The following is a 126,073-nucleotide window of genomic DNA, read 5'->3' on the forward strand; positions in this document are numbered from 1 at the left end:
GAAGAATATTGGCCAACGTGTATGAATATGATTGAATATCGATCCATGCATGCTGCAAAAAGTCCCCAGCAAATTAAAGGGCCAAAAAAGTACGTACTCACGAGAGACAATATAATAATTTCCAAAGAGGAAGCATGCAGGATGATCGATCGATGGCCATTTCTTTTCTTCTTTTTGTTATAATTAATGGGTGCATCTGATCATCAGGATCCGCTCTACGTTCGATATCAACATTAATATTGTACATAAATTTGATGATCATATCACATCGTTAGGTAAGCGCAATAAAAATCAACTGCCATACCATGTAGTATATATGTATGTATGCCCATTAATTAAAGATACAATATTGCCTAATTACATATGATAATATAATACGTTCATGTGGGGCATGAGGAGGGGTGTTTCCCGCCCGACCCGTCCAATAGTGGGTCCCAATCCAACCCGAGTCTCAATACTATCCCAAGGCTTCCAAGTCATCAAAAGGTTCCAACCCTCAATATCATATCAGAGAAAGAAGTATATGTAGTATAAGAAATCTTACACAGGAAGCAGATGAGATCCACCAACTTTGACATTCCCTATTATACTTGGCTTTAAAGAATTACGTTAGTAAGAGAAATGGAGGATGCGAATGACCCTCCATTCTTTGACAGAGGGGATCATAAATGACCACGTTGTTCACACACTGTTGAGAGTTATCTTAGGAGTTACGTCGCATTAAAAGTGTCAAACCAGAAGTCACACCGTATTGAAAGCCTGACCTAGGTAACCTCATCGCATTAAATGCTCAGGCTAAGATGGATGCGGGCGGGATGGCTTAACCTTGACACAAGGAATGGAATGTTCCATGCATATAGACTTAGTATAAAAGCTCCACACCCTGATACAAAGAACTTTTTCTAAACTCTTAATACTAAAGTTATTAATATACACATGAGTAGAGTAACTTAGGCATCATAAGCTCCTAGATAACCCCAATCCCACTTTCTTCTCTGTGTTTTTTAGGTGAAGATCCCAGACAAAGTTGCTAGAAATTTATCCAAATGTACGAAACACGACATTAGCATGAGGGTTATATATTTTTGTACCAATTTAAGTACTGGGATAAATAAATTTATTAAAAAAAGTAAAAGTCAAGGCCCAAACACCCTCATTATTGAATATCTTTTCTCTCTCGCCTTAATAAGTTTTCATCTTAATTCGATCGGAAAACCCGTGTATATATTGTAACGGTCGATGCTGTCTTTTATAAGTCGCTGCGACGTGCGTACAAAAAAGTGGTTGATATTGTATAACAATTAACGTACCACGATTAGCTTTGACCAATATAAAAAATTAAGTACTTTTAACGACGATCGATGCGGTTAAATTAAAGTTCATTTTTGTATGTAAGCTAATTGCAAATTACGGTTTTAAAGATCATGATATATAGTCCTGTACACAAGTATGCATGCTTGCGGATGAAACGTAAGAATATCTTGCCATGACGTTTTCGGCTGATCTGGGCACTGTTCTTCATGATCTCAATGTCTGATCACTTGGGAAACAGTTCCGATCCACGAAAAGAAAAGAAAGCCTTTAATTTATAAGCACCCGTTCTTAACGCCTTGATTGCAGATGATCAGGAAGAAAAACCTCCCGGAAACTGCCAGATTAAGTTACTTGAATGAATTAGGCGTCTCTGCGAGTGCTGTAATGATCCAACACCATAAGGTGGAAGACACTGTTTCACTGGTTGCCGGTGGTGGGGGCGGGGAAATGAACATGATCGATATGAAACAGTAAAGTCAGGATAAGATCAGGATGATGCATGTTGCAGTGTCCAGCAATGGGGATACATGACAAACATTATTTTGGCTTGAGTTTTGGTACCATATACAATTCACATATATATTCCCTTAATATTGGCCTGATCCGTTTTCAAACATGTCAAGCATATATGTGTGCGCGCGGCCATTAATCTTGATAAGTGCTCTAAAGTTTCATGATGAAGGACTGGATAATTACTGAACCAAAAAATTAGGGTGTGCTAGCTCTTGGGTACTAGCTCTGTAGCTCAACCCAACTTTCCCTAATTGGGCTTTGTTCCAAGTTGTTTCATTTTATCGCATGACCTCTGTTGCTTTTTTCTTATTCTCTCGATCGATCTCTTGAACTAATCTCCTTATTTAATCACTATGATCTCCATTTTTTACAAACATAGCACTACTAGATATATAATTAATGGAGACATTGTATATAAGCAAAGAGGAATGTTATAACTACAAACAGATTCCACAAAACTATTGAATAAAATTAGGTTACACAGTTCAGATGAGATATTTTGTTGAAAGTTGAATAAAATATTGTTATAATATAATTTTTTAATATTAGTTTTGTTTTGAGATTGATAAAATGTGAATTATTTATTATATTTTATATGAAAATTTAAAAAAATTATAATGATTATATAAGATGAAATGATATGATATAGTTTTATTTTGTGTAACCAAAACAGTTAAATCTATGATATGGTTTCATGGAACGTTCGATTTATTTTGCAATAAAAGTTATTTTAGAATCTAACATGATATATTAAACTACGTTAGTTTATAGATTTACTTTATGATTTATTTGTGGTTAAAATATTATAGAACCAGCAGCTTTCCGTAACAAGCAAATATGTACGTCCATTTGTACCCAGACAAACCACACAGTACTCCAATCTCAATGTAATGCAAACCCCACTCATATCATCATCATCACCAACCAGGTGTACCATGCACACCAACCCCCATTTTCCATTTTCTCCACTTTTAAAGATTTATCATCGAGTTCGTTTCAGAGAGCAAGAGCTATCTAACTCACTAAGGCCGAAGAAGACTCAACTCGGCCATCCATGGGGTTTCCTCTAAGTTTTGGTCTTCTTTTGACTATGTTCTTCTGCATGATTGCCTTCTACGCTGCTCGCATTCACTGGAACAAGCTCAGATCCTTCCTCCTATCCTCTCAGGATGTCACCTCCGACATTGAAACCGATATCCTTGAGTACTCACACCGAAACCCTGTACCTCCATGCCAGGTATAATACTTCTTGATTTTTCCATATTACCCAAGTTTGCATGCATGCCATACATATAAGATCGATCTGTTTTATACACAGTAATTTTCGTTTTATGAGATATTGATTGACCAGATTTATATGGGTTTAGAATTTTGCTTGATTTCTTTTAGTTCGTTGTAAGCAGATGCCGGAGCAGAGTGAAAATCCAAGTGTGTCACAGTGTCAGTGTTGATGCCCGGGGACCAGGCTCCAAAGTTCATAGCAATGGCTTGTCCATGTCGGCCTCCACTATATGCAAAAGATCAAAATTGAAGGGAATAAGAATCACAAATTTCCCTGACAGTACTCTCTGAAATAGTTAGGCTGCAGGCGTACTCTTCAGTATTTTTGTATGGTTCTTGCGATGGAGATCATATTTGTCTTACATATGACTTGTTCTTAGGATATTATTAATTTCTCGACATTAATTGAACAACTCTAGCATATATGTTAAGATGTAAAATTCGGGACCACGATCTCGTAAATTGACGTGATATATCTTATTTTTATTATCAAATAAATTTAACGTATTACGTAAAATTACGTTAATTTATAAATTTATTTTTATAAAAAAAAAATTTATAACCATAACGCTTATCGTAAATAAATAGACAACTTGGGAAACTCTCAATACACACGTATGGCAATTTCTTGTCAACATCGCCATTCTTTGTATAGTATTTATTTTCATATTGTTTTTTCGCGGCAAGTAGAACGCAACTTTCACTGACTTCTAGTCCACACGTGGGCTTTCTTTGATGGGCCCATGAAAAAGCCCGTGTGATCCATCAGCTAATTTATCGACTCAGGCAGGCATGTCATGTAGCACGGCAGCAGACACAGTCACAAATGGGTTCCTGATGGTGCTCTTTGGTCGGGCCATTTTTTTGTTTATATGTCATGGCATTATATTACTGGAAGAAAGTAATAAATTTTTAAAAAAATTCTACTGGATTGAGATATGTCCAAGTCGAATGTAGACCCTTTTTGGGGGGGTGAAGGCCCGTATTAGGGGCCCAAACCCAAACATTTCGCCATGCCCAATTAGCTGTAGGGCCACAATTTTGATAAGACTGACCACCAAAGTAGGTTTGGACCCACCTTAATGGCAAATCCCACAATACTTGCCTCTAAAAACCATGAGAGCCCAATTCAACTTCTTTTTATTCATGCAATGATGTCATTTTTTATTCTAGATTTTATTATTTTCAATAATAATACAATATATTTTAAGTAATGTTAGTTACAATTCTCAAATAGACAAGACTCGTGTAAGTTCTTTTTAAAAAGATAGATCTCACTAAAAAAAGAATATCTTTTTTATATACTTTTCATGGTGGAGTCCACTTTTTTACAAATAGACTACATATGACTTATCGAGAAATGCTACTCATCATTTTCACGCTACACATCAACATACAATTTATCATTTTTATTCTTCTATTTAAGCATACATATTACAAATCAATATGTGTGCGTAAATAATATATAAATAAAAGGACAAAAATGACAAATCATAAAGTGTGATGTGGAGATGGTAAGTATAATTTTTTTTTCAACATTTATTATTGTTAAGAAATTGTGGAATTCATCCCCACTTATTTGTTAATAATTAATAATAAGGTTTTCAACATTGATTTCTTGTTTATTTGTACACCTGTACACCAAGGTAACCAAAAAAATTTTTAAAATAAAATGTAGCATGAAGATGGTAATTAAACCTTAAAAATCTGCCATGGATTTGTCCTATAAAGTCCATAGAACTTTGAAAAATATAAAAATAGAATTCTTCGTTGAAACGGAGACAAGCCATTGGAAGTGTTTGAATGGCCAGCCCACTCGTACTCAAAGCCCAAGATGATACGTTTGGATGACGTATGTGAATACGAGAAACGGGATGATGACGATGACGACAATTCTACACACAAAGCATGTAAATGACATTTATGCATTTATACATAAATATATTTTTTTCATAAAAAATTCTAAACTAAGCCTTATATTATATATTTTTATTTAATTAATATGTGATTTATTATTTATTATTTATTATTTTTAATATTTAAATAAAATAATAAAAATATCACATATTAATTAATGTTTTCTTTTGTAATAATTATTTTTCATATATTTAATTTTAAGTGTAAGGCGTGCGAAGGTAGTGACAGTAGTTAATGATTTAAGTAGGCAAAAACATCTCGACAGCATACACAACCACTCCCGAGCTATCGAGTGTGCGATGCACATTCTTAATCCAACTTCATTCATTACACGTGATAATATGGAGTGCCGTGCGCGAGGGGATCCAGCTAAAATCTTGCAATCCGGGTGTCTCCTGAGTGAAAGGCATGCGCGATCGAGTGCGCGTGAGAAGACAGGCAGAGGAGAAAGATGAAGAAGATATATATTAAAAAAATAATAAAAAAGAAAATGTGTCGCGTTGTGAGGGGTGGGCAGGCAATTAAAAATTAGAAAATAAAAATAAAATAAAAGAAAAGGTGCTTTCTTGTCCCCCAAAAACATGATATCACTTCCCCAAATGTTTTTCCTTGTCCCCCTCTACCACGTAACTTGTCCTCTACAACTGTCCACTCCCCCTCCTTTCTTTTCTCTCCCTCTCTCTCTCACTCTCTAACCAACTTCTCAAGGGACACCAAACAGACGAACTTCGATTTAAACAATATAAGTCTTATATTTTTTAATTGAAAAAAATTAGATTTTTTAGTAAAAAATATGATTTTTTTTAACCATCAAAATAATAGCTAGTTAGTACGAGTTGATACTTCTTAATTTTAAAATCAGAAATTTAAGTCAAAACACAAGCTAAAACCATTCGTGATAGTAAAATGTGACCTTTGAGCTATGGAATAAGTTTTAAACCAATTAAATACTTAAAAAGGTATTGTGATTACGGGCTCGCCATTTGGATAATAGTTATAGCTCAAATCAGATATTTTATAATAGGAAAGGACTCATATAATCATATCCAAAAAGAGTTACTATGCTAGTCGCCCCCACCTCATTTTCTTAAGAAAAAAATATAATTTGAACCAATTGGATATTTAGAGAGGTGTTGTGGTCACGAACTCGCCATTTGGGTAATAGCTATAGCTCAAATCAGACATTCTACGACGGGAATTGACTCCTATAATCACACTTGAAAAGAATTACTACACTGATCACCCTCACCTCTCATTTTCTTAAGAATTTTTTTTTTTTTCACGTGAATCTTAAATTCATTCACTTCTTTTTTATGGACTGCACAAGATTTATATATCTTATGACTGTACAAATCATTTCTCTTTTACATGCATATATGACTTTGATGAGTATTTATGATATTATTTGGGGGTAGAGTTTTTTTTTTTTTTTAATTATTGATAGAGATATGTGAGGGATTTAGTAATGAGTGGGGGAGTTGAAGCCTCGAATGTTTATTTTAACAATAAAAAATTAAAAAAAAAACTTAAAAATGTCAATAATTATAACTTTTAAAATGTACAGATCATAGTGATAACTTAAAGAAAAAAAGACAATTAAGTATTGTCGAGTAAACAACATAAAAAAAAATTAATAATAATAATAAATAAATAAAATAAAATAAAATAAAGGAGGAGCAAAGATCCCCCTTTCACGCCGAAGTTTAGCAGTGGGAAGTATATAATGTTTGGGAGGACAGGCAGTGAAGCACTATGATTGTGTGCAGGTAATGAATGTTCAATCTGAGTACCACCAAAGCCGGTCAATAGATGGTAACATGGTCTTTTCCGGGCAGAGGGGCCGGAGGTAGCTTCCCTCATTCGACGTTTTGTACGACACAACAAGAATCAATGCCTAAAAAGATAACGACACGAAATGATTCTTTTTTCTTTTTTTCTTTCAAAAATAAAAAAAGTAAAAAAATCTTTTGCTTTCATCTCTAACAAAGTTTGGCAAAAACGACAGTGAATGGCAGTGATTTGGACACGTCCTAGTTCTTTTTTTATTAGCGTACTTGCATGGATGAAAAATAAAATTTGTAATTATATAGTGTATAAATATAAGACTCACATGAAAAAATATAACTAATTTTTTAATAATAAGATTTACTCTTTTTAAAAAAAAAAATTATATAACATTTTAACACTCAACGACTGTATTTAGTATTATTAAGTTGTAAAACAATATCCATGACAATCTCGCCATTACGAGACTTTCCCAAACTTCAGATCCGGCGAAAGGGGGTAGAAGCTTCGGCTTCCCCCCCCCCCCCCCCCCCCCCGGCTCTTTCATTCCCCTTCCCTTCTCCTTTGTCCATTATCTTTTTTCTGTGTAGTGATTTTTTATTTTGATTTTTGTGTTTTTTAGGCAAATAAGGGAGGATCGCTAATCGGCTCTTTCCAGTCGCGGACCTTCAACATGCGCTCTACTTGGATGCTACCCAACTGCCAATCTTCAACACCACCAAACACAATGCTAATTGGAGTGGTGCGTAGCCCGCATGCGCGAGATAAAGTTTTGGATCTCGTCCGCATGTGGCCCTCACACGCCATCGAGGAGTCTTCTGCCGACACAACGCTCAGCTTTTCTGGGATCTCTGATTTCCAGACTTCAAAGCTTGACTGTCGGCTTTTCTCAAGAGTAGTGTGTGTCTTACACGCGCCACTATTGTCGTTTTTGTTTTTGTTCCTCCGCTTTAGTAGTGTCTTTTGTTATTTCTCTTCATGTTTGATATGAGTGAGGTGATGAGTTGCTAGATCGAATGTAATCTGGGACAAGAGCTTGTCAAGAGTGGCGAGCAATGCTACAGCCAATGGTCATACGGCCGGCTTGCATAGTGGAGGCCGTTGTTCGTGTGCGAGCTGGGTGCTCTTACCATCTGGGCTCATGACGCCGATACTTGCGGTGGGCATGTCGTCTAGGCTCATGCCACTGCTTGTGGTTTCGTTTCTTTTGTTGTATTTTGTATTGTAGGTTTTTGCTGTTTAGTTATTAATAAAGAATAATTAAGCTATTGGACTTGGTATCCATAACAGTAGTGTCTCATACTCCGCCTCCCTAGGAGGATGGAGGAGACTATTCAGTTTTGTTTATACATAGTTCTTTCTCTGTTAAGAGAAAGTTATCGAAAAGTTAAGACAATGTCCGTCATTATATGTGAGGAGATGCCCCAAAGCAAATGCGTAGTTTGACTTATAGTCAAGATTTTCCTATATTGATAAGTCACAGTTGTAATTTCGGTTCATTAAATGAAATTAAATCTATTTCTATAAAAAAAAAAAAAAATTCATTATTTTATAACTTTGCTTTAAATGGAACCTATTAATATAAAATAAAATTACTTTTAATGATACTAAAATTATATTAATCTATTACAAAATAATTTTTAAAATAATTGTAAAATTTTGTGGTTGTGATTAAATTTATTTATTTAAAAGTCTATCTATTAAAATATTAAACACAACTTATATAAAAAGATTGTCACGTTAATTAGTATAAAAAAATATTTTTATTTTAAGTTTTTATAATTGTATTAAATTTAATAATAATTTGTATTAAGAAATTTTTGCATTTAAGTCTATGGATTGAATCCTAAACATGCCTACTTATATATTGTTATGTCAATGGTTCTATGATGTTTTAGGGGAAAAAAAAATTATTCTTATATAAGAGACAATGTGTTATGAAGTGCTCTTAGGAATTACGAAGTATAAATAAAATGTTGGATATTGATAACATGTTTTCAAATTTCTAAAATTTCTTCCTCCACAAAAATAAGGATTTGTTGATAAAATTAGGGTCGCACTCTTTACAAAAATTTAAATTTCTAAATTTTATATGTTAGTAGAGATGTTGGAGTTGGATGCTACATATACATCCTTACAATCAAGAATATCCTATTCTTAATATAAACAGTATCTCAAAACATATTATATTGAAGATTTTGAGTCATATAAAATACAAGTTTATAATTTATAAATCTTATGCAAACCATTTAAAAAAGTAAAATTCGGCGTAATAAGTAAAATTTTTAAAATAGATTTTACTTTTTCTAACATGGCTTGTTAGTAACTTGCAAATGATAAATTCATTTAGAGCAATTCAAGCATTTCATTAGGGGTGCCCTTGTCCCGCCCTCTGCCCTCGCATGGGTGCAGGGGACAACTTGGGCCAATGTACATTGACATTGTCCCTAGTAGGTGAGTGCCCTCGTCTAGATGTTGGGGGTTGGATTGGCCCCCATGACCATCTGGCCCACTTTGCCCGTTGTCCACCTACAATGAAAAACAATCACAAAACACCAAAACAACAACAAATTCATAAAATCACATATTCAGCCATAATAAATAAATAATCCAAAAACAACAAATTGTGACAAATAATCACATAATGGTAGTGGGTTTTTTTCTCAAATCCACGTTTCATGACCATTTGTGCGACAAAAAGGAGAAGAAAAAGTGAATGAGGAGGAGGAGAAGGATAAGGAGAAAAAGAGGAGGCAGACTTAAAAGAGAATGGGGGTGATGCTCGCGAGAGGGAGAGAGAGTGATAGTGATGAGGGAGGAAGAGAGACTAAAAGATGTGTGTGTGTGTGTGTGAGAGAGAGAGAGAGAGAGAGAGAGAGAGAGAGAGAGAGAGAGAGAGATGATGGTTATGTTTTATTTGGAAAATGCTTGTATGCCCTCTCCTTGTGCCTCCTCAAAATGTCTCCTGGTTACAAAATTTTTATTTATTTTTATTTTTACTTAGTGATTAAAGAAGTGATTTTAAGTGTATTGATTTTTTTAAATGTTTAAATATATTAAAAAAATATAGAAAGAAAAATGAAAAAAATAAGTGTGCATGCGGTCAAAATGAGTAGTGGACTCTGAGCGACAAAGTAACACCGCTCTTAAATAAAACCTAAGCTTGAACAATGTCATTTACATCATTTTATTTAAAAATAGCATGTCTTTAAAAATAGCATGTCGTTTTAGAAAGAATTTATCAAAAGATGTCATTTTATTAAAAATATTTATTTTTTAAAATAATATAATATATAATTATTTTTATATATTTTTTATCCATTCTACTAGAAGACGGACTGGATAAATCTCAGGTGGGCTTGCGCCTATTTGGTTTTGGCCCCGCTGCCCGGACTACATTTTAAGACTAGGTCCTATGTTTATTTGCTTTCGTGCCCTCGCAAACGTCACTGACCTTCGAAATTCCCACGCAAATAACAAACTTTCGCTTTTTAAAGGGCAGTTTACTTCACTGTCGAACAAAAATCAACGGCCTGCGTTCAACCATCCCGTAACATACATCAGCAGGCATTGACATGCGTTCCTTCAAGTTGTTCGGCGGATTAGAAAAGGTGAAAAGAATATAATTTAGTAAAAAATATAATCTTTAGTATATATATTATTATTATTAAAAAAAAAAAAAAAAACTTTGTTCAGACAAAACTCTCTTTTGTTTGTCTGATTTTGTTCAGAAGAGTTAATTTAATGCATAGAGTTTCACATTGGACAGCAAAGAAGCTTTTGTTACTTTGTGCCAAATGGAGGGTCCTTAGCTCTCTCTCTCTATCCCCCCCCCCCCCCCCCCCCCCCCCCCTTTCTCTCTCTCTCTCTCCGTCTCCGAGCTTCTTCTCTCTCCAAAACCAAACCCAGCAAATCGATATTTTTCTCGGTAGCCACTGCCTCACAAATTATAAGTTTCTTCAGGTAAAAAAATTCAGCTCTTCAATTTACAAGACATGCTTCCAAGACTTGTTCTTTTTGTTTTCTTTGCCAGTTTTTTGTTGTCCTTAATTTTCTAGCCACTCTACTTTCTGTTGTTCATCTATGGCTTTTGTTTTTGTGCTACTGAGGAATTGAAGGAATGACAGATGGTTGTAATATAAATTTGAGGTCATATTTATTGTTGTCGTTTTTGCTGCTGCTTTTCTTTTTGCTTTCTGTATAATGAACATAGCATTTTGAATGCTGTGGTTAGTGGAAGTTCTCTTTTCTTTTTTCCTGCCAAGAACCGCATACCCAAAACTTTTAATAATTTCTTCCTTATTTTTCTGCCTTAAAAAGCATAAAATTTGATCTTCTTTACCATCGTTTTTGGGTTTTCCCTCTCTCAGATTATATATTTATTTTCCTTTTTATGCATTTAAATTTGTAGGCCACATTTAGTTAAGTACGCCTCCGCTTTTTAGGTTTATATCTGCTGTGTAATTACTTTTTTTGAAGTTATTCTTTTACGAATTTTTGGTCAACGTTCTGGACGTAGTTTAGTCCCTGAAGCTCTGTAGAATTTCTGTTCATTCATCCCTGGATATTACGCAGCTTCTGTAACCAAGTGGTCGCTATAAACTTCGGTTTCAAGTTATTTTAAACTAGCATTTCCTGTAACTACAGTGGGATCTCAAATACATGCTCAACTCTTTGTTATTATCATAATCTACGTTGACCTTGTTGCTTTTACCTAGTTTTTGGGCAAAACAAACATACAATTGTTTGTGATTAAAGGGATGCTTGATTAGATAAAGGAAAGTTTGCAGTTGATCATTGAATTACCTTCTATTTGTATGCCTATTAAGGGTGCCACCTGTTGTTTCATGCATTGGTGTTTGCTCATTTATCTTTTTAAAGATTCATGATTTCTCATATTTCTGATACATTTCTTTGGTTATCCAGACTATAAAAAGAATTTCGGTATTTTGAGGTTTTGCAAAATTTGGCTGGGTAAAATAAAAATTGGAGCTTTTCAGTGTAAGTTCCAATGTCACCTCCACTGCTTGGTGCTGGGGAGGAGGAAGGCCAGGGCAATGTCACTTTAATGGCTTCCTCCTCCTCACTTGACAGCTTAAGCCGCAATAGTTTTGAATTGAAAGAGCGCAACTACATGGGTTTATCTGATTGTTCCTCAGTGGACAGCTCAGTGGTATCCACTGTGGCTGATGAGACTAAAAGTAGTAGTCTCAATGTGAAGGCTACAGAACTGAGGCTTGGACTTCCTGGATCCCAGTCTCCTGAAAGAGATCCAGAACTCTGCTTGCCAAGTTCCACTCAACTAGATGAGAAACCCCTCTTCCCATTGCATCCTTTGAATGATGGCCACTACTCTTCTACACAGAAGAGTGTTGCCTCAGGCAGCAAAAGAGGGTTCTCCGATGCTATGCATGGATTCTCAGAGGTGAAAGTCACAGCTTTACTGAAGAGAATTGGATCTTGCTTACTGTTGGATCTATCTCTGATTTACCGCCACATGTTTGTTGCAGGGGAAATATCTTGCTAATTCAGAGGTAAAAGTGATGCTGTCTCCAAGGCCTTCTTCAAATTTGGGACTTAAAGCTGGTTCTATTCTCGAGAACCTTGGGACTCAACCAGCAAACACAAAAGAGGTAGCACCACCAAAAATAGTACAAGAGAGGCCTCACGCTGCTATTGAACCCCGAGCAAGTAATAATGGTTCTGCAAATAGTAATAGCAGTGCTCCTGCTACAAAGTAAGTGCAAAGAGGGTTGTGATCATACTGTTGGGCTAAACCATGAGAATTATATCTCATATCCCCGTGTGGCAGGGCACAGGTTGTGGGTTGGCCACCTATAAGATCATATAGGAAGAACTCATTGACTATTACTTCAAAGAACAATGATGAAGTAGATGGAAAAGTGGTGCCTGGAGCTCTGTTTATCAAGGTCAGCATGGATGGTGCTCCTTATTTGAGGAAAGTGGACTTAAAACATTACTCTGCATACCAGGACCTGTCTTCTGCACTTGAAAAGATGTTCAGCTGTTTTACCATTGGTGAGTGGATCCAAAGCTTTAGTTAATTTCAAAGATCATGGTTGGGGGATGTTTGGAAAGTTTTTCGGCCCATCTAATTTTCTTCCCAAACATCATTCAAACACAAACACTTTCAAACTAATCATTACAACATATTCATACTAATCATTACAACTTTCCCAAATTTTCAAATAAAAAATAAAAAACAATTCAACATTTTCAAATCTTAAAACAAAAATTATATTATAATAATATTTTAATTTTATAATATTTTTTATTTAAAATTTTCTCTCTCATTTTCCAAAACCCAATAAATACTTAACTCAAACTATCTTACTACTATTCACAAATTCTCATCCCATCTCATTCCCCAAGCATCCCATTAATTATGATGTATTTTTTTCGGAGCTTATATATTTTTGCACTTTAATGCTACATACTGTGGTTTGCATGGGCATGCTGCTGTTGTGATGTGTCAGGTCAATATGGATCTCATGGAACTCTGGGCAGGGAGGTGCTGAGTGAGGTCAAACTGAAGGATCTGCTTCATGGATCCGAATATGTTCTTACCTACGAAGATAAAGATGGTGACTGGATGCTTGTGGGTGATGTCCCCTGGGAGTAAGCTCGGATTCTCCTTATTTGTTTTCATTGCTTATTGAACTATTACATAATGAAACTTTTTTATGTAAAAACTTAAAATTGCTGGGGTTATAGTGTCGTTCTAGGGATGCTATTATGTATTGGAATTATATTTAATGTTAATGATAATTGAGAATTTGCTGAGAAATACTTAGAAGCCAGTTAAGTGGCGATCTATATGGATAGTTATTGGAATACATTCATGGGCTGTGAGTTCATAGTATGCATGGTATACCCTATTGGCATGTCAAACAGTGCAGCAAGATATTGGCCTGCAATTGATGGTGATGAATCATGATGATGTAATGTGTAAACCTTCACTAATAATGTTTATTGGCTTTATGCATAGCTTATAAAAGTGCACTTTTATGAATTCTCCATTAGTCTCAAATGGGAGAAATATGGCGTGGTTATGATGCTTTCTTATTTAGCATGATGTAGGACAGCAAGAGAGAATTGTTCTCCACCTCCTTTGTGGATTTCCAACTAAAAATGAATTGAGACAGCTCCATAATATGTTAGCTTTGTAGTTTATACTTATTAACAATGAGCTGACAAGTAGTAGTTAGTTTGGTCCAGTTTTACTTTTATAGATACACATGCTTAATCATTTTCGTAAAATTATGGAAAAGATCTGATATATTCTACTCCTTTGTTTTATATGAAAAGAATAGTCTAAGTATTCTCTTTTCTATATACCCAGTGAACTTGGTTACACCTATTGATATTAATAAATTTTTACTTGTTAAAAAAAATGTAAAGAATACTTTCTGTTGTCCAGGACTCAAAGACCTTATTATACTTTAATTTAGAAAATGAACTGTCCGCCATAGCAATAGAGAGAAGATTACCGGTATTGGCTTAGGCGAAGAAAGGGGATAATGATTAAAAGATCTTTTATATATTACTATCGAAGACTTCTGAGATGCTGGCATTTGGTCAATTTTTATGAGCTGAACTTAAGCCGTATGATTCTCTACATTGGGGTTCATCTCTAATTAATTGCTGTTTGCATCACACATTTTATTACCCAGAATAGCTGTCTACTAAATTCCTAGGTGGAATGTAATGTAACCTTTTACTTCTTGCAGGATGTTTATTGGTACATGCAAGAGGCTGAGAATCATGAAGGGTTCTGATGCTATTGGCCTAGGTGCGTATATCATGCATCCATAAAACTCTCTCTTATGTTTGCCCACATCAGTAAATATTTAAACCATCACTGGCCTTATTCAAAGAAAAACTCTGTTTGCACACGGGGTGGGGAACCCCTGCGCACGCATACAGCCACGTGTAATAATGAAACGGGCCCGTTTCATTATTACACGTCTCAGTTGAAACTTGAAATGCAGTTAGTCCACAGTGCCCTTGGTTTGAAATATTCCTGGATTGAAGATCAGAGTGTGAAGACGACGCAAAGAAGAGAACCACGAAGACTACCTCTCATCTTTCCCTTCTTCGCATCTGAAACCTCTTCGTCTTGTAATTTTTTGTTTTTCTTCTTCTCATCTGAAAACATAGTACCCATCTCGTATACCCACAGAACAGTTTTCCTCAAGTCTCCAGAGCATTCTTCTTTGCATCTGTGCTTTCTTTCTGCGGTGTCTATGATGTTATTCGAAACTCCCATATTTTCGTTACAAATCTCAAGATCCATATTATCCTGCACTTTCGTGTCCATTTGTTTCAGAAAAATCTAAGCTTTGATGTAAATATGGAGGAAGAAGAAGGTTTCAGTGAGTTGGGTTAATCACGTTTTAATTAGTGTTTTTTTTTTTTTAATGGCTGACGTGGGTCAGTGAGTGCGCAAAAGGTCTACTAGATGTGTACATGTAGCACAATTGTTATTCAAACTGTTTTACAATCAAACAGTGCATAAAGAAGTTGAACCCCAGACCAGAGTCACTGTGACTCAACAAAAAGTTGTTCATATTCCATTCATGGCAACTATACTACTGCTTAGCTCTTGAACTGATGCCTTTTCGATACCTTTAAATGATTGCTTTAGTACTTAGAGACATTTAATGACAAATGCATTCCACACGAATGGTTTGTAGTAAATTTAATGCTATTGCAATATAGGAAGTCGCTCAGCAACTTAACCTGGTCTAGCCATGTTAAGACTCTGCATTTTTTTATTTATGGCGTGGTGGTTGCTATCCAACCTGATCTCCTGCTTGGTATCTTAAAAAACATAATTTTATTCTTAAAAAAATGAGAGCTATGGGATGGAATGGAAGCAAGTGATGGGCCTGAAAAGATCTGGGTCCCAAGTTTCACACAAGGTGTAACTTGACCATGATTCTTAATCCTGGCTTCTGCCTAAATTACATATGAAGATACTTCGGGCGATGCTTGTTCATGAGTTGCATTTTACATGTCAGATTCAGTTCTCATGACCATTTTTTTTCCCCTCTTGTGCACAGCTCCAAGGGCCGTGGAGAAGTGCAGGAACAGGAACTAGCTAGCTCTGGACATGATTAATCCTATCCTTCCAGCAGCCCACTAGAAGATGAGAAGGTAAAGAAGCAAATCAACCAGAGTTTAGTTGGAGGATGAGTCAATGAAGAATGGTAGGTTGTTGGATTGGGTAGGAGATCTTGCCTTGGCTGCTTTTACTATGTTACCTTTTATTTATGTTTTTCTGCCATGGAATTAATATTCTTGTGGGCAATTTCAAGTTTGTTATATTTGTAGGACTCCCAAGACCTTATGTATGTGGGAGTACGTTTGTTGTTCTTCTATCTGTGCAAGTCTTGTTCCGGTACAGAATTCTTAGTTTGTAAAGTGCGTTGGTCTGTGAACTCTACTCTGTTATGTATGCGTGTATGATCAAAGACCTCCAAGTTTTCTGTCGGCTTGACTTCCTTTTCAAGATGTTTACGCCTGTTTATGATCATGGATCCCTTAAGTTATAAGAACTTGGGGTCAATAGGAGAAAGATAAACACATAAAATAAGATTGATGGGATTTATTGAGCATTTAATACTCTTCTAGTTGAGTTACTGATAAAAATAAATAAATAAATAAAAAATGATAAGTGTAGTCGTAAGTGTGTAAGTTTTGTATAGTTATTTTGAAAAAAATGAATAAATACGAAATTTATATGAAAGAAAATAATAATTTCTTTAATAATAGATTTTACTTTTTTCAGAATGATTGTTATAACGTTTGCAATTTTAGAACTGTATATAATATTATTCAATACGAGAAATTTTTGTTCATGTTAGGGGGTGGCTGGCTGGTCATCACATCCAGCCCTCTGCTCCGCATGGAGCAGTTGGGGCATCTGCCCACACATCGTCAGCGTGCGGACAGACCCCTACACAATTTTGGGAGTCGGGGGACTAGGTTGGGGTTGGGGCAGGGGCCAAAGCTAGCCTAAATATAAATATGTATATTTCTAAAAAAATTAATAAATCGATATTGTTTTAGTGTAGGGATTTGTTCTCTCTCTCTTCCCTATCTTTAAACATTTGTAATTATTGCCGTCGTCCCATCTGGTTGTCGTTGTACTCTCTCTCCCTCTCACCGTCGCCCCCCTGCCTTGTGTATATCTCTCTCTCTCTGCGGAAGCTCTCTCACTCTCTGATATTCAATGTGGCTCGTGGGTGGGTGGTGGGTGGACGGCCATGGGGGCCAATCTGCCCCCGCCCATGGGGGTTGGGACCCGTTCGTTCATGTATATGCATGACAGACAATTAACATACATTTGACATTGACATGCGTGCGATATATTATATTGAATTAAAATCTCAAACTTTCACAATTGAAAAAGGTTTTGTGCAGTTCGTTTCTTAAACAAATGAGAAACTGCCGGCCCTTTGGATCTGGTTGTCGGAGAAAACACGAGGCAGGCATGTGCTAGCTCTGTTACGGCCCTTAGCACCATTACATGCTCTGCTCCTCGGTTGCATTATTGATGTCATTGCTCAGTATTTAAGTTTTAGGGAGGGGGCCATACAGAGGGTACAGAGCCAAACCATTGATCTTGAATTGATTGAGGTACGGCATGATTGTCCTGCGGTCTATATATGCAAGGTAATTGTCAGTAATTTAAGGTAAAAAAAGGCATAAAGGAGGTTGGTGTTTGACATTGTCCACCAATCAAGGAATTTTCTTTTCCTTATCTTCCCCTCTGACCAAAGGTCGACATTTACTGAGTTCCTGTCTTTTTTAACTTTCATATTTTACGATCTAATACTAATATTCATTAAGAATTGTAAGATATATTGTTCATGTTTAAGTCATAAATTAAACTGCCATGATTAATCATCATAGGCTGTCCAAACCCAGTTCTAGATCAAAATAAAACTTAGTAGATTGGGAACAAGGAAGTGCAAATAAAGTGAAATAAATGTATCAGAACATTCAGTAATAACTCCTGAGGTCAATAGATCAGTTCATTTGAGTATAATCATATATCCTTTATAGTCATTTTGATGAGCATCTTTAGACGGTTGCATCTAAAGGTAAGACTGGTCCTCTTCTTTCCTCCAAGTTAATGAACAACATTTTCTAATCGAGTCCCATCTAGTCTATAAGGCTTCGTTCATTGCGAGGTTATTACAAGATTTATGATTGACCAAAAACCATATGTTTCTATCTTTCTAGTCATACATATGACAAGATATAATCACATACACTGATCATAAGCTAAAAGGAGAAGTCGATCGTTACAGGTATTACGCTCAATTTATAATAATCCCTCAATTTGTGTTTCCTAAAAGCCAAATGGCCACTAAAATCAGGCTGAGAGACACATGAAGGAAACACAAATAAAAGTTGGACGGAATTGTCCGACACTGATGAATGAATTGAAAGAAATTCCCCAACAGGAACCAGCACTGATTTATCTATCCGATTGGGCATTACGACAGTGCCGGCATTATAAGGACAAGGAGAGGAAAATTTCCTCTTTATTCAAATTTGAGGAAGAAAAAGAAGCTTGCGATGAATGAAATCTGAGAAAGGTGCTTACTTCTGGCTTTCTACTTTGGCTCGAAACTTCTGTTCTAACACAGATATCTCTGTCTCGAGGCTGAACATTCTATTAAGAGCATGCATATTCTCGAGGGTCTCGCTCAGTGTCCGGTTGTCACTCCCATCACATCTCAGATGCTGCATGGGACCATGAAGGAGCTTGTTCACTATACCACGGCTAAGATCCTCCACTGCTTTCCTTGTTTTCTTTGGAATGTCGTCACCCATCTTTGACAAACATTTTTCTAGCTCCGCCATTCTTATTCTTTCAGCATAAGCCCTCAATTTCTTAATGGTAGGAACAGTCTCCAATGAATCCCTCCACGCTTCAAATTGTTTTGATTCCTCGGCAATAATTGCTTGGGCTTCCATTGCTTTCCGAAGGCGATCCTCTTTATTGGCAGCAACAACCTCCTTTAGGTCATCGACATTGTAAACTCGCACAGTTTCAATATCTGCAACACATGAGCCGACATTTCGAGGAACAGAGATATCAACGAACAGCCTTAAGCCCCCATCTTCTGGGCCAACAGGGGGAAGATCCTCAACATGCTCTTTCAAAAGTAATGGGGCTTCGGATGCAGTGCTGGTGAACACGACATCTGCTTCAGCAGCACAAGTTAGCATTTCTTCGAGGGGTTTGTATGTTATCTCAACATTCATTAACTCTTCACGGATGGCTGCAACTCTCTCCTCACTTCTATTTACAACCACCATCTTTGTGCAACCTTTTGCTGCCAAGTGTTTGATCACAAGCTTCCCCATCTTACCTGCTCCAATAACCAACATTTTTGCTGTAGCATGTGAGGATTCGGGAAGCTTCATTAAGGCGAGTTCAACAGCAGCAGAACTAACAGAAACTGCCCCAGCAGCAATGTTAGTCTCAGTCCTAACACGCTTTCCCACTGTTATTGCATGCTTGAACAACCCACTAATGTTCCTCCCAAATCCAAGAACTCCTTGCCCGACTTTGACAACTTGTTTAACCTGAGCAAGAATTTGACCCTCCCCAAGGACAAGAGAGTCAAGACCTGCTGAAACTTCAAAAATATGCTGGGTGGCATCTTTGTTATAAAGCAGAAACTGATGTTGACGGAGCTCTGAAGCAGGGATCCCACTGGTCTGCAAGGAGAAGCAATAATATTTTTAACAAATATAATCACATTCATGATCATGAAAATGCAATAGGATAGGACACACTCCTTCTAAACAGTATCACACACCAATCACCGTGTTAACCATCTATCTCAATATCTCAATCCATGAAAAGACCACAACCAACATGGATGAACAGTAAGTCACTAATGGGAAGAGGAAAAAACAGCAGGTCAATAATAAGAGGAAAAACATTTACAATTCGGTGTTGTTTGTGGTCCACCAAACCAGGATATTTACAATTTCAGTGGTCTACACTCTATAAACCAATCCTAGTATTGATCAAGAGAGGGATAGGACCTTTGACATCCATTCAGTCACTTCTTTGACACCGCGATGCTGTGAAAGGGCTAAAACGTATATCTCCATTCTATTGCAGGTGCTAAGAACAGCAGCTTCTTCTATATGATTTAAACTACACAGCTCCCCAATGGCTCGAGGCCACTCTGCTTCTGGAATGGCAAGTTTCTCACGAATCTCTACTGGGGTAGTGTGAACACTAAGTCCAATTACCACAATGCTACTCCTTTCTTTTGTATATCCTGAAAAAACAAATGCACAGTTCAGAAAAGCCAAATTTCTTAAAGATTCTAACGAATTTTATTCCCAAAAGCACTACGAAATTCTCAATAGAACATTCAAAAATAAAAGAATAAGCGATCTTATTTCTGGCACAAGTAGAAATCATGCATTGAGAGTTACGCACATATCCCGCATTAACCACTGAAAAGATATCATATATTAAGTTTACATGACACTCGAACTCAACGGATCACATGATCAAAACTTGGTGAATTGAGACCTATATTTACTGAATCTTATAGCAAATGCTTGGAAGTGCTTACAAAAAATTTCTTGGATTTTGAAACTTAATTGTGGACAGCCCCCGTCCTGAACGTTTGAATGTTACAAGTAACTGAAAAGGATGCAGAAGAAAACTCTATTTAATTGGCTAAACTATTAACATTTCTCGACATCTAATTAAATCATCCATGACTTAGCAACTGTATCATCAACATTCTGATGATTTCTGCACATGTAATAAAATCATCAATTTCCATAGGCAAAGACAGGTGGTTATGTCCTAATAATCGAAAGCTTACAAATCTTGAAGGAAAATTAAACTCTTTCGAAGCTATTACGGTCAAAAAAGGAAGAAAGAGATGAACGGGAGCTATTACTGTCAGCAGCAGAGGTCTTGAGCTGTTCAAGAGCTGACAGCTTATCGGTCCGAACAAAAGCATCTGAGGCAGCTACCTCGCACCTGACTCCTCTCTGAATCAAGGTTTTTCTGCTCCGAATGGGCTTCCAAAGAATGGGAAACTTAGAGGAAGGCGAGGCCCTTGAAGACAGCGCAGATTTCAGGAACGGAGCCTCCAATTTGGCACCGGCAAAGCTGGTCGTCGAGAAAGCCATTGCGTCAGCCTCCAAGAGCCAAAACCGAAACCCTAGAACTCTGAACTCAGAGAGAGAAAGCGTGAGATGGAGCTAAAAGATTGAGCCCTTCAGAAGAAGAGAATGTGATCGTTGAAACAGGGCGGTGGGTTTTGGTTAGTTGGGGGTAGAAAAGTGAAGATGGGCGTCTCTGACCGGAAGAATTTATTTATTTTAATTGAGGGGAAATTATGATGTGGGGGTAATATGGGAGGTGAATGGCACCGAATGGGTGGGAGACTGGGAGTCTGGGACTTTGTCGTCTCGTTGACTTCTCATTGGTCCGTGCACCGCACGGTTTGTCCACACTCCTTTTCCGCTCTCTTTTAAGAGTATTAGCTTTGTTTAAATTAAATTGACTTAAAAGATAAAAATTAAAAATTAAATAAAATATTATTTTTTAATATTAATATTATCTTGAGATTTAAAAATTTTAAATTATTTATTATATTTTATGTTAAAATTTAAAAAAATTATAATTATTAGATGAAGTGAGTTGATAGAAATTTGAGAGTCAAATTGACCAATGTTACTAATGATGCTACTCATTCTTATACACCACATAGTTTAATATATTTTAAATTTATTATTTATTATTTATTATTTTATTTTATTATAGTTAAATTAATTGAATTGTTTTACTTTTCATCCACACACTATATACTTGTTATAGAAAAATAAAAATAAAATAAAATACATATGATGTGTAGATATGATAAATAGAATTATTCTAATGGTATTATGTATGTATAATTTATTTTATTTCATTAATATATCACTATCGTGTCACGTGATTTATTTAAAAATATTTATTCAAAATATAATATCCTTTATTTTTTTAGGAAGTCGCGCGACACCACTTGGTAGTTGCATGTCAATATGGCAGTGATATAACTGAGATTACATAATATCATTTCTCCTCTTAAATCTATGCCAATTGCATAAAAGATGTTGTTACTCAATCCCATCATTTTGCCCCTTCAAAATTATCACTGGGGCAATTGTATTTTTTTGGAATAAATGATCCCTCAGCATCTCCCAAAAGCAGAAGGGGTTCATCATCTTCTCACAAATCTTACTTAAATTTTGTTTTTCTTGTAAATTAAGGTATAATACTATAGATCGACAAAAAGGAAAGTGCTTAAAATATGAAAAATATTTTAACCATAAAAGAATTACATAAAAATAAATTCATAAATTGACGTAATTTGATGTAGCATATAATATTGTAAAATTACTTTTAATTAAAGTATATCTAATACATCACGTGAAATCACATTAATTTATAAATTTATTTGTGTATAATCTATTTGTATCTATAACTGTTTTCTGAAAATATTAGTATGTTTCTTTTATTTATACTGGATTAAGAAATGTATGGCATTTAATGCCCAAGGTAAGTTCAATAACCCAACATCTTTATAAGAATTAATGACATTAAATAATGTGAAGTCTATATACTCCGTCTCCCTTTCCAAATGGAATAATTTTAATTAGCGTATAGAATTTAAAAATATATCTATCCTAATTTGTAAACTTTAATTGTAAAATTTTAAATTAAATTGGTCCAGTTATGATTAAGGGCAAATGTTTTAAAATTTGAAATTCATAGTCGGTGTTCAAAATTCCCTTCCATGGATAGGGACAAACCTCGACAAAGACAGGAACTGGTGCCAAAGCCAAAAGAGAGTATCAAACCATCAATGTTCCTTTGATTCTTCTAACTTGTCCGGATGCCTTTTTTATTTTTTATTTTTTTAAATAAGATGCCCTTTTTAAATGGCATGCACAAACTAATAAAAAAATAAAAAAAATATTATTTTAAAAAATAAAAAATATAAAATTTATATAAAAAATTTATGCGATATTTACTTACTTTATAACTATTTTTAATATTATTAAGATAATGAGTACTGTCCTATAATGAATCATGTCCATTGTATTAGTTGCAAGGATCGAGGCAAACCAAATCTAGTGGACGTGAGAGGTGCCGCGGCTGGCTCTACTAATATTAGTAAATGAAGTCAGAGACATAATTTGCAGGGAAATATCGAACACTCATAAAGTGAAGATATTACATATTACATAATAAGATAAGGTGGGAAGAGGAGTGGAGGGACATGAGCGTGTGATGGAGATTGCCTACTAAGATTTCAGGGCTTCTGTTCGCCACAACTTTAAGGAGATGGTCGTGGAGAATAAATATACCCCACATCTTAGGACATGAATCTTTATGATCTTTTAGGTATCAATTCGGTAAAGTTATTTTATTTTTAAACTGATACGTAGAGCACACAATTAATATCGTTTAAACTGTAAAATTTAATTTTTAAGATTTTAATTTTAAAATTTAAGTTTGAATCAAATTATATCATATAACTGTAAGTATTTTACTATGTATATTTTACACACCGACTTGATAATAGAATTTTTTTTAAAGTTAACGTGGCATGTAATGTTATCATTCTCAATAGGACAATAATTTATATGAAAAGTCACTTAAAATGCGACGTATCAATTATCATGATTAAGAGTAACAAAATTCATGATGCATGATTCCTCCAGTATCATGTGATATAATTCTTATAGAAAAATAAGGACTTCTAAAAATAAAAGTGTGATTAACAATGGGCAACTACATGATATGAGACCTGTATGTATGGTACTGTTAATTAGTTCTATGACTGAAAGATAATATTTGGAATGTTAATAAGAAATCGATCGAGGTGTTCAATTATATATGTAATTGAAAGTGATCAAAGACATTATAGTTATAAATACAAGGACTCAAAGAAAGCTGAAGCCACCCCCCTTCTCTCTTGTAAAAAATCAAGGATTTCATATCTGATTTTCGCCATAAAGGGAGGAGGCATCGACTTTCTCCTCCTCCTCCCTCTCTTCCCCTCCCTGCCTCGTTCTTCCATTTATCCACATTATCTATCAAGATGTTTTTTTTCTTAGTTTTATTTTACTTTTTTCAAAAGAGAAAAAGATAAATCTACAACTTTTCACTGCGCACAAGTCGAAATTTGTTTGGAAGAAAATGGTATTTTTATGAAAATTACTGCGCGCAGTTCTCATGCGCCACCCACATCTACACATGGTCCTCACGTATTACCATTCTCGGTAACTCTTCTCGACACACGTGCTAAATCATTGGACTCACCGCCACCAGATCTGACCTTTGTAGCTGAAAAGAGACAAGTGTGTTGACTTCACGGGCCATCACATATTCCGAAGTCTACCAGAATTAGTTCAATTTGTAATCCGTCTTTTTCACATCTATAATACTGTTTCCTTTTTTAGTTTTCTTATTGTTAATTAAAATTAAAAAAAAAAAAGAGTTCATCTATTGCACATTTGTCTGTAGAGGTTGAGTCATTTTTTTTATGAAGAGTGAGGTTGAGTTTTTGTTTAGACAAGGAGTATTGTCTCTTGGATGTTGTTTAAAGAGAGTATTAGCAATAATGAAAACCAAACCAGAATCAAAACGAAATGTGTACCGGTAGAATTTCATATGTATTATTTTGATTTATGATGTCATATTTGATATAAAAATATGTCAGAATATATCTGGTTATAGATGTAAGTGTCTCTAATAGATTAATGATGACAGTTTCTCTAATATATATATATATATATATAAACTGTAGGAATTTTTCCTCTCAAATAATATTGTATATCATTCACTGTATAATAGTTTATACTCAATCCAGGGTATTACAATAAAGTTATAAAAATCTGTGTCTAAACAAAACGAACTTTCTTATTCTGTATAGTAATGAATTATTAAACTACGTACTAACATTAATATCGATTTTTTTCATAACCTTAAAAACACTTGATATTATAGTTACAACAAAATCAAATCAAATCCCAACAGTCTTGCCGTGATGCTGAAGAGTGCATGCCTAGCTACAAGAACATTAAGGGCAGGTTTTGGGCATGGGATAAGACAAAATTCTCATCTCATCTTATTTTATTTCATCTTATCTTCTTTTTAAATATAATTTAAATAAAAAATTTTAAACTAATTATTACAATTTTCTCAAACTTTCAAATAAAAACTAAAAAATAATTTCAATTTTTTCAAATCCTCAAACAAAAATAATATTATAAAATTATATTCTTACAATATTTTAATTTTATAATAATTTTTTATTCAACTTTTTTTTTTCATCTTTCAAAACCTAAAAAATACTCGACTCAAACTATCTCATTACTATTTACAAACTATCTTACTACTATTTACAAAATTATTTCATCTCATTCTCCAAACCTGTCCTAATTAATATTAGCTTAATTAACTGCACTTTTAAAATTCAATTTTAAGGTGCATGCATCTAATTCAATATTGTGATATATCTTAAATTTATTTATAAATCTTATTTTTTACCCACCCTGCTAATATGGAAAAGTTTCACATCAGCTATATTAAAATATGATTGGTGTTTTTATTTTCTTAAAGTTGTAATAGATCCCATTATAAATGGTGTATTAATATGTTGACTTATGTATAGCAAAACTTATAATAATTCTTATATGTGCGAATGCAATGAAGATTAATTACGGTTTTCACATGCATGGGACAGTCTTTAGCTTAAAACTTTCCCCTTTTCATATATCAGTACATGAATAGAGTGCATTCCAAGACAAGTGCACAACTTGTTCCCTACATTAGTCTTGGGCTAATCTTTTCTTATATTTCAAACATGAGCAATATTCAAGAAAGGACATTGTGTTTGGTGTAACGTCGAGAAAATCTCTACATTTCTGCAAAATGAACGTAAAGATCATTGTTATGTTCTTTTTAAATGATTACATAGTATTTATATACTTAACAACTACAAATATCAATCATGAGTATATAAGCATCGTGTAATTATTTTGAAAAAAAATAAAGTTCATTATTATTTTTTTTTATATAAATCTCATATTTATTTACGTTTTTCAAATAAATTACGCGATACTTACATATTTAACGACTGTAAATATCATTTCTCATATTTTATATTAATAAGTGCTAATAAGCAGGCAGCTGTCGTATAACTTATTTTTACCAGTTTTACCCCTGCTTTTTGCTTGCTATTCATTTTAGGAATTTAACCTTATAATTACCCTTTTGTCCTTACATTTTGGTTATTATCTTTCTCAAATTTGTCTGCTTTGGTTTTATCAGATTCATTCCACCGCTTTTTCAATTTTCTGGAACTTCAATCTATAATTTTATCTTTTATCCTTTTACATTTTTGAACTTATCGCTGCTTTCTTTAATTTTTCCAGAACATCAGGCCACGTTTAAATCACCGCTTCACTCTCTTTCCAATCAATAAGAAAAAAACATTGTTGATGGTGAAGAGGACAACGCAAACGGTACTAACTTTCAGTAAGAAAAATACACAAATCGAACACCCGTTCATCTAAGAAATAAGAAATAAACAAATAATTTTTAAAAAAAAATTCCCACAGCCATCACGTTTAGACGACTCTGCTCATCTTCGTTTACCCTTGATGTTGTTGGTGTTGGCCGCAATGAAAGAAATATATATATATATATATATATATATAGAGAGAGAGAGAGAGAGAGAGAGAGAGAGATCTTGCATGTGTAGACTTTAGGAAAGAGAGGCATTTGTGAGAAGAGAAATACTTTTTGCAGTCGGGAAATGCAGTCGGCGTACAGTCGTGGAGAAAAAAATGAATTAATACGGGACCTACATAAAAAAAAAAAATTATTTCTATACCTTTCGGTGAATCTGTCGGCGCAGAGTAAAAAAGGAGATAGAACCAAATGCTAAAAAAAGTTAGTTTATCACTCTCTTTAAATGGTCGTAGGAAGTAATGGGTAGGTTGATTTTTTTTTTGGCTTCTTCGGGCTCTACATAGATTTTACAAAATTAATCTAATTTTTAAAAGAATAAATAAAATCTGATAGAAAAAAAAAAATCTTAAAGAAAAATTAATGTTTTAAAAGATTTTATTTACTTGTTAGTTATTTATATATTATTTTCTTGATTTATTAATAATTTATTCATTACTGTCAGGTGTTGAGTTTACTTAGATGTATATGATGATAGTACATCGACACCAATAGTTATTTTTAGATCTTTAATATAATAAATTTTGGGATGCACAACGATTAATCTTATAAAATATACAGGCGAGGTATATTTAAATACGTTTAAAAAATTTGATACATTATTTTTTTATATGTTTTTCATCGTTATAGGAACATCTACCTTATCTTGAAGGCATTGTAAATAACATTGAAAATAATGAGTGGATCATAATGGTAGGTGTGCAAATGAATGAATCTGGGAGGTTACGTCAAAATAAGCTTATTGTATTGTCTGTTAATAACATATCAGGAACAGTAAAATGAGTTTTCAGACCTTTTTTTTTTAACTTTTGACTGTTATAATATATAAATATAAAGTACTCGTATATAGTTGTAATTATGTTTATGAGAGTTCTGTGTTGTAGCTATGAATATTTTGTAGACAGTATATATAATGTTTATTATGAGCAGGAAAAAAATTGTTAGAATATAGATGAAACTCTGCCCGCTTATAGCTAAATTGGAAAATTTTAAAATTTTGAAACATAAGAAAAATATCAACTAGACACACGTACATCGCACATGCTGCTTTAGTAGTATATATATAACCATACATACGTGTATTTTAATACTTTCTTTGGGTGACTTTTGTCGAAACTATTTAATTAAGCAGCTCCTCACATATATGCATGAATATAGCCTTTTTTTTAAAAAAAAAAATAGATTTCAATTCATTCATGAATAAAAAAAGTTACAGTTGTGATCAATAATAACGGATAACAAGCCTCGATTACAAGCCAACTATCCATCAGTTATACGCTCCCTGCACATAACTTTTATTGTGCCGGACAATATCTAAAACTTCTAAACTCTCCAATGACAAAACCGTACTGAGATGCTTAACTCTATAAAACAGAAGTGTCCATATCGGCTCTTCTGCGAGAAAACAACATAAAATATCCCCACCCTCTATGGGAGGAGAGGAACTACCCAACCTTCACCCTCCATAGGAGGAGATGACTCACAACCCTCATCTCCAAAAGAGGAGAGGGACTTGCCTATTTCAAAAAATATTTATTTGAACCTAACATACTACTGAAAAAAAAAAAAAAAAAAAAAAAACAAAAAAAAACAACCCTAATAGACCACAACCCTCATCCCCAAAATAAAAACAACTCTAACAAACCACTAAAAAAAAAAAATAATAAAATGAAACCACCCTATGCTCTCCATAGGTGTTGTATGTCCACTAGCCTTTCGCCCAACCACTTTCTGCACCTGGGTTTTCTGACAACACCCCACGGTCTTCACAGGTAATAGACCACTTTCTGCATAGCACTTCTCCACAAAGTAACCAAAACCACTATGCAGAGCATCAATCTTCTCACCGTTACCCGCTCCGTCTCGTCACCATCGCCAGCCCATAATCACCAAAACAAGCCATCCTCCACTTCAGTTAGGAGAGATGAAAACTAGAGACCATGAAAAACCAGAGACGAAAACCATAAACAGAACCAAGAAACCTCAGAAAATTGCGTCACCCACTCTCCGGCCACCATAACCCTTATTACAACTGGAAAAAATGAAGAAAACCAAACTAAACTAAAGAAAAACAATCAAGACAAACTCAGACTAAACTGTAAAATATAAAATAGAAACCAAAAATGAAATTACTAGCATTGTCGTCGACCCCCTTTTCCGACCATCATTTGTGAAGAAAACTGCTGTGAATTACGGCCAAGCTCTGCCCCAGAAAAGACACCTTATCCCCCTCATGTGCGTTGGCATGCCTCCCGAAAATCTTCTCTGTTTTTCATGGATAAAACGGAGTGCCATAACCCCACAGAAACGCACCCCAACCCAAACATGCAAACCATCGCTAGAACAAGCTACCCTGACCCCGTTCACGCTGTAAAGCCTCCAATGCATCCCCTCAGCAAACCATTCTTCTAGGCAACCTCACATACACCTCTCAAGCACATCTAACTTTATTTTATACGTAAGGGACTGGGTCTTTGATTTTATATACCTCTCAGCCAAACAGTTAAGAATACCGGACTGGGTCTTTGATTTTCAGCCACCCAAACCCACGGCCATACGAAGCTGAGGTCCTCCACCTTCATAGTGTAAAATCTCCCCGCCCAACTTCGTGATTTATGGTTGAGAAACTTGGGAACCAAGCCTGGTAGTGGCCATTCAACTCTCCTGAGATTGGCCAACAGCTTTTATGTTCAAATTAAACACATGATAATCAAACACCGAAAAAGAAACCTAAAACAAAACTAGAAAAAAAGAGAGAGGAGGGAGGGAGGAGCCAAGGTTCCCACCTCCCTCTAATGGTTTCTCTGAATTTGTTTTCTAAAAAGAAGGTAGAGTTTCTCTCACTAGAATTTACTCAATCGAATTTTTAATAATGAGGAATATAGCCTTGGAGTATGGATTTAGTCGTCTTTAGATTATTTATTTTTTCAAGGCTTTGATGCATAATTTGTAAAGGACAGTCAATATTTAGACTGCCAATGTGTCAAAACCAACATCACGTGACTAGAATTCACCCTCGACTCTCGTGAGACTTGAGTCGTGTGCGCCTCTTCAAAAGTATATAGAAAATTCTTCTTGTCATCCTTATACTTTACACACTACACTTATTTTAATTTTTTTTTATAATAAATATGTAGTGTGTGGATGGTAAATAAAATAATTCAATTAGTTTAATAAGAATAAAATGAAATAAAAAATAAAAATAATAAAAAATAATATTTTAATATATAAAATGTGTGGTGTGAGATGATGTGTAGCATTTCTCAAAACATATATGATACATTATAGAGTGCTGCTAGGCTTACCAAAGGAATTCTCCTGAATACCCACCGAATTAGTGTTTTTTTATTTTTGTGATTTTTGATTTTTTTTCATTCATTTTGTTATATTTTAAATAATTTTTTTTTTTAAAATTCATAACATCACTAAAAAAAATTTTACTTGATCACTAAGCGAAAAAAAAAAAAAAATCAATTCTGGACACTTTTTTATTGGGACCCAAATCATTTTCCTATATTATATTATGAAGTATCGGGCCCAAGCCCAAACAATATTGAAGGCTAGGCTACCACATATCTGACTTGAGCTGGGCCCTTTAGAAGATAGCATAAATATCACTATTGAAGTGGCTCACACGCAACATGAACCCAGCCCAAGCCCAATAAAGTTTCTATTTCTCTATATATATTTAAAATAAATTATTACCTTATCCCACTTTTTATATATTTTACTAAAAAATTTGCAAAAATCTTATTTCTCCACATGTCAGATGCTGATATGCTGAAAATTATAAAATTTAAATTTTAAAAATAAATTAACAAAATAAATCTTATAAATGAAATTACAAATACACGTAACATTAGTTTTTGCTAAACGAGTGTTGGACTTAATTATCATTCAAATGAGTTTTTAGTGTCGTGTTTCACATAGTTTTGGGTTGGGTTTTCAGCAATTCGCGTATTCAATCTTAGGTCTGTGGACACAAAGAAAACATTGTGAGATTGGAATTGTGGCGGCAGCTATAGAATCTCCGATGTCAAAATTAGTATCGTCTTAAAATTTAGTATAAGTATGTTGAGAGCTCAGAAATAGTTCATAGTGCATGAGGATCATCTTATATACCTGATTTATGAGAGTAAACTGTCAATTTCCTTCTAGAGGTACATGTCACCTCAGCTGTGTCCTCAGTTAGATGTCATAAATGCAACATGACCTTTTGTCCCCTCTATCTAGTGGCAGGAGTGCTATGTCAGATTCTCTCTCCCTCCTTACCTATTGTCAGGGGATCAAAGGCTTCCCACGTTTATTGCATGTACAAGCCCTCTCGGCTTAAGTGATAAAAGGAGGAAACTAGGGTGGCGCATCTCTTATCCCCTTCCTTTGGGGTCAGGGGCACTCTATGGCCCGATGGTTGATTGGCCAGGTCAGGCCCCTTATATCTGGGCATGCACTCTTGGGCCTTTGGAGAGGTCCAAAACATAGAGGCATGCAACAAGAAGCAAAAATCCTCTTACATGAATAATATCTATTATATTATAATAAATAGTTATTTAATTGGTATAGTAATTTTTCTTGTTTTTCGTTAATTTTTTTTTGTTAATTTTTATTTTTTCATTAATTTTTTGTTAATTTTTATTTATTTATTGTATTGGGAGAAGAGAAAGATTGACTCACATAGTTAAAGTTGAGAAATGTTCACTGTTCATTTAAGCTAGCATGTGGGGATGGCCGATTGATTATAACCACAATATCAGATAGCCGTCTCAGTTAGTGGACACTTGCAGATAGGAAATCGAAACTTAAGGTTTGGTTTGGTAGCAGAGAATTTTGAGATTTAAGATGAAATATTATTATTATTGTTATTTTAAGATTTAAAAAAATTAAGAAAAGTTAAATTATTTATTATATTTTATATAAAAATTAAAAAAAATAATAATGATAAGATGATAATTTTAAATTTGAGATAAAAAATTTTATGTAACAAACGAACCTGTACTTAAATTTCGATTTTTCTTGATACTTACTTAGATTAATATTCGTGTCATTTCGTTCAATTGATTTGTCTATTTAGTAGGTCCAAATGGTGACGATCGTATCACGTAAATGATTATGAATCCAAATCATCCATATTCAGATGATCACGTTCATGTCATTTCAGTTTCCCATGGCTTCCAAAAGAATATGTTGGCAGCCTCAAGACGTGCATGAGAAGGACTGAGAAACCCCTTTTTGCTGCTGCGACATGACGTACAATTTACATACTCTTATAATAATTATAAGCTTTTAAGATAATTAATTATTACATGCATGTTCGCTTAATTTACAAGGAATCGTACACACCCACACACACATATATATATATATATATATATATATATATATATATTATATTTACTGTATATATAGAAATAACGCTTACATGACATGATATATCATGCTATATTTTAAAGATCCATGCATGGATGTCATGATCCAACGAATTGCTTTTTGTTTAATGCTGGAAAAGACCAAACATGCAAAGCGTGTAATACCTTAGAAATTAATCATATAGATCGTCTCGTTTTCCACATGCCTTTTGCATTGGGATTCATTGCTGCCCGTAAAGCAACGCCCCCACATTCAGAGAACTAAGAAAATTAGTTCACTGAGAACCAAATTTTCTGGCCGGGAGTACTTATAATTAGATTAGAGCATTCATGTTATATATTCATCATGATCATTCATCCTTAATCTTACTTTAGTCATTTTAATCATCTTTCAAATAAATGAAAAATTATTTATTATTTTTCAATTATCTAATAATCATTTGATGCTAAACACTAAGAGATAATAAAATATAATATAATTAAATTAAAAGATGATAAATAATATTTTTATCATTATCGACATAAATGAATAATTCTAGCAAGAAAAACATATATAAATAATATGGTTAAACAGGTTTTTTACAAAAATAATATGACTTTTCAAGAAAAACTTGATTAATGAATAATTTAATGCATAAAAAAAAAACCTTTAGCAAATATTTTTGAATAATGATAGGTCAGTAAGTATAATAATTACATATTTAGATAGATTAGAAAAAAAAAAATTAGTTCAAAATTAAAATCAAGATACATTAGAATAACATAAATAAATAAAAATAACACAATTGTTACCACAATAAATATTATTATCACACTCAAAGTACACATAAGATTTGAGATTTTTTTGGAATGTTGGATGATAAATCTAAATCATGTGTTTTGATATATATATATATATATATATATTTTTGTTAAACCGTTTCAAGTTTCATGTGATTATAAATCTACACATGGATTTTGATGATAACAAATGAATTCAAAGAATAAAGAAGTTTCAAGCTCAAGTTGTTCACACAATGGAATCAAGCACATCAAAGAACCAAGCATGAGCAAGAAGGAAACAAGTTCACATTAAAGTCATAGAGTAATGTTGTAAATCTCTTAAAATTTAAAATTAGGATTAATGCTCAAAATTAATATTTTATCATAAAGCATTAAAATACATTTTCTACATGTGCATGAATATTTTTAAAAATTAAATTTGAAAATTTTGAAAGATGATTGATTGTCATCTTTTGCATGTGCATGCCTTGATTAAAGGGTTGAACTTTGAAAATATTAAAAATGATTGATTGTCATCTTTCACATGTGCATGTTTTATTTGAATATTTTCAAAAGTGATTGATGCTTTTTTAGACTTATACAAAAGGTAGATAATTTTGTTTGAAAAATTTGAAAAGTAAAGTGTGCTCATTTTGTTATATACAAAAAGTAAAAGATTAGGTTTGAATTTTTTGAAAAGGAAAGTATGCTCATTTTGTCATATGCAAAAAGTAAAAGATTAGGTTTGATTTTTTTGAAAAAGTAAATGATGTTGTCTTTGATAATTGAAAAAGAAAAACCTTTTATTTGAATTTTTTGAAAAAGTGAATGATGTTGTCTTTGACATGTGAATCTTTTTAAATTTTAATATGAAGTCTCATATGCCTATAAATAGATCATTTGAGAGCTTCACATTCACAACATCCAGTGCATACAACATTCATTCAAAACTTTCATTCTCTCTTCTCTAAGCATTGAGCCTTAATCCTTATTCATTTTGAGAGATATAATTTGCGCTGTATTGTTCTTATTTCACTCATTGAGGAATGTTTTCTCATAACCTACCCACTATCAGTTTTTGTATCAGAAAAAGGGTGTGTATAACTCTTGTGCGTGTAGAAAGTATTCTATACGGGGAATAGTTGAATCGCCACTTGTAAGGTGATTGCAAGTGTAGATGGTGTTCTACACGGATCCTTTGTAGCGGTATTGTTCAAAGGTGTAATAGGTTTCTATCTCCACCTGAAGGAGGTTGAATAGTGAATTTGGGAATCCTCAAGGGGTAGTTTGAGGCGAGGACGTAGGTAGTGGGGCCGAATCTCGTTAACATACTGAGTTTGCTTCTCTCTTACCCTTACTCTTTATATTTATTATTATTTCATATTTTATTTATATTTTATATTATATATTTGATTTATAATTGTTATTTTTTTAATACAACTCAATTCACCCCCTCTTGTGTTAGTCATCTGGGCAACAATTTTTTTAATTTTGACATATTTGAACAGATCTTATTCAGATCAGAGTATTTTTCTTTGTGGAGGTTTTTTTTTTTTTTTTTTTTTTTTTTTTCATTTTGCACTTGTTGTTCTTTATAATCATTTTTCATGAACACGTTCTCATGTACGTTGGGTCTACATGCTTTGTGGACATACAAGTTTTTCTTTTTAATAATCGTTTTCTTTATTTAAATATGTTACTACTATTTCAAAATTATAATTTTCAGATGAAAGTATTTCCTAGGTAGGTAGGTCGTAAGTGTACTATATGCAATTTTTTCTTTCAAAGTTAATCAACATGCATGTTAAATGCATGATACAGAAAAGATGCAGACAATAAAATAGATAAGAGTAAAAGCTGACATACTCTCTCTATACTACTCATTAATAATACTCATTAAAGTAACAATAATTTATCTCATAATTAAGCAAACATTTATACTAATTAAATAATTAATTTGAATAAAAAACTTATTAAAGAATTAATCACATTTTTTATGTATGTAATGTGGTGTACAGTTGTGATCTCTTAAAAATATATTAGTTTGAAATAATTAAAATAGTCTAGTAAGTAAGATAAATAATATAATGTCTATTCAACTTTTAATCAAATGGAAAATTTAAAATATAAATAATACTTTTCAGATCAAAAGTTATTTGATTTATTAAAGTTGACTAGACTAGCTTACATATGAGGCAAATTTTGTTGAGAACTTTGTGAAATATTATTGGTTTTGTTGGGTTCTAATGTCTTGTGATTTCTTCATAAATTCATACACATAATCAATGTTAAAATTGATTAGTTTCGGCATTAAGTAGAAATCAATATGTAATTCATATATGTGCATGACACCGAGTCATGATGTGTACGTGATCAACATATATAAACCGCAAATATTGTTAATACGTAGATGTAACTTTTTATTAGAAAAAAATAAAGAGAAACTGAAATAAATGTTGGAAACATTCAACTGGACATACGTGCTCTATCTTTAAACTTAAAAATAAGTTTTCACAAAAATAATTTCACTCAACCAAGCCACCAAGATGCTTAAATTTTACAAAATCTTAAAAACAGAGTATCAATCATTAGAAGATTTAGCTAGCAGCGTCCTAATACAAGTATTTTTGTATAGTTGGTATTTACTATTTAATTATAGTAGATCATCTAAGATGTATATTTGTGTATTATTTGTTTATGGATTTGATTATTTGTTATTTTTGTTCCTTAGATATATATTTATTATTACCAGTCATATATGTATATTTGTTTTTTTTTTCATTTTCTCAATTCAAAATTATATTTCTGTTTATAATTTACTATTATTTAACTAATTATCATAATCTGTCTAATTTCAGTAGAATTATTTAATTATATGATCGGTACAATTTTGAATGCAGTTTATTCATACAAACATGTATATTATATGTCTCTCACAATATTTTTTATTTGTAAAGCTTAGCTTTATGGGTCGTAGATGTAATGATTAAGAGAAGTTGATGTGATTTTGATTTTAAAGTCAACATGTATCTCTCTTTTATATATTTTGTTCAGAAATAATAGAAAAGGGTGAGGGATAATTTGATCTCACTATCCATAATTTGTATTGATTTACTATGTTTTGAATTTTTTACATTTATATTCTTTACTTTTCTATTAACCATACACAAACATTAAATTCATATCATATAAAAGCATTTACTATATTTAGAAAATATTACAACATAAACTTCACAAATAGATGATTCAATTTAATGTATTAATTAATTTTTTTTTATAAAAACTCATATTATTTTTATTAAAATCTTATCTCTTCCAACTAAACGAACGATCTCCGACCTACTACTAATATTATAAACTAAGGCATACTGTATTGATATTATTATTAATGAGCCGAACAAAGATTTAGGTTGAGATACTGATGGAACAGCGGCGTAATTTTTATACATTTTTTAAAATTTTAGAAAATATATAAATTTTCAGATGCGTGTACTTTTTTGTTGTTTGGTTCCTTCGGTGGTGGTGGGCAGGAGGAACCGGTGGGTTGTAGCCAAGTACTGTTTGCTTGAGTCTGGGATGTTGGTTTGGCGGTGAAAGACGGAGATGGCCGGGTGCTCAGTGACGGAGATTTAGGAAAAATTATGGAATTAGGTGGTGGAAATCTACAGAGAGGGCGGAGAGAAAAGGAGAGAGAGGGAGATAGATGGTCCCTCTTCTCAATTAGAATACACCCGAACTAGATCGTTCAAAGTTCAAAGTTCAAAGATAGACGGTCCCTCTTCTCAATTAGAATACACCCGAACTAGATCGTTCAAAGTTCAAAGTTCAAACCCATTGACTCTCTCTCTCTCTCTCTCTCTCTCTCTCTCTCTCTCGGTGTCTTTCTCTCTTCAGAAGAGAGAGATAGAGAGCACCCAAACCGTGAGATCAGTACCCACGATGCCATTCAAGCCCCTCAACACAATCACCGTCGCATTCATGTTGGCCTTCACGTTCTTGATCCTCTTCTTCTCTGGATTTCTTGAATTCCCATCCGTAGCGAACTCCATCCAACCAATCTCCCAGACCGGTTCTTCGGAGGTCAAATCCGAACCCGATCCGTTTACCGATTTGATCAGCTCCTTCCGGAAGTGGGACTCTCAGGTGGGTTGCCCCCTGTTCAAGGAGAAGCACAAAGCGTTGCTCCCAATTCAGTCAAATGGGTCCTCGTCTTTGCAAGATCATGTACTTGAATGCCGTGAGCTGAAAATGGAGCATGTTAGTGTTTTGGTGAAAGGTTGGACGTGGATTCCCGATAATCTCGACGATCTCTACTCCTGTCCATGCGGATTGAGCTGTTTGTGGACTAAATCTCCTGTTCTTGCTGATAGACCTGATGCCTTGTTGTTCGAGACCATTACTCCTCCCCTTCGGGTAATCTTTTGCTCATTTTTAGCGCAATCTATTGGTTTTGGGAACTTCAATTTTATTTTATAATTATAGTTAGCTGAATGGGTTGATAATAATTTGATGAATTTGGTATCGTTAAGAAGGGCATCGCCTGCACGTATTTTACATTGAACACTAGTTACCGTCTTTAGTATTCTTCAAAGGAAATCTTTGATTACTTCTAAGGAAATCATTGGAAACTGTGTAATCGCTCTCCAAAACATTTGGAGTTTCAAAAAATTGCTTGGTTTCTCGAAACATTTGAGATGAACCGGATGAAGGCATTTAGAGTTTAGATTATGGTAGAGCTAAGAGGTGGAATTTGGAAATCAGTCTAAGGAATAGTGTTCATTGAAATCAAACAGTAAAAGGGGCACCATCTAATAAGTAATCTTTTCTTTTGAACAAGCTGTTTTAAGATAATTCGTATCAATTGTGTTTACGGACTCGTTAAAGTTTTATGTACTAGCTGAGTTCTCTATGTAATAGCTTCTTTTAGGTTGCTACTTTAACATGAAATGGGAGTGTGGGTGATGTGTTCGTAGACTCCATGTGCCAAGGTCTTCGTTTGGTTTTCTGTTTGTTTCTGGTGGGTCATTAGGTTTATTTGTCTCTGTTTCTGATTTATCGGGGTTCCTCGTCAATATGGTTTTGGACTTATGAGTATATGTTTTTTTTCGGATTTTATTTACTAGTTGAGCCTCCCAATCTACTAGCTTAAAGCTTTTGGGTTAAGTGTATTAATTCACAAAAAAATATACTGTCGTTTCTTCATTCTCAATGTATGTTGCGGGTATTAAATGTCAAAGGCAAGAAAGTGGTGGGAGGGTTTAGCTTGGGAAGGAAAGAAGAATAAATGAAGAAGAAATAGAAAAAATTTTGCTGGCATGTTTTTTGATTGCATTATGTGATGATTCCTAATTGGTAGACTTTTCTGTTTTTCAAATCCGAAATGACTTAAACTGTCCATGCACAGTAGCTATGAAAAAACTTAAGCATAGGGATATACAATGCAGGTCTCATTATTATCCAGATCTGCGGCCTTATTTTTTTTAATAAGTAGACCTGCAGCCTTTTAAAAGATCTTTATATTGCTACTCCTCATGAATAATTCTGCTCCAAGACTTCTATACCACATACCCTCCATATGGCATAATTTGATTTGGAAGATAAGTTTTAAAATTTGAATCCTACAAATCAAATTATGTCATGTGGATGGTGTGAGGTGTAAAGGCTTTAGAATAGCAGTACTCATTGCTTATAACACAGTTATAAAACTTGATCACAGCCTAGAAACAGAAAAGTTTTGCACTAAAGGACATCTGGAGTTCCATTCTATTCTTTTTATCAGTTCTGCCAAACAGATTTAAAGTCATGCATAAATTTTATTTAACCTTGATATGGGGGCCACTTTGTGTGCTTTTTGCATCATCTGGTTATAAGAAAAAACAGTGTTGCAATGCATGTTTTTAATATATTGCTTTCATTAACTACTTATTTAATCATGTTAATTTTTATAAACATCTACCATGGTCCATGATGAAACAATGGGTAGGAGAGAGACTTTTTATTTGTAAAGCATACCTCTGCCTTGCGTAAATGGGACTGGGAGTAGGATAGAAGAATTGAGTTAATCTTTGGAGATGCTGATTAATGTTGTACTTGCTTGTTAGCAGTCGTTCTCTAAGTATATACCTTGAGTTGACAATCATGGAAGTTTGCTTGTGAAGGATGGTTGTCCTACGTGACTGATCACAACATAAGTGGAGATAAACCAGGATTTGAGATATTTTTAAAAATAAATAAATAAAATTTAGATATACTATTATAATCCTACACAAATTCCAGGTCTGGGTGTTAGAGAGAGCAACAGAGAAATTAAGGTTTTAGGCAAATGTTGACTCCTTGTTTTCTGACAGTTTTCAAGTAGATTGCCTTTGTGTCTTTTTCATTTCACGTGATGGTTGTAGTTATTGTCCTGACGAATTGCAAACTCTGTCTAAAAACATTTTATGCTTGTTCCTGTGCTTAGATATGTTGGTGTGGTTGTTGCCTAGAAGCCTTTACTATTATTAGTTTTCCTGTTTGATTGTTATTTATTTATCTTTAACATTTTGGTCACAAGGTACATTTGTTTGTGTAAAATTAGACTCCTCTTTTTTAGATTATAACTGTATGTGTGGACAAGCTAATGATCAGTCTATCTGCATTTTTTACACAAGCATTATCCATGGTCACATACACACACATATAAGTTTATGTGCACTTTCAACTCCCTGTTTAGAAATCTCCCGTTTCATTCTGCAATATTCTTCTTTGCCTTCGTTCTTCCCTGTTCGTGGTTTAACACTCATGTTGACCTGCTTCGTTGTGACTTTTTCTTATGTTTGTCAGAGACATGTTGGAGATCCGCTTCGCGTATATATGGATCTTGAGGCTGGCAGAAAGCGGTCAGGGGTAGAGGATTTATTTATAAGTTATCATGCCAAAGATGATGTTCAGTCTACCTATGCCGGGGCGCTCTTTCATAATGGTCGAAATTATCATGTATCTTCTTCGAAGAACAATGTAAGTATATTTTCCTTCCATATAATTTTGTGGAGGGTAAAAAAGAAACCATAGTAACTTGACACGGGTTTTTTTTGGTTTCAAGGATACACTTGTATATTGGTCTTCATCACGTTGTCTTCCTCAAAGAAATCGGCTTGCCAAGCAGCTTCTCAGCTTGCTGCCTCACCATTCATTTGGCAAGTGTTTGAACAATGTCGGCGGTGCAAACATGGCCCTATCTTTCTACCCTAAATGTGCCAATGATGCCAGTGTCATCCCAAAATGGTGGGATCATTTACATTGTGCAATGTCTCACTACAAGTTTGTTCTTGCCATTGAAAACACTGTGACAGAGAGTTACGTGACAGAGAAGCTATTTTATGCCCTAGACTCTGGTGCAGTGCCTATCTACTTTGGTGCACCCAATGTCTGGGACTTTGTCCCTCCACATTCAATAATAGATGGCTCTAAATTCAACTCCTTGGAGGAATTGGCTTCTTATGTAAAGGCCCTTGCTAATGACCCTGTAGCCTATGCAGAGTACCATGCTTGGAGAAGATGCGGTGTCCTGGGTAACTACGGAAAGACCCGTGCAACGAGCCTAGACACATTGCCGTGCCGGTTGTGTGAGGCTGTCAGCAGAAAAGGTGGGAGGAATGCGAGAGCATACTGAATTTTGGAGGCCGGTATTTTCTGAGTCCGTTCTCATAGTGATCCTAGTTGATCATAGGATTGAGTCGCAATACGATGTGTTATTCTTAGATGTGTATAGGGTCAAGAATGAGTTTGATACTTTTTATTATTAGAATTCGAATACTGATTGATTATACCATTGAAAAACAAAAACTCATGTTAACCCAAATCCAACTAGAATCTATTCAAATTTTAGCTCTTTGCTTTCCTCTTTTTAGGCATACCTTCTATTTCGGAGTTGAATTTTGTTCTTTTATTTACTCGGTTTTTTTCGTTAACATCATAATAATCCTATATTTCTCAACGAAGTGCCTCCCAAATGCTCTCTCTACCTCTCTTTTACCTCTTCTGGAAAAATGCTAGAAGTTTACATTACAGTGCTACTTTTCTTTGGCTTTAGATCGAAATAAAAGTTTAGACAACACAATGAAAAGGAATGCCACAACTAATTCAATGAAATGTTTGACATTTGTAAGAGGGGATCTGGCTTTTGATAAAGCTACTTACATGCTACAATACCAGCCTAATCAATACAACACTACTACTTTGGCAACCAAACATTTAGACATTAGACCCACTTTTGAATTCATCATCATCTTCCTTGTGGAACTTCCATACCGAAGCCAAAATGCCATTAGAAGTAGAAGGTTTAGATTTCTCACCTCTTTGGACCTGCACTAGGAACATGCCATCGTTAAAACCATAAAGAACAGGGGAAACTCAAGCCTGTTATTAACTTTGTATCTTACTCTTTGCCTTGGTTTGCCTTTTTGGATCTTCACAGTCTTTAGTTCTTGGGGTCTGTTATATAGATACTCCTTTTTCTGCTCGTCATTCATGGAATCCATCATTTCAGTCTGTCAAACAGAGTAAACAAAGTACTGTATTAACTGGTTATCCATATAAATGTTTTAGCCCTTTCTGATTTCAAAAGAATTAGTCATTTCCTTCCTTTCTTACCCTCTGAGGTTTTGCTTACAAACTTTAGAAGTGCAAAGCTACGAAATGCAATGGGAAGAACTGAAGGGAACTTACCCATATTCCAAGATCTTCTATTTCTTTCTGCAGGACTTCTTCCTCCTTATCTGCGAGGCTTTTCTTCTCTTGCCAAGAAACTGCCTTGGCCTCTGCAGTTCCCTTCTTTTTGTGGTTCCCTTCCCTCGTAGTAGACATTAGTCTCTCTTCTAATCCACAAAATAACTCACGATATACAAAATGGGGGTTGATCAAAATGTGCAATGAAATGCAAGTACTGCAGAGAATATGGAGGGAGAGCTTTAAGGGGAAAAAAGAAAAGAAAATATGTAACGGCTGGCAAATGCAACACATGATAGGGTTGCATGATTAATGTTAAAAGGAGTAGCAGAAAGTGGAAACGTTAAAGGTGAAAAAGCACCCTACGCAATTCACAAAGAAAAAATATATTTATAAGTCCGTGTGAATAATATAATAAGGTCCCGTTTGGATTTAAAAAACGTTTCATCTCATTTTATTATTATAATTTTTTCAAATTCTCACAGAAAATATAATAAATAATTCAACCTTTTCAAATTTCAAAATAATAATAATATTCTAAAGATATTTTATTTAATTTTTATCTAAAATTATCTTATCTCTAAATCTAAACGTGTTCTAACAATATAATGAAAAGTATTCTTGTTCTTGCCGGAGTGGAAACATTAAAGAGGAAAAAACACTTATACAATTCATAAAGAAAATTTTTATTTATAACTCAGTGTGAATAACGCAATAAAGAATTAAATTTTAATGAGAAATATTCTTCTCTTACCTAATATTATAATTGTCAATCATATAAATTAATATCTCACATTTTAAGTAACACTTAAATTGTTAATTTATAAAATTAATTAAGATTTGATATAATTATTGGAAATGATATTTTTAAGATAAAAGTTTGTATTGCTGATGTTAATTTAATTTTAAAAACTAAAAAATATTTTATTAGTATAGCATTATTAAATTAAAAAAAAAACCAAGGTTGACATGGGCCGTGGCCCACCAGTGCCTCGTAGCCCCTTATTGATTTTATAAAGAACAGAGAGACGTATGTCAGATTCTTCAGATCGCCGTCTTCGCCGTCGTAATAAGACATGACGAATCGCGTTTCAACGATGTTGTTGTGTTCGCTGGTGGCAATAATACCGTTATTGTATTCCGTTGATGCGGAGCAGTCGCTGTCGGCGAATGGGAAGGTATTGGAACTGGACGAATCGAACTTCGATTTGGCCATCTCTGCCTTCGACTTTATCCTCGTCGACTTCTACGCCCCATGGTGCGGCCACTGCAAGCGTCTCTCTCCCCAGGTCCCTCTCGTTCTCTCTCTATTGATTTCCTTTTCGAGAAATTACTTGGGTAAACGCTAAAATTCATCGGTGGTAATTCTAGAGGTACATTTTTTAATATTAGCTGTGACAATCTTTAACGATCATTCACCAGAATGCTCTTTTATTTTTATTTTTTGATAAGTAAATCACCAGAATGCATAGAATTTGAATACCCATATATTAACCTGACAGTATGGTCTAAAATGATTTCGTTAGAAGCCTATTTGTTTAACATTTTTTAATAAAATCATCTAAGAACAGGAGGATATATCACTTCGTACTGTTGCCAGTCTTATTAATACAGTTTAGTCATGGTATATTTTGGGAAGGTTACCCATGCCTTTGCAAACTCTGTGGAGAATGAATATATGGTAGAGTGCGAATCTTGCCCCATTTTATAACGATATTCTTATTTTATTAGATTTCGGAGAAATGATCGATACTTGTGAAAAGAGGTTCTGGGATTTACCGTTATGATTATTATTTTTTAAGTGAAAATAACTTTTATTAATACGAATATAGACATAACCTACTTACTGTTATGATTCTCGAGCAGCTCACACACCCCATGGGACTTGAACTAATGATATCACCCACGTCCCCATTCTTCTTAGTAATAACCATGATTGAGTCTAGAAGGGTGGTGAATTGGGATCTCACTTTGTTCGGAGGGAGGAATTGTTTCTGTTTATAATTATTCTAAGCGGTTCCAATTGAAATCTCTACTAATCTTTTCAGTATAAGCCCATACGTGACTTGGGCTTTCTTTGGATTGTTACAAATGGTTTTAGTATCAATCACAAATTAGAAATATGAGGCTTGGACCTTGCCACTAAGAATGAAATGGCCTGTCGAGAACGTCAGGGAATAAAGGAGTAGATTGTCATACCATAGATGATAGATTGAATATAGAGAACTGATGAATGAGATCCTACATACATTGCTTGAGAATGAGAAGTTCTGGCAGTTTATAATGATTTTAAGGGCTCCAATTGTAACCTTGACTAGTCCTTTTGGAGTTTTCTTTGAGTCTTTACAAGTATATAAAAACCAATCAAGTTGTTATCATATGTTTATACCTAGTCCGTTTGAAGAAACAAATATGAGACACCACGTATGGAGTACTTACCCATCATGGCTCAAGCTAAGTGTCAGGTTTATTGTGATGCACTCTCAGCTTAGGAATTTGATTTTTTGCTGGCATAAGTTGTTCTTATATATATCTTTGAGCTTGGGGCAATGACACAGCTAGTGAGGTTCTAACTGAAGCGCGTCTTTTGCTTGTTGAAGACTATTTCCAAAGCCCCTCTTGGACCTCGGTTTGGCCCTGGCCTTTGAGAATTTCTGGAACCCTTGGGGGGCGAAGCCCTAAGAAAAAAAAAGTTGTTCTTATGTAAAACCCGGTCAAATTTTGAGTTATGGAGGGAGACCAACTTTGCACTTGCTTTTTCTGTTTTAAATTTGCTCTGGAAATGATTAAATCATGGAGAAGGATGTATGTTTTGATGCCTCTTCTGTAGTACAGCTCTACCTTTACGGTACAGTTGTTAGAGTCCTTTGTAGTTTTCTGTTTATTTGGAGTAGTTAGTTTCAAAATTCAAAGATCTCTTTTAGCTTACAATGGTTTTTTGCAATTCCTTTCAGCATCATTTTTTTTCATTTAGATATTGTAACTTATGTTTCCAACTTGTATATTGAAGTTAGAACACTAACAGATTTAATTGTTACATTGCAGTTGGATGAAGCTGCCCCCACACTTTCCAGCTTGAAAGAACCCATAGTCATAGCAAAAGTAAATGCTGACAAATTTACCCGCCTGGCTCGTAAATATGATATTGAGTACGATTCTGGGGTTTTCATCCCAATCCCTTTTAATGTAAATCACACTCGTCTGTTTGTTGAATATTTGGGCTTCCTTTTGCGTTGACCTGAACGAGAATATTAGGACTCAGCTCCAAGACACCATATTGATGCTTTTAGTGTGATCATAACATAATTCCTACTCGGAATATGTTTCTCAGTGTGTTCTCTAGAATATCATTATTTTCAGAAAGCAAGTTTTGCTAGTTAATGATTCTGATGGAACTGTGGACTATATATTTTTCTGTGATGTAGTGGTTTTCCCACCCTCAAAGTCTTTATGCATGGTGTTCCTGTGGAGTATAAGGGGCCAAGGAAAGCAGATTTACTTGTTCGTTATCTGAAAAAATTTGTCGCTCCTGATGTTTCAGTTCTTGATTCAGACTCTGCTATTAGTAATTTTGTTGAAGCATCTGGCCCACACTTTCCTATATTTATAGGCTTTGGCTTGAATGAGTCAATGATATCAAAGTTAGCGGAAAAGTATAAGAAAAAAGCATGGTTTTCTGTGGCAAAGGATTTCTCTGAGGACATCATGGTATCATATGATTTTGACAAAGTTCCTGCTTTAGTTTCCCTTCATCCAAGTTACAATGAGCAGAGCATCTTTTATGGTCCATTTGAAGGTAAGTTTTTACTATGATAGCTATCCCTTTTCATTTCTAAAACCATGTTAAGTCTGTGTTGAGTACCTCATATGAAATGTCTAATTCATAAAAGTGAAAGATATTTTAGACTGCCATGCTTCTGAGATCTTGTTTCCATAACATTTGATGGCTTGATGGTATAACTTTAATCCTAAGGAGTGGAATAGCGGTCTTGGGGTGAGCTGTATAAAACAGACTAACTGGGTTTGAAATTCCAGCATTCACACTCTTGGGGCCATTGGAGTGGGAGAATTTCTCCTTGAATTATCTGAGGTGAACTTGAGGTAAACTGCTTGCCGATGGCCTGTGCACTCTCAGGATTAGTCGGGAGACTCGGGACTTTGTACCGAACACCTAGTGCCAATAAAAAAAAGAAAAAACCTTTCACATCTCATACACTTGGTACTTCCTCCCCTCCTTTTTGAAATTAAAAATAAAAATTCCTCCCCCTCCCCCTTGTGAGAATTTGCGTTATATTTAGCCCCGTCTGTTCCTTTAGAGGATTTCCACTGCAAAAAGTATCTACCTGGTTAGATAGGTGCATATTATTGTGATTGTGTTTCCATCTTCTTTCCATTTGATACCTGGGAATTACTTTTTATATTTGGTAAAACGCACAAGTGTGCACCAACAGAGGTTAGACCCCAACCTCAGCTCATTTGAATTGGGCTGGCCAAAGTTTATCTAAAATTAGCTAAAAGGTTATTCTTTATCTGTTTTAGCTACCCTACCCACTTTTCCAAAACACCATACATCCCAAGACATTTTTAAGAAATTATCATTTCCTATCAGTTCCTTTTTTCATAAATTCTTCTCTTACCAATGATTATATTTTCAAAATATTTGTTTTTCCCAAATGTCAATATGCAATATACATAAGACCATTTAGAGCTTTTCATGGTAGCACTTTTAATTGTAGAGTTTTACTAAAAAGCTCTGCTATTAAAAAGTTCTTTATTGTTTGGTAAACGTGTGCCTAAAACGATTTTAAAGTCAGTTACGGTTAGGGGGGAGATCGGTCCGGTCCGGTCCGGTTCCGGGGGGTTTGATGGACCGGACCGGACCTATTCGGTCCAGGGATTCCCTACCCTGGACCGGACCAAATCTCAATGGAACCGGGCGGTCCGGTCCCATTCGGGACGGTCCGGTCGGTCCAATCGGTCCGACCGGACTCCAAATGGGCCAATGGCCCAATTTTTTTCTTACATCAATTTCGGCCCAACAGTTAAAATCCACTAATAATTTATCTAATTTGAAGCCCAAAATACCAAAAAAATACTTAGAAAGAAAAATAAAAATAACCATTAAAAAAAATTATCTATATACAATAAATTTGAATAAAATATTTTACTACCAAATGAAGAAAAATTTCTATATACGTTCCAAACAATTTAAAGATCAATCAATTATAGTATATACTATTTAATATTTATCATATATCTAAAAAAGGAAAGAAAGCTCTTCTAACAAGAGAAAAATATAGCAAAAATCGATTTTCATGTATCTTACTTTACATACATGATACATGGTACATCAAATGATTACAATCTGCATTCTAAAAGGCCAGAAAAATAAAAATCCATTCCCAAGCAATCTGCAAGCATATTTAAAAAATTCAAACCTGCAAGCATATTTAAAAACTAAAAATTAAAAAGTCTTAAAAAAAAGAACTATCAAAGATTAGAAGTTATATTTAATAATTTACATCAAAAGCACTGATGCACAGTGCACTATAACAGACTAACACTAGCATAAATTACGTAAAAAATAAAAAAAGACCAACAGTAGCATCTAAAAGTTAACATAATTACATCAAAACAAAATACAAATTATACAATTAGGTAATTGTTTAATCAGTCCCTGACTATTAGCAAATTCCTCACGATCAATTTCTCCATCAAGGTTGAGATCACGATTCACAGATCTGCAGATAAAAAAGTAAAAAACCAAGGCGTTAACCTATTGGTGAACATAATAAAAATCAACCTTTAAACATTAGGTTAGTCTGTTATAAAATAAATCAACTCAGTTGGTGCAGCACTTGAGTTGGTACAAAACAAGATGATATTGGTGAACATAAAATAAATCAACCTTTAGTTAGCCTTTTACACAAGCTGTAACTGAGTCTTTTTACCATGCACTTCTTCAAAGTGCAGCAATTAATGACACAAGGCCTAGATAAGATGGTTTTAGGAGAGGATTAATGACACAAGGCCTTGATATGTACAGAATCACTATAAAACAAGATGTTTATTGAGTTTAACTTGTGAATTTTTCAAGTATTAAAGTCCAAATATAATAGAGAAGCAGATTTTACAAACAAATCACATCTAGAAAGAAATAAAACTGGGAAAAATAAATATAGATTTTAAACAGAATTCATGTCTTACATGATTACATCAACATTGGGTTAAGACTCGGTAGCCATTTCATTTGATCCTTCTGCAGAATAAGCCAATTCCCCAACAAGTTCTCCTTCAATCCATAAAAATTTAATACAAAACAAATGAAATAAAGTTAAAATAATATAGAAGATAAAACAAAATATACCACAAAATAAATCAAAGTTAATTGATTACATACCCATATCTATCTGCTTCTCAAATTCCTCCACTTCATCCATTAAAGTCCTAAGGCTTATTGGAGTAGAGGAAGAACGGAGCCAATTTTGTGCACATATGAGAGCCTCAACCATCATCGGATTTAAACTACTTCGGAAAGGGTCAAGTACACGACCTGCAGTGCTGAATGTAGATTCAGAGGCCACAGTAGATACCGGTATTGCAAGTACATCACGTGCAACCTTTGAAAGTATGCGATATCTAACTGAATTCACCTTCCACCAATTTAGTAGGTCAAAATTATCACCTTCATCCTCACATTTTTCAGCTAGATATCTATCAACCTCTGACCTGCTTTCCAAAGAGTCTTCTGACTGTAACTCTTGCTTAAATTGGGCCATCAATGCAGCATGTCTATTCGTAGACTGAGTTGTGGAAGGACTCGCATCTTCACGTGGGGAACTTGTGCGTTGAGGAGAACTCCCTTCTTCATTTTGGATGTATGCCTCATACATGCGGATAAATGCATTTTTCACATTCCAACTCATATCAATGATTTTTGATTGATCATATGCATACATTTTTCTCAACCCAAAGTCAAGATATCGCATCTTGTAACGAGGATCAAGAACAATCCCAACGTACAACAGCATATTCTGATTATCCATATTCTCCCAATACTTTTCAAACTTTCTCTTCATATTTGAGGCCATTAATCCCACCACGGGACTTCCTTCTTCACACTCTATGTTAATGGCATTTTTAATATTCACCAACTCCGAAAAAAAGGTATTGCAAGTTACATACTCACCCCCCGAGAAGCGTAAAGTTGCATCATGAAATAATGCAAGAAACTTCTCAAACAACCGTACCTTATCCCAATCGGATGCATTGGGAGGCCCTAACTTCTTTGACTTTCTTCTAGTTACCACATCACCTTCATCATCGTCATCATCATCATCTCCAATACTACTTAAAAAGCACATATCTTCTTCCTCCAACCGATCAAAAGTTTTTCTAAATTTCCCAGCCCTCTCCAACATAAGATAGGTGGAGTTCCACCTAGTCGGTACATCTAGGCAAACATGACTTTTGCATTTAATCTCTTCCAATGCCACACACTTCTTAAATGTATCCCACCTTTGAGGGGAGGATTTAACATACTTCACAACACCCCTCACCTTCGCAATAGACTCCTCATAATCTTTCAATCCCTCACGCACAATTAAATTTAGAATGTGTGCACAACATCGAACATGCAAGAATTCATGTTCCAAGACCGTATCCCTCCTATACTTGGTTTTTTTTTTCAAATAAGCAATGACCCCATTATTAGAACTTGCATTATCAAGAGTGATAGCAAGTATTTTCGGTCGCCCCCAATCATGCAAACACAACTCTATGCCCTTACCAAGTGTATCACCCTTGTGATTTTCAACCAAAGAAAAGGAAAGAATCCTCTTATGTAGCTTCCAGTCATCATCAATAAAATGTGCTGCGAGACACATATAATTAAGATTTTGCACGGATGTCCATGTATCCGTGGTGAGGGAAATTCGTTGCCCTCGAAGAGCACTTTTTAATTTTATTTTTTCACTAATAAACAAATTAAAACAATCCTTCGCAATCGTCCAACGGGATGGAATCCCTACCCACTTAGGGCAAACCACAAGCATAAACTTTCTAAAACCCTCCCCTTCAACAAACCTAAATGGCAACTCATCAACAATAATCATCTCTGTCAAGGCTTGTCGGCAAGCCTCAACACTAAATGAAATGGGCACAAGTCCCCCACCACCACTACCTCCCTCCATTTTCCAACCTAGAGTTGTCTGGGACTTATCCGTATTCTTAAATTGACCTTTCTTACATTGCTTCTCAATGTGATGCTTCATAGACTTTGTACCATTGATCTTTGTATCACACGCATACGAAGCACCACAGTAATTACATGTAGCCCTAGGTTTAGTGGGATCCCCTTTTGATATTCTTGTAAAGTGATCCCAAACCATTGACCTAACTCTACCACTTTGTGACCCACCAATGTTAGATTTATCACTTACATTGGGTGGGGGTGGGGGTGGGGGCGGAGGCATACCAGGGCTTTGTATTGACTCTTGCACCTCATTGGTTGAAGTTGACGAATCCATATAGAAAAATAAACAACCAACAATTAGTGTAATAAGTTTTTCTAGAACAATTGGCTGTCCGTAGCCTGGAAACAACCCTAATATCCACCACTATCCAACACACAAACAACCCTAATATCCATCCAGGCATCCACATTGGCTTCATCAAAGCCATCTTCAAAAATTGATGAAAATTACAAGTTTTCCATAAATCTAAGACCTTTCTATCCATAATCCCACATTGGATTAGCCATTTGATTCATCAAAATGATAATATAAATTTATTTTTATAATAATAATTTTATAAAAAAAATAAGATTTTTCAGTTCGCTCAAGCGGAATGTCGAGCGAGAGTCGAGCGCTCAACTCTGCCTGAGTTCGCTCGAGCGGAATGTCAAGCGAGAGTCGAGTGCTCAACTCTGCCTGATTTCGCTCGAGCGGAATGTCGAGCGAGAGTCGAGCTCTCAACTCTGCCTGAGTTCGCTCGAGCTGAAAGTCGAGCGAGCGTCGAGCGCTCCACTCTGCCTGGGTTCGCTCGAGCGGCAAGTACGCGAGGCTCGAGCGAACCCATCTGTTTTCCAGAAATGGGCACAAGTCGCCAATGCTCTAAAATCCACAACTATCCAGCACACAAACAAGCCTAATATCCACAACTATCAAGCAAATTAACAAAAATAATAACTAATAGGTAAGATATAAAAATAATAGAGAGAGAGAGAGAGAGAGAGAGAGAGAGAGAGAGAGAGAGAGAGAGGCACCTCGTTTGAGATGCGACGGAGGGGCAAGTGGGCAACAGCACAGCGTCGGCAATGGGTTACGGCTAGGAGGGGATGCGCACGGCACGGGGCTAGGGTCTGTAGAATCAAGTGAGCGTCGAGCGTGTTTTTCACTTGAGAGTTGAGAGAGAAAGTGAAGAGTGAAGACTGAAGGAGGAGTGGAGGGAATCGGGGGGGAGGGGGGAATTTCAGAAAAAAATATATGGGTTGCGTGAAACGGCGCCGTTTCACACAACCCATATAACTTCTTCTAAAATCTAATTCTAAACAATAAAAAAAAATTAATAAGTTGGTAAAAATATATTTAAGTTAGTAAAAATAAAATTAGGTAAACTATTTAATGTGTATTATTTAATTAAATCATTAAAAAAATCACTAGTTAATTGTTAATTTAGTTAATTATTAGTTATTACTAACTTAGAGAGTTTTTTTTTGTTTTTGAAATTTACTAACTTAGTAATTTACTATTATACTAATACTATTAGTCTATTAGTAATTTAGTATATAGTAAATTAGTAATATTTATTAACTTATTTACTATAGTCTAATAACTAGATAGTCTAGATGTAATAACTAGTAACTAATAATATTAATATGTAATAACACTAGTTAGTAGTTACACTAGTACTAATAGATAATAACTTAAATATATTAATTTAATATATATAACTAATAGTATACTATAATTACTATTATATATATTAGTAATTTACTATATACTAAATTACTAATAGACTATTATACTAATATAGTAATACTATTAGTCTATTAATATATAGTAAATTAGTAATATTTATTAACTTATTTATTATAAGTTTATAAATTATAACTAATAACTAGATGTAAATATCATGTAATACTAATAACTAGTAGTCATTTATTAATATAGACGGTTAGTGATTTAGTCTTAGTCTTAGTAAGTTAGTATAAATATTATTATATTAGTATTATTGTATTAGTATAAAATTATATATATTAATAATTAGTATGATAAATATTAGCCTATTAGGTAAGATAAAAATTATAAATAATTATAGATTATATACAATTATAAATAATTATATACAATTATAAAAATTATAAATAATTATATAATTATAATTATTATATAAATAATAAAATATATTAATATTCATTCGGTTCGGTTCGGTCCGGTCCGGGGCAAAACCCCCCTGAACCGGGACCGAACCGAAACCTATCGGTCCAGAGAAAATAGGACCGAAACCGACCGGACATTCTACCGGTTCGGTTCGGTCCGGACCGAAACTGCCGGTCCGGTCGGTTTTGCCGGTCCGGACCGTCCGATACTCTCCCCTAGTTACGGTGGTTTTTTTTAAAATATAGCATTATCTGTTTGAGCTTTTCAATAAAAGCTTCAATTTGGTATTTTTAAACAAAGTAAATTTTCAGTTTTTTTTTTAGGTGCTTAAAGTGCTTTTTATAAATTTATCAAACATACTATTTTTTCTTTAAAAGAGCTTTTAGGCTATTAAAAGCACTTTTTAAACCTCCAAAATTAAACCTAAACATGCACTTAGAGAAAGAAATGAACTGCATTTGAGAGGAGATGGAAGGGGGAGTGGCCTTACACACCGAAGAGCAGGATGCAATCCTCTTTTTGATGATTTTTTTTGCTGTAGGTTCAGCTCACTTTAATTTGTCTAGCCCATTGTGAATGCTCTCACCCTTCATCCTTATGGTGTCGGAGATACCATTTGATCCAAAGACCATTGGCTGGTTAAACCCTTTCTTAAGAAAAAATTCTATCAAGGCCTCAGTTTTGGATCCGAAGCTAGACAGAAACAGAACTATGCCGGGATGTAAGCCACAGATTGCTTGAATTTTTCAAAAATATGCTTGATTTTTAGATTGAAAAACTTCATAATCTGTTTTTCTTGTATGGGTCTATTCTACATGAACTAATTATAATTGTTAAATGCTTTTAATTTTCATTCATCACCTGTGAATCTTATCAGTAGGGAAGAAAAAAGGTTGTTTATATCTTCCTGTTTCTGACATGCAGTGGAATTTTTGGAGGATTTTATCAAACAAAACTTGTTCCCTCTTGTCTTACCAATCAACCAAGACACACTAAAGACACTGAAAGATGATGAGAGGAAAATTGTCCTGACATTTGTGGAGGATGAGACAGAAGAGAGCTCAAAGAAAATAATCAAGTTATTGAAGGCTGCTGCATCTGCAAATCGTGACTTAGTATTCGGTTATGTTGGCATCAAACAGTGGGAAGACTTTACCGAAACATTTGAGGCTAACAAAAAGACACCACTGCCAAAAATGGTTATATGGGATGGAGATGAGGAGTACTTTTCGGTGAGTTTAAGTTTTTTGGAAAAAATTGTCAGATTCTGGTGCTAATTTTAGCTTGCAGATGATATTTAGGTAAATTTTTTTTTATAGTAATTATTAACAAATGACAAGTTTTAAGCGAAGATATTGCTCGTCATGTTTACTGCTATGCTTAGCTCTTGATCATGTTTTTACTTAAATTGCATGGGCATTAGATTGTAAATGTATTTATTGTATGGAACTGTGGGTTTGCTCTAGAGTACACACAAGAAAATAAAAAGAAATGGAAAAATTCTTTGTACGAGATGGGGGATACAATGATCTACAATACAATACAGAAAGGATCAGGAGTAGAATAGTCACATGGGGGAAATTAGATTTGTTAAGGGGGGCTGATCACACTTTTTGCTATGTACTCATTTGTAACTTCCTATATTTCTTTCCACTCTTCGCCTTGTGGCAACTAAAACTTCTGGTAGTATGGAACTGTGGGTTCATAATACATTAGGAAGCAGTTTCTTACCCTATTTTGAGCTTGGTACTTTTAACCATCTTGGGAAGTGATTGTACTGTTAAAGGAGAGGGATCATCTGTGTATGGTGAAGAGTGGGAGTCAGTTGTCTGCATCTATCTTGAGTTCTTTATTGCAGTCTTTTATTCATGATCAAATTCTGTGTAACTGCTGCTTTTCTTAGGAATGTATTCTATGTGCTCAACACATTACCCTGTCCATTTTGCATCTCACATAGAAGTTTGCCATATTGCCAATTGTGGTATTTTTATCCTCTATCATCATCACCACCGTCGTTATTATTATTAACTTAATTCTTTGCTACTCACACCCACTTCAGGGGCGGAAAGTCTATATAATGATATCTTTATGGATACTTTGGATTTTGACATCTTTATTGGTCTTTGTGTTTTTGTTGATGCTAATATTTTCTATTTGCCCAAGACACTTCACCACAACTGTTTGGGTCACTTCTAGAATTTTGACATTTTAGTCATGTCAGTAAGTTTTCTCTACACTTATATCTAGTGGCTAAAGTGTGAATTTAATAGCTAATGGATTACAATAATTGGATAAATCCTTTTACTACCTGTACCATAGAATTTGTTGTAACATCAGTGTGACATCATCTGGGATATTTTCATCATTCTTAGTAAGTATGTTCATTTCATGTTGCTACTTAGAAGTCGGTTTCTTGTCCCTTCATTGACTTATTAGAAACCAATTTTCCATTTTTTCATTAGGTTATTGGTTCCGAAAGGATTGATGAGGAGGATCAGGCAACTCAAATTTCACGATTTCTTGAAGGATATAAGGAGGGAAAAACAATTAAGAAACGAATCAGTGGTCCATCCTTTCTTGGTTTCATCAATTCATTAATCGGCATCAGAACTGTGTACATGATTGTTTTTATTGTTGCGGTTGTGATGATTATCCAAACCATCAATAAAGATGACGAGGAACCTCCTGGGGTTGGTACTCGAGAACAAGGGGATAATGCTTCCAGCTCTGTCTCCGAGGCTGAAAGCAAAGAATACAGATCTGGAGAGAAGGAAGATTGAATTAGGGAATTCGATGCCTTTCTAACTGACAATTTAGTCGTGGATATGCTTATATACAAATCTACAGCATTGAGTATTCTCGAAAATATCAGAGTCGAGGTTATGTTACACTTGTATGCTTTTGTAGAAAATCTTATTTATATGCATACCTTGGTCAGTTCATTTTTTCCAGACTTCTTATTACGCATTGTAAGTTTAATTACTTAATCAATCTTAGAAGGAAAAGCATCTTTCTCGCTTGGAAAGTAAGTTTGTTTCTTCTTTACCCGTGATAACACTAGTTGAAGGTTTTTTAACCGTTACTCCTTTGTTACCAGTGATATTATTGACATGTTTTTAGAGGATTTCAAATAAAAAGATCATGCCTCTTCAAAACAAGGTTTGATATGGATTTCAAATAAAAAACTATGATTAATCAGGAAAAACATAACCATCTAGGTGCAGCCTAGTGAACCTATGATTAATTTTACCACTTGGATGTGCTTGGCATTGCTTGGAGATTCAAGTATTTTGATTCGATTCTGTACTAAAAGTAATCCCTAAATTCTATTGCACGTGGTTTTTATGAGTGAAGTGTGTGTTTTCGGGATTTATTCCTACCTCTGTGAGGTTCCAAATCATCATATATAAATATATATATATATATATAATATATATATTATAAAAAAAGAAAAAGAAAAAAAAAGAAACTAAAATCCTCTTAAGAAGAGAGAAGTCTTGAACCACTGCAATTGGCATGTCGAGATTAATAGGGATAGAAGACTTGCAATGCTGCTTGGTTGCATTCACAATTCTTTGTGAGCCTTGCCATCTTTTTGCCTATACCCAAAATATAAAAATACAAACTTCTTCGATTGCCCTCTTGTTCTTGGTTTAAAAACCCCAAGTCCCAAGCCTCACAAAAAAGCAATTATAGCACAGTTCCACATCAATCAACTTTAAGAAATTAGTTCCACTCAAAATCTCAATGAAGTTGTTTGTGAGTTAGACAGACCTCAAATGTAAAAGCCACAACTATCACTAGAAATTTGAAAGAGATGACATAACCTCATACTACTATGTACATGTGAGCAGGTAACAAGTAACGCTCCAGACATAAAATCTGGTAAGCCACGGTGTAAAACAAAACCCAATTATGATGCAGCAACTTTGAGGTTCAAGCCAGAGGTAAACATGATCCAGGGGTGTCATTTCAACTCCCTCTGATGAGCTCTCTTGGCCGCACCCAACTTCCCAGTCATATATGCTAAATCATATTGGTTCAGCATTCTGGAAGAGATTGGGCAGAATTAAAGGGAGAAAAACTTGCAGCCGACTCGCTGCAATGTAGTGGGTGCTCCTGATAACCAGATGAACTGACAAAGCTTGGTGGCGCATAGCTTGAACTTGGGATAAATGGAGATAAGTATCTTGAATTACGTGGTGATAAAGATGGGTAACCCAATGAGTGTTGTGAAACCAAATAGGAAGCATGCGATCTTAGGGATGATCCATTCCTGAAATCAGCTGAGCTTCGGCTTACGCTCAGGGCAGGGGATTGGCGATAGGATCTGAGAGAATGCTGAACATGAGGAGTGCTAGCAACAGAATGAACTCGAGAAACTGAAGGGGAATGAGATGACGCTGGTGCTATTTGTATTGCTGATGATGATGCTAATGACGATCTAACAGACGACAAGACAGAAGAAGCCACGGAGGCTGGGCTAGATGAAAGCAACGGCGTTGATTCGGAAGCTGGTGGATCAACAGTGTTAGTTCGTGCATCGCGCTTGCAAACTGGACAGAAGGTTCTCCAGGCAGTAAGCCAGGAATCCACACAGAAGGCATGAAACTCTGTTGAATTTCAGAAATCATCATAATTATATTGCAGACTAACATATGATAATGTAATTAAAGAATTTAATGAGCAACAACAAAAGAATCATTGAAAATAGTATGCCCGCCGCAAACATACATAAACTCGCCCAGAATGACAAACGCCTGCAGCAACAATCCCACAGGTGCAGCCTTCGAAGCAACACAAATAATTTCCCTCTCTTACATCCCTATGTCACTCTGTCTAATAAATACGTTCTCACTAAAGATAATTTTCTCATCAACAAAATTATAGACAATTATAGACACTATAGATTACTACCTGGAGAGAGAATTTTTTTCATATTAATTTACAAACAATCTCATGCAAAGGAAAAGCATTTCATGGGATAAACATACATACAGTTAAGAAATTAATTTACGAATGTTGTCATATTTGCCACCGCAAGAAAGACTTACTGTGACGACAAGGTAGAATCCTGAGCTTATCTCCTATACTATAGTCTTCAAGGCATATGGCGCATGTTATTGAAGTACAATTATCCTCCAAAACAGTTGTAAATATCAAACTTGGCATTGCTTTCACTAATCGACTACTCATCCCATGGAATTCCCCGGCGTGAGAAGCTTGTGGTCTTTCAAGTCTTATGCGATGCCTGCGAACGAAGAAACAAGTAGCCAGCACTGCAGACATGGCAAGTAGGGAAAGGAAAGAGATTGCCATGATTGACCATGCCGAGTTCTCAAAACCTGGGACAATCCATAGCTCCTTGTCGGTTAAGCCGGTGTATTTTGTCAGAATTTCTCCTGAAGCCTTAGAAACAAATACAGCATGTATTTTAATGCCAGCCGAATTTCCTGCCACTGCATTGTCCACATGAGTAAGATTAGGGACTCTCACAATAACAAAGTTCCTTGGCATTAACTAAAAGAATAGCACATATCAAAAAAATAAATAAATAAATAAAAGAATAGCACATACGAACAAAACCAATTAAAGAGAGACCTATAATATTAATCTAGAAAAACAAACTATACAAGTAAAACAATTAGATTCCAGATATCATGCATTGCATTTTAAAACAAACACGAGAATGGCCATATGACCTTAACTCTTTTTCAGTGCACACTATTCTCTCTATTATCCTTTGACTCTCTTTTCAAAGTCCTCTTCACATTTCCCTTGAGGTACTTGATTCCTATCAGTCTCAGGTCAAATTTAGCCTTGGATGGGACTTGCCTAATTGGAGCCACATTCCCTGACAACCTGACTCGCTAACAATGCCTCATGATGCAGCAAGCTCAAGGCACAATGGGGCTCTCATCCTCTCCAATGCCCCCCTTCCAAGCATTTTACGTTTGAAGGATGAAGAGGGGAGGGGATTGCCAACCAGTACATGATCAAGGTCATAAACAGAGATAGAGAGTAAAGTGGAGTATATGGCAGTAAAGCACGTGGAACATGTCGACTACCTGGAAAGTCATTTCCAGACAATTATTCACTGGTTGTTATTACCAGTACACACAATGTTCTAGATAAAACTAGTTCATTTTTATCCAACATTTTTTAAAGAGAAGTAATGGTGCTGAAAGTAATCAAAACCTGATCTTACACAAAGCTTGTCAATTTCCAATAACAACTTGCAAGCATCCTACCAGACAACTTGAGTTACATTCACAATTTGAACAATTAATGTTTAACAACTTACTTTTTTATTTTCTGCATTAAAATATCTTCATTAAGCTTCAAACACAAAGTCCTGAGACAAACGCATTAAAGGTATGCTCACAAATACGTAGGAAGTTAATCTAGAATATATCCCTCACAAGACTTATAAAGATGTTTTGCATCATTTGCCTGAGTTCTTGCTTGGTGAGCTATAAAATCCTCCTTTAGTATCAGATTTTCAAAAGTATCAGATTTCGAGTGAAGAGTAATTTAATTAACCATAGGCATGATATAGACAAAAATGATTATGCAGGAAATGCTCGTACTTGTGACCAAGATGCCACTGTCTTCATCGTCATAGACAATTGCAGCTTTGAATCCAGCATTTTGTGCTCTTCTGACTTTATCCTCAAAACTACATCCTCCCCTAATAATTATAACAAACGGGGACTTAGCATTTGAAGCTGGTTCGACTTTATTGGTCAACGGTGAGCATGCATCAAGAGGCTCCGCCTCGTATAATATTCCACATTCCCCTGAACCTTCAACTGGTCGAGCTGAAAAATACAACATAAAACAAACCACGAAAATGTACAAATAAGTGCACGCTCAAGTTGGCCCAGACGCACACAATCCAAACTTTCAACAATGGCATGTAAACATATGAATATGTAAAAAATGGATAATATAACATAAACCGTAATCACTGCACAGATTCAGTAAAATAAACAAATTTCAGCTTTATTACCAGAACCAACAACCTAACGCAGTTTTTAATCTTTTCCCAATTATGTCCAAGACTTTAACTAGTGAAGTTGCTCTTCTATGCGAAAAAAAGAAAACGAAACAGCTCAACTCAACTAGGCCAACAAAATTAATAATCTAACCTGAGTGAAAATTGCAAAACATCTAGGCCCCCAATAGTCCAAATTTAAATACCCTTATATACCCAAAAACAATGTATAATCACCCCGCTGACAAGTCCCTTACTACTTTCCAAATTCTCTCACCAAAATCATAAAAGTTTAAGCTAAACACCCCCCCCCCCCCCCCCCCCCCCCCCCCCCCCCCCCCCCCCCCCAAAAAAAAAAAACTCACCGAAATTAGCTTCCATATCGTCGAAAGAGAGAGTGACGTTGTCCCCAACGAGCACCACAGTCGCTGCTGTCATCCAACAGGCTGCCAATAGAGAGAGCAACCAGAAAAATACAGCCGGATTCATGGCCTTCCACCAGATTAAACTATAAAATCTCCAGAACAAGAAAAAGAAACCCTAGTTCCTCGGCGAGACAAACATTAGAGATAAAAATTTAGGGCTTTGCAGAAATCATGATAGGACGAATAGACACATCCGCTTCCATTTGAGATCAAGAATAATAAATCAGAATCTTCTTGTTAATTCTTTGAAGCTCTTCAAGTTTGGGAATTTTTATGATACTGCAGCGTTCAAATCGAAAAATAAAAATCAAACAATAAAATCCAGATAGCCTGTTTGAGTAATAAATTCTATTTGGCAATGATTGTTGTTTATGAATGAAATACAGAGTAGTATTATTTTCAACGTAATCCTCTTAGGCTCTTACCACCAGAGGAGAGTATGGGCCTGGTGCGCATACGTACGATGACGTGCCCCAATGTGTCGTGGCTTTCTGGTCCTACTCTGCTCTGACATGTGTCTTGTCATTTTCTTAATAAAAATAGATTTTTAAAAAAATGCTATATTCACCTACAGTTGATGCCATTGACTCGATAATTTTGTAATAGTTACATGTTCAAGTTTCGTATGATTATTGATAAAAAAATTAATTTTTTTTATAAATTTTATATTTATTTAAAAAAATAATTATACGATATTTTTAAGTATTTTTTTTATTACCTAATAATTACATTTTTAATAATATTATGATCTTTAAAATAAATATATTTAAGAGTATAAAAAAAAATGAATGAAAAAAGAAAATCTTTTGCCTTTATCGGGACACTGCTCAAAATAGATTATTAGAGCACTAGGGAATTATGCTTGGGTAATTATATATAATTATTATAATTTTTTAAAATTTTTATATAAAATATAATAAATAATTTAATATTATAAAATTATAAAATAAAAATAATACTTAAAAATATAATTTAATAATATTTTATTTAATTTTTAATTTTTACCTTGTTTCATTTATATAAATTAGAAATGATTGTTAAAATCTAGCTAAAGTTTAGTGTACAAATTAGTTAAATCAACATTAATTATGTTATTAGTTAGTTGCATTGGTCAAATAAGGCGAGTGAATTGGGTGGCGATTTATTTATTATTATTATTATTTTGTTACACATATTTTCGCATGCCGGTTCTTTTTCTCTTTATTCTCCCTTTTTTATTCTTTTGTTTTTATTTTTTATCTAAATCATTCTCCAAGTATTTAAGGACTAGACTCCATGAGTCCCGTTTAGATTTAGAGATGAGTTAAGATAATTTATAAATAATAGTAAAATTATTGAGTTGATATGAGATAAGATAATTTTAAAAAATTTCATATGTTTGGATTAGAAAATGAAATGAAATGATTTTAACTATTTAGAAATTTGATAAATATGGATTCTACAAATTACTATATAGTATTTGTAATGATTTTATTTTATTTATAAATAATAATAATAATTTATAAATTACCTACTTAAATATAATTTTTTTATAATATATTTCATAATAATATTATAAAATGATAATATTTTTATTAAAATATATTAATTTAATAAAATTGAAATTTTGTTTACACCGTATGTCCTTAAAATGTTTATTAAAATGATTTGTGCTTAAAATTTGTTTACGTTGTCTGTGCCTATAGCGATCGGGATTTCCTCTGGACGTTGAAGGGGTGAGATGAGGTGGGTAGAACTATCTTTTCGGGATACAAAGATTTTAGGAACTGGACCTTTGCGGCGGGATGTGAGAGATGGGGTGCGTAGAAGGAAGGGCACGGAGCAGGGGAAGGGATTCGAAATAATTAACAGACATTGGAGATTCGTCTCTCTCCGATTGTTCTGTGGTCTGTAAAAGTATGAAAAGTAACGGAAAGATGAGGCCCTTTTTGGTCTTTGGGCTAATTTGTCGTTAGTGAAAATAATGGAGATGGAAACCATCTCAATGATTTGAAAACCTGTCTTTGGATACCAAAATATACAGCTTTACTACGTAAAGTCGTCACATGCAGTTGAAATGCAATCGATTATACGGAATGAATAAAAAAAATTATAAAATTTTTTTTTATATTCAAAGAGACCTACATAAATTATAAAAAGTTATAAAAATAATTTTTTTTTTATATAGGTCTCGTATTAATTTTTTTTTACAGTCAACTGCACACTAACTGCATCTCCCGACTGCAAAAAGTATTTCTCAAATAATTTTACCATACAAGTAGAGATGAGATGCAACTATCTCATTCCCAAATCCAAATCATTTAATTGGATAGTAAAATACCAAAATCTATTGCATGTATGTGAAATTTTCACTTCTCAAATAAATATTTTATTTCAGTAAAAACATCAAAGCTCCATTTCGATGTTGAGACATTCTCAACCCATTTCAGATTTTTATCTCACACTTTTAAATTTTAAATTTTTAGCTTTCTAACTTTTTGATCTAATTATTATTTAATTATTATAATTTTTTAAACTTATAAATAAATATAAAAAATAATTTAATTTTTTCAAATCTTAAAATAAAAACTATATTAAAAAAATTATATTTTAACAATATTTTAACTTTATAAGTTTTTTATTCAATTTTTTTCTCTCATTTCCTAAAATCTCATAAAACATCTTCACATAAATCATTTCACTATTATTTATAAATTTTTCATCTCTTATCATCTCAACATCTAAATATGCCTTAAGAGGCCTTAAGAAATATGCCTTAAGAGGTCTTAAGGCATATTTGGATAAGGAGATGATATAATAATTTTATTAAATATTGATGGAATAATTTAAGTTAAGATAATTTTTTTTTTTAGTTTTGAAAAATGAGAGATAAAAAAATTATAAAATTAAAAGAATTGCTTAAATATAAATTTTAATATTATTTTATTTTAAAATTTTGTAGTATTTTTTATATTTGGTATGAAAGTTTGAAAAAATTAAAAAAATATTTTATATCTAGGTGATGTCTAAAAAATTTTGAGATCACATGATCTCAATTCCACTTTCGGGTATATTAAACACAAGTCCCTTACGAATTAATTTGTAGTACCCTGCAATGAGATCATGCATCGATCATCCAAAAGAGAGGAAAAACAATAAAGCAAGTACCGTCAAAGAAAACGAACACGAACACGAACAGGGCAGGACATGATCAAACCAAAATACTCTTTCTTTAGTCATGCCGACCATGATGTTCTTGCCAAAAACTAAAAACATGATATATGTGTCAGCCGCTAAGGGATCGATGCACGAGTGAGAAGGGGTGAAGAAAATAGAGTGATGATGACGACAATGCTTTGTCTTCAACATTAAGCAAACTTAGATGGTCATCACCATGCCATAAGGATCACTAGGTCCCATATGTTTCACTCTTTTGACTTTTCCAATACATATACATCCCTGTAATGTGCTGTGTCGGCGTCGGCCGGGGAGTTGCTAGCTGTTGGTGTTTTAAGAGTCGTCATCATGAAATTAATGATGTTAATTACATATAAAATGTTTTCAAGTTTCAAGTGGGATACACTGCTCAAAGTAGCACTAATATTGAGAGAGTTGACTCTCCCACTGTAAATTATTATTTTTTTTTTAATTTGTATTATATTGCATGTATAGATATCTTGTATTCCTTCCAAGAGCTTCAGCGTAGTTTAATCAGTACTAATAAATATTTTTAATTTGATTTTACATTAAGAGCAATGATATTTATATTCATAAAGTGTAGAAGTGTCATATATTCTTTTTGAAAAATTAATTTTTTTAATAGTAATTTCTATTTTTTTTAAATGAATATACTGCACTTGCGTACTATATGATTATATCAACATTATTCTTTATCATCAAAATAAATTATTTATATTTCTCTCCAAATTATCAATTTTTTTTTTTATATAAAAGTCTTATATCACGCATATTCATATAATCAACATGTGATTTATCATTTTTATCTTTTTATTTTAATGTTTAAATGTGTGTGTTTAAATAGAAGGTTAAAAATTACAAATCATATGTTAATTTCATATATTAATTAAGTGTGTTAAAAAACTTCGGCAATTTTTACCAATTATCGAAGAGATGCCACTTGAGCTAGCAGATAATAGGACAAATACACACATGCGTGTGGACCTCTTGGTCATGTTCCATCCCTGCTTTCAGCACTTTACTGCACCGGCATAAACTTGACAAAAAGACAATGCCCACAATAGCTTTCATCATATGCAACACACATACAAAACAGATGAATTTATCGAAAGGGTCGATCGACTTCACGATGAGTATAGACATGTACCCATCCAAGGAGACGGAAAAAAATGCCCAACTTGAATTAAAGAACACAACTTAACAGACCTCATGATGATTCTAATGCATGGCGTTCACCATCTTTTGACGCCGTCTAATTCAATCCACGTTGAATCCTTAGATACTTAAATTATTGAAACCCAAAACTCTCAAATCATAGTAAATATAAGACATCAGAAAACAAAAACAAAAACAACTCAGAAAACGTGGGAGTGTATAATTGGGTAGCTCAACAACCTCTAGGCTCTAACCCTCGTTCCAGGGCACACAGAACTGTGTAAATAATTGATTAATGGGTCAATAATTGTATAAAAACAAGATATAAAAAACTCCAATAATCAATACTAGAGCTATCTATTCCTCTGTGCATGTGGTCCTGTGCCTTAGCTTCCTCCCACATGGGTTTCAGTACATTTCACTCCTATTCCATACATCACATGAAAAAACAGCAAATATCGTATATACTATAAAGATCTCGACATCACAAACACAGAAACAATAAGATAAAACACTGTAACTCTCTTAGACTCTTACTAAATAATGCAGATAAACACTGCATGCTTCCTACTTATATTAACATTTTACAATGGCTTATGAAAGTCTTGACACAGTTGTCCACTTGTCCTCACATACCATTTAAAAAATAAAAGAGCAGGAAAAAAAAGATTATTGACTGGAAGGGAAACAAGTTCATCGGGAACGGGGATGAATCAGATCGTAGGAGTTTCTGCTTGATCTTGGAAGATAGACTATTGACTTTGATACTGCGCAAGTTCTCTTGCAAGAAGCATAAAGATTGACAATCCCAAAACGATCACTCAAGCTCCTAGATACCTTATTAGCTGCATTCCAAATGCTGCTACTGTTTGATGATTCTTTATCATCAATATCCTTGGAGCACTCCACCATTGCAGCAAAGAATGGATCCCTTTGGAAAATCTGTCTATTAGAATTCTTCTTCCGATCCCCAACATCTTCGGAGCTGAATCTCTTTGAGGTTGAATTGGTCGGTGGTGGCAATGGCAGAAGCTTGAACGAGGGTCCCCTTTTCATGGAGACTTGTTTCTTGGGAATTCCTGGTAGTTTTTCCCAAGAAAATGGGACGCCGGAATATCTTAGGGGAGTGGCTGGGTTGAGCGGGGAATCATCAAGAAAGTAAGAAGAAGCAAAGGAAGAAGAAGATGGTGAAGGTCGTGATGATGAGGAGGAGGAAGATGACGGAGTCCGGCGAGAGGATGGGTATTTTGTGGCCGGAAATGTGGTGTCACTCTCTTTACTGACAAGTTGGGAACTGTTACTCAGAGTTGCTAAGGAATCCATGATCACTTTCTGGCTAGCAAAAGAGAAGAAGACTTTGCTTCGTAAAGTTACCTTTCTTTTTTCTTCTCCGTCTTCTTTGCCTCTATATATAGAGATGTATCACTCATTGCTAATGATCTTTGGACGTTAGTAGTGAAAAATGAAAATGTAATTTACTAAACGACCCTGCTCATTGATGTCAAGGAGGGAGGGGGAGGGGAGAAATAACTGGGGATTGAAGGGACATTGTCCTAGTAGTGGAGGTCTTCTGCACGTTATGATTGTAAATAAGTAACTGGGTCATTCATTACACGTGTAGACAATATAATATACGGAGATAAAGTCATTCTCTTCTCTAAGACAATATAATGAGGCGCGAGAAATAAGAGCTTAATTTAATCAATACAATATATAAGAAAAAATTAAAAAAAAAAAAAAATTATAGACACGTGTCCATATTTCTTGGCCTAGCTGGAAAAGAGATCGACATAAAGAATATTTGAATATCGTCAAAAGTTGGATTGGAATCTACTGCCAATGAATGAGCATTCCAGTCTATTGTTTTGAAAGCTTTTTAACAGAGTTCACATTGGTGTGGACAAAAGTTTAGATAATTTTTAGCTAATACGTCACTTTTTGTATTTTGACTATCTTACTCAAAACTTAACCACACATTAAATTCGTTATTTAACTCTTTATAATAATAAATATTATATATTATTTATTTTTTAATCTTTTTTTTAATACTTGTATTTTTAGATCTAATGATGATAGTTTATTCTTTAATCTAATCGTGTGGGGATTTTTCCTCTCAATCCAAAGGCCCAATATGCAGGCTTAAATACAAATGGGGCTTAGGTAAACCGAATAGCCCATTGGCCCATCAGAGAACCCCAACCTTTGAGCAGAAGTCGGCCGATGACCTCGAACACGTTGGAAACCTACCATAATGCAAATGAATGAGAAACACACCACACTAATATCTCTCTATGGAGCTTAACCCAGTGTAACTCTGAGTAAATAAGTGGATGCAAATCGCGGGAAACTCTTAATCCTTTAACAAATGAGGAAGGGAGAGTTTGATGGGGTGCATTTATAGGATAAATGGGATAAAGAGTTACGCCGTATTAATTGTGTCACCCTAAAAACCACGTCACATTAAATGAACTTGACTAAAGGAACTGTTGAGAGGACACATCCCTTAACACAAGGCATGGACGTCTGACTTCAAAAATTGGGTATAAAAGGCAATCTACAGGTATTAGGAACTCTCTTTAAACTCTCTGTTCACTTGTACTAAATGCTAAGACGATACTAACTTTGACATCGGAAGCTGCCTAACTACCACCACGGCCACCATCTCGCGGTGTTTTTTTCATATTCGCAAGCCCAAAATTAAAGACTCGAGTTGATGAGAATTCAACCTAAAGGTATGCGAAACACAGTGTTAACACTAACGATAATTATTTTTTTATTTAATTATTATAACTTTTAGTAGTTTTTTTTAAATAGGCTTATTTTTTAGTTTTTTTCAACATGCTTATTTTTTAGAATCTAACGGGTATATATGCTATTCTATCTAATTGTATTTCAATTTTATATTTTGTTCTTTTACCTTGATTTGTTAATGAAAAATTCTTCGTACAATCTTTGCACTTGTGATTTATATTGGAGGGTCCATTTAGTGTTTCCAGCCCAACAAGAAATAGTCCCTATCACACGGCCCAAGCTGGAGGTTTCAAGCCTAATAAGGCTTTATGTGCTACCTTGCATGGAAGGATAAGAATTCCATGAACATATATGATCATTCTGATTACTCAGAGATAATCTAAGCTGATAACATCACGTGAGATAGGTATTATGTGAGCATGATTTAACTGCAGTGTTGATCTAACTCAATCTAATGCCTATATATATACCAGATAACCCCCAAAGACAACCTCAACTTGAATTCTTAATTAATAGCGTGTTATTATTTACTGACTTAAAGCATTGGAGTGTTTGTAGGCATACCAACATCCACTCACATTTTGCAGGTGAACAATTACGTTTGGGTGGTGTAACACATCTTTTACATGTATATTCGAGACTGACTACAAAAATATACATGGACAAGAAAAGATGATTTATCAGTATGCATTTTAAAAAAGTGGATTAAAATAAAAGTAACATAAAAAGGTTAAAAGAATAGATATATAGAATGCACATGGACTATATATAATAAAGTGGCCAAAAAATAATATAGAATACGTTTTATCAAATGGAAAGAACAAAGTTTTTGAGCGTGAGAAATAATATTAAAAGACCGTTTAGATTGAGAAATACTCTCAATCGATTTCATCTTATTATTATATATATTTTTTAATTTTGACATAAAATATAATAAACTATTCAATATTTTCAAATCTCAATTTAATTTTTTTCAAATCTCAAAATAATAATAATATTCTAACAAAATTTTATTTAACTTTTAATTTTTATATAAAATCATCTCATTTCATCTCATTATCTAAACAATCTCTAAAAAAAATTGCCTAAGCTACTTTACATGTGGTGTATGTTTGAGATTGCGGTGAAAAATATAATTAATGACTTTATGATTTATAGCTTATAGTTTAAATAATCAATTTTACTAATAAAAATTTATCTACTGTTTGATAACCATATATTTAAAACTATTTCAAATATGTTACATTTGTTTAAAAACAAATTAAAAAAATGTTTTCTGATAAAGAAAATATGTTCGTTTGATTTTTTTAAAAATTATGATCATATCATTGAAAGTTTAAACGGTATAATTATCTTAAAATTGTATGAGTATTTTTATCTATTGACAGACTTTTTAAAATTTGAATTGTATTTCATATTATCTAAAAAAGTAGGTTTGAGAAAATAATATATTTCTTCAAACATATTTTTTAATTTATTTGAAATTAAAAAGTATTTTAATATATAAACACCAAAACAATTTAATTTTTATATTAAAGTTTTTTTAATGTTATTTAAACATTTTGTAAGACCCCCGATAAAACTCAAAACAGCCATTACATTTGAAAGTGAAAATTGAACGATTGTGCCTGTGGCTGATGAGCCGATGACATAACACCTAAGCTTAAAGAAAAAATTTAGTTACAAGAATAATTATATGTTAATACATATATTAATATAATGTAATTAATTAAAAAATAGATTTTATTAAAAATAATATTAATTTAAATTTTAAATATAAATAAATTAGTACATAATTTTATTTATATATAACAAAACTCATCTTTAAAATACCCCCAAAAAATAATATTAATTTAAATTTTAAATATAAATAAATTAGTACATCATTTTATTTATACATAACAAAACTCATCTTTAAAATTGCCCCCCCCGGATGTATAAAAAAAAATAATGAAACTCTTGTGAGAAGTAATAAAAGGTCAAAATTGTTATAAACTATCTTGAATTGTATGACCACATTTAGCTAGCCGTCAAATGCATAGTGCTAGTCGTCAAATACATAGTCTCTTTTGTACTCCTATATATATATATCGCCGTATCCTTTAAGGAATTCATAAGTTTTCATAATCTCTCTGAGCTTTATCTCTTTCTCTCTCATTTTGAAAGTTTTATAACACATTATGGCTCTCTCTTTTCAATTATTTCATAACACGTTATCAGCACGAAAGTTCTGACGATTTTGAAGCTAGTAGTCCTCTACTTCAAGTAAGTTTTTCAATATATTTTTGTAGTTTCCAAAATGAATATGAAATGTTACATTACTTAATGAAAACTCTATACTTATGTTCCTGATTTATATATGTAAAAAATGTCAAATCTTACAAAATTAGAATTCGTTTCTCTTGACATTTCCGGAAAAAATTATTTATCTTAAATTCTTGATGCTGAGATCCATCTAGATGCGATGAAAATGAGAAATACAATTAAAGAAGGAAATCAAGGGTCCCTGCAGGACCGTGTTAAGACAATGATTTTCCTTCGGCACCATCTTCATGAAAAATTAAAAACTGAGTATCTAACGGTGAAAGATCCACTTATTTTGTGGAATGATTTAAATGAGAGATATGAACACCAGAAAACTGTAATCCTCCCAAAAGCTTGTCATGATTGGATGCACCTGAGGTTACAAGACTTCAAGAGTGTTAGTGAATATAACTATGCACTCTTTAAAATTAGCTCGCTATTGAAATTATGTGGTGAAAAAGTCACTGATGATGACTTGTTAGATAAGACATATACTATTTTTCATGCCTTGAATGTCCTCCTGCAACAGCAGTATCGAGAGCGAAAGTTCAAAAAATATTTTGAACTTATATCTTATCTTCTATTAGCTGAGCAAAATAATGAGCTTTTGTTAAGAAATCACCAGTCACGTCCTACTGGTTCTATATCATTCCCTGAAGTGAATGGTACTAAATTTACATCATTCCCAGAAGCGAATGGTGTATCTTTTCAAAGAAAACGAGGGCGTGGACATAGTAAGAAAAACTATAGAAGTAGAGGTTCTAGAAGTAACCACACTAAAAGAGACAATAATAGATATACACCGTACCACCAGAAGTGGTTCAACTCAGAGAAGGGTAAAGGTTCTCAAAACAAATTTTTAAAGAAAGATGAAAATGGATGCCATAGATGTGGTATGACTGGACATTGGGCTCGTGTCTGTCGTACAGATAAGCACTTGGTTGACTTATACCAATATTCTATAAAAGAAAAAACAAAAAAATTTGAAACAAATTTTGCTGAACCATCATATGCTTTAGATTCTATAGATGGAGAAGATATTACAAACCTTGATGTTTCTGATTTCTTTGAGGATTCTAGTGGTAGAGTTGATCATGGAAGTGTTCCTTTTTAATTAATATATTTCCTTTATCTTATTATAAAATATTTTTATATTCTGAAATGTTTTGTAGTAATGAAAGTTTTATTTATTCTTTTATACTTGTTATAAATTATTGATGATATGATTTATCTTAGAATGGAAATGGAGCATCCCTGAAAAATCGCCCTAAATCAATAATTTTATTGAGTATTTCATATGAGTGATACTTGTACCAAAAGCTTATTATGATTTATGCACCTGAAGTTGCATAATTGAAATTGTGGAAAGAATATATATTTAAATGAACGTCTCGAATGTGCTCCTGAAATAGAAATATCGAGTATGCTCCTGAAGTAGCAATATGAAATGCAAACGTTCACAATGTATTCTAAATTTGTATTAGATCTTTCAGTGACTGAGCAAAATAATGAGCTTTTGTTAAGAATCATTAGTCACGTCTTACTAGATCTATATCATTCCCTGAAGCGAATGATAATGAATTTATATTATTCTATTCCCTGAAGTGAAAAGAATGATGCGTTTCATTCAAAGAAATTAAGAGATTGGACGTGATAATGAATATCTTTTCGGGCCAGAAGCTCGTATTGGAAAAGTTGTAAGCTTTCTCTTTGAGATGATATTATACAAATTATTGAATCAAATATTATGATGCATCAAAAGGTGATATGATTCAAAATATTTGTATCTTTTCATGGTTATCTTGATCATCCAAAATCAATTACGATAAGTCGAATGATTTTCATATGGACGTCCATAAAAGAACCAGAAGATTCTTTTACTATAAAGTCTTACCACCAGAAATGAAAAGAAAAATTTGCTTGAAACAAATAAGATGAAATTATTCGACGTTATCTTGATTATCATATGTGAACCAGAAGTTCAGATGATAATTAAATTTTGGATGCAATAGGATAAAAATGTCTCATATTCTAACTGCTAAAATCCCAACGAGGATTGAAGTCCCTGTAGGACAATTAAGAAATTCAGCAGTCTGAAAGCATGTGAGACCTATTGATACAAAAGGTAATGCATCTCAAAAGAGAAAGGCACAAATAATTTGGTGCTCCTGAAGAGGCCATACCCACAAAACAAGCAATAAAGTCCATCCAAATTCTCTGTATAAAATTCTCCTATATAAACTCTTGAAGAGTACATCCTAAAAAGGTTTTTCATGAAAATGTCTTCCCTTGAAGAGGGACAAGTACCTGAAAATAACGAGATCTCGTTACATTTCATAAATAATAGAGAAATTATTGATAGAAATAAAATCGTTGTCGACAACGTATTTCTATATGAGATGGCAATTGACATTACCAGAAGTAATGATGAAAGTGAATCAAAAATCGTCGAAAAATACGACGTAAAATATTGGCCAAATTTGAAAGAAACAATTCCTGCAGAATTGATTCACTAGTAAAATATGATGTATCGGGACTTATAGTCCAAACACCTAAAGAGGTGATGCTTGTTGAATGTCAGTGGATATTTATGGAAAGGAAATAAAAATGTGATATATAAATCACGTGTCAGTTTCTCAATTCCTGCAGAATTGATATCACTAAGTAAAATGTGATAAATATGGACTTTAAATCCAAACACCTAAAGAGGTGATTTTTGTTAAATATCAGTGGATATTTATATACATGATATAAAAAGTCTAAAACTTTTAATATGAAAATGTGATATAGAAATCACAAGTTAGTTTCTCGAAAAAACAATATTGATATGATTTTAAAGTGGTTGAAATCATATTGAGATTTTTATTAATTTGAAAGTTACCGAGAGTTTGGATATGCATGATTAACTGCATATTTATATGGATCATTGGATCATGATATATAAATGAAAATCCTTGAAGGATAGAAAATGTTTGAAGCTTCTAATATGAATACATCTAGAAATATGAATTCTACCAAGTTTCAAAGATCCTTCTATGATCTAAAGCAATCCAAACGCAAATAAAAACAAGCTATTATTTCAGTTTATATATATGATTTAAATGTCATTGAGGCTCCAGAAGAGCTCATGAAAACTGCACATATTTGAAATATAAATATGAAACCCTTGCGGCTTCAAGGGGAAGATGGATGATATTATTAGTCATGAAATACCATCTTTTAATACAATTAGTATTTCAGATTCATATTATGGGTTTGATAAGAAGTGTGCATTATTAAAGAATAAATAAAAGAGAACACACAGAACATCTACCAAAAGATAGAAACACAAATATGAATATTTGTGAAATATTATTTTATTATCGTGAAGCAAGAATTACAGAAATTTGAGGCACTTTACCTCATTCTTCAAATGCTCTTGTTCTTCAAGAATCTGCATGACATCCCTATCTAAAGGGGTGGGCAATCGAAAAGAAGATTTAAGCAAAGATTTTAAATTCATATTCTCTTACTTTATTGATTCTATCTTCATGTTGGACTCCAGAAGAAGTCGTTGAAGTATAGCAATATTCTCGTGGAGATTGTCAACTCCACAAGTTCTGGATTGCAGTCGTTGAGAAAATGTGACAATTGATGATGAGTATCGGGTACCGAGACTCACAAGCTCATAGATAGCTTCATTATCTGACCTATGAGTCAGATCATTATATTGCATGATAGCACATGTAGTAGAAACAGGAACAACTGATGAACGAGGTGTAGAGTACCTTATATATTGGCCATGAGAAGATCGTTGAGCCATTGTAGGATAAGAATGCAGAAAGAGATTGCAGAGTAAAAATGCAGTATGATTATAGAAAAATGAAGAAGATGAGATGCGAATGAAGATGAGCTGAATATCTCTTTTATAGAGAAAATTATGATACAATATCTCTCGTGAAGCAAGAGAAGAGAGACGAAATATAGCTTCATAGCTCTGCGGTGCCTGACAGCACGCCTGACACCTACAGAAGAGTTGAAAATTCGCGGTGCTTGTCTGATCTTAAAAGGCTGGCCACCGTTTTTATTAAAAAATGAGGTTAGCGGTTTAATGTTAATGAATTCTCCACTAATTGTGTTATTTACAAGAACTCCAGAAGAGTATAACTCCAGAAGAGTAGTGATGAGCAGAAAGATCCAGTTGTGATTATTTTATCAACATGGATCAAGTCCACAGTTAGTTGGATGTACAGATGCGAGTTATCTTTCAGATACACACAAGAAGATCATTGCAATTCATGAGAAGAAAGTTGAAATTGATATTAAGAAGGTACGGTCAAGTAAAAATCTGGCAGATTTATTCACTAAAGCATTACCAACTACAACATTTAAGAAGATTATGCAGAACATTGGAATGTGGAAGTTTGAAGACCTGTTATTATGCACTTTTCAGGGGAAGTAATGTCTTGAAAACTTGTGCTGATTGTACTCTTTTTCCTTCGCTAAGGTTTTATCCCACTGGATTTTCCTTTGCAAGGTTTTAATGAGGCAATCCTAAAGCACTCGGCGATACACATGAATACTGTACTCTTTTTCCTTCGCCATTAGTTTTTTCCCACAGGGTTTTTCCTTGGTAAGGTTTTAACGAGACATATTCTTTAAATATGGTCATCTAAAGGAGAAGTGTTATAAGCTATCTTGAATTATATGACCACATTTAGTTAGCCGTTAAATGCATAGTGCTAGTGCTTAGTACTAGTCGTTAAAAATATAGTCTCTTTTGTACTCTTATATATATCGCCGTATTCTTTAAAGAATTCATAAGTTTTCATAACCTCTCTGAGTTCTATCTCTTTCTCTCTCATTTTGAAAGTTTTATAACACGTTATGAATCTCTATTTTCAATGATTTCGTAACAAAAATATCACATTATCTATGATTTCTGTGAATCCTAAGATATTTTCGCAGTTCAAGAATCAACATTCGAGAGCTTTCCTCATAAACAAACGCCGCCTTATTAGTTACTTGGAAAGATCAACATCTCGTTTGGATAACTATTACAAACTTATTATGGACAGGGAAAAGTAGAACCTCGCACCCAAACATACACCCGTATCTCTGTTTTAATTCTACTACTGGCGAGTGCGCTGGATTTGAAAGAAATGTTGAGAAGATCATCACCTCATCGCTTCTCCTCCTCCTCCTCGTCGTCGTCGAGCTCAATTGCTTTTGCTTGCTTCCAGTAGAAGTTCATCTTCATTACAGAGGAGAACAGACCGTGCCAACCAATTTCAAACTAACAAAGTGCAAGAAATCAAAAGCGATAGATATCCGCCACCTCCTCGGCGCCGCAAGCCCTCCCGCTCGCCATGGCGAAATCGGAGAGAGACCTTCAGTGCCAGTGCGTCGGAAGACTTGAAGTCGTTAAGCCCAAGCCCGTCGGATTCCTCTGTGGTTCTATCCCCGTTCCCACGGACAAATCCTTCCAATCTTTCGATTCCTCCGCTCTTATCCCATCACCCCTAGCGTAATCTATCTCCCTCGATTTTCTTTAACTATTTCGGTTGAACTTTTTGCCGATTGCAATTTTGTGTTTTTTAGCTCTAACAAAAGAATATATATTTTTTTTTGTTCTAATGAAAGAGTTAGCGCTCCTCGGTATCGGATGCTTCCGACGGAGACGGATCTCAATACGCCTCCGATTTTCTCCAAGTTTCCGGAAAAGTTTATTCCTATTGCTTCTGTGCAGTCCAAGGCTAATGGAGGTGCGCATTAATCCCTTTTTATTTTTATTTTTTGCAGTTTCAGTTTGTAACGCATTATAATAGCTTGCATAGAAAAACTCATTCAATAATTTCATTTTTGATACGTGTTGCATTACCTTTTTATACTTTAAATTTCCGTGCTTCCGATTTTAGCGGTTCTTTGGGGGATATGCACACAGGCCTTTGATCACAAAAATGTCACGTTTTGTGATCCTTATGGCTCTTCTTGCCATTGCACAGCATTAGATTATCTAATTAGATGGATTTCGCTCTTAGTTTCCAGAATTGATTTTGATATTTCACTACTCAGTATGCATTGATTGTGTTTCTGCTTGTAGATATCTGTTTGCGTAATTTTAAGGCTTACTACCTTAATGAACGTGTTTTTTTCTTGGATGTCTGTTCATAGAGTAATTATTACTTATTAGATTATACTCCCGGCCCATCCCATCATAGGACGTCATACAATTAAAATTACTACTTACATAAGCATTCTTAATTACATGGCATATTACGATAGAATGGGAGTACCGTTTCATCTGTACACAAGAGTATCTAATAATTTTCCATGTAGATAATACTCCTTTAAAAGAATCTATAAACAGATGAATATCTAAAAATTAATTAACTCCAGAAACACTTCGCCACTGCATCCATGCAAAGTTTCCAATTTCCCGTGTTACCCGAACTTCTCCATTCTCTTTTTTGCTGGATATGTATAGGTATTTGGGATCCTGTTCTAATCTTACCTTTACCAAAACTATAGCCCATTAGAGTTCGCTAGTCTTGTTTACCCTTGATCTTTTGCTTCTTAATTTCCTCCCTTCAGTTTCAATTGCTATTTTTGTTTCCTTTTTCTTTTTCCCCTTACGCCAAGCACAGCATCCAAAACAATGTCTTAAATGAAGACATGAAAAATTCATGAGCCAAGGAGGTCTGAGACTTCTATATAGTCGCCTGGTTAATAGCATTTCTGCTATAAATCAACGGAACTGACCATTTCCATCTATGTACGTATCCTACTGGCTGCGTTTACTGGCCCCCCAGCAGGACCCAAAAAATGATGATCCTTTGAACTCAACTGATGTATAGTTTATACAGTATGTTATGGTATGTGTTTGGGGTTGCTTGGACCTTGCTAAAGTTTTCAGATAAGGAAGGCTCGTTTGTAATGCTAAAGAGATTATTTCTTTGGAATGCCTAGGGGCAATATGTCAACTGGGCCAGAAAGGTAGGAGCAGTTGCATGATCTAGTTTTGTTGTCAATTTAACTCATGCTGTTTGATGTTATGTTTTGAGTGGGCGGAGTCCATGACTCAATATTTCTTTGAGGTTCTTCAACTATTACTCTATAGGCTCAAGTTTATCTTCCATGAATCTGGATGCACAGAGCCACAGGCTTCCCAGTTCAGGTAACAAACATCTGGGTGGGCTATTTGAAATGATTATTGTTAGTTGCTAGGTGAGATTTTCATCAATGTCAAACTCAAAGATGGTTAGAAAAGCTTAATTCCTCACTAAAGCTCTTGCCACCGAGCCTTACTCTGCTCATAGACACAACCCAATCACATTTAGACTTACAACTCTGGTGTTCTCTATGAAATCAAGGGTCACATATCAGCTCTAGCTTTTGGCTCAATAACTTTTTCCCCTTTGCAGAAGCTAATTTTATGAGTTACTGATCTTTCTGGACGCTAAGAGTCTAGGTTCTTGTGAACTTAACTCTTTGTTGTTGCAGAATTTCTGCTCTTTAATCAATAATCACCCCATACCCTTGTTTTTAATAAAGAGATCTCATGCTCAGGATCAATCAATCACTATCATTATACTATAGTTACAAGCAAATCAATCTTAGATACCTGAGTTGTTACTCGTTCATGCACCGGTTTTGGTCAGGAATGTGCTGATTCACAGAGCCAAGACCGAATATGTTTGAATGATGGGTACTTTCACATCCTATGTTCTGAAAAGGAGAAGGGACCTGTATCCTTTGTTGCAACTATTTGCTAGGGTGATCAATTAAGCAAGGGCCGAATTTAATCCTTCTTAGGTTCTCTCTCTCTCTCTCTCTCTCTCTCTCTCTTTGGGGGGGGGGGGTGTGGATGGGCTACAATTTGGTATGAGTCCGCTTTTTAGGTGACTGTATTGTTAAACTAATATAAACAAAATTTAGATAATGCTTTACTTCTTATTTGCTTCTTTGCTGAATCATTTGCACTGTTGCTCATGCTTGGCAGATTTACCTTGGGAAGGTGGTGCTGTTACATCAAATTTTTCTAGGAAATGTGAGGCCCTTGCAGTTTCTGGTTTGGTTGAGTATGGGGATGAGATAGATGTGATTGCTCCAGCTGACATTCTGAAGCAGATCTTTAAAATGCCATATTCTAAGGCACGATTATCAATTGCTGTTCATCGTGTTGGACAGACTCTTGTTCTGAATACTGGGTGGGTATTTGTCTACTGCCTTAATTTCATCCCTTTAAATTTTTTCAAGATTTTTTGTTGCAAAGGAATTCTAGGAGTGAATTGTCAGTGGATGGATATGATTGAAGTTTGTCTATCCATTTGAAAATTCCTTAGAATTTCCACTCCCATAATTTTTTTTAAATGTTTAATATGCAAGGCTATCTTTACCAATTGAAATGTCTGTACTAGTTGTAATCTATTTGAACCATGCGATCAATCAAATTTTAAGTACATTTAAACAGCAATGACGTTAATTATTGTGAGTTTTTGCTCTTTGTGAATTAGATTCTCAAAATTAATTATTGTTGAGCATTGATTTTCTGAGAAATACTTAACAAAAATATTCTACTACAAAATGAGCTGTATCTTTATTTCTATTCTATTTTATCAAGTGCAGGCCTGATGTTGAAGAGGGAGAAAAGTTGATTAGAAGACACAACAATCAGTCAAAATCTGCAGATTCTTTATTTTTGAATTTTGCCATGCATTCAGTTAGAATGGAGGCTTGTGATTGTCCGCCTACTCATCATGTCCCATCACAGAAGCAATCAAATTCTTGTGTTCTTCCTGGGGGAAATAGAACTCAATTTGCGGGGAAGTGCGATAGTGTCATTCCAGATGAAGGATCCAATTGTTGTTCCGAGTACCCTCAAGTCAAACAAGATAGCATCTTTTGGGGCAGTAAGAAGAATAAGAGAAATAAGGGGCGGGATCATGACAAAAAGGCTTCACAAGTTGGCGAGAAGCCCAGGTGCTCCATGCAGGAATCTGAAAAACATAGAAGAGTTGGAAATGATGGGTTTCGAAGGGTTTTATTTTGGCAGTTTCACAACTTCCGTATGCTTTTGGGCAGTGACTTACTTCTGTTCAGTAATGAAAAATATGTTGCTGTCAGCTTGCATTTATGGGACGTTACACGACAGGTGGGGTGTGAACTTTTGAAATTTTCCATGCTTGTGTTTATACCTTTTTTTTGACGTTTTTCATCCATGTTTGACAGGTCACTCCATTAACTTGGCTTGAAGCTTGGCTTGACAATGTTATGGCAAGTGTGCCTGAGTTGGCAATCTGTTATCATCAAAATGGCGTTGTTCAAGGTTATGAGCTTCTGAAAACAGATGATATATTTCTATTGAAAGGAATCTCTGAGGATGGAACTCCTGCTTTTTATCCTTATGTAATCCAGCAAAATGGTGTTTCTGTTTTGAGGTTCCTCCAAGATAACTGCAAGCAGGATCCTGGTGCTTATTGGGTACTGTTGTGATTTATATTCACTCTCTTTAAATGTGAACTACCTTCAAATAATGAATGCTAACCATGGATTTATGCCCCGTAAGTTCAACTTGAATTTGTAAAAGCAATGTTTTCTTACATAAAATGATCTAAATCTGAATCAAATCGATCTATATGCTTGTCAGTTCTTACGTCTTAGGAAAATAAACTTCAAACTAAAATTATTGAACAAACTTTATTTCCCTAGATTAACAATGAGTAACAATCAACTCAGAAGCTTGAATGATAATTTGATTTTTTTTTTTTTTTAATAAGAAAATTTTATTAATCACGAAATTAGGCAGTTGTAGCTGATCCCCCAAGCATGTTTTTTTAAATCTCTCTCTCTCTCTCTCTCTCTCTCTCTCGTGCGCGCGCGCACACACACCCACACCCATTTGTTTTGCATACGGGTATTCTCTTTGAGTTCATAATGTGTATGTTTGATTTCAATTTCTTTTCCATCTATTTACTTTTAAATTGCCAGTGAACCTGTTATTTTTGTCCTACTTCAATTTCTGCAGCTTTATAAAAGTGCGGGGGAAGATGTAATTCAACTTTTTGATCTTTCTGTTATTCCCAAGAACCATTCCTCCGATGATAGTGATGATGCCTCAAGCTCCCTGTCTTCTCTATTGCAAAGGGGACGAAGTGATTCCTTGTATTCATTAGGGACTCTTCTGTACCGAATTGCTCACAGGCTGTCGTTTTCAATGGTGTGGAAGAGATATAACTATTTTCATTCATATGTTGTCTTGTAGCCTCTAAGTAGCTCTCACTAATTATCGATGGTTTGCTGCAGGCTTCTAACAATAGGGCCAGATGTGTGAGGTTCTTCCAAAAATGTTTGGATTTTCTTGATGAGCCAGATCATCTGGTATGCTTCCTGAATTACTTTTAAGCTAAAAATTAAACACTTCTATGTTATTACTTTCATTTTAATTAGTTGAAGTACACGTATATGTTTGCTCTTACAATTAACATTGTGCCAAACAGGTTGTACGTGCATGTGCTCATGAACAATTTGCAAGGCTCATTTTAAATTATGATGAAGAGCTGGATTTAACATCTGAATCTCTTCCTGTGGAATGCGAAGTTACAGTCATTGATGCCGAGGAAGAATCTTTGGACTTTGTAGGTGATAATTCAGAATCAGTTGGGCATGAAAAGGTCTCCTCTTTAGTTGCTGAGGATAAACCATACGAGGATGGACAAAGTTTTCAAGATTTAGAATCAGAGACTTCTGTCAAGATGACGTTGGAGGCATATTTATCTGCTTCTGAAAAATTGATAGAAGTAGGTGACACGGAATTAACAGATCCAGGAGCTGTGACAAGTTCCAGTGACAATGAAAGCTCCGCTTTGTGCAAGGTGGCACCAACACCAGTTCAAACTGTTGTTGACCCCATATCCTCTAAGTTAGCTGCAGTACATCATGTTTCTCAAGCTATCAAGTCTCTCAGATGGATGCGCCAACTGCAGAGCACTGAGCCACAGCTGGTGGGCAAAAGCGGTGGAACTAAAGATGCACTGCCTTCGTCTACGAATTTTTCTGTTTGTGCATGTGGTGATGCTGACTGCATTGAAGTTTGTGACATTCGGGAATGGCTTCCAACATTAAAACTGGATCATAAGTTGTGGAAACTTGTTCTTTTGCTTGGAGAATCTTATTTGGCACTTGGTCAAGCTTATAAGGAGGATGGCCAGTTGCATCAGGCATTAAAGGTGGTAGAATTGGCATGTTCTACTTATGGATCAATGCCTCAGCATCTTGAAGATACAAGGTTCATTTCTTCAATGATCAGTTGCTCATCATTGCAGAAGAAATTCAGTGAAAGAAATGAAAAGGCAAGATTATATGGTGGTGATATGACGGATGAGAAATCCAGCTCCACAGATGATTCTCTTACTCTTGAGCAATACTCTTCCACTTACCTCTTCTGGGCCAGGGTGTGGACACTGGTTGGAGATGTTTATGTTGAGTTCCATGCGGTACATGGTAAAGAGATCTCAATGCATGCAGAGAGGAAATCCAATACTAGAGAGTTGAGAATCTCTTCTGAGGTAGTGAAGGAAGTCAAAAGGCTCAAGAAGCAGCTGGGCCAGCGTGGCCAGAATTGCAGCTCATGCTCCTTGGTAAATTGCAGCTGCCAGAGTGACAGGGCAAGCAGTGGCAGCAGTGCAAGCAGTAGCAATGCAGATATGCGCTCTGTAGGTTATGGCAGAAAACAGTCAAAGAAAGTTTATTCAAAGAACACATCCTGCTCCCTTTTGGGAGACCCTGAAGATGGGCATGTTCATCACCGGATGGACAATACTAAGACTTTTGATGGTGGGCATTTACAGCACAACGGAAACGATGAAAGCCTAAAAGAAGTTCCTTATACTGATAATGCTAATCTTGGGCTACAATCTTTGGGAACTAATACTAAAAAAGTTGACGGTTTTCTGGAGATACATGGTACAGGATCCACAGTTGCCTCACAAACTGAAATGTCTTCCAGAGAAACACCCAAAGTGAAAAATGGTGGAATATTTAAGTACCTTGGGGGTCCTGTAGTCAGAGATGCAGAGCATAATCTTTTAACTGCCCTAACCTGTTATGAAGAAGCTACAAAGGCGCTGGGTGGATTTCCATCGGATTCAGCAGAACTACAATCTGTAGTCAAGAAGAAAGGGTGGGTTTTTAATGAACTGGGTCGTAACAGGCTTGAAAGAAGAGAATTGAACAAAGCTGAAGTTGCTTTTGCAGATGCCATAAATGCATTCAGGGAAGTCTCTGATCACACCAACATTATATTAATTAATTGTAATTTGGGCCATGGCAGACGTGCATTGGCTGAAGAGATGGTATCAAAGATTGAGGATCTCAAAGTACATGCACTCTTCCATAATGCGTACAACCAAGCATTGGAGAATGCCAAACTAGAATATACTGAATCACTGAGATATTACGGGGCAGCGAAGTCAGAACTGATACTTGTTGCTGAAGGGGATGAATCAGTGACAAGTGCCTTGAGGAACGAGGTACAGACTCAGTTTGCACATACATATCTGAGGCTTGGCATGCTTTTGGCAAAAGAAGATGTAACTACAGAAGTTTTTGAAAATGGAGCCTTGGAAGGTAAATCTGTAGGTTATACCAATTCCAGTGACAGGAAAGCGAGGAAAGAATCAAGAAAGCATGAGATTTCAGCTAATGATGCCATACGGGTGGCACTGTCTGTGTATGAATCGCTAGGTGAATTGCGCAAACAGGAAGCTGCATTTGCTTATTTTCAGCTGGCTTGCTACCAAAGGGAGTGTTGTTTGAAATTTTTGAAGTCAGATCAGAAGAATAGCAACTTTTCCAAAGGTGAAAACAGCATTCTTCAACGGGTCAAGCAGTATGCTTCCTTGGCCGAGAGAAACTGGCACAGAGCCATAGATTTTTATGGCCCACAAACGCATCCCACTATGTACCTGACTATTCTCATAGAAGGATCGGCTCTTTCATTAACCCTTTTCGACTTTTTTCACTCAAATGCAGTATGTTCTTGGACTTCTCTACTTATAAAAAAATGTTCTTGGACTTCTCTATTTCTGGTCTGCTTAGCACTGTTACTAATATATTGCATTTGTTTTATAGATGCTGGAATCAGCTCTGTCTCGCATGCTTGAAGGACGTTATGTATCAGATAAGGATTCAGACTCTTTCAGAACAGACCATCCTGATACACATGCAAAATTTTGGAGACAGTTGCAGATGCTTTTGAAGAAAATGTTGGCCGTGACAATTTCAGGAAGTGCAAACAAATCATCGCCAGTCTCTCAAACAAATCCCGTATCCAATAGGTCTGGAGAAGCTGGAAAGCTCAGGGAGCTTTACAAAATGTCTCTGATGTCCACCGACATGAGTGAATTGCATGCTATGCACACATTGTGGACATCATAATCAGAAATTTGACTCTTAACAGTTCCTGGTTTTAAATATTTTCCATCTCAAGGAGAAAGTTCGCATGGGTTGTACACTTGTACTAAATATAGAGTAGGATCCTCTCTTTTTCACTGTCTATATCATAGAGGAAGATTTGAGAGGATGAAATTGACAACACTTGAAGATATTCATCAGGTGAAATGAACATAAACTTGCTAGCAAACGTTGTATTGTGAAGGGACCCAAATTTATGAGATAGAAGTAGCCATGCATACGCCTTATTATAACATAAAGATTATTAGATGAAGCGCAATGACCAGCAAAACCTGACAATCCTACCCAACCCAATATTGCTTTCACTTATTTAATAAGCTTAATACGCCACAGATCCAACTGCTATTTATTGAGGGAAACTTGTCTGATATATTTGAGAGCTTCCACCAGCTTTTCACGAGGGTACGTTGCCTCTTTCACCACAGGTATCTCATTCAGAGCTTTCAGCCAAGAAAATAACAATGGAGTCTTTTCTGTGTCTATAAACTTAAAACCAAGGACCTCTTCCTGAACCTCATGAGGGCCGAAGCAGGTTACAACCATAATGTCCAGGAGTCCTACGGTCTCGTGGTTCATGGAGGTTGGAATCCCCTCTGGAAAAATCTTCTTAATTTCCTCTTCCAATACCTTTAATTTATCAAGCAGTTCCTTGATGACTTTCTGTTGTGCTTCTCCTTCGGATTTGAGCACCGAGATCATTGTCTCAAACAACTGCACGGCATGCAGCTACAAGCATTAGTTCTTGAAACAGACTGAAGTTTTACTACTTTTTTAAATGGAAGATTGTTCATTGAATTGAGTTAAATATTCAAACAGAAAGCAGCTTGTAATTATGAACAAGGATAGAATAAAGATGCAAACATCTATGTAAAAAGGGCTGGAATTTAAGGTTGCTAGAATATATCAATCTGACCTGTTTCTGGACAAAGCTAGCCCAAAAGCGAACTTGTGCTCTTTCATAGGGATCTCGTGGCAAAAGTGGAGGACCATTTTTCCAGGTTTCATCAATATATTCGAGGATGACAGACGACTCAACAATGGGTTTACCATTATGAACAAGGATAGGAACCATTTTATGAACGGGATTGTACTTCAGAAGCTGTGGGGATTTGTTCTTCATGTCTTCTTCCACATACTCATAAGGAATGCCTTTGATTTTGAGGGCCAGCTCCACCCTCTTAACGTAGGAACTAAGCCATAATCCATGCAGCGTAACTTTGTTTTCCTCAGCCATCTCTCTCTTTTTGCTTAATTCTTTCTCTTGGATACTGAAGTCCAACGCAACTTGATCAAGCTTTATATATAGCACTTGCTGGTAAACTTCAACCATTTGATTGTCAAACTTGCTTGGGGACAAAGAAAATAAATGAAAATAAAAAATACAAGTACTTATTCGTCATGGATTACTTCAGCCTACCCATAATTAATAAAAGCAAGTACCCTTTCAGTTCTTCAAGTGGTGTATATATATATACACATATATATGTCCTAAAATTGTTCCAATTATTTGAAAGGAAATACTTTAACTTTAAAGAGATTATACAAAACTAATCTTACAAACTAATGTGACTTGATGTAGTTTATCAGATTGTAAAGTTACTTTTATTATAAAATAGATCTAATTAGGAGTACTACCCGCCCCTTAGGGGCTGTGGGCACCCCTTCCCCGCCCCCGCATGAGCAGGGGTGGGAATTTTTTCCCAGTAATCCTCCCCCGTCTATGCTGGGACAAGGTACCCCATTCACTACACGGGATGCGAGGGTGGACTTCCATCCGTCTGCTCCTTGCCCCCCACCTCCCCAGGCTCCCCCAATCAATTACAACAAATCCAAACACCAGAACAAGTTACAAAGATCAAGACAGATTCATCTACCTCGCCACCTCGGTGTCTGTTAGAACAATGAACAAAGTCACAAACTCAGATCAACATCTACTACGGCGTTTGTTACTTTTATGGCAAACAAAATCGATCCCTCTCTACTGATGTCTATTACTTTCCTGGCAAACGAGATCGAGAGAGTTCAGGATGAGAGAGATCGAGACGAGAGATTGAGAGAGCTCAAGAGAGTTTGGGAAACTGAGTTTTGGGGGGGGGGGGTGTTGGCCTTATACATGTGGGGGTGGGGCAGAGGATTTAAGGAGCGGGGCGGAGCCTCCTTTGTCCCCCGCCTCCACAACACCTCTTTCATACGGGATAGGTGGCCTTGCCCCCATATGTGCGGAGCGGATTCCCAGCCCCACCCAGGCGAAAGTGAGGCGAATGGGGTGGTGCAGCGGGCACCCGCTGTCTATTATTAGATCTAACAGATAAAATGAAGTCACGTCAATTTATGAGATTATTTTATGTAATTCTTTTGTAGATGTTGCATGACACTTATTTGAAGTTAATCCAAATTCTCATTGACTAAATAATGAATCTTGTTATCCAAGAATATTTGGGTAACTGGGTCAACCATGTTCATATATATCTATATACATACAATATTATATATACACACATGACACACACATATATCCTTTTGCATTTTAAAAAGTACTAATTAATCCATGTGAAAGTTGAATTAATGTTTGGGTTTGAACAGATCAGAATCCAATAATCCAATCATCAAAGTTCATTCATTATTTATTCAAAGGGAAGAAAACACAATAAGGTAGTACTTTGCTGCATGCCAAGCTTCAAATCTTGGTGTAGCTCATCTACTTTTTTGCCAATTTATTTTTATAGAGTAACTCTAGATATGTATAAGTTGTGTAAGAGTAGTAAAATAAAGATAAGATTCATCGTTAAAAAATTAATTTTTTATATAAATTCTATATTTATTCAATTTTTTTTAAAAATATTCAATAAATATTATTTCTCATTGTTATTCAATTATACCATCTCTGTTAAAAGAAGCAGATTCTCCTCGGTAGCAACAACGTTAAACTGTACGGTACAATAATGCTATGCGTATCGATGAATGATATCATAGTAGATCTCGATTCTTTTTTCTTTTTTATTTTTTATTTTTTATTTTTTATTGTTGAATGATGAATGAATTATTTTTTATTTTCTATTGTTGAATGATTATACATTTAGTTATTCTACTCAAAACTTATTTTCATATTAGATTATCAATCTATTAGTCAAAATAATAATAAAATATTATAAATTTAATAATTTTTTTTTTAATTTTTTTCTATTAATTTTTTTTTCTAAATTAAAAGCTTATATGAAAATAGATTTTTATTTTTTCTTAAATAAAATGGAGAAATAATACACGAAGAAGAATGATAATGAGGAGGGAAAATAGAGGGAGGACATTGTACAAAGATATTGTTTTTTATTCATTTAGATGTGAAACAGTAACAATTAAATTTAGTTACAAATCTTAATTTTATTGTAACTAAAAGTCAAAAATTTTGAACTTGGATAATTTAATGTAGAACATTTTTAAGTTCTATTAACTAAATTTCTTATTGAATTTACATTTGCATAATCTAACGAGGATGCTCTAACAAGAAAAAGGGTAGTGCTACGGTTTGACACATTGTTCCGATAAGTGTAATTCCTTTTTTTTTTTCTTTTTCTCTATTTTTCATGCATTTTTTTAATTTTTTAAAATACTTTTTTATAAAAAATTTACAATATCATTAAAAAAATATTTATTTATATATTAAATACTTCTTTAAATATTAAATTAAAAAATCATTTGGGATCCATTGTCGGGACCATAATATTTTCTTTATGCAAAATTACGTGAATAATTGTTTATAAGAAAATACCTAAAACGCATCCTATTAAAAATAAAATAAAAAACTCTTTACTTTTTGTTTTAGAAATTTTTGTATTCTAAAACTTCAATAACCCATTAACCCTTATAAATGTAATTAAAAGAAATAAAAGGATCTCACTCTTTAAGGTTAAAGACTACTTTCCAAAAACAATATTATATTAAACAATTTAAAACCGAATATTATGGGTATATCTCTCCTAAATCCTATTTATAAAAATACTTCGAGATAAATAATCATAAAAGTGTTTATGATGAAATCATCATCTCAATTCTCATCATTTTATAATAAAATATTAGATGATTGTAAACTATTTATTATATGAGAAATGATAGTTGAAATTGTAACTGTGCAAGTGTCGTGTAATCACTTTGAAAAAAAATAAATATGAGATTCATACGAAAAAAAATTAATTTTTTAATAGTAGACCCCACTTTTTTTCAAAATAACTGCACGACGTTTGTACACTCTATGACTGTACGTAGCATTCTATATTATATTTCACTTATGAACTTATCATTTGATATCATATCATGAAATGATGAGAAGATGATGAATATATTTTTTTAATCCATTTTTCTAAGAAACTATTTCATATTTATAATTTATATATATATATTCTATTATAATAAGTGGTTATCTAACTGCTACAATAATTTTTCTTATTTTCTCGTTAACTTTTCTTGTTTTTTCATTAACTTTTATTTTTCCATTAACTTTTATTGTTTTGCATTGGGAGAAGAGAAAGATGGATGGATGCATATGGTTAAAGTTAAGAAAAAATATCTCTTCAATCGAAGCCTTCTCTATTTGATGGCTAATGGGTAATAAAAAATAATAAAAAAATCTTTAAGGATCTCATAAACACGTTCTCCTATACATCAGGTCTACATGCTTTCTAATCACCATTTTTTTAAATTAAATATGCTATTATTCTTTCAAAATTATAATTTTTAGATGAAGGTAGTTGCTAGATAAGTAGATCGAAAGTGTACTATATGCAATTTTTTCTTTCAAAGTTAATCAATATGTGTGTTGAATGTGTAATGCAGAAAAGAGGCAGGCAGTAAAATGGACAAGAGTGAAAGCTGACCCACTTTCTCTATACTACTAATTAATAATACTCATGAAGTTAACGACAATTTATCTCATAATTAAGCAAACATTTTCAATAATTAAAGAATTAATTTGAATAAAAAACTTATTAAAGAATTAGGTCACATTTTTTTTTATGTCCGTAATGTGATGTACAATTGTGATCTCTTAAAAATATATTAATTTGGAATAATTGAAATAGTCTGGTAAGTAAAAGAAATAATATATAATCTATTCAACTTTTAATCAAATTAAAAAGTTAAAATATAAATAAAATTTTTGAGATAAAAAGTAATTTGATTCATTAAAGTTGATTAGACTAGCTTATATATGTGACAAATTTTGTCGAGAAATATTATTGGTTTTTATTAGGTTTTAAGGTTTTGTGATTTCTCCATAAATTCATACATATAATTAATATTAGAACTAATTAGTTTTGGCATTCAATAGAAATCAATATAGAATTCATGTATGTGCATGACATTTATTCATGATGTATACGTGATCAACATCTATAACCGCAAATGTTGTTAATATGTAGATGTAACTTTTTATTTCCTTATATTTCTTGTCTTCCACATGGAGAAAAAATGAAGGGAAATTGAGATAAATGTCGAAAACATTCAATTGAACATATGTGTTCTATTCTTAAACTTGAAAATATGTTTTCACGAAAATAATTTCACTCAACTACTCCACCAAGATGCTCAAATTTAGAAAATTTAGCTACCAACGTCCTAATACAAATATTTTTGTATAGTTGGTATGTATTATTTAATATCAGTAGATCATTTAAAAAATGTGTATTTGCATATTATTTTGTTTATGGATTTGATTATCTGTGATTTTTGTTTGTTAGATGCATATTTATTATTACTAGTCATATATGTACATTTGTTTTTTTATTTTCTCAATTCAAAATCACATTTTCGTTTATAATTTACAATAATTTTAATTAAACTTAAATCAATAACTAATTCTCACAATCTATCTAATTTCTGTAGTATTATTTAATTTTATGATGGGCAGAACTTTGAATACATTTACCTGTACTAACATATATATTATATCTCTCTCACAATACTTTTGTTTTGTAGATGTTGGCTTTCTAGGTCTTAATTTATAGACGTAATGATTAAGAGAAATTGATATGCTTTTGATTTTAAAGTAGTGAGTATATCTTTTTTATATATTTTGTTCAAAAATAAGAGAAAAGGGTGAGAGATAATTTGATCTCACAGTCTATAATTTGTATTGATTTAATATGTTTTGAATTTTTTCCATTTATATTATTTACTTTTTTATTGAACATACACAATGATTAAATTCATATCATATAGGAGCATTTGCTATATTTAGACCTCATTTGGATTAGAAAGTGATCTCATCTTATTTTATCATTACAATTTTTTTAAATTTTCACACAAAATATAATAAACAATTCAATTTTTTCGAATTTTAATTCAATTTTTTTAAATATCAAAATAATAATAATATTTTATTAATTTTTATCTTTTATCTAAAATCCTTATATATGATCTCATCTCTAGAGAATATTACAACATAGATTTTACAAAGATTATTCAAAGATTATTCAACTTAAGTGCATTAATTATGTAAAAAATCATATTATTTTTATTAAAAATCTTATCTTACCTAATTAGTCAAACCTACTTTTCACGTTACTCCGACAAAGTCTGTGCATATTTATATATATATATATATGTGTGTGTGTATGTAATAATGGGGGTGCCCAATGCCCATTGCCCACTGCCCATTCTATCTTGAAATCTTCCACCCTAGATATGTCCTGTCCTCCCCCACCAATAAAACCAGCCCCCAGATTTACGTCTCAAATTCCCACCGTCTTCCTTCTTTTTGACTAAAAAATTCAAATCATTTTTATAAAGAAGAATGACGGAGATAGGAAAAGCAGTACTTTAGTAAATTAGTCGGGATAGCGACCGTCGCCATTAGAGAAAACTGGTGTGAACAACAGTCTTTTTCTTTTGACCTTTTCTTTGATTCAGAATCAAGAATTGCAAAAAAGAAAGAGCGAATCCAAGAAACATTCTCACGAAGATAGAGAGAGGTGGAGGATCCAAGTCTGAGAAATAGAAAATAAAGAGACAAAAATAAGAGGCTGGGGCCATGAAGAAGCAGAGCATGGTATCACAATCGACGACTACAAAGCCTGCGACCACGGTGTTGCCGTATCAGACCCCAAGGCTGAGAGAACATTATCTTATTGGGAAGAAGCTGGGCCAAGGTCAATTTGGGACCACCTACCTCTGTACCCACAAGTCCACGGATGCTCACTACGCCTGTAAGTCTATCCCCAAGAGAAAACTCCTATGCAAGGAAGACTACGACGATGTTTGGAGGGAGATTCAGATCATGCACCACCTCTCTGAGCACCCACATGTGGTACGGATCGAAGGGACTTATGAGGACTCGGTGTTCGTTCACTTAGTTATGGAGTTGTGCGCTGGGGGTGAGTTGTTCGATAGGATTGTGCAGAAAGGGCATTACAGTGAGAGAGAGGCGGTGAAGCTAATAACGACTATTGTTGGAGTGGTGGAGTCTTGTCACTCCCTTGGGGTCATGCATAGGGATCTCAAGCCCGAGAATTTCTTGTTTGATAGTCCTGGTGACGATGCCAAGCTCAAGACCACCGATTTTGGCTTGTCTATATTCTACAAGCCAGGTTGGTTTCTTGGTTTCCTTCGTTTTTCTTGGTTTTCGTTGGAAATGGTGGTTTGTATTTCCGTACCTTTCTTTGGCTGCCCCGGCGGTTGATGAGTACTTTTCAGTTTGCGTTATCTATTCATTGTTTATGAATTTGGTGGATGTTTAAACTGTTCTGTCGTGTTTCTGATGGATGTTGAAGTGGACATGGAGATTTTAATTAAATGTAGTAGTTGAACGTTTCTTGATTGCTTACTGAGATGATATCTGTGCTAATTTACTGTCTACATCTGGAAGTTGTTTCGATATTTCTCCCATATAAATTTTTATTTTATTTTTGGGATCTTCTGGCGGGGGTTTGCTAAACTTGTTAGAATGGACTATAACCATTGGCATGAGTACATGTGGCGGAAATAAACTGTCTGGCGAGTAGTCTAATGATGCGAAAACCTATGGGTTACCTCACTGATTTAAGCCTTCAATTTTTTTTTTTTTTTGATAAGTAATAAAAGAATTTTATTAATAAGTAAATAGGCATAACCCAAGTAGACATGAAGTATACAAGAGTAAGCACCTAAATACAAGCTAGGAACTAGAAAAGGCTAAAAGCAAATCATGAAGATTATCTCCATTCAATACAAGAGCCAGACAGGTTTGGGGAGTGAGATGAGAATTTTTAGTTTTAGATGAAAGTTTAAAATATGATTTTTAATATTATTATTGTTTTGAGATTTGAAAAAGTTGAATTAGAATTTGAAAAAGTTAAATTGTTTATTATATTTTGTGTGGAAATTTGAAAAAGTTGTAATGATGAAATGAGATGAGATGAAAATTTTATATCTCATCCCATGCCCCAAACCTACCGAGTCTCCAAGTTCTCCCATCAAGCATTCTCTATCTGCACCACCCATTTCTTTCCAACCATAAGCACCACATCAAACACGAAGGAATCATCTTCAATATGGCAACTCCACTTAAAACCTTGCCAACGTGCAAAAAGATCCACTACTTGCTTAGGCATCACCCAAGCAATACCCATCTTGACTCCTACTAAAAATCTCATCCTACAAAGTCCTAGCCACCTCACAATGAAGAAATAGATAGTAAACAAATTCGCCATCTTTCTTACACATGAAGCATCAATCTGCAACAAATAATCCACTCTTTCTCAAATTATCTGTGGTCAAAATTTTTCCAAAGGATACCAACCAACAGAGAAATGCCACCTTACTAGGCACCTTAGATCTCTAAATGCATTTCCAGGGGTATTTATTGACACAATGACAGGTTAACGCCTTATAAAAGGTGCAAACCGAAAATCTGGAATTTCCAGCATGAATCCACAGCAGACTATCCCTCCCTTCCTTGAAGAATCTTTATAGACGACATTCACTTCCCAGTCATGCACATCTCTAATAAATTGACATTCCATTGAAGTTATTTAAAAAAATAAAGAAATCAGCCACTGCAGCGTCTTGATCTCTAGCAATCCTAAAGAGGGAGGGATAAACATTCTTTAGAGCCGAATTCCCACACCAAATATCATGCCAAAAATTAATCCTTGTCCCATCACCCACCTTGTATTTAAAATGATTGACAAATTCCCCCCAACCCATCCTAATAGACTTCCACAAACCCACCCCCTACACTCCTTTGACTTTGTTAGAACACCAACTCCCCCACATCCTTTCACATTTAACATCAACAATATTTCTCCCTAATGCATCCCTCTCAAGATGATCCTCCAAAGCCATTTCCCAAGAAGAGTTTTGTTGAAGAGCCTCAAATTTTGCACCCCCACTCCTTCACAAGAAACCAGTGAGCAAACTTTTTTTTTTTTCTTATAAATGATTACGTGCATGTTTGGGATTGCGATAAAAAATATAGCTTATAACTTTAGGACTTATAGCTTATAGCTTAAATAATAAGCTCTATATTTCAAAAGTTGTTTACTGTTTGATAAACATGTATCTAAAACACTTTTAAAATTAGTTGCATTAATTTTTTAAAAATATATAGTTATTTGCAGGAGCTTTTCGATAAAAGCTTCAGTTTGGTGCTTTTTAAAAAAGTAGACTTTCAGCTTTTTTAGGTAATTAAACCACTTTTTATAAATTTACCAAACATATCATTTTTTCTTTAAAAGAGCTTTTAAACAGTTAAAAGCACTTTTTAAGCTTTCAAACTCAATCCCAAACAGGCTTTACAACTAACCAAGTGAAACTTTCTTTCCTCCCCATTACCTCCCCACAAAAAATTCCGAAAAATCCTTTCAATTCTATTAGCCACCTGGCAAAGGAAAAAGAGAAAGGAAATATGTAGGAATATCAAACAAATATAGCTTTTTCGAACCAGTCAATCTCCCCTCAATCTTCTTGATCACACCCTCCCAAATCATCAGAGATTTGTGAGAAGCGCCCAAAGGAAGACCAAGATATCTCATAGGTAACAAGGCTACCTTACACCCCAAGATATTAGCCAAATCCAAAATATTCAAAACAGAGCCCACTGGAACAATTTCAGACTTAAGTGTTCAATTTTATGTACTTTTATGCAACATTGTGATTTTCCACGATTCTCAGATGGCAGGCCGGTCTTCAAATGGTCTTGTTTTGATGTGAATTGCTGGTTACTTCCACTAATGCTACTGTTTTCTTCCAGGAGAAGCTTTTCATGATGTAGTTGGAAGTCCCTATTACGTTGCACCTGAGGTTTTGAAAAAGCATTATGGACCTGAAGCAGATGTATGGAGTGCTGGTGTTATCCTTTACATCTTACTAAGTGGTGTTCCACCTTTTTGGGCTGGTAGTCATCTTGATGAGCTAAGATATTTTATACTTTTTAGTTGTGGCTATATTACTGACAGTTGTACTCTGCTCTGCATCCATTAGTGCAACACCCCGTTCCCTGATCCTAATGTGACAATTATACCTGAGTTGTACCTATTTTGTCCAATTACTTGCAGAAACTGAAACAGGAATCTTTAGACAGATTTTACAAGGAAAATTAGACTTTGAATCTGCACCATGGCCTAGCATTTCAGAAAGTGCAAAAGATTTGATCAGAAAGATGCTTGAGAGGGACCCAACAAAAAGAATCTCTGCCCATGAAGTGCTATGTGAGTTTTTCATTCCTGATATAATTGGTGCGCTGCTTGTAGAAATAGAAGTATCTGATGTCCTAGATTTTCTAGTGCTCTTGTATCTGAGTAAGCAATAACGACAAAGTTTGTGCGCAGGTCACCCATGGATTGTAGATGACACAGTTGCTCCAGACAAACCTCTAGGTTCTGCAGTTTTGTCACGGCTGAAGCAGTTCTCAGCAATGAATAAACTTAAAAAGATGGCTTTGCGGGTATATTTCTTTTCCCCCACAATACTTATTCCATTTATGTTTTCAAATAGATTTCTATCTCAGAATATATTATCAAACTGAACTTTCTTTCCTTAAGCAATCAAGAGTTTTATTAGTGAAAGCAGTAAGCTTAGCCCATGTATACAGGACATATACAAAAGATACATTTAAGTAGGACTAACTTCTGATACAAGAAAATCATGAGCACTTAGTCCGTTAAAGTCTATCACAATTGCCTAGAGGAACCAAGAGTTAAAAAAAGAAAGTTTTAAGTTCGTCTATTCTCCACTCATGATGAAATTTGTATTGTTCTTTCCCTCCAAATACTCCACAATATGCAAATAAGAACCATGTTCTATAGTGCTACAATTTTTTTATCACACCCCTCTAGCTAGCTGGAAAGTCAACCAACCTTCTAGGCCTTACCCATGCTAAACCCACTCTACCACGTAAGTCATTCCATAAGGTCCTTTGCAATCTCCTAGTAGACTATAGTAGTAGATGATATATAGTTTCACCATCCTTTTTGCACAAACAACACCAGTCTACCACAATGATCCAATGTTTCTTTAGGTTATCAATGTTCAGGATCTTTCCTAAGAAAACAGTCCAAACAAAGAAAGCTGCTTTTAGGTGCCTTTGTCTTCCAATATATTTCTTTAAGGAAATGGGTTAGTGTCTTGGATAGCGAGGGCTTGGTAAAATGAATGAACAGTGAGTTTCCCTTTTTGAGAAGGGCACCAAAGGACTTGATTACCTTTTCCAATTCTCACTCTTGTGGAGTAAAATAGACTAAGAAACTTTGAGAAGACATCAACATACCACTCTTGTACTGCTCTGGAAAAGCTGACCTTCCATCGGGGAGAGCCACTGGAAAACTCCAAAAGATCAACTATTGAGGCATCCTATGCCCGCGCAACCCCATACACTTCTGGAAAGACTTCCCTTTCAACCTGCATAACATCAAAATTGGATGACCAAATCTAAGCATCACAGAAAAAATATCATAATACACAAATGTCAAAGTACGTAATTTAGTCCCAATTTATCAGGTCTGCTGAATGAGTCTTTTTATGCCACTTGTCTCTCCCTATCAGGAGCCTGTTTCTCCATTTATCTATTGAGCAATCATTTTTACCGTATAATTTTTTCTCACACCTATATGAAATATAGATGAGTTAGATATTAACTTGTTTCCTTCGGGACTGAAGTGTGTCAAAGTTAAAATGCTCTTGTTTATTTTTCTGTGTCCAGTGACACGAATATGAAGGCAATTTCCACACTTTGCACTGCTCTTTGTATTTTTAATATTTACAATTCTGTTTCTTAGTGGCCACTTCTTATTTTTCCCAGTATCTATGTAAGCAATTCGTTCATTTTTTGATTTGGGAAATCTAATTTTCAGGTCATAGCAGAAAGACTTTCAGAGGAAGAAATTGGTGGTCTGAAAGAGTTGTTCAAAATGATTGACACAGACAATAGTGGGACTATAACATTTGAGGAGCTTAAAGAGGGTTTGAAAAGAGTGGGCACTGAACTAATGGAATCTGAGATCAAGTCTCTGATGGAAGCGGTAAATTGATTGTCATAAACCCTGACTAGACAATAATTTAGTTTCACCCTTGTTCCACTTTATTTAATATATTAGTTGTTATAATGTAAATGAATTGGTTCGGCAGGCTGATATAGACAACAATGGATCAATAGACTATGGCGAGTTTCTGGCTGCTACTTTGCACATGAATAAGATGGAGAGAGAGGAAAATCTGATAGCAGCCTTCTCCTATTTTGACAAAGATAGTAGTGGTTACATCACCATTGATGAGCTTCAACAAGCTTGCAAAGAGTTTGGTCTAGGTGATGTCCATCTAGACGACATTATCAAAGAAATTGATCAAGACAACGTAAGCATCTCTGGTTACATTCATTCTTCATATTAAAACTTTCTGTTTTCCCATTCAATTTTTTTTTTTTTTTGGCACCGGGTGTCCTGGAACAATGTCCCGACTAATCCCTTTCCATTCAAAATTCTTAGGCTGTTCATGGTTAACCTAATGTGTATCCTCAATAAAGATCATCATCATTACTTATCTTCACTTTGATTTATTCGATTCCAGAGTTTCTTTTGCTCATAGAAATTATCTTGGCATCATTAAAAAAATATAATTTATTGCAGTTTCTTGTGGGATCAACGGTTATGCACTTACTAGTAGAAATCTTCACCTGATCTAAAATTCCTGGATTGCTTCATATGCTTAGAGTTGTTTTATTAAATCAGCAAGGATCCAATTTGATATTTGCAGTTTTTTTTTATAAGGAAAACAACATAGGAAGGGGTAACCGGAGAGTCTCTTTACCTACCTAGGTGAGACCAGAGTGCCACCTTACCTGCTGGGTTATCCAGCAAGTGCCTAGACAAGTCCATGACGTGGGAATGAGTGCAGGATATCTGCAGGCTCTCCCTTAAAACAGTTCAAGTTGTATTCTAGCCTAGCCTCAGAAGGGCATAATGGTAGCAAACGGATGGGCAGGTGTAATGCGTGCAGGTCTTATCCCCCTTGCATTATTGTCCATGAAGACACAAACCCAAGATATTGAGTTATTGGCTGGAGCTACTTCACAGCCAATTGTGCCTCATGTGCACTGTGCATGAGAATATCTAAATTATTTTTAATCTGTTTCACATTTTCTTATAGAAAATAGTTGGAATTGATTTTTTTTTTTTTTTTCCCAGTGACTTGTTGCTTTCTCACCAGCGGTAAGTATTTCTGTCACTAGAGGCCAGAGCACCGTTGAAGTAGATTAATGATTCCTTTTTTCCTTCTAACCATGGTGTTGATGTAAATTTAACGTGAAGTATCCCCCACTTGATGATATTTTTACAATGACTACCCTACCTTACCCTTTACGTTTTTGCGTTATATTCATGACTCCTAATATTTATATTGAATAGATCAGAACATAAAATAATCATATTACATAAAAACTTTTATACTGACCTTTATCACTTTCCAGGATGGCCGTATAGATTATGGAGAGTTTGCAGCAATGATGAGGACGGGAGATGGAGGAGTTGGGAGGAGCAGAACAATAAGAAGCAATTTGACCTTTAATTTGGCTGATGCCTTTGGACTAAAAGACACAACCCAAGATTAACCAAAATCAATTACTTTTGTAGTTTCAACGGGAGTGATTTATGTTAACTGTAGTCTGTAGCAGCAGCTCCCTTTTTTCTCTTTGGGTGAGAATAATTTTTCTTGGAAAAGCCAAGCGACTGTGTAGACAGAACAGCAGGGTTAACTAATACCCAAACCGAAAGTCAGCTGGAATCTTGTTTACAACATAACCAAGAGTTGCATGAACAACAGAAAGCTTTCATGATCTGGTAGTCCTCCAGTTTTCTGATCATTTTACCTGCAGTCAGAGATCAACTGCTACTACATACATGGTTGACTGCTAAAATTCAAGAAGCAGCTTCATCGAAATTGATGTTCAACGTATATACCAACATGGATTTTGATGCTACGTTGTTGTGTAACCTCAGGCTGTGTCTTTTTCACAACATTAGTTTGTCATTTAGCACTCAACAATGGTTTTAACAGAACCTATACTTTTGTTAACATCCATCCATTGATCGGTGAAATGTACGAATTATTTGAGACCCAAAAACAGTTTTTGAAAAGGTTATATGTGCAGCAAAGCAAGTTTCTGTAGCAACGATTATTGATTATGAACATGGACAACCATTTTAATCCAAAAGTGAGTGGCTACTTGAACTACCACCAAGGTGGTAGCCCAATTGGCAAATGTTAGGGTATTGTTCTTTCCTCCATTGCTTGAGGTCATATGTTTGAAACGGATTGTGTTAGTAAAACTTGTGAACCAATCTTTGGGACTTTTGCATGCTATTACCTTGGAGGTGTTGCAATGACGGGTTACTCTACCCGAGATCAGTAGCTATGGCTCAAATAAAATATGTTGCAATAAGTGGGCGCTCGTACGGTCAGGTTTAGAGGAGAAGCTACATTGGTTGCCCCTAATACCTTGGTGGGGTTGCAGTGACGGGCTACTCCATCCAAGATCAGTAGTTATGGCTCAAACCGAATATGTTGTAGTGAGTGAGCGTTATAATCACGCTCAGAGGAGAAGCTACATTGACCGCCCCTCTCCACTAAAAAGTGGTTACTTGAATTCTGCACTAACACAAACATTGATACAAGGTATCTTTAGTCTCCACACCCTTTATCCTTAAAATTTACGCCCTTCCACACCCACACCTATAACCATTTTGGCTCGGACTCGCATATCCTTTTATCTCACATGATCACTTATTTTATACGTGAATTTGCCCAATCAATGCATATGGCACCAATGCCTTTGTTGCTAGATGCAGCTCCACATTACATTGCTACCTTATCCAAGAGGCCCACCACCATTTATTATTGAAAACATATGCTAATTAACTAGTTTTTTCTTATGTTAGTGTGTGTATATACATATATATATATATATATATATATATATATATATATATGTTTATAAAATATTGAGAAGTGTTGCAATAATTTCTTGAAAATAATCTTATAATCTGGCGCACCTCATTAAATTATGTCAGTAAGTTTACTTTTATAAAATACTTTTGTAATTAAAATATTTCTCTAAAATACTTTTTAGGTGAGTTCATTGTCTCTTTTTTTGTTAAAAGAGAAAAGGAGACATATTAATTAAGCTGCATTTGAATGTTAAGGTGATTTCAAGTGATTTAAGTTGATTTGTGAATAGTAATATTTTGTGGTTCCCATTGAGATGTATTTAAATGTAAATAAATTGATATTTGAGTTTGAATGTATGAAATAAGTTAGATGAGTTTATTTATTTATTTTTATATAAGAAGTTAAAAAAGTAATAGATTCAATATATAATTAGAGAATAACTTCTAATAGGTCAGTCCATTAAAGGGCCGAAAACAGTGTCCAATGTGCTTCTGCCATATAGCCCACCCATTAGACACAGAATGCATCTGCACCATACTGAAGCCAGATCTCTCTCTCCCACCCTCATCTTTCTCTCATCAAAGCTAGATCCCTCACCTAGGGGTGGGCAGCGGGGCCCCACCCCCACCCGCCCCCCTGCCCTGCCCCTCCCCCGGTGTGGCGGGGTAGATCCCCCCCCCCCCCCCGCGGCCACACGGGGGTGGGGTTTCCCCCACCTGTATATTGGGTCGTGGGAGGGGGTGGTATGGGGTGGTCCCCCGCCCCCGCCCCGTGTATATATATATAATTATATAATGTATATTAAAAAAACTTTAGGTGACCAAAACGGTGTCGTTTTAGCACCTGAGTTTTTATTTTATTTTATTTAAGAAAGTAAACCTAAAACGGCACCTTTTTGGGTTTACTTTTGCCCTAAAACTAAAACACCCCCCGATCAGATCCAGACCCCTCCCCCAAAAAAAAGCCCCCCAACGGCGTAACACCCCCCCCTCCCCGCGGTTGAACAAAATATGGCCGGCCACCTAGTGCGCCATCGCGTCGCCGTTCCCCCCGTTGCCACCGTAGGTCTGCAGCTACCTCCTAGAGTCTCGTCGACTGGTAAGTCTGTCTGTCTCTCTTTTTTTTTTTTTTAAATTTAAATTTTTATGGAATTAAGTGGAGGATGAGATTAATAAAGATGGAGGATGAGATTGTGAATTGTGTTCTGTGGAGGATTGAATGTGCATGTGTGTGATGAGTGATCAGTATTCAGTGATGGATATTGGATCTGATTGAATGTATTTTAATTTTGTGTAAATTTGTTTTTATAAAATCCTTTTGGTTTGGTTTTTATGGTTGGATTTTACTGTAAGTCTAATTTAATTATTAAGTTCATTTTGTTATTTGAGAGTTGTCTAATTTTTTTTTGCCCTATTAATTGCATTTTTAGGGGTTTGAAACTTTTTAGAGTTTTTATCCGAATTGGGAGTTTTGAATTGGGGGATTTCATTTTGTTGTTTGATTTTTAGTATTTTTTTTTTTAAATCTGTGTGATTTTTAGTATTTTTTTTTTTCCTTTTTAAACAACACATATGGTTTTAAAAAAGCAAAATACATGTTTAGTGGTGGCCAGTCAGTTGGGGGGCAGGGTGTTTTCCATCCACCTAATAGCTGTTACAATTATTATTACCCAGGTTGGATGTCAAAATGGTTCTTCGTCCATAACATTAATCTCTAGAACTCTTGAAGTTTTTTCAAAAATCATATGTAATGGGGCATGACAAAGCTGCATAGAACGCTTGGACTGATATTGTCTATCAAGATAAACTCATAAAAAAAAGTTCTCTTTCAGGATAAGCAAAAAAATTAATAAGTAATTTGGTTGGGTTGTTCAGATATTTACATGCAGAATATATTCTAAATAGGTTTAAAAAATAAAACTAGTTAATTATATTACTATCCCCTTTTGAAATCAAAACATGAGATGGCCACTATTTAGGCTTTTTTTTCTTCTATTTTATTTTCTGAAATGGAAATGGATACTAATTAGCCTATGTATATATTTTGCTTATATATATATTAGCTTATTATATATAAGCATATAATAAAATAAACACGTTATATATTCAAATATTTACACTAACGTGTTTATTTTATTATATATAACGTGATGATTTTACAAATTGCAATATTGGCTCCATCTTAAATAGTTAATGCATGGCATCCATGCATGCATCTTTTAAAACTGTGACCAATATGCATGGCAAGCACATAAGAATTAATGATATATATATATATATATATATAAAACAATATTGGTTGTTTAGTTGGATGTTAATACTTTTTATGTTTGCTATAATTTCAAATTTATTGTTTGCTTGAGTTAAAGAAAATGCCGACAGATTCTAATGCGAGCTCCCTTTTTTAGGGTACCTCTGCCTCTACCCCTACCCCAATTGAGGGTACCCCTACCTCTACCCCTACCCCTTGCCTTGCCCTAAGCTTAACAAAAAACCTACTTTCATAGTTTGGTCTCACTTCACCAAACTAGAGGGTGGTGATCTTAATAATCCTCAGGCCAAATATAACCATTGCGATAAAATTTATAGATGCCACTATAGGAAACATGGCACCTTGCAATTAAAGATGCACTTAGAAGAGTAATGTAAAAAAAGTTCAATTCTAAAATCTTTGCAAGAGAAGAGTCAATCTATGTTAGAAATTGGACTTAAAAAAATGGAGGATGGGAGTAGTGGGGGTATTGAGTTAAAGGGGTATACAAAGTATGATCCTGAGGAGTGTAGGATATACCTAGCTCATATGGTCATCATGGATGAGCTACCTTTTCAAATTGTGGATGAGGAAGGGTTCCAAGCGTTTTGTCACTACATGGAACCAAAGTTTCAACTTCCTTTTCGTCACACGGTGGTAAAGGATGTAAAAAAACATTATCGATCTGAAAAAGAGAAGTTGAAGGATTTTTTGGCAGGTCAGTTTGTTTGCCTCACTACTGATTGTTCGACATCGGTCCAAAATTTTAATTATATGTCTTTGACTTGTCATTTTGTTGATGACAATTGGATATTGCATAAGAAAATTCTCAAATTTTGTCAAATTACCGATTACAAGGGTGAGACAATTGGAAGGGTCTTGGATGCCGCTATAAAAGAGTGGGGGTTGACACGCATTGTGACGTGCACAGTTGATAATGCATCGTCTAATGATACCGCAATGAGATATCTTAAGACCTTTCTTAGAGAGGCAAATAAGCCAATCTTGGTTGTTGAGTATTTGCATGTGAGGTGTGCGGCACATATTCTTAATCTTATTGTCAGTGACGGTATGAAAAATCTTCATGACTCTATTGCTCGGGTTAGGACTGTTGTGAGATGGGTGAGATCTTCTCTTGTGAGGTTGGAGAAATTCAAGGTTGCTGCGCGGTCTGCAGGCATAATATCAAAGAATGGGCTTTGTACTGATTTGACTTCGCGATGAAACTCAACATTTTTTATGTTGGAGGCGGTCCAAGAGTATAAGTTGGCATTTGTCTTATTGGGTGAGGAAGATGTCCAATATGTAAAATATTTTAAAAATCAAGCGGGATTGGGGAAACCTATGACTGGGGATTGAGATGTTGTATCTACTTTCGTAGATTTTTTAAGGCTTTTCTATGAGATTACCATGATTTTATCTGATTCTTTGTATCCTACATCCCATCATTTTTGTCGACAAATATATAAGGTAAAAAAAGAATTAGATGAGATTATTACGAACAGTCACACTAGGTTGCGGGAGGTGACATTGTTGATGAGCGTGAAGTACGACAAGTATTTGGGGGGAGATTTCGATAGTGCTAATATGTTGTTATATGTAGCTGTTGCCATTGACCCCAAGTTTAAGATGGATGGCATGGTATATGGATTGAGTATTGCCTACGCGTAAGTATGGGCAGAGCATATTGCATTAAGGGTTAGGGAAACCCTTGATAGATTATTTGATGAGTTTACCATCTTACAGGGTTGTAATATTACGGCACCTACCCCTATCTCACCACTAGTTCCAGATGCCAGGGCTGAGAAAAAATGTAGAATGGACTGGCATGACAGGATGGAAGGGAACCCATTCACGAGGAGTACTACAAAGGTTAAGTCAGAGATAGACATATACTTTGGTCTAGATCCTGAACCATATGTACAAGACTTTGATATCTTAGCTTGGTGGAAGATACATGTCCCTAAGTATCCCGTCCTTGTACAAATAGCCTGTAGTATTTTGGCCATCTCTATTAATACCGTAGTCTAGGAGTCGGCCTTTAGCACCGGAGGGTGCGTATTGGATCCATTCCGAAACTCATTAGATTCTATCACTCTTGAGGCTTTGATTTGCACCTCAAATTAGATCACAGGGAGTCCAATTCATGTTCCGGATGTTATTGATTATGATCATGTCAACGCTAAGGATGAGGGTGATGATGCACCTGGATCTGGTAATACCACCTGAATTCAATTATCTTATTTTTATTTATTTATTTAAAATTAATTTGTGTTAATTTCAAATTTAATTGTTGTAGTGATACCTAGGACGGCGTCTACAGCTACCTCCGCTGCAGTATGACTTCTTTTATATTAGACTCTAGACCTACTATTGCTCATGGTTTGCACAATTAATCCCTTAATTTATAAGTTAAAACTTTATATTGATAATTCTAATTCGTTTTATTTTTAACTTATTATTATTGCAGGATTTATGATTTTGAACTTGTCTACCCATATCTCAACACAATGGAACGTCTTAGTGAATTCACTGTCACCCAAAATTGATCAAACTTTCCAATATTATAATTTTGTTAATTTATAATTAGTTGTAATGTTAATCATTAATGGTACAATTTGTAGTATTTATTATTTTTATGTCTTTGTAATTTTGTAATTTTTTATTAGTTGACACGATTTTATAATTTCTATCATTGTAATAGCTTAGTGCATGCCTTAGTTACTTAATAGTTAGTGATGGTTATTACTTAGTAATTAATAGGCTAATAGTATTAGATTGACCGTTGAAGTTTTTGAACTTGAAATTTAGTAATTAGTATTTGTATTTCTAATATTTTTTTCAGTTTTTTTAATATATAAATATAGTTGTAATTCAATTTTTAATTTAAAAAATACTTGGATTGTGTTTTGGGCTCAGAAATGGCCCAAATAATCTTAATGATGGCCCAATTATAAAAACCGGGGGGCGGATGGGGAGAGGTCCACCTCCGCACCCCAGTTACTGGACGGGATACGGGGGCGGGGACAAAAAACATTCTCCCACATGGGCGGGGGCGGGTAGCCACCCTACCCTCACCCCCTTGAATGGCAGATTAGATCCCTTCCCTTACCCTCGTCTCTCTCTCACCAAACCCAGATCTCTTTCCTATCGACGCTATGAACTCCATGGTTTAGAAAATCCCAGATCCCATCGACACCATGAACTTCATTGGACTTCCACGACGCCACCCTCGTGGGCTCCTATCTCCCATCGATTTGGCGCATGCAAAATATTGTAGGCTTGCCCCTCTCCTTTGGCTACAAATTACTCTGGTTATGGATTTTATTGTCATAAACCAACTTTCCAAGGGTGATCAGATTAGGCTTCGTGATGTCTCCTATCTCCTCTACTGTACTGTCTATATTGGCCTCAACAAAAACATCACCCTCACCTATGCAATCCACCATCAGCCTTCCTTCTGAGTTGACACTTAACCTCCTTGCAAGTGGGTAGTAATGGACAAGAACCTTTGATAGAGCATCCTTGATCACTTTCACGGCATCCTCATTACCTTTATCTTTTGATTTAAAGCGTAAACAGTACAAACTACATATGAAGCTGGTTAAAGTTTGATAGGAAGCAGAGACCATTCGCTGTTTCTTCTGCAGGAGGAACCATAATGGGTTCTTTTTGCTTTATAAGGGAAGAGGTGTTATTGCTAATATTTTCCATCAGAAAGCACATTGTTAATGCAACCATTTCTTCTCGAAATTGCAGTTTAATTCACTGCATATATTGGTGTAAGGGCATGAGCAACGTAAAAAACTGAAGGAATTTTCAAACAATGATGATTTATAGAGAAATGGGGAACAAGAGAAGAAATAGCTAAAGAGGGTAAAAGAAAATCCAGTATAGAGTAAAATGTATCTATTTGATAGAGAAATGGGGAACAATGGAAGTAATGTTTTTTTCACGAAATATTACATCAAGCATTTGTTTGATATATAATGGAAGTGAAAATGCATACTGCATATTTGCATTACATTCTTTATTATTATTATATTTTTTATCTTTTTTTTTTGTTGGCGTAAAATGCATCACTTAAGTAATCCTAGAGCATAAACTACTCTTCTTCCCTTCGAAGCCTTTGATACCAGGCAATGAAAGCCTCAACCTTTCGCTGGAACTCCTCGTTGCGTGGTGGCTGTGGGTGGGTGGCATTGGACACACAACTGCGTGGTGGATGTGGGTGGCTGCTTTGGATTGGTTGACTGCATCAGGCTACCTACCGTCAGACTGGCTAGTGGCGTCGGAGTGGCGTCGACGGGATGAGTTTTCAAAAGGGGCACGGTAGCAACAAAGAGAAGGGAAGGAAAATACGTTATGGTATTTTAAATAATAATATGATACAGTGATGCTCATATTCTTATTTTATATACTGTTGAGATGTCAGTGTATCATTGGCTGCTGCTCTAAAGTTTAAGAATTATTCTTATTGCAGTCCTCTTAAGTGGACTGCATTGCAGGCAAATGAAACGCAACGTTTCATTTGTTCCAAACGCTGCGTTTCTTTTTATAGAAACAAGACTTCGCCCCTTGTCCAGAATTCAAAGAGGACTTCGCCTCTGTCCAGCTGAAACCATACCCAAAGCCGCCCCTTGCCATTGCCGCCGTCGCCATCATCGAGCACATCCTCGCATAACCATCGCTGTCGCCGCTCCCGAAATGGTTTTGGTGAGGGCTTTTCTTTTCTAACGTGTTTTGGTTCTTGAAATGTTCTAAGAAATTTCATGTGTTTAGTTCTAGAAATCCCTTCAAAAAAGACCAATATTTTGAATATTTACTTGTTTGTGGTAAGATATTTAATTGTTTGTAAAAATTTTCTAATTTTACGAGTTGAGGAAAGTGAAAGCTAGGAGCAAGGGCTTCAACCTGCTACTGTTCCTGAAATGCAAAGTATTTCCTTCCGAAATTAAGGCTGCGTTATTCTTGAAATGCACTTAATCGTTGTGGTTGGGGGGGGCTGGAGGGCACGCACGGCAGAGACTAGATGGAAACTGAACATTCGAAGTGTTTGAGAGATTTAGGTTATAGAAAAAAGAGGATAATTTAGTCTATTCAAATTTAAAAATGAGGACAATTTAATAATTTTAGACTATGACTGCAATACGTATATAGAACGACTCAAAGTTTAAAACTGATATAATTAATTTAGAATGAGTTGAATTAATCTAATCACAACCTTAAACTAGGCATAGGAATCATTCGGATTAATGATTATTGGTTGGATAATGAAGGTTTCGACTTTCGAGAAAGAATCCTGCGTTAAGAACTTAGAACTAGAAAAGTACAATTTGAAGGGTGTATTGGTCATTAACGAACGGAAGCGGATAGGATACACCTAATTCCCAGGAAGGTCATGGTGACGAGCAGAGTGAGAGAGAAGTGGCAGAACCGTGTGAAGAAGAAAGTGCCAGCAATTTGTATTTTTTGAGCAATGGCCTCTGCCTCTGCAACCCTTTCCTTATGTTCCTCTCTCCCAACCCACTGCAGAATCTCTACAAAGCAATACCCTTCCCCGACTTTCTCTTTCTCTAACAATTCCAATCTCAGGTCTCTCTTACCCTCTTCCCCCACCCTCTCTCTCTCTTCTTCTTATTCTTCGCGTACATTTCCACTTCTCCCCAAGTCCTCAGAATCTGAGGCAGCCGTGCTTGAGTCTGAATCCGGTTCACCGGAGCCCGAATCCGCAGAATTCGTCCAAACCTCCCCAGTTCAAGTCCCCAAGCGAGAGCAAGTGTTCGCTGTGGTTATGGTGAGTAAATGCGAAACCAAGCCACAAGCTCTTTGCATACTTCCAGCGTTTTTGAGGTGATCCATTTAATGGTTTCCGCTGATATTTATGGTTTTTGGAGTAATTCTGTGTTTATAACTTTATCCAGATAATGCTCACCGTTTCACATATTTCTCGGTGTTATATCTTGTTCTCCTAGTAATAATTTCGATAGCTTGTATGCGTCTGAACACTTCTTTTATATCTTATTTACTGTAATTTTGGAATTGCCGGTGATATTCTGATTATTATTCATGTCTTTAGAGTACTTTAAGGCTGTTCATATCACACAAACTAATGCTGTCTATATTCTTTGGTCGTGGATGTTGTTTTTCCACCTTGTTTAGATAGGATCGCGCCAATACATTGTTTTTCCTGGGCGGTTTATCTATACTCAGAGGCTTAAAGGCGCTAATGTCAACGATAAGGCATGTATTCCATTTCTTTTCCCTTTCTTTCTGTAAGTTATTCCAATATGTTCTTGATTATTATTGTTTATTTTTTCAAATCGTTGTCTGTGCACTTGTCGAAAAGCTATATCACTCGTCATCCTATTTTCTTATATGAAGACCGTGAACTCAACGGTTCCCCTTTGTGCGGATTGTCCTTTGTCTCTCAGTTTACTTATTTCTTTTAGAAGAGTTTGGTGATTTTGTTGGCTAAACTTTCTTTCCAATATCAAAGTTTCTTTCTTATCTGAAAAGTGTAAATTCTCAACTACGGTTTCAATTCACCATTTGATTTATTACCTTGCTAATACAATCTCAATGATGTGGATGCTCTAGAATCAAACAACATAAGATTTACATCCCTAATCAACAGATATCTGGGTAATTTTATATAGTAAATACTAATTGAGTGTGCATGAGTACATCGGATAATATTACACAAAGCAAAATTTTCATTCGAAATGTGGAGTTGTCTAAAATAGGGCATTAATTCAAATTCTAAGCACATCCAAATAATAATAATTTTAACTCTTTGGAAATTTAGTTCCTCTGAGTCGGTAGTTATTAAAAAAACTTAACAAACCCTAACTACTCTTAAGATTGCCTAAATTAAGTTGTTTGAACTTTGTTGCTTGCGCAGATTATCCTGAACAAGGTGTTACTCATCGGAACCAGAACAAGTACGTACATTGGAAAACCAGTGGTGACTAATGCTGCTGTGCATGCTGTAGTTGAAGAGCAGGTTGTTCTCTACCTCCTGATATATATTGTTTTGGCATTCTGATTATTTTCATCTACTTCCTCTGTATGTGACCACCACGTTTTTAATGCAGGGTTTAGATCCCAAAGTAATTGTCTTCAAGTATAAGAAGAAGAAAAACTATCGAAGAAACATTGGTCATCGACAAGTATGTTTCATGGTTTACTCATATCATCAATGATAAACTGGCCACTCTAAATGGTTAAGTGCATGGATGCAATTCTGGTGAATGCATAAATCAACTACTTTTGTTTTTTTGAGTGTTTGGCACAAAAATAAGTTTTAAAAGAAAGTTACTGCATGGTATATCATTACGCATCCAGGGTTGTAGGCTTCGCTCTTTCTCAAAAGATTACCCTTTCTATTTCTTTCTATCCCTCATAGAAAATAAACAACTTTAATGTTTCTTTCTAAGCTCAGAGTCTCCTCCTTGAACAATTTTCTTGTCTATCTGAACCTGCTTCTTCAGCCAAGCGATGAGGGCAATTATAAGATCTTATCTGTGATATACCCCATATGATAAGAGGATAAGGTAAGTGGTGTATGAAATTCTACATTGTTTGAGAATGAAAAGTTCTTGCTCTTTATAATGTTCCAATGGGGACATCCGATAAAATTGGAACGATACAAAGAAGATTAGCATGGCCCCTGCGCAAGGATGATACGCACAAATCGAGAAATGGTATAAGAGATTATCCAAACTAGAAATGTGGGGCTTGAGCCGTGCCACCTACGATAGACTGGTCCGATGAAAACGTCAGGAATTTAAGTGGGGTAGATTGCGATACCCCCATATGATAAGGATAAGGGTAGTTGGTATATAGAATCCCACATTACTTGGGAAGGAGAAGTTCTTGCTTTTTATAAGGTTCTAATTGGGCTCCAATTGTATAATTAACTAGTCCGTTTAGAGTATAGGCCATGTGGTTTGGGCCTTCCATGCGTTACACTCTCGCTCAATAATATTGAACCGCTTAGCCTTCAGATGCTTTAAACGGAGACATCACTTGCACATTTCTGACTTCTAAAGCTTGATTGCATTTTTCTTTGCTTTTCCTTTTTTGTGGGTTTAATTGACAGAATTGACCCACAGTTTCTGGTCCATGGTGGTTAGCATGCCATCAGGTGGAGATTTATGTGGTCAGCTTGAGTAATGTTGCCTGCTATAAAGATTTGTTCCGTTAACCTACCCATTTTGGTACATCCATCCTAGTTGCAACCACAGATAGAGAGCAATAGTCCAACTCTCATGACTCATCTATGTGTCGTTTTAGATCTGTACTTCCCAAAAATAATACAATTTGACTCATTTTTTGTGTTTGCTAATCCTGTTATGATGATTTCGTTGTTACTTATAATGCAGCCAAATACAAGGATACGCATAACAGGCATCACAGGCTATCAGGACTATCCAGCTGTTACACTTGAATCATAGGGTTTCTTGGCGAGTACAGTACTGAGGATTGACATCTGAATGCTTTAGTGAAGGTCTTGTTCTCCGATTTGTATGTAATTTCCTCTGTAGGGAACTAACTCCAGCAATGGATTATAAAAGTTACTTTGTGCCAAAATGAATTGCTCAATTAGAATGCATTGTGAAAATCCTGTCTGATGCATTGTTTTTTGTTATATAATCATTCACTATATCATTCATTATTTACCATTTTTCATTTATGCCACGGGCCCTTCGTGAATTGATATGCAAAGCAGGGATGACCAAGAGTTCCATCTATGTCAACTACGAAGCCAAGAATGTCCTGCAGTGGCGACATTGAACCAATCATGGAGCAAGACCCATGTCAAGTCACTTGAGGAAATTTCCTCCAATATGCTGCCATGCTAAGGTTTCCATTAAACCTCCCCTCGAATCAACATTCCACTAAGATATGCTGATTTTAGTTCGAAACTAAATAAAGAAGACAGGAGGACAACTATCCTCCACGGGGGAATTGGAATCGGTATCAATGGGCATGCTTTCCAAGTTTTATCTCCTTATAATGTTGTCTCATTATCAGATTGCCTCTAGTGTGGTGCAGAACAGATTGGAAAGAGGAAACAGGGGTTCAGGAGCACAGATATAGAAGCAGCTTGTTGACGTCTCACCAACAAAGAATTAAGAGTCTCACCAATTCAATATTGTTGGAGTCGCACCAATATCAAGCACATAGTCTCTCTGCACAAAAAGTCTGCAATGTTTTGACGATGTAGATATAGAAACTAAACCAAAACAAGCTAAAACTCCAGAGTCTAGGACTCCCAACTCCTACTTACAATAAACAGAACACTCCAAAATTAACTCAAAAACAAAACAATTCAGAGAAATATTATTCAAAGTTTTTTGGTTAGTTTACTGCTATCTTTGTGTGCATAGAGTCTGTAACAGCCTGCTAGAAATTCAATTGTGGAATTTCTTTTGACCTTAAGAACCTCGTGAAAATTCCGTAAGTTTACACGAATCGACTAATCGCATAGGTTTTAGCCTGTGAACATAGTTAGTGTTATCACTCACTATGGTGCCAGAAATGCGATTTTAATTATTTGAGATAGTTAGAAGTGTCAGAATACATTATAGTCTACACCACTAGGCTTAATTGAATATTTAGGATTTTTCAGTACTAAGTTTATTACGTTTATTTTTGGAGTGAATAGTAATCTCGGTAAACGTACTAAATGCAGTGTTTTCAAAATCACAGTGTGAAATGTCCAAATTAGGTTAGCGAAATTTTATTTGGATACTTGGCAAGATCTTAACCACACATAATGAATAGTATTAGATACTTAGCACAAAGAGAAACCATTAGATGGAATTGTGAAGGAAATTAAGGTGTGAGATCATGACACCTAAGCAAAATACACATTTGGAAAATATCTTAAGAACATAGATTTAAAATACACATGGAAAGATTTTAACCACCTTACTCTTCCAAGTCTACTCCACATTTAGAAAATATTTTGAACTAATTTCGTGGATATTATTGGGTAAAAATATCTTGAGTTGATTTTTGTAGATATTATTAGGTAAGAGAGTCCTACACTCCACTCTCACTCCGGTAAGAGAGTCCTACACTTAACTCTCATTTCGGGTAAGAGAGTCCTACACTTAACTCTCACTCCAGCCTCATCTCTTCCATATCTTATCCACAAATATCTCCAGCCATCCCTCCCCACGAAATTATCTTCATTTATGCTTTCCATTGAAAGAATACCAAACACTCTCTCTCGGACAGCTTTTAGGAGTTCTTTTGCACACCCATTTCGAAGCTTTTGTAAGTGTTTTATCATAAAGTCTCCTTCATATAAGTTGTTCCTCTTTGAGTCTAGTTTCCGTAGATGTATTTTTCGTATCATTCCATGGTCATTTGGTCGGTCAAAAATATTTTTAACCATAGAAAGGTCATTCTGGGCGTGAATCTGGAGAGTATGTTATAGTTTGGAGTTTTTGACCAAGCTAATTGATAGATATTAGTCCGAAATTTTTATGGAGTATTGTTAACATGTATATATGACTATTGGTTGAGGATTTTTGCATGATTAAAGGTTTTGATGAAAGATTTTCTTAGATTTAGAAACTTAGAAACTGGAAGAGGAAAAACAGTTTCTGTTTTGAGAAAGTTTAACTCTTTGGTGGTCTAAACCTATTCTAATGACTTTGATAATTTTATTGGAGGATCCTAAACATCTTATATACATGTTATATTATTATTTTGAAGATACTTGATGTTAGTTTCAAAGATATGAAATTTTATGCAAAGAGATATTCAGATAAGCCAAAGTGTGGATATTCTTGGCTAAATTTATGTTTTGATTAATTTCTAATCATGTGATCTTGAATTAGAAGCTTGTATATGTTTTAGGACATCTTTTTAAACCATGTAATGGTTTGGTTTGAAGATCATATATTTATAAGTCATAGATCAAGAGATTTATCAAAACTAGTTGAGGAAAAAGTTTCTGTTTTTGGACTAAGTGTAAAACCAAAAACTCCAAATTTTATTTTGTGATTTTGGTGACTTTAGTTTGATGATTTAAAGCATGGTTGATGTTAGGATGATATTATGAATATGTTAGAAGTAAGATTTGATTTTTGAAATTCTTGGAGATGTTTTGATTTAAGGTCAAAACTTGTGATTCAAGTGCTTGGATCTTTTTACAAAAAAGTTTGGTGTTGATTATTAGCTTTTTCTAAATGGATGTTTTAAGTATGGTTTTGAACTTAGGATTGGAAGATGTTTGTTGCAAAATTTTGGTTTAAGCATGAGTTTTGAAGTTGGAAGGAATTGCAACAAAAATAAAGGGAAATGGCCTATGGATGTTTCAACCATAGTGTGTTCTTCATAGTTGTGTTTTGTTTTAAATTTTTCTGAGTTGATATTTAAGTTTAGGATAAAATTTACATGAGGAATGTAAATTTTAGAAACTTTTAGAGTTAGTATGCAAAATCCTTAAGTTATGGGTAAAACGGTCATTTTTCCACATGTAGAGAGTAAAATGAAAATTTTACTCTTTAAGTTAGTATTTTCCATATTTCAAATTATTAGTGATTTAGTTCTAACTTTTAGAATTACTAATTACAGTTCCTCGTGATCGCACTTGAAGTTTTATAAGAAACGCGGAGATCGAGGTAAGTTAGCTTTTAACTTACTAGCAGTCTACTGTGTATGTGTACTAAGTAAAAGAACTACAGTGTATGTATGTGTGTTATCATATATGTCATGTCATGCCAAGTTATCACGTAATTGTCTATTATACAGAATTTATTCTGTCATCAATTTTTATATGTTACATAATATATTCTGTTATGTATTACTGTACATTACAAGTACGTCATGCTAAGTATGTCATCTATTACATGTATGTCAAGTCATGTAATATTCACTGTTGCAAATATGTCATGTTAAATATGTTGTCTATTATATGTTATGCCATGTTACGAAATGTTTCTATCTCAAGTTGGTCATGTATTTCAAGTTATGTTCAAGTCACGTTATGTTACGTCAGGGCTTCAGTCTTTTTGTATTCCAGTCACGTTTCATCTTGAGTACATTATGTTTGTGTAGAATACATGGGGCCACAACAACTGTGGAGTATGTATTTAACTACAATTGTGATGCGTAGAATACATGGGGCCACAACAACTGTGGAGTATGTATTTTTCATGTTAAGTCAAGTTTGTGTAGAATACATGGGGCCACAACAACTGTGGAATATGTATTTTTTATGTTAAGTCAAGTTTGCGTAGAATACATGGGGCCACAACAACTGTGGAGTATGTATTTACACGTAAAATATATGGGGCCACAACAACTGTGGAGTATGTATTTTTCATGTTAATTCAAGTTTCAAAGCAAGTTCATGCTAAGTCAAGTTTCAGATCAAGTTCATGTCAAGTCAAGTTCAGTTCATGTTTCAATTTAAGTTATGTCAATTATGCTATGTTGTACTCCAAGTTATGCTTTAATTACTTATGAATTTGATTATGCATTTATGCTTTTACTGTCATCCATGCATCATTAGCTTGTGTGGAAGTTTTTTTGTTAACTTACTGAGATTTGTAATCAAATCTCACTTTGATAGTCCCAACTACCATTCCCCCTGAATGGTAGATCTTGTTACAGGACCTGAAAGAGAATCAGGAGCTGATCAACTAGACACAGTTGACTAAGTGACGGTGCGACATAAATGTTGATATAGTAATTAACGTAAATTACTACTTGTACGATTGAGTTGCATCTCTACTACTTTTTGGATCATAACCATTTTGGACTAGTGTTGTGATCTTAGTTGTTCAATGGATTTTTATGTATGAAGTATGTTTTAAGTATTTGAGATATTTTCAATTCGGTGCATAGTATTGCTAAAGAAAAAATTTATCCGCTGCGAATATTGCATATTGTTAGATGCATGTTAGGAATATTACATCTTATATGTCATGAACGGGGGCAGGTAACCTTGTGTTGCATGTCTCGACGCTTCAAATGTCCGTCCGATCCCAAACGGAATTTGGGGGTGTCACAGAGTCTGTTTTTAATATTGGTGTGACTCCAATATACTGAATTGGTGAATTGGTGAGACTCTAATTACTTGTTGGTGAGACGTCAACAAAATGCTTCTACTTCAAATTTTTTATGTTCGTGGTTCTATCTCCAATCTGTTCTGCACCATCATAGCTGTAGAAGAACACTTATGTAACTTATAGAGTCTCACACCCAGTTATGATCTTGACGGTTAAAAGTTTAACCAAATTAATATCCAATATTCATAAGGCTTGTGGATTAATGGTTGGATTTTTAACAATTGGTATGAGAATAGAGACCACGTCATGAGTTCAAGTCACGGAGGGAATGACTTATAGGCTGTATTAAAATGCCTTGATACTATGTTTGAGCATGGTATTAAGTTATTGAATACTAATAAATGTGTGAAGTCGCCAAAAGAGAAAAGGCTACCACTAAGTCAATGTTGATAGAGTGGTCATTGAATACGGTAAACAAACATGGTCTCTAGGCTGAGGCCGATTACATGTTAAAAACTAAATGTTAAACTCGAGTCGAGCATCTCAATGCACGAGCCTTGTTCGAAAAAGTGGTAGATGCTAGAATCTCAACTCCAATTACTCCATTGATTTTGGTTAGGCTTCTAAACAAATTCGTTGATTTATTGCTTTTGTCCAACTCTCCTCGGTGATTTGCACTTTAATAGTCAATTTAATATCGGGAAAGTGAAATTATCAATTCCCAGAATTTTTTGTGGGACAAATTCGCTTCACTTTTCAAATGTCTCTGCACTTGATATTCTGCCTGATTACATTTGACAATGCTTACAGTGACTAACTGTGAACTGTAGTATTTGTTACTGAAACAAAAATCAACGATACAGGACCATTTCAATTCCCTTCGTCTGTGCAAATTACACGCGCTTAAACACTAGAAGAACAGTTGACACACATCTTTCCAAACGCTAAATGACTCCATAATGACTAATCCAGTGGGAAAAAAACTGAACTTTTTGGAGCCTATACCAAATTCCCTTTTCATTTAACATTTTTTACTTTGGATATCAAGTTATTGCCCTAATCATCCTAATTCATTGTTAGAGTTCACAATATAATCTAAATGCTAACAATATGCCTCGGACAAGAAGATGGGAGGGGCCCACCAACATTCTCAGGTTTGCTTCCTCTTCAAACTTGAATCGAAGAATGGGAGGAGGCCTTTTCAAGGGAACTTCACTCATAGATTTTCTTCCTTTTCAGAAGGGTAGGACAAATGGAGATGAAACCAATCAGAAATAGAACAGACAGGGTTTTGAAATCATAAAGATCCTTGACTGACTTGAGATCCCCAAGAGCCAGGCCAGCCTATATAAAAAAGAGCAGCAAAAGTAAGGTAATTGATAAATGACAAAAAACAAAAAAACCAATTTTATTGAACAGTTTAATGATAAAATTATTGATTATATGTAAATAATTTAATCTAAAGGAAGAACAGATAAAATATATACAGGATCTACTAAGCCCATGGAGAGAAATACCAAGAAATAAGATCAATTATAAAATTCCCAGAAAAGGTCAATTGACGAAAACAGTTAAAAAAAACCATAGTAATCCAACGATGGATCAAAAAAGAAAAGATAAAAAGATGACAACAGAATGTAGGAAAAAGCTTCAGATTACAAGTATATTCATCCCTTCCTTGATGTGGGGAGGATGCAGGGAGCACGTAAAGCAAAAGGAAAATTTCAACTGAATGTAATGTCCTCCATTCCATTCTTAAATGGTTATCCCCTATGCATAAGGTTCAAGTTCAAAGATGAGGTTCTGGTTGGGAATGGTTCAAAAAAAACAAAGATTCTGATTGGGAAAAAAAAAATCCAGCCACTTCGGCTCTATGTCCCATCTACTTGGCTTTCACCTATTATCGATAAAATTCTTATTTACTGATTAAAAAAAAAAAAAAAGATCCAGCCACTTTGACACTTGGTTTTGTTTGTAGGAGTTGAGGCAAAAATAGATTGAGAATAATGAACAATGAAAAGGTGTTATTAGCTACCCTAATTCCAGGTTTACATATTAACCTCTAGGGGTTGGCTCAAGTGGTAAAGGCCTTGGACTTGGGAGTATGGTCCCCCCAAGTCTAAGGTTCAAATGCCCTTGAGTGCAAACAATCTCTAGGGGCCATCGGATTGGGGGATTTTCCCTTTGAATTATCTGGTGTGCACTTGTAGGAAATTCCTCGCCGAGGGCCTGTGCACCCCTGGGATTAGTCGGGACACTGTTGCTGGACACTCGGTGCCAATAAAAAAAAAAAACAAATTCCAGGTTTGCATATTCAGCACTTGTTAGGCAATAAATGGTCCACTAAAAGACTTCTTAATCAGAACTTCAGTATAAACTTAAAGAGACGTCCCCAATAGTATAAATTTAAAGAGGTGCTTCACAATTGAGAAGTCTAGGCCAACATGTGTATAAAAAGCACCCTCCCAACTCTAGACAATGGATATAAAACAAAATTAAAGACCTCTCCATGCCACTACCAAATCATGCCTATTTCTCTAAACCTTTAAAAATATAGCTTAATCGTGAGATGCAGCAAAGGTTTTCTTATCAGTTCACAAAGGGGAGCCGTTTTCTGTGTGTTCTTTAAATCTAACCAGTATGTCCAGCATTGCATGACTGTAACACCAACCACAAAGAAGCAAATAACACAAGAAGGAACAAATGACAAATAATCAATACAAAGGCAACAGTAAAAAGTTCACATACATTAAATAATCAGAAGGAAACAACATATGCGTCTCAAATAATAACTCCGATCTACGAGGGGGAAGAAAGGGACTTACTCTGACTATGATATAGGATGCCGGAATAAGACCAATCAAAGTAGCCAGAAAGAAAACATGAAATGGTATATCGACAATCGGAGATGCCAAATTGATGAAAAGGTTGGGCAATGTTGGAGTTATCCTCAGAAAAAGCATGTAATTCAGCAGCTTATCTCTACGCTTAGCTATCTGATTCCATGAAAGTTCAGGTTAATGGTAATTTTAGGATATGAAAAATTAACTTATCACAAACAAAAAAACTACAAGAAGATATACCTCTGATTGGAAGAATCTCAACCTTTCATTCCACAACCAACTAACAATAGGCTTGCCAATTAACTTGGACAAAAAGAAGCAGCACGATGCTCCAGCTGTAGCATTAAAAACAACTAAGGGAAGACCTCTGATAACACCAAAAAGAGCTCCAGCTAGCAAAGACAGGAAAATTGTTCCAGGAATCATGAATGTCTGCATGAAGATGTATACGGAGCAGTAACCCAGCATGAATTGAGCCGGGTAATCCTTAGCATACGATGCCAGATGATCTCTGAAGCAAAATTCGAAATAAGTATAGTTCAGGAAATGCATAATGCGGTTAAACATGAAAGCAAACAAAGATGCCCAAATGATACAGCAAGCCGGTAATACCAAAAGTTGACGTTTACAGGCGAACAGAGTCAATACAACTATTTTTGGATCATAATGCGGTATATATGAAAGAAATGTAACGAAATTAAATGAATCGAATTTGCACCACAGAAGCCATGATTTCTCGGGGCAAACGCACAAACTCTTACGTGATGGCAGCGAGTAAAGATGGTATGCATAAATCTACCCATAGGAACCACTGATGAGCAGCTGAGTAGAGATAGTATACATAAATCTACCCATAGGAACTACCTTTTAGAGATCTACACGATATAACTTCATAATCAAATTCAACTTCGAACCCCAATTTACCACGTAACTAGAAGGCATTGTAATCTACATTATGAAACAAATGGGGATAATCATTTAATGGCGTTCTCGCATTCCCCAAACGGTTCCCAAACAAGAAATTGACCACTAGCGTGCCACCGTATGCACGACCCCTATCCCACTTATACGTTGTAACAGGTCATGCAACACATCTCAGTATGTATTTCTATAGAATGCGAGTTACCTAAAAAAAAAAATCGAAGAAAAAGAAAAATTACATGAACAAAAAGCTAATATTGTCAAAAGAAAAGATAAATTAAAGGAACAAATCGAAAAGGGAACGCACTTGAGCAAACGAAGATCCGAAACGCTGCGAGGCAACTTGAGTTTGCCGTAGTCTGCGGCGGGCATGGTCAAGTAGATGCAGAAGAGTCCGGTGGAAAAGATGACGAAGATGCCGATGGCGGCGACGAACTCCCAGCGAGACAAGGTGAATCTCTCCGATTTGGGCTTCTTGCCGGTGGGCGAATCGTCCTCTCCGAGACCATTCTCTTCGTCTCTCAACAGCCGCCCGTTGTCGCCCATCAGATTCCGAGGAGCCGCCATTGAAACTTTCAGTGCGTTCCTCCGAATGGGAAGAACTGCACCGCCACGGTAACCACTACCGCAGACCGAGAGGACTGTGAGGTTTTGGCTTGAGAAGGGCTGGAGAAACGCATTAAATCGAGATCATCGTTGAAAATTCATGTGTACAATTTTCTACTAAAATTCAAAGAAGTTTGGGGGAAAAACGGTAATTAATGTTAGTGCCGCGTCTCTGTGCAGGTTTGACCGAGAACGAGGAACCGGAAGAGAAGTTCTATTGGTTCTTTTTCTTTTTCGTTTTTTCGTTTTTTTATTTTTGTTGTTGTCGGAGGAGAGCCTCAAAACTGATTATATTTTTAGGAAAAAATCTAATTGCATTAATATATTGTATTTGGATAAAAAATAGATTTTATTAAAAATAATATTAATTTAAAATTTAAGTAAAAAAGAATCAATATTGGTACGTAAATTAGTACGCGACTTTGCTTGTATATAGCAAAATTCTATTTTGAGTCGCTCTACCGCCACCGGCTCGATTTCGATAAGTGTAAAATTTTTATTTTATATATTAAAAAAAATAAAATTTACAATATCTATAAAATTTATTTACTTAATTATTAAATAAAAAAATTAAAAATTAAAAAAAATATATCTAAAAAGATGCTCAAAATCATTATCGGGATCCAAACATTTTTCTTATATGTTTTCATGAATAGGAGAAAATAGAAAATCTACTTGCAAGTATAATTACGTATTAATATATATTAATTTAATGTAATTAGTTAAAAAATAGATTTTATTAAAAATAGTGTCAATTTATATTTTAAATATGAAAAAATCAATGTTAATATCATATTAGTACATAACCTTACTTGTACGTAAAAAAATTTATTGAAAAAACCTCCACATTTAAAAAACAAAAAACCTTCCTCGCATCATTAGTTATTATGTTATAAATTAGATTATTTAATAAAAAAACAAATTTTAATTTTTAATTTTTATAGATCAAATTATATAATGTATATAATATATAAACATTTAAATAATACTACTCTTTTATTTTATTGCTGTCAAATCTTATATGTATTTTTTTATTTTAAAAATAATAATAAATAATATCAAGTCATTGATAAAAATGAGAAGGTAGTGAAAAGATGTGTATATAATATTTATTAAATCGAAAAGAAATTACCGGTCCTTAATTCAAAATTATTTGTTTTTAAACTTATGTGTGATGTTTGGGATTGCATAAGTAACATAGATTTTGTTATATTTATTTAATAATTGAAAAATTAGTTTTTGAAATAGAAATTATATAAAGATTACTTGAAATTTATTTTTTCAGATTAAAAAATATTTTAATATATAATAATCAATTAATCTAATTTTATAATTTAATAATTTTTTAGATTATTTACAAACTATACCGAAATTGACTCATCTCTTTTCGAGGCAACTTTTACTATAATAAGAAATGGTTCCCAAATATTTACAGAGGGCGATGTTGGAAGCTTGTCTCCCTCTCCCATGCCTTCACCCTTGGTGGGTGAGAGACTGGGAGATTCTCTTAATCTAATTATATACAGTTAGATTGCATTTAGATATTAAGTTGAATTGAGTTCTTTATAAATAGTCATGAGTTGAGTGAGTTTTGTGAGATCCACTTAAGATAAGTTTAGATGTATTTGTATGTTAGAATGCGTTTAGATATATTTATGAGAAGTTGTAAAATAAATGAGTCTCACTATTAAATTTTACTATTCATCTGACATGGTTTGAGCAACTGCCGACGCCAAAACCTGCAAAAAAAAAAAATCTGATAACTATACTTGCAGACAGACCAACCAAGTAGAAAAAATGATAAAAAAATCAAAAACTCTGTTTGCAGTTATTTTTGCATACTTTTATACACTTCATTGATGTGATTAACTGTCTCACTTTTTTTTAATATAAAATAATTGCATTAGCCAATCACATCAGTGAATTGTACAAAGAGTATGTAAAAATGACTATATATAGTAGAACTCATAAACAATTGAGTTAGACTCCACGAGAGATAGAAAAGTTGTACACAATGGAGAGAAAAGTAAACTGACAGAGATGAAAAGTAAAACCGAAAATTAATGTTTGTTATTTGTGGGCCATACAGATGAGTTCAGTTTTGAACTCTATTCAACTTTTGTAAAACCTGCATTTGGATGTTCAATTTAGTATAAAAATGAAGTGTATTAGACTAAGTTCAAGAACCAAATGGGCCCTTAAATTCTGTTTGGATATTTAGAATAAAAATAATTTGAATTAATATGTTTTATTTGGGTTTTGAGATAGAATTGAGAAAAAGTTGAATCAATTTATTATAAATTTAAAAAATAATAATTTTTTAATATAATTTTTATTTTTAAATCTAAAGAATATTGTTTTTTTTTTTGAGTTTGAAAATATTGTAATGATGAGGTGATAATTAGATTAAAAAATTAAAAATTTGGAATTGAAAAATATTTGTATTTAATTGATATTTAGAAAAAAAATATCTACAAATATTTAAGAACACTTGTATTGCTAAACACATTCTTAAACAAAGCGTGATAGCTTGAGGCAAAAAAATATAATAATAATAATAATAATCTTTTTTTATTGGATTTATATTTGAGACGGAGAGGTCTTAGGTAGGTTTGGATAGTGAGATAAAAATTTTTAATTTTAGATTAAAGTTTAAAATATTATTTTTTAATATTATTATTGTTTTGTGATTTGAAAATATTAAATTGAAATTTGAAAAAGTTGAATTTTTTATTATATTTTATATAAGAATTTAAAAAAATTATAATTATGAGATGAAATGATATAAAAATTTTGTGTCTCATCTCATTAATTTTCAGTTCAACAAATTTGGAATCTTTGTATATTTACAATGAGAAGACTCTCTCTCTCTCTCTCTCTCTCTCTCTCTCTCTCTCCAATTTGGCTAGGTACAAGCAATCTTGTGTACCGATTGCACACCAATAACTGAGGCTTTCTATATTTTTTACTTTAAAAAAAGAATAGAAAGAATAGCTGAATATGAATTATATATGTACATTACGAAACGAGGTTACACATTATGACCACTGCCACTCTTGCAGAAATCGTAAGCCAACCACTGCAAACCACCTCCCATGGCCCAAGAGAAACAACAACCCAAGTTAAATCACCACCATTGAACCATTGCACCTCTCCACGGCCCCCACGTCGCCCTCTCCCTCTCCCTCTAATCCTACACATCGGTTTCCCTTCCCACCCAACCCAAACGTTTCTATTTTCTGTGAGTTTCACTACCTCCCAACACCTCCTTACACAGCCACGTACAATTGCTTCACGGAGACATCTCTACACATACAATCATGTGCTGCCAAAAACCACTCAACTGGAAACCAATAAGCACTGTAGCCAATCCGCTGCACCAGACCACCAATGCACAAAGTGAGGACCTCGTCCAAGCCAAGCAGAAAACCACCAAAAGAAAGCCTTCACCGCCACATGTCTTCCACACCCACGACATTCCTACACCCACAACACGGATGCCTTTATTTTTAAGAAACAAAAACAAAGCACGACCCACTCCCATATACGCCGTTTGTGATTCTTCCAATGCCACATTGGTGGAAGCTAGCTTCACACCGTATGCTTCACCACCACCGTCCGCTAGCACCTCCAAAAGCCAACCGAGAGCCACTATTTTATCCAACCACCTGCACAAAAAACTCAACAAGCCTCTGTTTTTAGCAACCTTAACAGAGCTAGGGGTGTAAAAAAAACCCGGCAAACCAGAAAATGGGCCTGGACCGAACCGGACCGGACCGATTGTGACGGTTTTGGACCGGTTCGGTCCGGAACCAGTTTCCATAAATGAAAAACCGACCAAAACCGGTCCGGTTTCGGTTCTGGTTAGTTTTGGACCGGACCGGACCGGTACTATTTATATATTAATATTATATATAATATGTTTTATATTATATATAATTTTTAATCACATAAAAAATAATCACATATATACTAATACCAACATTCTAATATAGACTATAGTTATACTCATACTAATATAGTTATACTAAATCATCAAAACTAATATTAATATATAGCTATACTAATAGTCTAATATTAATACTATTATATTGTCTAATATATTATATAGCTATAACTAATACTAATATATATATACTAATACTAATCGTCTAATATAGGATTATAGCAGATTTTTTTTTTTACACTAGATTTCTTATTTTAGTTTTTGTTTTATAGCAGTTTTTTATATAACAGAATTTTGTTTATATAACAGATTTTTTTTATAAGGCAGATTTTTTATATCAGAATTTTTTTACATAATAGATTTTTTTTTTTATAAAACAGATTTTTTATAGTAGAATTTTTTTACATAACAGATTTTTTTTGTAAAGCAAATTTTTGTAAATTGTAATAGATTTTTAATAAAACAGAATTTTTTTAAATCAGTTTTTTTTTTAAACAGAATTTTTATGACAAATTTTTATTTTATTAAAACCAAAAAACTGGACCGAAAACCGGTAAAACCAGAATACCGGTTTAGGAGAAAAATCGATGCGTAATCGGTTTTGAAAAATGCAAAACCGGTGCCTACCGGTTTGGTCCTAGATTTTGTCCAAAACCGGACCGAATCGGACCGGTTACACCCCTAAACAGAGCAAGCGGAACTCTATTGTCCACAAACTTCTAGCATCTCTAGTGTTGCACCACACCTACATGATCGTAAGCCATCAAAATCAACCCCCATATCTCACTGCTTCACACCAACTCTCATGGCAGCCACCACTGCCGAGACTACAAAGTAAGCCCTCTCGCTCTCCAAGTTAACTTTCTCTAAGTATCAGTTTTGCCCTCATGGTACTCTATCTCACTCTCTCTCTCTCTCTCTCTCTGCCTCCTAGAACAGACACCTTTGCTCACCCATGCTGGAGGTTCATGGTCAAACCCAACATTGAGGACTACCTCCATTCTGGATCCTCCATCCGAGAGCATCACGACGAGTTCTGCCTGTAAATAAAAATTGGGAGAGAAGACCACAAGTATCAACAGGAAAGGAAAAGAAATTATAAAGAATGAAGAGGGAGAAGGAACGACAAGAGAGGAGAAGAGAATTGAGGAGAATGGATAGAGAGGGAATGACAGAAGTGTTCCCATTCAAAATAGCGTTTCAACTTCCCATTCATCTAAAATTCATTTCCGCTCAAATTAAAACGCACCGTTTAAATAAACGGTAAACATAGATAGATTGGTGCGCATGGGTGCACTAACTCGCCTAAAGATAGAGTTTTCCTTTTATTTTTTTCTATTTTCTCGGTGTTCCTTATCTAGTTTATTGGTTATGAAGAGTAAGAAAGAATGTGATTTTATAGCGAAAGATATTTTCTTTTCTGTTTGGTAAATATATGAATGAAGTTGGACTTTTGAAAAACCATAAATTCTAAGTCCAATCATGGTCGAGGACTTGCAAAACATGCCCAAATACTAACGTCATCAACAGTAAATATGTTTAAAAACTTTTACACCTAACATTATTCACATGAAATAAGTTAATTTTGAATAGAAATTTTAAAATCTAAATATTACAAACCAAATTATATCATGTGGATGGTGGATGGTGTAAACACCTTCAAATAACATTACTAATGCCACCAATATGTTTTTTTACTAGTATACATAGATAACTAGAAATATTTTGCTTTAATACATATGAGAAGTGACATCTATAAAGGAATTATATAAAAACAAATTTACAAACTAATGTGACTTAATATGATACACTGAATCTATTTTATAATAAAAAAATTTAAAATTTTATAATACGGCATACCACATCAAATAATATTACTTTATGAATTTATTTTCATGAGATCTTTATGTGGATGGAATATTTCTCAATATACACACACTTCATTCGGTGTTCTCAAGAGAAGAAAAAAAAAAAAAGAGAGAATGAAACAATATTATAAAAGAGTAATGTTAAGTATAAAGTCTTAAATAGAGAAGCCCATACAAGACATTTGTAAAAAAGTGCCTACTAATAAAGATTAGTTTTTTTTTTTTTTACACTTTTTTAATTTGGGATCTATAAGAACTTACATGAGACTTATCTTTGGAACTTTCTCTTTGTAAAAACTTGACCATTTGGATTAGGCATGCACTCGTCAATATACAGTGAAATTAGTTTTCCTATTTAGGGCTTAGCTACTTTATTTTTCTCTGTAATATTTATACAAAATGAATCATTATCTTACACAACCACCTGCACAAAAAACTTAACAAGCCTTTATTTTTAGCAATCTTAATAGAATAAGTAGAACTTTACAGACCACCAGCTTCCACCATCTCTAGTGTTGCACCACACCCACATAATCGTAAGCCACCAAAATCAACCCACACATCACACGGCTTCACACCAACTCTCATGGCAACCACCATTGTCGAGACTACAAGGTAAACCTCTCGCTCACCATATTAACTCTCTCTAAGTATTAGTTTTGCCCTCATCGTACTCTCTCTCTCTCTCTCTCTCTCTCTCTCTCTCTCTCTTTGAACAGACACCTTCTCTTTCTATTATAATTAGTAGTTATCTAACTACTAGAGTAATTTTTCTTGTTTTTCGGTTAACTTTTTTTGTTTTTCCGTTAACTTTTTTGATTTTTCCATGGACTTTTCTTGTTTTTCCCTCATGGTACTCTCTCTCTCTCTCTCTCTCTCTCTCTCTCTCTCTCTCTCTCTCTCTCTCTCTCTCTCACACACACACACACACACACACACACACACACACACACACACCTGGAATAGACACCTTAGCTCACCCATGCCGGAGGTTCATGGTTGAACCCAACATTGAGGACTACCTCCATTCCAAATCCTCTATCCAAGAGCCTTACGGCAAGCTCTACCTGTAGATAAAAATTGGCAGAAGAAACCGCGAATATCAACGGGAAAGGAGAAGAAATTGTAGAGAATTGAAAGAAAGAAGGAACGACATGAGAGGAGAAGAGAATAGAGGAGAATGGAGAGAGAAGGAATAATGGAAGTGTTCCAATTCATATGGGCATTACGGCTTCCCATTCGTTTAAAATTCGTTCCTGCTCAAATTACAATACACCGTTTAAATAAATGGTACACGTAGATAGATTGGTGCGCATCGGTGCACTAACTCGCCTAAAGATAGAGTTTTGCTTTTTTTTTATTTATTTTATTTTTCCATTTTCTAGATAAATGAATGAAGTTGGGCTTTTAAAAAACCATAAATTCTAAGTCCGATCATGATCAAGGACATGCAAAACATGCCCAAGTACTAACGTAATCAACAATAAATCTATTTCAAAATTTTTCCACCTAACACCATTCACATGATACAAGTTAATTTTGAATAAAATTTTAAAATCTTAATCTTTCAAACCAAATTATATTGTGTGGATAGTGGATGGTGTAAACACCTTCAAATAACATTGCTAATGCCACTAATATGTTTTGTTTCAAGTATTCATAGATAACTAGAAATATTTTGCTTTGATACATATTAGAAGTGCGCTATCTACAAAGGAATTGTATAAAAATAAATTTATAAACTAATGTAACTTGATATGATACGCTGAATCTATTTCACATTAAAAAAAATTAATATTTTATAATACGGCGTACCACGTCAAACAATGTTAGTTTATGAATTTACTTTCATGAGATCCTTATATGGATGAAATATTTCTCAATTTATATATATATATATATTCTATTATAATTAGTGACTATCTAACTGCTACAATAACTTTTCTTATTTTTCTGTTAACTTTTCTTGCTTTTTCATTAACTTTTCTTATTTTTCTGCTAACTTTTTTTATTTTTCCGTTAACTTTTATTGTTTCTCCCTCATGGTACTCGCTCTCTCTCTTTGCCGCCTGGAACAGACACCTTCGCATACCCATGCCATAGGTTCATGATCAAACTCAACATTGAGGATTACCTTCCATCAATATCCTCCATCCAAGAGCCTTACGGTAAAATCCACCAATAGATAAATATTGGAAGAGGAGACCACGAGTATTGACAGGAGAAGAGAAGAAATTGCAGAGAATGGAGAGGGAGAATGAACGATGAGAGAATGGAGGAGAATGGAGAGAAGGGGAACGATAGAAGTGCACCCATTCAAATGGGCGTTTCGGCTTCCCAGCCATATAAAATTCATTCCCGCCCAAATTAAAATGCACCATTTAAATAAATAGTAAACGTAGATAGATTGGTACGCGTCATTATACTAACTCGCTTGAAGATAGAGTTTTCCTTTTTATTTTATTTTTTTGCTTTCCATTTTCTCAGTGTTCCTCATTTAGTTTATTGGTCATGGAGAGTGAGAAAGAATGAGCTTTTGTTACGGACGATATTTCTTTTCTGTTTCGTAGATAAATGAATGAAATTGGGCTTTTGAAAAACCATAAATTCTAAGTCCGATCATGGTCGAGGACTTGCAAAACATGCCCAAGTACTATCGTCATCAACAATAAATCTAATTCAAAATTTTTACACCTAACTCCATTCACATGATATAAGTTAATTTTTGAATAGAAATTTTAAAATCACATTTTAAAAACCAAATATATCTTGTGGATGGTGGATGGTGTAAATGCCTTCAAATTACATTACTAATTCTACCAATATGTTTTGTTTCAAGTATACATAGATAACTAGAAAAATTTTGCTTTAATACATACGTGAAGTGCTATATCTACAAAGGAATTTTATAAATATAAATTTACAAACTGATGTTTCTTGATGTGGTACGTTAAATTGATTTTTTAATGAAAAAATTTAAAATTTTATGTGGATGAAATATTTCTCTCCCTTTATCTATATATATATATATATATATATGTACACACACTTCGTTTGGTGTTGTCAAGAGAAAAACACA

At 34.6% G+C, this 126,073-nt stretch overlaps 12 protein-coding genes, 1 long non-coding RNA gene, 1 other non-coding gene and 1 pseudogene across 17 annotated transcripts; 8 read left to right on the forward strand and 7 right to left on the reverse strand.

Annotated features, from left to right (window-relative positions):
• Positions 1–10,619: 10,619 nt before the first annotated feature.
• Positions 10,620–16,333, forward strand: LOC122318998 (auxin-responsive protein IAA9-like). The gene is made up of 7 exons (XM_043136842.1): positions 10,620–10,773; positions 11,737–12,235; positions 12,321–12,547; positions 12,623–12,849; positions 13,308–13,449; positions 14,562–14,623; positions 15,897–16,333. Exons 2-7 carry the CDS (start codon positions 11,822–11,824, stop codon positions 15,932–15,934), a joined length of 1,110 nt encoding a protein of 369 aa, XP_042992776.1. The 5' UTR covers positions 10,620–10,773; positions 11,737–11,821; the 3' UTR covers positions 15,935–16,333.
• Positions 16,334–18,093: 1,760 nt separating this feature from the next.
• On the reverse strand, positions 18,094–21,222 carry LOC122318924 (glutamyl-tRNA reductase 1, chloroplastic-like). The gene is made up of 3 exons (XM_043136679.1): positions 20,790–21,222; positions 19,909–20,150; positions 18,094–19,575 (listed from the first exon to the last, which is right to left on the reverse strand). Exons 1-3 carry the CDS (start codon positions 21,022–21,024, stop codon positions 18,448–18,450), a joined length of 1,605 nt encoding a protein of 534 aa, XP_042992613.1. The 5' UTR covers positions 21,025–21,222; the 3' UTR covers positions 18,094–18,447.
• A 14,967-nt stretch (positions 21,223–36,189) lies between these two features.
• LOC122319016 (alpha-(1,4)-fucosyltransferase-like) lies at positions 36,190–40,635 on the forward strand. Its single transcript, XM_043136871.1, has 3 exons — positions 36,190–37,182; positions 39,592–39,765; positions 39,851–40,635. Exons 1-3 carry the CDS (start codon positions 36,709–36,711, stop codon positions 40,418–40,420), a joined length of 1,218 nt encoding a protein of 405 aa, XP_042992805.1. The 5' UTR covers positions 36,190–36,708; the 3' UTR covers positions 40,421–40,635.
• Positions 40,636–40,886: 251 nt separating this feature from the next.
• Positions 40,887–41,747, reverse strand: LOC122319017. The gene is made up of 3 exons (XM_043136872.1): positions 41,476–41,747; positions 41,190–41,297; positions 40,887–41,112 (listed from the first exon to the last, which is right to left on the reverse strand). The coding sequence occupies exons 1-3, from the start codon at positions 41,611–41,613 to the stop codon at positions 41,002–41,004; spliced, it is 357 nt and encodes a 118-aa protein (XP_042992806.1). The 5' UTR covers positions 41,614–41,747; the 3' UTR covers positions 40,887–41,001.
• Positions 41,748–42,506: 759 nt separating this feature from the next.
• On the forward strand, positions 42,507–54,886 carry LOC122318378 (protein disulfide-isomerase 5-2-like). Its single transcript, XM_043135666.1, has 5 exons — positions 42,507–42,764; positions 44,521–44,624; positions 44,901–45,271; positions 52,782–53,089; positions 54,320–54,886. Exons 1-5 carry the CDS (start codon positions 42,552–42,554, stop codon positions 54,635–54,637), a joined length of 1,314 nt encoding a protein of 437 aa, XP_042991600.1. The 5' UTR covers positions 42,507–42,551; the 3' UTR covers positions 54,638–54,886.
• On the forward strand, positions 44,007–44,146 carry LOC122274885 (annotated as a pseudogene).
• On the reverse strand, positions 46,925–47,864 carry LOC122318379. The gene is made up of 2 exons (XR_006244810.1): positions 47,683–47,864; positions 46,925–47,216 (listed from the first exon to the last, which is right to left on the reverse strand). It is a non-coding gene; the product is annotated as an uncharacterized LOC122318379 (long non-coding RNA).
• Positions 54,887–55,565: 679 nt separating the features above from the next.
• Positions 55,566–59,675, reverse strand: LOC122318377 (receptor homology region, transmembrane domain- and RING domain-containing protein 2-like). Its single transcript, XM_043135665.1, has 4 exons — positions 59,220–59,675; positions 58,448–58,678; positions 56,912–57,316; positions 55,566–56,470 (listed from the first exon to the last, which is right to left on the reverse strand). The coding sequence occupies exons 1-4, from the start codon at positions 59,341–59,343 to the stop codon at positions 55,899–55,901; spliced, it is 1,332 nt and encodes a 443-aa protein (XP_042991599.1). The 5' UTR covers positions 59,344–59,675; the 3' UTR covers positions 55,566–55,898.
• Positions 59,676–64,052: 4,377 nt separating this feature from the next.
• On the reverse strand, positions 64,053–65,054 carry LOC122319043. Its single transcript, XM_043136908.1, has one exon. It carries the CDS (start codon positions 64,932–64,934, stop codon positions 64,305–64,307), a length of 630 nt encoding a protein of 209 aa, XP_042992842.1. The 5' UTR covers positions 64,935–65,054; the 3' UTR covers positions 64,053–64,304.
• Positions 65,055–73,725: 8,671 nt separating this feature from the next.
• LOC122318422 lies at positions 73,726–82,287 on the forward strand. 4 transcript variants are annotated; one of them, XM_043135743.1, is made up of 9 exons: positions 73,726–74,172; positions 74,289–74,410; positions 76,648–76,855; positions 77,274–77,799; positions 77,877–78,128; positions 78,673–78,864; positions 78,951–79,025; positions 79,145–81,676; positions 81,777–82,287. In XM_043135743.1, exons 1-9 carry the CDS (start codon positions 74,015–74,017, stop codon positions 82,080–82,082), a joined length of 4,371 nt encoding a protein of 1,456 aa, XP_042991677.1. In that variant the 5' UTR covers positions 73,726–74,014; the 3' UTR covers positions 82,083–82,287. The 4 variants fall into 4 exon arrangements, with proteins under 4 accessions (XP_042991677.1, XP_042991680.1, XP_042991679.1 ...); XM_043135746.1 differs by lacking the exon at positions 73,726–74,172 and adding an exon at positions 76,307–76,460; XM_043135745.1 differs by lacking the exons at positions 73,726–74,172; positions 74,289–74,410 and adding exons at positions 74,426–75,822; positions 76,307–76,460.
• Positions 82,288–82,289: 2 nt separating this feature from the next.
• On the reverse strand, positions 82,290–83,483 carry LOC122318423 (glutathione S-transferase U9-like). Its single transcript, XM_043135747.1, has 2 exons — positions 83,032–83,483; positions 82,290–82,829 (listed from the first exon to the last, which is right to left on the reverse strand). The coding sequence occupies exons 1-2, from the start codon at positions 83,446–83,448 to the stop codon at positions 82,461–82,463; spliced, it is 786 nt and encodes a 261-aa protein (XP_042991681.1). The 5' UTR covers positions 83,449–83,483; the 3' UTR covers positions 82,290–82,460.
• Positions 83,484–88,755: 5,272 nt separating this feature from the next.
• Positions 88,756–96,747, forward strand: LOC122319263 (calcium-dependent protein kinase 11-like). The gene is made up of 7 exons (XM_043137255.1): positions 88,756–89,695; positions 92,338–92,481; positions 92,642–92,794; positions 92,915–93,030; positions 94,436–94,603; positions 94,710–94,934; positions 96,046–96,747. The coding sequence occupies exons 1-7, from the start codon at positions 89,140–89,142 to the stop codon at positions 96,184–96,186; spliced, it is 1,503 nt and encodes a 500-aa protein (XP_042993189.1). The 5' UTR covers positions 88,756–89,139; the 3' UTR covers positions 96,187–96,747.
• Positions 96,748–105,111: 8,364 nt separating this feature from the next.
• LOC122274291 (50S ribosomal protein L21, chloroplastic-like) lies at positions 105,112–108,399 on the forward strand. Its single transcript, XM_043083331.1, has 5 exons — positions 105,112–105,570; positions 105,936–106,016; positions 106,678–106,779; positions 106,871–106,945; positions 108,161–108,399. Exons 1-5 carry the CDS (start codon positions 105,253–105,255, stop codon positions 108,230–108,232), a joined length of 648 nt encoding a protein of 215 aa, XP_042939265.1. The 5' UTR covers positions 105,112–105,252; the 3' UTR covers positions 108,233–108,399.
• On the forward strand, positions 107,389–107,491 carry LOC122274893. The gene has a single exon (XR_006228431.1). It is a non-coding gene; the product is annotated as a U6 spliceosomal RNA (small nuclear RNA).
• Positions 108,400–113,624: 5,225 nt separating the features above from the next.
• On the reverse strand, positions 113,625–117,403 carry LOC122274761 (uncharacterized membrane protein At4g09580-like). Its single transcript, XM_043083784.1, has 4 exons — positions 116,882–117,403; positions 115,894–116,164; positions 115,636–115,806; positions 113,625–114,154 (listed from the first exon to the last, which is right to left on the reverse strand). Exons 1-4 carry the CDS (start codon positions 117,139–117,141, stop codon positions 114,023–114,025), a joined length of 834 nt encoding a protein of 277 aa, XP_042939718.1. The 5' UTR covers positions 117,142–117,403; the 3' UTR covers positions 113,625–114,022.
• Between the last annotated feature and the right edge of the window lie 8,670 nt (positions 117,404–126,073).

This window comes from Carya illinoinensis, chromosome 8, assembly GCF_018687715.1.
Source record: "Carya illinoinensis cultivar Pawnee chromosome 8, C.illinoinensisPawnee_v1, whole genome shotgun sequence".
In the NCBI taxonomy this organism is placed as follows: Eukaryota; Viridiplantae; Streptophyta; class Magnoliopsida; order Fagales; family Juglandaceae; genus Carya; species Carya illinoinensis.

What these genes read in the sequence shown, in the direction of transcription:
- LOC122318998 (XM_043136842.1), top strand. Translation starts at nt 11,822, where the DNA reads ATGTCACCTCCACTGCTTGGTGCTGGGGAGGAGGAAGGCCAGGGCAAT. An exon ending in GTGGGTGATGTCCCCTGGGA is followed by an intron (nt 13,450 to 14,561) that starts GTAAGCTCGGAT and finishes TACTTCTTGCAG; the next exon opens with GATGTTTATTGGTACATGCA. An exon ending in TTCTGATGCTATTGGCCTAG is followed by an intron (nt 14,624 to 15,896) that starts GTGCGTATATCA and finishes TCTTGTGCACAG; the next exon opens with CTCCAAGGGCCGTGGAGAAG.
- LOC122318924 (XM_043136679.1), bottom strand. Translation starts at nt 21,024, where the DNA reads ATGGCTTTCTCGACGACCAGCTTTGCCGGTGCCAAATTGGAGGCTCCG. An exon ending in CAAGACCTCTGCTGCTGACA is followed by an intron (nt 20,151 to 20,789) that starts GTAATAGCTCCC and finishes TTGTTTTTTCAG; the next exon opens with GATATACAAAAGAAAGGAGT. An exon ending in TGACTGAATGGATGTCAAAG is followed by an intron (nt 19,576 to 19,908) that starts GTCCTATCCCTC and finishes TTCTCCTTGCAG; the next exon opens with ACCAGTGGGATCCCTGCTTC.
- LOC122319016 (XM_043136871.1), top strand. Translation starts at nt 36,709, where the DNA reads ATGCCATTCAAGCCCCTCAACACAATCACCGTCGCATTCATGTTGGCC. An exon ending in CCATTACTCCTCCCCTTCGG is followed by an intron (nt 37,183 to 39,591) that starts GTAATCTTTTGC and finishes TATGTTTGTCAG; the next exon opens with AGACATGTTGGAGATCCGCT. An exon ending in TATCTTCTTCGAAGAACAAT is followed by an intron (nt 39,766 to 39,850) that starts GTAAGTATATTT and finishes TTTGGTTTCAAG; the next exon opens with GATACACTTGTATATTGGTC.
- LOC122319017 (XM_043136872.1), bottom strand. Translation starts at nt 41,613, where the DNA reads ATGTCTACTACGAGGGAAGGGAACCACAAAAAGAAGGGAACTGCAGAG. An exon ending in TAGAAGATCTTGGAATATGG is followed by an intron (nt 41,298 to 41,475) that starts GTAAGTTCCCTT and finishes TCTGTTTGACAG; the next exon opens with ACTGAAATGATGGATTCCAT. An exon ending in AAGGCAAACCAAGGCAAAGA is followed by an intron (nt 41,113 to 41,189) that starts GTAAGATACAAA and finishes TTCCTAGTGCAG; the next exon opens with GTCCAAAGAGGTGAGAAATC.
- LOC122318378 (XM_043135666.1), top strand. Translation starts at nt 42,552, where the DNA reads ATGACGAATCGCGTTTCAACGATGTTGTTGTGTTCGCTGGTGGCAATA. An exon ending in GCAAGCGTCTCTCTCCCCAG is followed by an intron (nt 42,765 to 44,520) that starts GTCCCTCTCGTT and finishes GTTACATTGCAG; the next exon opens with TTGGATGAAGCTGCCCCCAC. An exon ending in GCTCGTAAATATGATATTGA is followed by an intron (nt 44,625 to 44,900) that starts GTACGATTCTGG and finishes TCTGTGATGTAG; the next exon opens with TGGTTTTCCCACCCTCAAAG.
- LOC122318377 (XM_043135665.1), bottom strand. Translation starts at nt 59,343, where the DNA reads ATGAATCCGGCTGTATTTTTCTGGTTGCTCTCTCTATTGGCAGCCTGT. An exon ending in CGATATGGAAGCTAATTTCG is followed by an intron (nt 58,679 to 59,219) that starts GTGAGTTTTTTT and finishes TGTATTTTTCAG; the next exon opens with CTCGACCAGTTGAAGGTTCA. An exon ending in GATTCTACCTTGTCGTCACA is followed by an intron (nt 56,471 to 56,911) that starts GTAAGTCTTTCT and finishes GAAATTCAACAG; the next exon opens with AGTTTCATGCCTTCTGTGTG.
- LOC122319043 (XM_043136908.1), bottom strand. Translation starts at nt 64,934, where the DNA reads ATGGATTCCTTAGCAACTCTGAGTAACAGTTCCCAACTTGTCAGTAAA.
- LOC122318422 (XM_043135743.1), top strand. Translation starts at nt 74,015, where the DNA reads ATGGCGAAATCGGAGAGAGACCTTCAGTGCCAGTGCGTCGGAAGACTT. An exon ending in GCAGTCCAAGGCTAATGGAG is followed by an intron (nt 74,411 to 76,647) that starts GTGCGCATTAAT and finishes CATGCTTGGCAG; the next exon opens with ATTTACCTTGGGAAGGTGGT. An exon ending in TTGATGAGCCAGATCATCTG is followed by an intron (nt 79,026 to 79,144) that starts GTATGCTTCCTG and finishes TGTGCCAAACAG; the next exon opens with GTTGTACGTGCATGTGCTCA.
- LOC122318423 (XM_043135747.1), bottom strand. Translation starts at nt 83,448, where the DNA reads ATGGTTGAAGTTTACCAGCAAGTGCTATATATAAAGCTTGATCAAGTT. An exon ending in CTAGCTTTGTCCAGAAACAG is followed by an intron (nt 82,830 to 83,031) that starts GTCAGATTGATA and finishes CATGCCGTGCAG; the next exon opens with TTGTTTGAGACAATGATCTC.
- LOC122319263 (XM_043137255.1), top strand. Translation starts at nt 89,140, where the DNA reads ATGAAGAAGCAGAGCATGGTATCACAATCGACGACTACAAAGCCTGCG. An exon ending in CTCTGCCCATGAAGTGCTAT is followed by an intron (nt 92,795 to 92,914) that starts GTGAGTTTTTCA and finishes GTTTGTGCGCAG; the next exon opens with GTCACCCATGGATTGTAGAT. An exon ending in AAGAAATTGATCAAGACAAC is followed by an intron (nt 94,935 to 96,045) that starts GTAAGCATCTCT and finishes ATCACTTTCCAG; the next exon opens with GATGGCCGTATAGATTATGG.
- LOC122274291 (XM_043083331.1), top strand. Translation starts at nt 105,253, where the DNA reads ATGGCCTCTGCCTCTGCAACCCTTTCCTTATGTTCCTCTCTCCCAACC. An exon ending in GCGCTAATGTCAACGATAAG is followed by an intron (nt 106,017 to 106,677) that starts GCATGTATTCCA and finishes TTGCTTGCGCAG; the next exon opens with ATTATCCTGAACAAGGTGTT. An exon ending in GAAACATTGGTCATCGACAA is followed by an intron (nt 106,946 to 108,160) that starts GTATGTTTCATG and finishes CTTATAATGCAG; the next exon opens with CCAAATACAAGGATACGCAT.
- LOC122274761 (XM_043083784.1), bottom strand. Translation starts at nt 117,141, where the DNA reads ATGGCGGCTCCTCGGAATCTGATGGGCGACAACGGGCGGCTGTTGAGA. An exon ending in TCGGATCTTCGTTTGCTCAA is followed by an intron (nt 116,165 to 116,881) that starts GTGCGTTCCCTT and finishes ATTTTGCTTCAG; the next exon opens with AGATCATCTGGCATCGTATG. An exon ending in TGAGATTCTTCCAATCAGAG is followed by an intron (nt 115,807 to 115,893) that starts GTATATCTTCTT and finishes TCATGGAATCAG; the next exon opens with ATAGCTAAGCGTAGAGATAA.